Source organism: Phocoena phocoena, chromosome 17, assembly GCF_963924675.1.
Source record: "Phocoena phocoena chromosome 17, mPhoPho1.1, whole genome shotgun sequence".
NCBI lineage: Eukaryota > Metazoa > Chordata > Mammalia > Artiodactyla > Phocoenidae > Phocoena > Phocoena phocoena.
In genome coordinates this window covers 34,724,769-34,845,493 of record NC_089235.1, presented here as the reverse complement: position 1 = coordinate 34,845,493, position 120,725 = coordinate 34,724,769, and the positions used below count along the sequence as shown (strand labels likewise).

Genomic DNA, 120,725 nt, shown 5'->3' with positions numbered 1-120,725 from the left:
AAAAGAGGATGCTTGTGAAGCCCTAACTTCAGACTGGTGACTGGTATGTGACATTGAGAGTTTACTAAGTGCCTTGCATTTTCTAAGTGCTGAGAAATTTAAAAGCAGACCAGGACTGGACTTTCAGAACCTGGCCTGGCATTCAGAGGTAGACCATGCTAATCTGTTAGACATAAACCATCTCACAGAATACCAACCTCAGACAAGTTTACTCTGAGATCAGAAGGTGAGACAAAGCAAGTCCACTTCACAATTTTGTCTAAGCACAGACAAAAACAAGTTTCCGGTTGTCACCCACAAGTACCTGACAACCCAGCTCTTGGCCCAGATGAGTGGCTATTTCTTTACCAGTTGCAACTTTAACTTCATTTTAGTCTCCCCTCACTATAGGTAAGATTTATTGAGATCCTCCTTCATAGAATGGCCTGTGCTTTCTGACAGTATCCAATCCCACTTCCTTAGACCATCTCCCAAACCATCCAAGTCCAAATACTATAATAGGTCCTTTCTGACACACTTTTTCAGAGACACCCCATGATATCCCATGGTGTGTGTCCTACCTTGATGCAAAAAAATAAATAAACCCAACTGGTTCAACTGTAGATGTGTCCCTGGTGGTCTTTGGCTGGAGGGCATTGACAGTGCCCTTATAGTATTAACTCATTGTCTCAGTTTGGGTTCCTCCAAAGCAGATCCTGAGAAGAGGATCCACTACAAGTGACTCACTGGGGAACTTTGGAATACCAGTAAGAAAGGGAGGCAGACAATACAGGGTGAGTTATCCAGTTAACTAACAATGTGGGCAGTTAGACCAATGTCACAGGGAAACTCTGAGAGAAGATGGAGAGCACATGCTGCTATGAAGTGAATATCTGTGTTCCCCCAAAATTCATATGTTGAAATCATGACCCCCAAAGCGATGGTATTACAATGAGAAGTCAGCAATTGCAAACCAGAAGGGGACTCTCTGTTGGCACACTCATCTTGGACTTCCAGCCTCCAGAGCTGCGGGCAATACATTTCTGTTGTTTATAAACCACCCAGTCAATGGTATTTTGTTATAGCAGCATGAACGGACTAACACACATACCTCAGAGAAAGCCCACCTTCTCATGATCTTGAGAGTGAAGGGAAAGAACAGGACTCTAAGGATGACTAAGGTTGAATTTCCCACAATCATGGATGGATGGATGAGGACTAAGAATGGGACTTAAATAAAATAAAATGATATTACTTTCACTCCTGAATATGGAGTTGAAAATTCATATACACTGTACCTGTCTTGAATGTGACACAAAAGAAATGATCATATTAAATTTTTTTAATTTTTAATTTTTCTTGAAATTGCAGGGCCTAAAAACACACCATGACTTCTGCCATCCTTCCTCATTGTTCAGCCTTAGCATCTGCACCCCAGTTCCTCACACTTCCTCCCTCCCGTCCCCATCCCACATACACACACATAAATACACTACCATCTTAGTGTGGCTGCCTCTGATCCCCAACATCAAGAGTCAGCTTCAAAGTCATTTTCTCAGAAAGTTACCTTGACTCTGGACTAATGTAGGTCTCCCTGCTAGAGCTGCATCCAGGTTTGGTGATATCTGATACTTACACACTTTTGGGAGCCTTCTTTAAGAAAAAAGAATAGCAAGTTAGGTACAAAAATGAATATTAATTTAGAATGTAAGAAGAAATCATAACAAATTACAAATGTCAAAAAAATCTATAATATCACACATTTCATACAATCCAGAAAAGTAAGGTAGTATGTTTAATTACTTAAATGCTTAATTACCATACCACTATTTACACTTTTCCCCTACATTTTTTTGGCTGCATTATCTTTGATCACCTCCTCATATATCAAAGATTTTGTAAGCACATTTTCTATAGAGGGAGTAGAAAATTTGGGTGCTAAATCATGTGACCGCACACATATACAGACTTGCTGTTTATAGGACTGCTACAGATTTGTATCCTGCATAGACAGAGATTCTGATAAATTCTATTGTGTCCAATTCCCATCATACACACACAAAAAGTATGGTGCATCATAATAGTAAATACTGTATTGCTGAATATTTCTGACAAAGGAAAACTTCCGTTATGACTGCATCCATGAAACCATATCCTCTGCTTACAATTTTACACAATTGATACTAACTTCTTATTCTATACACTTCAAACATTTCAAACTTTGCTTCTCCTTCAATCCTCATATTCTTCCAGGACTGGACACCATGGGACACATCTATATCTCAATACCACCTCTGGCCTAGACATAGATGTCACAAGGTACAGAGAAAGTATATTTCTGGAAGATAGTCCTATAGCAGTACAACTAAAATTTACTTACACCTATACAGAAGAGACAACTAATCACAAAATATTTCTCATTTAGTCCAAGTCTAAGCTATCCCCAATTCAACTTCCTCTTAGCAAATCCCCCAACTGCTGGTGGTCACCCCAACATCATCCAACAGGAGAGGAGTTTTGACAAACAGAAGTGGAATGAAAAGTTATTTTAACCACAAATGTTAAGATATCTTGCAACTTTTACTAAAACATAAATGGCTCTGTGTCCTTGGAAGGATTGTGCAAGTGAGGGGACCTGAAGTTTACCAGCTTCAGGTAAATCCACCTTGTTCTACATTTTCATAGAGCCCTGAATTTCCCTTTTGTAGCTCTTATCACAGTTGCAGTTGTATCTCTCTTTTATGTATTAGAGGGGAGGTGTGGGGGTGAGTGTCTTTTTTATTTACTCTCTTTCTATCTCCCATATCTAGCCAATGACTGGTAACATAGTGAGCCCTCAAGAAACATTTGTTGCATGAATTTGTAAGCACTGAGACTGTTGCCATTTCTAAAGCCAGTACCATAAATATAATTTAGAGAACTTGTAGCATTGACAGTCACTACCAAGGAATAGACTGGGGGCTCAAAGAGACCTTTCCAAATTCAGTGAGTTATTTCAATTAGGCTGGAGCCATGGGGTTTGACTTCAATGACTGAGGATATATTATTAATGAAAGCTAATACCTCTCAACTTTTTTCTCTTTGTCAAACTCTTCAGCATCCTGTGCACACACATCAGTAATCCTCATGAGCTTTCATGAGGTTGTCGACTGAAAAAAACAAAACACAAAACCTAAAAGTTGAGAATTATGTTTTATTTGGCAGACAAAACTGAGGACTTAAGCCAGGACACAGCCTCTCAGATAGCTCTGAGAGACTGCTCCAAAGGGGTAAGGGAGGAGCCAGGATATATAGGAGTTTTTGCAACAAAGATCAGGTAGTAGGAACTTCAAAAGATTGCTGTTAATTAAAGAAAACCAGACATCTCAAGTTAAGGAATTTAGCACTTTTCTATGTATGGGAAGATGCAAGAGTGTGGGCTCACTGAAATCATTCCTTTGATATGCGCCCTAACCAACCAGGGTCAGTATGCTGTTCTTTCCCATCCTGAGTCCTCTCAGGGTACACCGTCGGTGGCTACAGCAGCTGAGGGCTGGGCAGTGGGCAGCCTGTTTCCATCCTGAGTTCCCTCAGGGCTCACTGTAAGGGGTGGCTGTATGGCTTTATGGCTGTAACATCCTTTGTTTACTGATATGGCAGGCAACATTTTTCATTCACAGGTTTGTACTATTATTATCCCCATTTGAAAAACTGAGGCACAGAACAATTAGGCAAACTTCCCAGCTAACAGTGATAGTATGTGAGCCCAGACCTGTCTGGCTCTGGGGCCCAGCTCACAGGCATTGCTAGTAGGGTGTAAATACGGGAGTCAGACTGCTGAGGTTCAAGCCAAGCTACAGGTCTCACTAAATGCCTAATGTGTAGCAAGTTATGAACTCTGTTTGATTTTCTTATCCGTAAAGTACAGATAAGAAGAGTGTTTATTTTGTAAGGTTCTATACAGGTTTAAATGAAATAGCATATTTAAAGCACTTAGAATAGGGCCTGGCATATAGAAAAGAGCCAGTAAACACTCACTGTTATCATGCACATCGACAAAGGCAATTGTTAACCCAGGATTAGGAGGAAACCCCTGGCATCACTATATAATGATTTTTTCTTTTCCCATGCAATCGCAGTCTCTTACTATTAAGCAGGTTCAACAAGATTATTACCCAGAAGATAAACTACTCCAAGGGAGAGGAAAAAAAGGGAAAAAACATACAAAATTCCTGCTCAAGCATTATTGTCTAGAAATTACATTCAATGCTTTTTAAACTTTTGTTAGAGGGTTTTACAAAAACCTAACATATAGTGTCCAAAATAAGTTTAGCAAGTTCTGTTTGTACAAAATTATGCCTCACAGCTTCTGCTCAAGGGGAAGAGGTTGAAGAGGGTGATCAGTCCCACTTAGTTTGGTACTGTAATGGGGATACAAATTAAAAATAATAGACAATTCTCCCTGTTGAAAATAAGGGGAAAAACTCTGTTATCTCCCTTTTTTTAGAGCATTTACTTTAGAAAACTTATAATTGTAAATTCTTTCTCTTTCTCTTTGCAATGTATGTAAATATTTTTTATAAAGCTAAATAAACTTCTTGATAGCTTTACAATCCAGCAATGTCTTTCTCAGAGACCTGGGGGCCATTTCTTAGAAATGTAATTATCAAGAAAGAGAGTACCCCATCTCCTAGTTTCTGTGGGAAGGTTTAATATTTTATGGAAAGGCAGGAAAAATTTAAACATAAAATTTTTATCTGCCTATATGAGCCTCCTCCCTCCCCTTTAATGTGTATTGTGTATCTGCATTAACCAGACCTCCTTAGGAGATAACATTCCGTCTTTTTTTTTTAACCATATATATATATTGAAGTATTTATTTGTTTATTTTTAGCTGCATTGGGTCTTAGTTGCAGCTGGTAGACTCTTCGTTGCAGCACACAGGCTTCTCTCTAGTTGTGGTACGTGGGCTCCACAGCGCACAGGATCCAGAGCATGTGAGCTCTCTAGTTGTGGCACGTGGGCTCAGTAGTTGCATCACATGAGCTCTCTAGTTGTGGTGCACGGGCCCTAGAGCAGCCCCAACTTTTTTGGCACCAGGGACTGGTTTCATAGAAGGCAATTTTTCCACAGATTGGGGGGGGGATGGATCAGGCAGTAACGGGAGCAATGGGGGGAATGGTTCAGGCAGTAAGGCAAGCAATGCGGAGCGACACATGAAGCAATGAAGCTTTGCTCGCTTGCCCACTGCTCATCTCCTGCTGTGCAGCCCTAATAGGCCATGGACTGGTAGCAGTCCACAGCCCGGGGGTTGGGGACCCCTGCTCTAGAGTAAGCGGGCTTAGTTGCCCCATGGCATGTAGAATCCTAGTTCCCCAATGAGGGATCAAACACACGTCCCCTACATTGGAAGGCAGGTTCTTAACCACTGGACCACCAGGGAATCCCCAACATTCCTTCTCAATCTTGTAAAGGGTCAGGATGATCTACTACTCAATAGCTCCTCAGGAGATAACCTTTCTTCTTAATCTTGTAAGGGGTTATGATGGCCTACTACTTGTTTTGTACATTTAGATCTGGATTGTAAATGGTCAATATGTAATTTGACATATAACCCTTTGTCTCAAAAACTAATATAACTGTGCTTTGATCTCTAATGGGTAAAATAGTCCTCGGAGCTAATTGAAAGACTGTCTCCTGGGTTATAATCCTCAAGTTGGCTCAAATAAAATTTTCCCTTTCTTTCTTAGATCAACTATTGATTAATTTTTTCATTGACATATGCATGGTATGGTTGGCAGGATATCAGAGATATCCACCTGAGGACACCTGGAGTCTACCCCAAACTGTCACTTCATACCAGCATAGGCCCATTGAGCCCCACCAGCTTCTCAGTACTCCTCAGGTGTTCTGGTGAGTTCTCCTGATATCTGGATCTCATTGGTTTTAAGTGATGATTCTAAATTTTTATTTGAGCTGTTTTTACTTAAGACTTGGAATCTTAAGGGGCACCAGTGCATTTCTTAGGCAGGAACCTAGGGGGATCTGGGCAGGAGATTCAGGGAAACATAGGTGGCTGGGTTTTTTAAATTTGACTTAAATTGACAAAACAATTTGATATATGTTCCGAACAAAACTTTTGTTAGTGGTATGAAAGATTGAATCATTCAGCTCTGAAGAACAAGGGGCATTTGCTCCTTCCAGCCACAAGGTGTTCTTAGGTGACTAAGAACATAGTGGAAGTATCTGAGGATCAATCCTCATAATGTGCAGTGAGGTCCCCACAGAGAACCCCACTATAATCATTAAGTAAATACTGCTCTTCCAGAGATGCACAACATAAGGACTGATCATCCAGTGCTCCAAGCACCCACAGGGGTTTCAGACTGTCAGAGGGAGAAACTGAGACACGTAAAAGAGTTGAACCAACCCAAAGGCAACTCCTTGGGGAGCTAGACTCAGAAGAAGCACACATCCACTCTATCACACTGTCCTCAGAAAGTTGTTCAGGTCAGATCTAATATCTGAATTAGATTACCAAATTATTAATGTAAAATTGTTTCTCAAAGGCCAAACAGTTCCTGGGAAGATAGCCACCCAGGGGAATACCAGCTGGGTTTATATATACTTGCAAGTACTGACTTATTTGGGTATTAAAGGAAATCCCACCCTGAAATGGCCAAGATAGGGTTCTTTAGGCACTCTAAAACTGAACTTTGTGTTCACAGTTAAAGAAAGCCAGTGGAAGGTAAGTTCTTACCATGGCAACCAGTCTGCTGGATCTCTGTCTGCAGGATCTACTGGAAACAAGAGTGGTAATAGTTTTTCTCTTTTCTAAAATTAGAATAGTGGGAGAAAATACGTGTAGGGATAGCTCCTTGGATTCTTTGAATTAGAAAGACTTCTAAACTGTTAAAATTTTAGAGACCTCTCATCTTAAAACATTGTACTTATTTTAATTGGTGTGCAGAAGCCCCCATAGGTTTCAAAATTCCAAAGTGGCCTCATTGAAGGATTTGTTGTAGAAGGCTAATGAAAGATTGATATAAAAGGTACTTAAAACAAGAGACTTCAAGACTGATGTAATTACTGTTCCCCCTTGTCCCCCTTTATTTGAGTACTCATTCTAGTAATCCTCTGAATTGTCTTTCCACTATGAAGAGACTATGAATGGTTACCTTTAAGAATGGGACCACCTGAGGCTCTAGGTGAGCCTCTTCAGATCAAAGGCCAAACTGAGGGTCATAGTTAAATAATTTTTTAAACCCAGGGAGAATCCGCGAATGTTTTTGTAAATGGATTACCAAGAGGGGAAGCTACCAGTCTAACAGAACCATAGCTAATGTTGAGGGCCTGATTGGATTTCTTTTTTTCCTTTGGCCTTCTCCCCTACGCTAAAGGAGGGAAATGAAAACAATCCAACATAGCTGAAAAAGTATGTCAGCCCTTCGATATAATTTAAGTGGCCACTCAATCCTTTGAGGAATTAAAAACAGCTGTCCTTGTTTTATAAGTCTAGTCTTTACAGGACCATATGTGTGTCTCCAGAAACAATCCAAAGCCCACCAATCCTTTTACCACTCCACAAACCTCCCCTATTTATCCCCTTAGTGGGGATAAACCACCCCTTAAGTGGCTTGTAAGTATTGAAAAAATAAATTCTGATTTTAAGGGAACAAAATTTCCTCCTAAGGGGAACTTGCATTTCCTCTCTTATGCTTTTGAGATGTAAAGTCATATATCTGGTCTTCTCTAGGAACTCTTATGTAGGCCATCTTTTTAAAATGCAAATTTCAGGATGGTAACTCTTAGGGAAAGAAAAAAACAAAAGGGAGATAGTTAATTTGGAACTTGACTTGTCAAGAACAAATACACATCTTAAGTGTCTTCTCAATGAATAATAGTAAAAAGGATTTAGCCATCTGAACAAATGACCTTGATTTGTTCCATCTGCCAGAAACCCAATTTGAATCCAATCTCTTTTGTAACTGATGGGTTTTATATTATTGTACCTGATTCATGGCTGAAATTTTGTTACAGGAACTATGGGGTCTCTGTGTCTGTGTGTTTGTATGTATCTACATAGGTGTGTTTTAGATATATGATATTGCTAAAATTAATTTATAAAAGAACTCTATTTACTTGGCTGAAAGGAAATTAAGTGCTTATATAAAAACTCAGAAATATAAAAGAAACTAATCCAAATGAATTTCAGTATCACATGATCTAAGATTAACTTTAATGAATGAAAACAAGTTTAAGTGTGTTGTTTTAATTAATATAGACGTGTCTTTAGAGTCATCAACATTAAGTGTAATATCAATACTTTTATGGTACCTAGGTTTACTACAAGTCAAATAAGTTTTTATCATTCCTGTTGCAAAATTTGTCAGCAAGAACATTAACTTGATATGATGAAACTTTAAAGTACATTAAATATAAATGAGGTAAGAGATTTTTAAGTGAACTCTAGGAATAATGATGTTTTAGGACTGTCTACTTAAAATATTTCTCCAGATTTTTTGGTAACTTGAAACTGCTAAATTAAGTTAAATGATGGGAATTCATTGAATATCCAGATCATTCCAAAGAATGTACTGGAACTTTAATTGCTAAACAAGTCTAAGTTTACATACTTTTGTCTTCTTATTAGAGAAAAACTAAAGATATTTGGGTTCTTTAGATATATATTGTGCCTCACTGAGGAAAGAAATTAGGTTATAGAATATGTTCCTAAGTTTGCCAATCAGGAAGTGCTGGTATGACAAATAAACAGTTCATAATTTCTTGCCTGTTAGTTTGAGACAATAAGGTTTTAAAGTTAAGAATTCTAATTAAAATATGTAATTAAAACTACTAAAAATTAACAAGGAAAACATCTTTGTATGCAAGGAAAAAGAAGGTATAAGGATTGGAAATGAGTTTTCTTAAGGGAAAAGAAAGTAATTTTGTCCTAAAGCTGGTTATTTCTAAATGGGAAAGGAAATAAGGGAAAAATTAATATGGATATAGAAAGTTGTAGAAGGTGTGTGAGAAAGAAAATGAAAGAATCTTTAGAAAAGAATTCTATGTCAGGATTTGCTAAGATTAGAATAAATTTAATTGAGTAAATTAATTTTAATATTAAAGGTTAGATGGTGTAAAATCTGAACTTGGTGTTTTCTCTGTTAAAAGGACAAAGTTTTCTTAGGATACTAATCTGCTTTTGATAACAGATTGTAAAGTTTCTTAACCTTTTAAGTAATCTGTTAAAACTTTCTGTATTTTAGAGAGAAAAGATTATGTTTCAGTGGACATTAAGTTCTAGTGTGGTTTAAAAAGTTCTAGTGTTGTTGTCTTTGAAGTTATTTGTATTTACTGCATAAGACTCAGTTCTCAAATGGCTCCTTATTGCTATGTTACATTATTGTAAAGTTTGTTTCTGAAGCTTATAACAGTAATCTATATTTGGATGAAAATCAGATGCCCCATGACCAGGAGATTATGCATACTGAAAAAAACATCAGATAAAGGATTCTTTACAGCCCTGATGGAAGGGACCATATCAGGCCTCTTACTCTCCTGAATGAACTGCAACTCCTGTTTCTGACACCTGACTAACTTAAGACCAGCACTATCAGACCAGAACAAGAAGATGACATCTGAAGTAGACAACTGACTCAAGATGCTAAGCCAGGCCTGTATTACTTTAGTAAACTTTTGTTTATGAACCAAATGTATTTCTTCCTTGGGCTCAAGGTCACCTACAGGTAGGTGGAAACAGCTCCTGCCAATCTGCCTTTAATGTGAGCATTCTGTATTCTATCAGTTTTCCAACAGTATGACCATTTGGTTACAATATTTGTTCCATCACTTGGAATAGAAGATGGCATTAATCACATAGAGGCTTTAACAAAATTTACTCAGCAAGCTTTGAATAATAGTAATCAAGCCATTATCTTGCTCAATTCACAAGTCTCCATGAAGATCAGAATCACATGGTCCTCAATATTCTAACTGCTTCCCAAGGAGGAGCTTGTGCTATAATACATACTGAATGTTGTGCTTTTATACCTGATGAGTCTTTTATTGTAACTCATCTTATGACACATGTGAAAAATCATATTGCCACTCTGAATGACCCTCTTCCCAGTTTAGGGGAAATACTAAGGAAATGGTTTGGTTTAGGAGGGTCTTGGCTTAAACCTTTACTAAATGACATTGTTACTTATACTGTCAATTTGATTACAGTTTGTGTAACTCATAAAGTGATAATTTTTTTGCCTTTCACACTATGCATCACCTACTCCTACTAAGAATGATATACAAACAACTTGAAACTATTGATCACATCTATAGTTCTCTATAAATTAATGAACATGCACAATGCACATGCAAGATAAAATTGGTGTAAATCCTATTGGACAACTTGGAGTTGACATTAGTTCTTACTAGTACAACCCCTAAAAGGAAAAAAAGAACCAGGCTATTAAGACCTGACATCAAGGGACATGATGGACCCAGGGCAGATAAGCAATCACCCTGTCATCGAGGGACCAAATATTTGGTCACCCAATGCTTTCTCTCAAAAGATTAATGATCAAAAAGGGGAAACCGATGAAATAAAATTCATTTTATGGCAGGACAAAAATTTAATCATAAATTTTTTTCCACCTATTTGGGCCTTCTCCATTCCCCTTAGTGTGTATTGTGCATCTGCATTAACCAGACCTCCTTAGGAGACAACCATCCTTCTTAATCCTGTAAAGGGTCATAATGATCAACTTCTTGCTTTGTACATGCAGTCTGGATTGTGTAAACAGTCAATACATCATTTGATGTGTAACCCTTTGTCTCAAAAATTTATATAACTGTGCTTTGACCTCTAATGTGTGGAAAGTCCTCAGAGCTTACTGAAAGATTGTCTCCCAGGTTATAATTCTCAGGTTGGCTCAAATAAAATTTCCCATTTCTTTCTTAGCTCAGCTATTGATTAAATTTTTGTCAACATTATATAGAAGGATGAGATTTCTTTCTGTCTTTGCAATCTCTTTAACAGATCACCTGTAATTCCAGTTTATGCTTATTCAATAATAAAGCTGTTCCCTTTCTCTTCTATCTTTGTGGAGAGGTTTTCTGGGGTAGCAGGGGATTTTGTTTTTAATCATGCCCTGCCCCCCAGCAACAAACCACTCAGTGAGCAAAGCCAACAATGCCCAGTGCTAAAGCCATATAGTCACACCAGGCTTGGGCCTGGACTGTGGGGTACTAAAGAACCATGACTTCCAGAAATGGCCAGAGGGTTGTTTAGTATTGTCTTGAAGAAGGATTAGAGTGACTAAGAAGTCCTGGCTTCTATCTCACTACTGGAGAATAGCAGACGTCCTGCTTATTTTAGGTGAGAAGTACTGAACATGTGACCTGTAACATCCTTAAAGGTATATGTCTGAGTCTGAGAAAAAGAAGAAACAGTTGATAATGTTCCTCCTTCTAGTTTCTGATCCAGTGTTCACTTCCCAGGCTGCACTACACAGGGATTGCTCCAAGGATTTGGTGCAGGTTGCAGCTGAAGGGATCCAAAGAGAGCTGCACTGAGAAGAAGAAGTTTGTTCTTGTCATGACTCTACTGCACAATGGCTTTCTGCTACTGTGCAAATAAATTTTTATCAGCTTTATTTTCCTCATCCATGAAACTAGGGTGTTGGTATAAATTATCTCTAAAATCACTTGTAGTCTAAAAATCTGTGATTTTACAAATAAATGAGATTTGGTAGAATTATTATAGACCATCTGGTATGGTACTATGAAAGTCATTGTTAAGTGCTGTTAACATAAAGTAATTGATAAGATATGACATTCTTTAGAATAGTAGCTCTTATGTATTCTAGTATTTACGTACTTCATCTAATTTACACATTTTAGATGATTATTAAGCTTCAGATTTTTAAAGTGCTTTGCAGTCATTTAGGGTGACTTGAGTGACTTCTGGAAGTAAAGCTAACCCATGCTTCCATTACATAGACTTATTTGTTCTCATTCTGTAAAGTCAAGTCATACATTTTGCAACTTGGGGTCTTGCATTCTTTTAACTTCCAATTTTTTAACAAATAAATTCTGGTCAAACAGCCAATTTGATAATTATAATCCAGTAGATTAATTCATTAAGTTACTAATAATGCATAGATTAACATATATACTATTATACTCCCATGTAAAGACAAAGCAATTTAGTCACATAGAAATTAAATTGTTTATTCTCAAAAAATATAAAATCATTATAGTAGAATAATTTTAGTAAAATAGAATTAGGATTGGGCTACAAAAACTATAACTCATTGTTCTTTATTATCAGATAATCCTCAGAATCATAAAGATATACCTTGAGTCAACACTGTTTCTCCACATGCTTCTTATTCCCCCACACCCCATCTATCTTCACAGTTCCAATATAAGTAAAGGTTGGAAGGAGGGATATTCAATGAGATATTCAAAAGACATCAATGAGCAGTTAAGTTCAACAAACACTTATGTGCCTGTTTGTGCCCATCACTATGGTAAATATTAGAGATTTAAAAATGATGAATACAATAGGGACTCAGAAATGACTTAGACACAGCCCCTACCCTTAAGGAACTAGAAAGGAAGGAAAGAAAAGGAACTAATATTTGTTTAACATCTACCATGCATAGTACAGTATCTCATTTAATGCTAACAATAATACTTCAACGTAGCTATTATTTAATCCCACTTATATGTCAGAGGAGACTGAGCTACCTTAGTTAGTGTGTGATCTTGAGACAATTAAATCCTAGCTCTATTAAACCTATGCTTTAGCCTAACATTTGTTATAAAATAATGGCAGAGTTAATGGAATTTGGGGGGAAGACAAGATAGATTTTTAAATGTTTTTATGATAATGTGAAGAAAACAAAGAAATTGAAGATATGTAGTATAAAGAGGTAACTCATAAAGCAAAACCTTAGTGGAAATGAGAGGAGATGGGTTTAAGTTAAGTACAAATGGAGAATTTGATCCCAAAATGAAAGGTCAAATCACACCCTGAAATAAGAGATAAGAAGGCAAGAATGAGGGACTTCCCTGGTGGTCTAATGGTTAAGACTCTGCCCTTCTAATGCAGGGGCCATGGGTTTGATCCCTGGTTGGGGGACTAAGATCCCACACACTGTGAAGCATGGCCAAAAAATAAAAGAAGGCAATAATGAGATGTAGGTATAGCTTTTAAAAGAAAAGAAGTTTGTCTTATGATGGGGATAGAGGCAGAGTAGGAACAGAAATTGCAGGGAAGTTCTTGCATCAATTTCCTCAGTAAGGTATGATACCATATTCTTAGAAGGCGCTAGGAGATGATCAGATTTGAGGAGATTTGCGAAGCTGTGGAACAGTTCTTTAGGTTTATAGGGAATAAATTTTTTAAAAAAACAGGAAATGGGACTGATGAATAATGCTCTGTAGTTCAACTGATATTAGAGTTTATGAATTTGCATTCATTTCATATTTTCAAAGATAGGCAGATTTTAGCCAGAAGCTTCAGTCTAGAATGTTGCTGTATGATTGACTCATGACTGAGGGGTTGTTAGGGTTCATAGAAAAGTGAGCTATAGAGCTGAAAGTGAGAGTTGAAAGCTTGGAGAGTAAAAGTTATTCTGAGAGCTATTCTCAGTACTGAGAGATGAGCTAAGAGTAAAAGTAGTTCAAGTTCAGATCCTGGTGTCTATCCTGCATATGATGGAGGATAGAAGGATACAGATAACCTGAGTAAAGTGGAGGGCTCAAGTGGCTGGATACCTGGAAGAAGCTAAACAGCAGGTGTAATGGGAGTGAACATATAAGAAAGTGAGAAGGCCAAGCAGCTCCAGTCAGAAAGTTGGATATTAAAGCTGGAGAAGATTCTGGTGATATAAAGAGCTAAAACTGACCATCAAAGGGGTAGTATGTTTGAAGCAGAAATGAAAGTCACAGGAGCTGAAAGTCAAAGAAATGTGAGCCTAGTTGGTAGAATATGTTGTCAAGCTCTGTCTTACAATTACTTGAGAATGATGGCAGGAGTTGGGATGGAGAAGAAAACTCTCACATAGATGGCAATGTCCTCAATGAATATGGGCAAATGACATGGACATACCTGCAGTTAGTAACAATAAAAGGGGTATAGAGGATGGGTAGTCATATGAAATAATCCTGACCTAGAAAAGATTTTGCAAGCCAGGGAAGATGAATATCTTAAAATGGAAGTGAAAGTTTAGGGGGAAATAGTAATTCTATTGGCCAATAAATATGGTGCATGTCAGTGGGTGAGGTATTGGAATGACTATCCTAGAACTCATGGAAGGAAGCTGTGACCTAGGGAGAGAGCCATGTTTCATTTAAGACAAGATGTAGAGGGAATTTTCCATGAAGACTTTAAAGATCTAAGAGAGTTTGTTTATAAGAGAACAGAGGTAAGAGGATATGCCAGCAAACTACATGAAGCAAGGAGCATGGAACAATGAGCAGACCATTTTGCTACCAATCTTAAATTCTACCCGCATTGTGTCCCATCTTTTTAATATTTCTCAACTCTGATTAACAGACATGTATTGTTGCCAAGCAACAGTTAAGTTTTCCTTAATCACTCTGAGACTACTCAATCTGTCCTCCTGGTAATCAGACATAAACAGGACAAAGTTATAGCAAAAGCCAGCTAGGGAAGGACTTGCCCTGAAAAGGGAAAAAGTGACTTTATAGTGATGGAGCTGCAGGACCTCACCAACATGTACCAGCAGGAACAAGAAGAGTGCTTATGAGACTGTATTCTGAAATTGCTAAACAAGGAGCAGATGGAAAATAAATTTGGACAAGGGAGAGTTTATTGATTTGGCAGCACTCTCCAGGGAGAGAGGATTTAATACTATCAAGGACCCTAGGAAATATGACTATCATTCTTCCATGATGGCTCTTAGAAGCTTGAAGAAAGTGGTGGCCCACACGAAGAGAAGTAGAAATGGAAGAATTGTAATGGCAGATGGAAGATGTAAGGAGCAAAATGCTCAGAGAAGTAGGCATGCCAGTATTCCAATACAGATGCTCTATTTATCAAAGTGACTAGGAATTCTCTGGTGAGAGGGGCACCAGCATCACTGAGAAGCTCAGTGGTGGCTCTCCTCATAGGTCATGGGGAGTGATAAAAGATGTTGTTACAGAACTGGGTTCACATATAAACAACAAGGCTAACAGAATCCTGAAACAGTAGAAGCCGGGTGGCAGCACTTAACCAACAGAAAGGTACCACTACACGTATCCAAATGAGTGGCAAAATAGGAGTGACAGTCAGAGATCCTGACCTCTGAAGATGATTAATAGAATACGGCATCCCTAGGGGGAAAGATAGAGGTTAGCTAACAAGGGCATGCTCAATCTATACAATGACAAGAAATCAAGGATGGGTGACATGAGGCTGAGAGCAGCAGTCTCAATAAAAAGTCAGTCTCTTACCCAGTTTTCTAACTTGAGCCAGTTTACCAATCCAGAACCCATTTACTGAAGGAGAGGCAGGATTGCCAGGAGGAAGCACCCTGTAACACTCTGGTGAGAATATATGGTAATGATTTCCCCGTCCATGCCCACCCCACCCTCAGTCCTTCCTCAAAAGGACCTATGGCCATTTCCTCGGGAAACCATACACTGAGGAAGAGGGAATGCTCAAACATTTTGAGGATTGTTGGACACAATCATTATTGATGCCCAGGAACACAAAGAATTATTATGGCCCACAGTTAGAGGTAGATAGGAGCCAGATAATAAATGGAATTTTTGCCCAGGTGTGGAAGAAGTACATCCACTGAGCACAGGGACCTATCTGGTGGTCATTTCCACAGTTCCCAAATATACAATTGAAAAGGACATATTTGGTAGTTAGTAAAGCACCCACATTAGTACAGTTCTTTGGCCTACGGAATAAGAGCTATCAAAGTGGGAAAGGCCAATGGGGAGCCTCTGAAATTGCACAGGCAAGATAGTAAATAAAAAACAATATAGAAATTTCCAGTTGTGATGTACAGCATGACTATAAGCTAACAATACTGTTTTGTATATTTGAAAGTTTGTATGTGTGTGAAGTATGGGGTCAGTCTTCATTTCTTTTGTAGTGTTAACTAATAACCCTAGGACCATTTACTGAAAAAGGAAGAACTTTCTTCCATTGATCTGTAATATCACTTTTGAAAACTCAAATTACATATGCAGATCAACATGGTTGACCTAACATGGGTTAGGCCTATTTTGACACATTTGCCTATTTCTTATCCTCGTGTCAACAGAACACTGACAATATAACTTTATAAATACATCCTGATACTTGGTAGTTGTAAGCACTCCAGCTTTATTCTTCTTCAAAATTTCCTTGGCTATTCTCAGCCTTTGCATTTCCATATAGATTTTTTAAACTGCTTATCAATTTCCACTCAAAAAATTGGGACATTTTTATATTCATTTTTCATTGTATAGAAAGATCAATTTTGTGAGAAATGGCATCTTAATCCACGAACATGGTATACTATACTGAATTTATTTAGAACTTATTTTCATTTCTGTCAGTAGTTTTTTGTAGTCAATAATGTTTTGTATCACATCTTTTGATAGATTTCTTATAAGGTATTTGATGACTGTTGGTGCTACTATAATTAGCTATTTAAATGTCATATTCTATTTATTTTCTGGAATAAAGGTATACAACTGAATTTTTTAGACATTGTGTTCAGTTACCTTATTAAATATACTTTTCAGTTCTTTTAGATTTTCAATGTACATGATCATGTTATTTGTGAATGACTGTTATTTCTTCCTTTCCAATCCATATGCCTTTTCTTTTTCCATTTTCCATTGCTTAGAACATCCAAAACCATGTTTAAAATAAGTGGTAAGAGCAAATATGTCCTTATTTCATTCCTGATGTCAGGGGGAAACATGAAATAATTTACCTTAAGTATAATGTAAGCAGCAGTTATTTGGTAGATGCCTTTTATCTGATCAAGAATGTTCCCTTCATTCCAATTTTGCTGAATAAATGGATGAATGTGGAATTTTATCAAATGATTTTACTGCAGCTACCAAGATGATCATTATTTTGCTCCCTTTTTCCTGTTATTCTGGTGAATTACATTTATTTTTTTCCCCCAGTTAACACCCACCCTTCTATTTCTGGAATAAGCCCCACTTAGTCATGATTATCCTTTTTATATACCACCTGATTCAATTCACTAATTTTGTGTATAAGATTTTTGCATCTATGTTCATAACAGAGCCTTTCATAAACCAGCCTTTTAAAGTGACATCTTTCTTCCTTCTCATTTCAGAATGCTTTTGAAAACCAAAAATTATGTGATCAGAAGTGTACTCTAGGGTGTTTACTTTGTAGTGTGTAGACTGTAGAATGGATTAGTGCAGGAGGTGGGTGGTGAAGGATTAGGAAGCTACTATAGCATTAAGAGAAGAGCTTGCACCAGTTTGGTACAAGTAGAAATGGAAAGGACGGATAGACTCCCCAGTACGTAGCTACTGATTAGATGAAAGTGCAACATTATGAAACAGAGAAATTAGGAGAACTTTATCTGAGCTTGGAGAAGAGTAAAAATAATTGGAGTGAAATACTCATCTTCACTATAATTATCACAATCATTAGGAACCATACGAAGGAATGACCGCAATTTAAGCAATTGCAAATGCATGGAAATACGTAACTGGTCACTACGTTAATATCTTTAATTAGAAAGTTTCCTTACGTTGCTTTGAAGCTGATTTTTAAAATCATTTCCATTCACAATCAGAAAAAAAATCGATAATCTTGTATTCATTGAACACCTTAAAATGGGATCCTTTTAAGACAGCACATTTCAATACACATTGCGCTATTCCTTTCCTAACCACAGGGTGGCGACTAGGCGCCAACGCCGCACTTCTGTCTATCCCTCCGCTTCTTAGGCAGGTGTGGCTTCCAGGAGCGCGCACGTCCCGGAGTCTGCGCCAATCGCAGGCGCCGCGGCCGCGCACGTCGGTCAGCCGCGGTTACGCTGTCGCCCATCGGCCAGACCCTAGTGTTCCAGGCCATGTGGAAGTTGCTCCCAGCTGCGGGCCGTGCCCAAGGTAAGGGCGGTAGGGAGATGTCCGGGGACCGGTTTCCCGGGAGCAGATGCGGTGGGCACAGGGTTTGCGGATCGTTACTTTCGGTCCGTTCTCGCCCTGGGAGACTGCGAAAGCTGGTGCGAAAGCCGCGCATTTGTTGTGTGGGGACTGCGTAGTCTTTCTCGGCGGGTGCGCAGTGCTTGCGAACCAAGCTTTGGTCTGACGGGGGGAGGAGGCATGCGACATTGGGCCGTTCAGTGACCGCCGGGTCCTCTCCTCCCGGTCTACCGCCAGGTTCTCCGTGGTTGGGACCAACTCCTCTGGCGGGACTAGCTCTGACCCGGGCTTAAATGGTCTTCCGGATTGAGTCTTGGCCGGGTATATGTTACGACATCTAGCGTTTTAAGCTTTTGAGGAAACATCCAGAATAAGTTAACAGTCTGGAAGACTCTATGACTCTGTCTTGAGAGCATTGTGAGGGGCCACGGAGATGACTTGTGTAAATGGCAACTACAGGAAAGCATAATTTTGGTTTTGTTTCGGAGCCTTTTACCGTTTTGTCATCACAACAACTGAAAAAAATTTTTTTCTGCATTTCTAGCAGCGGAAAATGGTAATTGCATGTAAATTGGTTGCCTAATATATGTAAGCACTTATTAGTTGATAGATAAGCAGTTGTAGCCTATGATTGGCCTTGCCCTCCGGAAGTTTACATTATGATTGAAGAAAAGATCTACGTAGAGGCTAAATGGACTGACAGTGTAAGGAAGTATGGAGAGGGCCAAACTAATGGTAAGGAAAATAAATACTGTAATAATACTGTAGATACTAAAAAGTATAGAGACTCAAAGATCAAGTTTCACTGTGGACTTGGAGCATTGCGAGGTGTAACACAGTAGGAACAGTTTCCAGAAACAGTTGTAGCCTGTGGCTGGCTCTTTGAGTTCCTTTAAGGAGGCAGCAGAAGAAAAATGCCCCTAGTGCCAGTGGGTGGCATTCTTAACTTTTGGGGGATCTTGAACTCTTTTCGGAATCAGATGGAGGATATGGGGTTCCATCCTTCTAAGAAAAATGTAGGGAAACCAACACAAAAGATTTTTGTTGAAAGAGTCCACTCTAGGTTAAGAATCTGATTAATAAAATATAATCCAGGTCTCGTCAAGGTTTACCTGGACTCCTTTCTACTTGTCTAGTTTATTTGCCCTAATCACTCTACCACTCCAGTGGTACCAGACTAAACTCTACAAGTCTTCAACGTACATGCTGTTCTTCCAACAATTTGTGATTTCCAAATTTTATTTAATAACCTTTTCGCATTGTTCTAAAAGCTACCTTTAACATAAAAAAAAAAAATCCCCAAATTATGCTCTTGAATCTGGTCTGGACTTTTCTTGCATTGATCTATATTTTTTACTCTTGATCCAATACCATACTTTTAAACTGCTTTCACTTTGTGGCATATTTTACCACCTGGTAGAGGAAGTTCCCATAATATTCACATTTTTCTGGACAGTTTTTCACATTATATTTTCCTGATGGAATTTTGAATTCATTTATCAAGCTCCAAACATAGTGTTGTGATTTTATTTTGTAATGCATTAAATTATAAGTTAATTTGGGCAAGCATTGACAAAATTGTTTTCCTGTTAGAAAAATGGTAGAGCTTTCTATCTATTTAGATTTGCCTCCTTCAGTGAGGCTTTACTGGAAAACAAAAGTTTGATTTATGTAAAGTTGATTATTAGCCTTTAAATAGCAAAATAAAAATGTTTAAATATTTGCCATACGTATATCTTAAATACATGTTTATGTGTGTGTGTACCTGTTAATTTACTTTTTAAAAAAATTCTCTTAGAACCATACAGACTTTTGGCTGGTGTTGAGTACATTGTTGGAAGGAAAAACTGTGGCATTCTAATTGAAGATGATCAATCAATCAGCCGAAATCATGCTGTATTAACTGCTAACTTTTCTGTAACTAACCTGGTAAGTTACTAATTTTATTTCACTAGCTGACAGTAAGAGGATTGAAATCACAAAAGTTTACCTTGGTGTATATGTAAGAGAGTTTGGGAGACTTTTTATAAAGCTGTTAGTTTTCTTTAAATGTTCACAAAATTAAGGACGTTCGGGCAGTGGTACTGGTGATATTTGTTTATTTAAGATTTGAAGTTTCTGTTTCAGTATTTTACTATTTGTTTTAGTGATTTAGAAACAAAGGGGAAGTAGAACATATTTATTTACTTGAACATTTATTGAGTGCTTACTGTGTGTCAGTCACTGTGCCAAAGCCTGGGAATAGAACAGTGAATAGACCATCGTGACTCCTGCTTTAATGAGTTAATGCAGCCATATGAACACTGGTGTTTCCTGTATATCTTAGGTTTTCACAAGGGAAATTGATTTGCTTTACTAGGGAAAACAGCTGTTGTATGTGCCCCACAGCTCCTTTCAATGGCTTTGAGTTTGTTTTGGTGTGTTGGTTGTTTTAATAATAAAGGTAGATTGTAAAAGTAATATAAATATATACAAATAGCTGTGCTCATGGTAATGCTGGTGGTAATTAAGGAAGAAAAGCCATTATTTTGAGCAAAGACTGCATGTTGGCAAATGCTGGATCTGTTCAGTAATATTTAGGTTTTGTGTCTGTATTCTTTTAGGTATAGAAAAACATTGTTGAAAATCCTAAAGAAAAAAAATTGTTACTGCAAGTCAGACACTCTAGCCTTTTTGCATTGGACTGATTTTTACTATGTGATTTTGATAATTAAAAAAAAAACAAAAACCTTAGGAATGAAGCTGTCATGTTATACATGAAACAGACTGTACAAAAGCAAACAATTCTCAAATTATGAGGGGTCAGGAAAATCTCCACTGACTTACAAAAATAAAGAAAATGTATGTTCTAAGAGGAGTGATTCTGGAATTGACATTTTTCTCTTAATTGCTAGTTGAGTGATCATTCTTTGCTTGCAACCAAAACAATAACTCTATTGCCTACTGTGTTGGGAGGTTAGCCACCTATCACCTATTCCAGAAGTTATCAACCTTTTGTTTTGAAACCTTTCCCCCTAGGAACAGTATTTACTGAGCGGTAAGAGACTTTAAATTATTTATTGATTTTTTTTTCAGAGTCAAACAGATGAAATCCCTGTATTGACAATAAAAGATAATTCTAAGTATGGTACGTTTGTTAATGAGGAAAAAATGCAGAATGGCCTTTCCCGAATTTTGAAGACAGGGGATAGAGTTACCTTTGGAGTGTTTGAAAGTAAATTCAGGTAAGAATTTTTAAATTGATATTAAAATGGACAGCTTTATTTTGTACCAATCAGATTCTAAAGGAAAAGGATATTTATGGATAATGAATTGGAACCAGTCTATTTAGTTCCTACTTAGGACATTGGTGAACTTCGCACCACACATGGTTAGTGCATTTTATTAACCATAGATAGTGAAAAGAGTGAATGAGAGTTTGAGTGGGCCCTAAGAACCTTGATGGGAGCTACTTTTGTTTGATTCTGCATAGGTCAAAGTATAATGTTAAACTTTGATCATTGTTTTTTTCTTAATTGCAACTTAAGACTTAGGAAGTGATAATTTCATAAGTTAGAAAGTTTAGTAATTTAATAAAAATTAAAATAACAGCATATGATGTGAGCTTAAAGTTTAAAGTACCATAAGTTGCCATCTCTATAACTATTATAACTTTATGTAACTTATTCTCATTTACAGAGTAGAGTATGAACCTTTGGTTGCATGCTCTTCTTGTTTAGATGTCTCTGGGAAAACTGCTTTAAGTCAAGCTGTATTGCAACTTGGAGGACTTACTGTAAACAATTGGACAGAGGAATGTACTCACCTTGTCATGACATCAGTTAAAGTTACCATTAAAGTAAGTTGAATGCCTTGTTATTATGTTAAAGTAAGTTCTCTGAATTTAAGTTTATTCCTTTACCCACTATACATGGATGTTTTAAAAGTCACTTGCTTTAAAACTATCAGAACTGTTAGTCGTAGATTTATATATGCCAATGAACCCCCTATCTACCGTATAGGCTAGAATGGGGCAAGCAAAAGCACATTAAATTATATTTCAGATACTGATTTAGCATTTAAATGATTTATATTATCCTTTCACCAAGAAGTTATGACAGCCTATAATTTGTGTTTTCAGTCTAAAAGCAAAGCAATTAGAGATCAACTGCCAGTCTTCAAAGTTAGCAGCTCATGTCTTTCCTTCCTCCAGTCTCTGATACCATCTCATGGTTTCATGCTCTTTTCTTTAGTTCTTATTTGGCTTTAGACCCTAATCACAAAGACTTTAGGTTCTTACAATATTACCTTAATGTATTGTCACAATCTAGAGATATGTAGATATTTGTTATTTGTCAAAGCAGTGATATATTTTGGGATGTTTCAGACTTTGCATCATCTTCAGATTTGGTTAATCCAAAACTAATTGAAGAATGATTTGGGGAGGTGATTCGTCTCCTTCAGCAGGTTGACTATAGATATGTGAGATTGTTTTAGGTTAATATCTATAGTGAAAAGCAACAGTAGATTCCTTTATTCAATGATACAAAAATCCTTTAATATATAATTAATTAAATTAGAATATGTGTCTTATACCTAAATAAGTGTCATAGAGAAAGGCTTGCTGTTCAAATTGAACCTCATGTTAAACTTGGATCAAAGATTGTTTCATCTTTGTAAGTTTATGAAATTGATTTATAAATTCAACAGAGTGATTAGCCTCCTGAATAGTAATTTATGCTAATAAACCCAAATAATAGATTCATAATTCAAAATGTCCATTTATTAGTTTATAGTAGGGATGTATCTTTATAGTGACCAGAATATTTACATGTAGACTCCAACATGGTCCCCTTGAAGATACCAAGGTACCTGAGAAATGGAATAGGTAATCATGCCATTGCTTGGTGGGTATGAAATAAGAGCAGAGGCAGTTAGATGGTCTTGAAAGATATTTTACTGAGTCTGTGACAGACCTGGAAACTAGGATCCATTTACCATAGTACACAGTATTCCAGTGACTAGGATGCTAATGGCCACCCAGTCCCTGGATATTAGAGAGTACTGTATATATACCAACAAAGGCTTGCAGAGCAATACTCCTTTTTCACTATTTCTGATCAATCGTGTGCAAAAAAAATTTGTCATTATATTATTTTTTTAGTAAATTTTCCAAAAATACAGGTTAGTTTATATTTTTAAAATTGTTGAATGTTAGAACCAAAAGGTAACCTAAAGAGCATTCAGTTCAGTTTTTATTTTCTGAGGAGGAAACTGAGGCATGGAGCAATTGAATCCTCTGCCCAGGATCACATGTATTGGAGTTTACTCAGTCCAGTGTTGAATTGCACATTACTGCTTCATGCAAGAAGTCAATTATTTCATTCATATTTGAGGTTCATAACTTTCAGATTTCATTCTTGAGAGATACCCTAAATTGCTTGCTCACATTTAGGTAATTGCCCATGTTTATTAGAAGCATTCTTACCAATTCTTTAGTTGTATTATTTCCTGGAATTATGCTGAATCTTATTTTCATTGCCAGTGATGGTATATTTTAATCTGTCTCAAATTTTGTGGATACATCTTATTTGAGGCTTATAGTTTAATTCACTTGCTAGTTGAAGTTTCTTCCCCCACTCCGTCTGTATATACTTATTTTCAGCTTTTGTCCAACACTAAAGAGTTATTCCTTTATTTACTTTCTTAAAAAGACTTTATTCCATAATTAAAATCAGTTTGAAAGGCAATTAAGGTGAAAGAACTCTCTCATGTTTATCTCTTGTTACTGTCTTCTCTAGGGCAGACATTACATTTCCTTAATTCTAAGATGTACATTTTAATGTTTTTAAAATGGTATACATTTTTAAATTGACTTGTATTTTATGTTATGTTGTTCTGCCCTCCCCAAGCAGTTTTTAAATTAATATTGTAATTGGTAACTTCTTTTTTTTCACCTTTAATAATGATTGTTTATTGTTTATCGCTACTTGCCTGTATGTTACATTTATTTGTTATTTCTACAGTCTTATTGCTATTTTAGCATATAGGCCTTTGCTTTGCAGGATTCTGACTTACATGAATTGTAGTTACCACAGTTTGTTTATTTTTAATTTTTATTTTATATTGGAGTATAGTTGATTAACAACCTTGTTAGTTTCAGGTGTACAGCAAAGTGATTCAGTTATACATACACATGTATCTATTCTTTTTCAAATTCTTTTCCCGTTTAGGTTATTACAGAATATCAAGCAGAGTCCCCTGAGCTATACAGTAGGTCCTCATTGGTTATCTATTTTAAATATAGCATTGTGTATATGTCAATCCCAAACTCCCAATCTGTCCCCCCCTGTATTGTAATTGGTAGCTTCTAATAATCAAGTGATTATACAGGGATTTTTATACTAAAACTAGGCAGTGACCAATACTGACTTCTGTTTTATAGATTGTGTCTCCTTTATAAATTTAGAGAGACAGGAGGAAAAACAGAGTAGAACAGCCTCTTTGTAGTCTATAACTTAACATCTTTAAAAAAGCTAGGGTATGAGTATATATATTCACATGTTTTCTTCTTTTTAGACAATATGTGCACTCATTTGTGGGCGTCCGATTGTAAAACCAGAATATTTTACTGAATTTCTTAAAACAGTTCAGTCCAAGAAACAGCCTCCAGAAATTGAAAGGTATATTGCGTATTTTAAGTATAATAAAATATGACATACAAAATATGATAGCACTGGTTTTATTTAGGTTAATTCCCTCTTTATTGACTATTTCAGGATGTAATGTTACAGTTCAGTATTATTAATGAAGTTTTCTTGTTAGTATGTGAAGAAAGTTTCCCAGTTCTTTGTCGATTGTTCTTATCTCTGTGAAACACATGCTACATATGTACCAATATTAAAAGGAAAATATTGAAGGACAGTAAAGCATAGAGATGAAATCAGTAGAGCACACATGCCAATGCTGGGCATCATGCATGCAGGACACCAGGAATTGTGTGGTGCAGCATCCCTGTTGTGGAGCCTCAGAGTCCTGGGCCAGAATATTAACAGCGCTGTGGCCTTGGGAATTGAGCTGATTTCTTCTAAGTGTCAGTTACCGCCTTTGAAAAATGAGACTAATACCTGTCCTGCTGAGTGTCTAAGTATTCAGTATTATTAGTATTAGTATAAGTATTTATCTTAACTCGTGGCATACATAAAGTCTGAGCATATTGCCTGGCATCATAATAGGTGCTTATTAAAAGAAGTGTAGCTAATTGCAATATCCGGGAAGATTCATAGTAGCTTGATTATTTATTTAATTTTTTGGATGCTCTGCTAAATTTGTGAACCACCAGACTAAAGGATCTATCCACTCTATGTATTGTATTAGTAATGTTTGCAGTAATATAAGCTATGGTTGAGGAGGAAGATATTTGTGATTTTTCTTTTTAGATTGCATGGTTAAAATACTGGTGACTATAAAACGGTGGGTGTTTTTAGTCAACATAAGAACATGCTTGCTTAAAATGTATGTCAGTAGCTTATAGTCTATATGGCATAATACATTTGAGGAAGTTTTAAAAATCTAAAATTCTATGCAAATTAAGTATTTTATTACCCAATTTAAGTTAAGTTTTCCCTATTCAAGCTAAGTATTTTATTACCAATTTAAAAATATTACTAGCTATTATAAGCTAATTTGCCCAGTACATATATTTTTAGGAACTATTTATACCTGATAATATGTATCTGCTTTTAAAAGTAACTGAATATCAGATTTTTCTCTTTGTTTTTAATTTTCATTTGGGAGGTTTCTTGTATTTTATAATCTGGTTAACAGAAAATATGCTTTCCTCTGGAAAGAAATCTTCAGATTTTATTTTATTTATTTTTTGGCCACACCAAGTGGCTTGCGGGATCTGAGTTTCCTGACCAGGGATTGAACCTGGGCCCTTGGCAGTGAAAATGCAGAGTCCTAACCACTAGACCACCAGGGAATTCCCGAGATTTTAAAATAGATGATTCTTAACCTTTTTTGAGTCCTAGACCCCCTGTGAGAAAATGAAAGCACTGGTCTCTCCTCTAGAAACTTCACTTACTGCCAACTTACATAGTATTTCAACAGAATTACATTTTTCCCTGAAGCCTATTTATGACCCTCCCTAGAAAAGTTGATAAATCCTATAAATAATGACTCTTGTTACAGATAATAAACCATTGTTAATTCTAGATTACTTAAGAGTGGAGGGGTCTGACTTTTTACTACTGGTGATATGTTTTATGGTCTTAGAGTTTTTAGAATTAGTCATTGATTCTTGCTTATTTGTTCAGATTCTCAGGTGTATTTAACCTTGGTTTTTTTGTTGTTTTTACTTTAGGTTAGGCATAGTTTTTTTCTGGCTTCAATTTGCGATTGTATTAACTTAGATGACTATAATAAAACATCACTACTCTAAGATTGTTCACTAACTCCTAATTCAGTGTTAACCAGGAAAGACTATTACATTAGTTCATGTTTGATGATGGCAACTGATAATCAAGTTTTTAATACTATTTTAAAATACGTAGTTTTTTGCCTTAATAGATTGCTATACTTATTGGGATCCATTTTGATATGTTTGTTGAAGACTAATTTGACTCCATACTCAATTAAATAGAAAAATAATTAAATTTAAGGTATTAAATAGTAGTAGGATGGGTTATAAAAGGGATATGAGATAAATTGTGGTGGCTCTTCTATTACATAACTACCTGTTCTTTTAGTTCTGTAAAAGCATTATCACTAGTCCTGAATTTAAATTAGGAGGCATACTATAATATTTTTACCTAACAAAATGTGTAGTCCTTTTTGGTACAGTTATGTCTGCATCTTTGCACTGTTACCACGAAACAGAGTAAGTGAAGGGTTAAGATAGAGTACCTGATATGGTTTGTGGTACCTAATTTTCCTATACTGTTATCAAAGTACCAATGTAGATGAAGTAATTTTTAGATTACATTTAAAGAAGTATTTAATTTTGATACTCTGTGCTCTAATAAAGGAAGTTCATTAAAATATTATATATGTCTGAATGTGAAAAAAATGATCCTCAAGAGAAAAAGGGAGTTTCCCTTTCTCAGTTTATTTTAAACAACAAGCAGCATTGTTTTCAGAAAACACTGTTGGGAGAGAGTCCTTACATCATACAAAACTTGCTGGTTATGCCAAGAATGAAAGGCCCTGACTACCCTATACCCAGGCCATTTCTCAGGGTTATGTTTGCAGTGAGAAACCTGGAGGGATGAGGTAATATCTCCTTCCCAGGACAGAGAGCAGGCCTGCTTATAGCTTGTTATAAAATGGGTGGATTCCCAAGTTCAGTGTAACACTACCCATGGTATATACCTCTCCTGTAACACAACCCATGGTATGTACCTTCTGTGTCATCCCCAGGGGACTTGGCATGGAAGGAGACCTGCTGCAAACACACTGAGGCTTGCTGCTTGCTTTGTCTCTGACCCAGGAGTCTTGTGTCTTCTGCCAGCATCCATGAAAGAGGAATAGGTTAACTTATTAGCTTGTAATAAAATCTCAGACCCAAGAGACACATTAGCATGAAACAATCTTGGTGAATGAAAGTTTAGGAAGCTTATAGAGTTGACCTTGAATAATCAATTAAAATTTAAAGCAAAGAAATTTAACACACACTAGAGATTTTTTTCCTGGAGATACAAGCTCAGATTTACAAGTTGTGGATGCCAGTGTAATTCAAACCTTTTAGAGATCACCAAAAAAAATCATGAAATCATGAACATGTACCTTTGGTACTAATGAAATAAACAGCTATCCAGATGTTGGGCAAAGAAATATTGTGGCTTGGAATAGTTTCCACGGCCAGAATTATACATGAATTCAGAAAAATTCTGTATTTGGAAAATCTTGGGACAGAAGTGAAGATGATGTGCTCTGAGTTAGATGAAATTTATTGAACATCGTGAAGAATTTATATAAAGTTATAAAATGTACATAGGAAAAAGTCAATATTTCTAGATTAATATTTTATAGAATTTGTGAATAATATGTACCAGTTACTACATAATAAAGCATAATTATTTTATTTGTAGCTTTTGAAGTTTCTGTGTAAGTATGCCAAAAAATGTTTTAATTTTTTCATTATAGAAGTTAGAGGTCACTTGATATTTGTAGTATTCTTGTATTCAGGCAGTGTGCCTCTAACCTAGGTCTCTGCCAAGTTAATTTACTGTTTTCCAATTTTATTACTAGCTGTCAAATCACTATAGCCTCAATGATGCTTTAAAACTTCTAGAATATAATTTTTCAGAAATACTGACTTTTTAATGATGTTTTCTTCACATTTATCACTCGTCTCTCCTTTCTTGTTTTCATCCTTAATACTACTAAAGAGAGAAAGATTTTTCTACGTATATGAAGTTCCAGAACATGGTCTATTATTTGTCACTGTATTATATATATCATATATGTAGATATATATGATATATATATATCATATATATGTATACGTATGACTCCAACATTTGATTCGATTCTTGATAATATGGTGGGTTTTTTTCCTTTCAAGATCAGTCTTATTGAGTATTAGGGCTCAAATTTACCAATGTTTTTAAAAGAAAACCAAAATATATTTTTCTAGTCCCAGAATTTTAATACTCACATTTGTATTGAGGGATGTTTTTGCTTTCTGTCTACTTCTAATTTATTAGGTGGAATTTTTATTTCTGTTTTATACTGCCGGTTTATTTATTAAATATTTATTGAACCAGGCAAGATAGACCTGAGGTTATAATGATGAGCCAAAAAGCATTACAGTTTCTGCCATCTTGGCACTTAGTAGAGGAACCAAACATCAAAGAATCACACAAATAAAAGTTAGAACTCTGGAAAGCTAATTGCATATCATTCTCATGGAATGTGACTTGGTATAACAAATGTTCACTCTTCATTGAACTAAACTGTAGTTAACTGTTATCTATTATCTGTGGCAAAATTAAGAATGACAGTGTGAAAAACACAAAGCTGTAGATAATTTTAAAATGCTATTTTAGTCATTAGAAAGCAGTAGGAATCTCACATTTATTCAGTCATATGTATGTATTAAACATTTACATTCTATTTTTGTCTGAGACTGGCCCAATAATCTAGTGTTGTTACATTACTATGTAGACTAATTTGTAAACACCCATTTGTATATATATGAAGCCTTTTACACTAAAAGAAGTGTAAGCTACGGAAGAATTTTCTTGAAAGGGATGTAAGGTGTTTGATGAAGAGATATTAAAATTTTTCCTATTTATGAATTAGAATGCCTGTTAATTTTTTAGTGCTACCTATTTTCTCATTGTAGATTTAATTAATAGTTAAAATAGTTTCCACTATTCTCTGTACATGTTTAAAAGTAGAATAAACAGAATTTTAAAGTCAGTTATTTAGAAAACTGCAATAACTCCCCGGGTTTGCATTCCATCCTACCAACTAAATCTGCTCTTACCTGCAGATAACTCAGTCATTTGACATTGCAGATTCTAGGAATCACTACTTTAAAATAGACTTAAAACATCCATTAGTAATCTAGCAGATTAAAACACATGCATTTGTAGTTTAGTCAGTTATAAAAGTTGTTTTTAATTAATAAAATTTTAGTCATGACAGCTTACTGTATGAGATAATGTATGTTTCCAAGGAGAAATCTGGGGGGTGGGAGGAGGGAAATGTAAGGAAATTAGTTCTAAAATGCTGGATGGTGACTCTTATGACCAAAACATTTTTGTCATATTGGATGTTGCTCTCTGTGGATAGTTAACTCTAGTGACTGATTGTCCAGATTCCCCCCATCCTACATTGTCCCCTCATCATCACCATTATGCTTTAGTAATTTTTTAAAAATCTTTTTTAAAGACTTAATTTTTAGAGCAGTTTTAGGTTCACAGCAAAATGGAGAGGAAAGTACAGGTTTCCTGTATTCCCACTGCTCCCACACATGCATAGCCTACCCCATTATTGATATCCCCCACCAGAGTAGAACATTTATTACAATCGATGAACCTACATTGACACATCATAATCACCCAAAGTTTACATTAGGATTCAGTCTTTGTATTGTACATTCTTTGGGTTTGAACAAATGTAGAATGACATATATCCATCATTATAGTATCATATGGAGTATTTTCACTGTCTAAAAACCCTCTGTACTCTACCTATTCATCTCTCCACTTCCCCAACTCCCAGTAACCACTGATCTTTTACTGTCTTCATAGCTCTGCCTTTTCCAGAATGTCATATAGTTGGAATCATACAATATGTAGCCTTTCCAAATTGGCCTTTTTCACTTAGTAATATGCATTTAAGTTTCCTCCATGTCTTCTCATGGCTTGATAGCTCATTTCTTTTTAGCACTGAATAATATTCCGTGTTTGAATGTACCACAGTTTATTTATTCATTAACTAATGAAGGACATCTTGGTTGCTTCCAAGTTATGGCATGAGTTCATCTCCTCTGGGTAAATCCCAAGAAGCATGACTGCTGGATCATATGGTTAAGAATGTGTTTAGTTTTGTGGGAAAGTGCCAAAGTGTCCTCTAAAGTGGCTGTACCATTTTGCATTCCCACCAGCAATGAATAAAAGTACCTGTTCTTCTACATCTTCACCAGCATTTGGTGGTATCAGTGTTCTAGATTTTAGCCATTCTAATAGGTGTGTAGTGGTATCTCTTTGTTTTAATTTGCATTTCCTTGATGATATATAATATTGAGCATCTTTTCATATGCTTATTTGCTCTCTCTATTTCTTGGGAGAGGTATCTATTAAAGTCTTTGGCCCTTTTTAAAAATCAGGTTGTTTGTGTTCTTGTTGAATTTTAAGAGTTCTTTGTATATTTTTGATAACAGTCAGATGTGTCTTTTGCAAGTGTTTTCTCCTGGTCTGTGGTTTGTCTTCTCATTCTCTTGATGTTATCTTTTACAGAGTGGAACTTTTTAATTTTAATGAAGTCTAGCTTATCATTTATTTATTTCGTGGATGAAGCCATTGGTGTTATATTTAAAGAGTCATCTCCATATCCAAGGTCACCTAGATTTTCTCCTGTGTTATCTTGCAGGAGTTTTATAGTTTTGCATTTTATGTTTAGGTCTATGATCCATTTTGAGTTAATTTTTGTGAAGAGTGTAAGATCTGGGTCTAGATTCATTTTTTTGCATGTGAATGTCCAGTTCCATCACCAGTTGTTGAAAAGACTAAACTCCATTGTACTGCCTTTGCTCTGTTGTAAAAGATCAGAATTGACTCTATGTGAGTTTATTTCTGGGCTCTTCATTCTCCTCCACTGATCTATTTGTCTATCTTTTTGCCAGTACCATGCTTTTTTTTTAATTAAAAAATTTTTTTTAATTTTTAAAATTTTTTGGCTGCGTTGGGTCTTTGTTGCTGTGCACAGGCTTTCTCTAGTTGCGGCAAATAGGGGCTACTCTTTGTTGCGGTGTGAGGGCTTCTCATTGCAGTGGCTTCTCTTGTCGCGGAGCACGGGCTCTAGGCACACGGGCATCAGTAGTCGTGGCATGTGGGCTCAGTAGTTGTGGTGCACGGGCTTAGTTGTTCCGTGGCACGTGAGATCTTCCCGGACCAGGGCTCGAACCCATGTCCCCTGTGTTGGCAGGCGGATTCTTTTTTTAATCTTTTCTTTTTTTTATTTATTTATTTTAATTAATTTATTTTTGGCTGCTTTGGGTCTTCGTTACTGTGCGCGGGCTTTCTCTAGATGCAGCGAGCGAGGGCTACTCTTCGTTGCCGTGTGTGGGCTTCTCATCATGGTGGCTTCTCTTGTTGCGGCGCACGAGCTGTAGGCGCGCGGGCCTCAGTAGTTTTGGCACACAGGCTTAGTTGCTCTGCGGCATGTGGGATCTTCCCGGACCAAGGCTCAAACCTGTGTCCCCTGCAATGGCAGGGAGATTCTTAACCACTGCGCCACCAGGGAAGTCCCACACACTCTTGATTACTGCCGCTTTACATTAAGTCTTGGATTTTGTAGTGTTAGTACTACAACCTTGTTCTTCTTCCTTAATATTGTGGTGGCTGTTCTGGGTCTTTGGCCTCTCCATGTAAACTTTAGAATCTGTTTGTTAACATTCACAAAATAACTTGCTGGGAGTTACTGGGATTGTGTTTAATCTATAGATGAAGTTGGGAAGAACTGACATGTTGACAGTTTCGAGCCTTTCTATCCATGAACATTAATAATTTTTACTAGAAGGTAGAGAGAGAAACTAAAAGTCTGCTCAGTTATGAATAGCTGTAACAAAAGGTCTGATTATATAGAAAGTTGAAACTATGAACTGAATTATCTGTTGATTTTACTTCTCTATTTTCTTCTTTTCCCTAATCTCTATGGATGATTAAGATGTGTTTATAGTGTTACATTAAAGAGCTAAAAGATTGTGTTTTTAAATCTTTGGGAATTTTATTTAAACTCACAAAATGTAGGTTTTAAAATTCCCTGAGCTTCTTCAAAGAGATTTGTAACAAAACACTTATAGCAATAGTTCATAGAATTACAATATGAACATTATTACTAATACTTACTGGTTCCTAAGCAAGCACAGCATGCTAATAGAATTTGATCTTTAATGGATGATGTTTCAACCATTTGGTTTTGGTTTTTTTTTTGGTTTGTTTTTACTTTTTTTTTAAACTTTTTAATTACTTTTTCTCTCTTAACTATTTGTAATTTACGTAAGTTGTTTGATTCATATATATTTAATTGTATCTCAGTATGAGTCCTTAAGTCCCAGATAAAACTCTTAATTTTTTAATAATATAACGATATTATGGAAATTAAGCCTTTCTGGTGTCTAGATTGCCATTCCATTTAAAAATCTAATGTTATACATGCAGTGTAGTATATAATTAGAATGTACTTTATTTTATTTTTTATAGTTTTTACCCACCTATTGATGAACCAGTTATTGGAAGTAAAAATATTGATCTGTCAGAACGACAGGAAAGAAAACAAATCTTCAAAGGGAAAACATTTGTCTTTCTAAATGCCAAACAGGTAATGTTATAAGCTAAATTTTTATAAAGAAAATGTTATAAACTAGGATAAATTATTACTGTTGTCAATAGTTGTTAATGCACTTCCTTTTGAGATTTTGTGTAGAAGTGTGAAGTGAAATAAAAAACTGCCCAGGCACCAGAACTTGCCCAGCGTTCATGTATATGACTATGGCATTTCTTAATATCTCTTAATTGGCTTATTAAGTTTATATAAATACGTACAGGGAGGAGACCAAAAACTTTGGTTTAAGTTCTAACTTGTTCGGTTAGTAAGCAGCTGTTGAATGTCTTCTGTGTGCTGAAATGACAGTTCCAGGAGTTAATGTTGCAAGTGGAAAAACCATGCAAGTTACAGTGCTGTGTGAAGAGGAGCTGTAGATGATATAAGGATTCCAGGGCTGCAGTGGTACCTGGTGAACTAGGGATTTTCTCAGAGTGGAAACTCAGATTGTCCTCTCAGGGAGTATTATAAAATCAATTTTTCTTCAATTCTGCTTATATTTTATTTCCCAAATCAAATTCTTATAATTTTAAGAATGTATTCAAGACATTAATTATGGCTATTTCATTACTTTTTTTCTTTTTCTTTCCATTTTTAGCATAAAAAATTAAGTGCAGCAGTTGTATTTGGAGGAGGAGATGCTAGGTTGATAACAGAAGACAATGAAGAAGAAGATAGTTTCTTTTCGGCTCCTGGAACTTGTGTTGTTGATGTAGGAATAACAGATTCACAGACCTTAATTCCTGACTCTCAGAAAAAACGGATTCATTCAATTATGGATATACTCCAGAGGTACAGAATTATTCTTTATTAGTTAAAAAAAAAAGGGCAAGTAGGTGATTTTATAGGTAACTTTTTTTGCACTCCACATAATAATGTAAAGGTATATACAAGAATTATTGTAAAGATTTTATTGTGTATGGTACTTGGAAATTTATTGTGACTTAGTATGCTAGAAATAGAATATATTTATCCATGTCAGTTTTATCTCAATATTTATTTTCTGCTCCTTTTTTGTTACTTTAATACAATTTGCAGAATATACCTCTCTTAATAAAGCAGTATTTGTTTTTCTCTAGAATATGTAGTTGAGAAAGTTAAAACTCAAATGTAAAATTGTTCTGAAATAGCCTCAAGCTGGAATGTATTTTTCCTTTGTTTATTACCCATCAAAAATTTGTATTAAAATTAGGCTATTATGGCTATATAGGCTGTTATGGGAAAGCAGGAAAAAAAGTATCAAGTATCCTAGAATAGTGTTTGTAGTGTGGAGGGGCGGCAGTTTGAAAGCACTAAAGCAAGGATTTTTTTCCTGGACTCTTTACTGGTGTTAATAATCTTAGCATTTTTGAAGCACAAAGTAAAAAAATCAGCCTTGGCAGTCCGTTGACTGAATTTCTATTCACCTAGTAAAAAATAGTTAGGGCTGGGACTTCGCTGATGGTCCAGTGGCTAAGACTCCACGCTCCCAATGCAGGGGGCCTGGGTTCGATCCCTGTTGAGGGAACTAGATCCCACATGTTGCAACTAAAAGACCCTGCATGCTGCAACTAAAGATCCTGCATGCTGCAACTAGAAGATCCTGCACACCACAACTAAGACCCAGCATGGCAAAATAAATAAATAAATATTTTTAAAAAGTAGTTAAGGCCTAGGGTATTTATATGTCTAAAAAGTCCATAAAATAAGCTCTCCACAGTATTCATTTTTCCTGACCCAGGAGTCTTTCCGACCATGAAGATTGCTTTTTTTTAAAATGGGTTTGCTGAAGTAAAAAGTAAAATTTCAGTCATGTGTCCCATAAATATTTTGCTTAATGGAGATGTGTTAACTGCTGTGAAAAAGAAAATATTTGTGTAACAAAAATACCATCTTACTACTACAACCAAAATATACTGTGATTCTATTGTGTTTTAGGCACTGGGAATATAATGGTTAACAAGATAGCTATGGACCCTGCCACCACTGGAGCTTACTGTCTAGAGGAAAATACAGATAAAGACAAGTAAACAGATAATTACAAATGTGTATAAGAAAGCAGAATAACAGGGCAGAGGGGAGAAGTTTATTTTAAATAGAGAAGGCTTCTTTCAGGCAGTATTTTACTTAAGACCAGTTTACCAGTCTTTAAAAGCCATGCTGAACAATAGCAATAATAGCTTACTTACATAATACTATATACTGTAGCAGGTCCTGTTCTAAGAGTTCTACGTATATTAAGACGTTTAATCCTCATACAATCATGTGTATTTTTACTGTTATGTTCCCTGTTGTGCAGAGAGGGCAAAAGGGGATTTGAGTAGAACACAGGGAGCAAGCAGAGGAGCCAGGATGTGAATACATGCAGTCTGGTTCCAGAGTCCATGCTCTTTACCATTACATCTTGCTGCCTTGCTGGAGTGGAGGTTGCTCAGAGGCTGGTGACTTGATCATGAGATGACATTTTGTTCTGTACTCTCTGGCTCCTGTTTCAATTTGGTCATAGAGAGAGGACAATTTTACAGTTTGAGAAAGACTATCACTTAAAATAACACCTGTCCATTTAGTCCAAGCCATTGATAGCAATTGAAGGTACAGTTATATCAAACCAGTAAAGTCAGCTATTGACTGAATTTCAGACAATAGGGCAACATTGGGATGGGTTAGTGCCATGGTGCTATTGATTAGTTGTCAGAAGTGGGTATAGGATATCAGTGATTAAAATTAAATATCTCTGAAAAAGATTAGAAGTCTAGGGGAACAATATAACCCTGATTTTTGTTCTTGCTGAGATATTTTCCCAATGTCTTAGCCCATATTTGGGAACTCTTCCTGTTACTAATTTAATTATTTTCTCTTTATCCTCTCCTCCTTTGCCTTATCGTCTTCTCACCTGTTCCACAGCTTTGCATAAAATTGAATGAATCATAATCTTTGGATCATGATACACCGTCATCACTGAACTATAAATAATACACATTCATTTTGTTCACTAATTATTTAGTTAGTTATTTTAAATAAATTTTTATTATTGTAAACTGCTACTGAGATTATCTTTGTATGTTTCCTATTGGTACTTGTGCAGGATTTTCTTTGGGATATATTACTACATTACTAGGGTTAGAACACTCAGCAGTATCAAACTGTTTTCCGCTTTATACTCCCACCCACGGTATATAAGAGATTAAGTTAGATGCACGTCATTTTCAATACTCGGTATTTTCAGACTATCATTTTTGCCAATTTAATGGATATATAATCATATCCTGTGATTTTGATTTGTATTTCCCTGATCACCAGTGATGGTTAACGTTTCTTCAAAAGTTTATTAGATGTTAATTTTTCCATCTTTGTGAAATACATGTCTCTTGCCCAGTTTTCTATTGGGATAATTGTATTCTTTTTTTGTTTTAAGTACAGATTTCCCCAGTTTTATGTGTTCTTGTGTGTGTAGTGTATGTGTGTGTATTTAGTTCTATATAATTTTATTACATGTGTAGGTTCACGTATTCACCATAGTTAAGATACAGAACAGTTCCATCACCACAAGAATCCCTTGTGTTGTTCTTTTATAACCACACACCCCTCCCTACCTCCCCCTCCCTGTCCCCAAACTTCGGCAACCACTAATTTCTTCTTCATTTCTAAAATTTATTATTTAAAAAATGATATATAAATGAAATCATACAGCATGTAACCTTTTAGAATTTTTATTTTCACTCACCATAATTCCTCAGAGATTCATCTAGGTTTTGTGTATCAGAAGTTCATCCTTTTTTTATTGCTGAGTAGTGTTTCATGGTATGGATAACCATGGTATGGGTATTGTCTCTTTAATTACACTTTCTAGTTTACTGTTGATGTATAGAAATTCAGCTGACATTGATATTAATCTCATATCCCACCACCTTGTTGGACTCCCCTTTTATTTCTAATACTTTATAGTCTTTTTTTATATAAACCATATCATCTATAAATAATATTTCTCTCCTCCTTTTTAATCCTTTTTGCCTCTGGTACTGCTCTCTCTCTTTTATTCTCTCTTGGTTTTGGACCAACTGGGACATCCAAAGCTGTTGGACAGAAGTGGTGATAGTAGCCACATTTATCTCACTATTGACTTTAAAAGTAATGCTTCCAGTATTTCCCCATTTAAGATGATGTATGTCTTATAACATCATTATTAAATGTGTATTTTGTTTTACATAGCCAATCTTTTATAACTAATTTTCATGATATGACATATGTATAGTTTCAGAAGTATTAGTAGGGTAGTAAAATATCAATTTTGAATTGCCTGAAATACAAGTAGGTGTATGTGATCACTTGATGATAATACTTTTTAAAATCTTTTTTTGTGTGTTATTATAAATTCACTTAGAGTTCAAGTCTAAGTTAAACTAATACATATAAAACAATGAATGTTAAGCATTTGAAAAATAACTTTTAAACTACTACAGCCACTTAAAATACATATGTATATTTTACATATTCTGTAGTATGGATATACTATGGTTTGTTGAGTCATCCATCCATTGAAGGACATCTGCATTTTTCCAGCTTTTGTTACAAATAAAGCTGATATGAACATTCATATGCAGGTTTCTTTGTGAACGTAAGTGTTTATTTCTCTGGAATAAACTTCCAAGAGTGCAGTTTCTGGATTGTATGGTAATTGCATATTTGTGTGCCTTTTTTTTTAATTTGTAGAAGTTTTTTATATATTCTTGGCATTAATCCTTTTTTCACTTTTATGTGATTACATAAAAGATTGCAGAATCTGTTACCACTTTGTAAATTAACTTTTTATTGTGTTGATGAATGAAAGCCCTTAATTTTAATATCCTAAAAATTAACAATCTTTCATAGTGCTTTTTGTATAAGAAATCTTTTTATACTCATAGATCAAAAAGATATTCACCTATATTTTTTACTAATTTTTACTAGTATTTTGATATTTTGTTTTTGAAATTTATTTTTGATCTATCTGGAATTGATTCTGTTTATACCAAGGGACCTTACATGCATGGGAATGTTTTTGACCGTCTTTTCCATTGAGCAATATGTCTCTTCTTATACTAATACCACGTTTACTGCATTGTCTTAATTACTATAACAGTTTAAGTCCTCATATCTAGTAGGACAAATATTTTCTTTCTGCTCTTCTTCAGAAGCATCCTGGCTATTCTTGGCTTTTTATTTTTCCATATACATTTTAGAATCATCTTTTTAAAAACTTAACAAAAAAACAAATGTTAAGCATTTGAAAATGACTTGTTAAGCTACTACAACCACTTAAAATATCTCTACAATAAGTATTAAAAGGAGTTTTAAAGCTCTTAAAATTTGAGGTTCAGTTTCTATGTAGCATTATTAGGTTATATTAAATTATGTTTGTTTTATAAAATCAGTCATTATTCACATTACAGAATAACAGAAGATAGGTTCACCATAAGATTCCTTTAATAAGAAGATTCATTAACACATGTAAATTTGGTAAAATGATTTGATTTACTAACATACGTATAGATGTAGCTTATTTATAGTTCTTTGTACTTTTCTCCCTCCTTATCCTTCTCCCCTCTTTTTCTCTCTTTTAAGTTTTATCTGAGGATTCTAGTAATCATAGATTTGCTTTAAAAAATCTATTTTATTGCTTCATCTGGGTATTACTATTATTCTGAACTGGAATATTATTTAGAACTAGTATTTATTATTTAGAACTGGAAGGATCTGTATCCTTTACTCTAGACCTTTGTTTTACAGATGAAATAATTGAATTACTAAAAGGTGGTGAACTTGCCCAATGTAACATTGCTCCAGTGAATAAGCTAGTACTATAGGTATTTGCAATTCTCTCTGTACCATAAAATTGTGATGTCACTTTGGGGGGGGTGTCTGTTTGACATCATCTTAATAAAAGTTGTTAGTTTTAATATATCATCATACTTAAACTATTTTATTCTAACAGGCAAGGTCTTAGACCTATTCCTGAAGCAGAAATTGGATTGGCAGTTATTTTCATTACTACAGAGAATTACTGTGATCCTCAGGGCCAGCCCAGTACAGGTAATTAAAATACTATTTTATTGATTCTTTAGCAACTTTATTGTATAAATTGCTGATTGGCTGTATCTCCATTATTTTTTAAAATATTTATTTATTTATTTGGCTGCATCGGGTCTTAGTTGCGGCACGCGGGAGCTTTGTTGCAGCACGCGGGCTTCTCTCTAGTTGTAGCGTATGGGCTCTAGAGCGCACGGGCTTTGTTGCCCCGCAGCATGTGGGATCTTAGTTCCCCAACCAGGTATCGAACCCACGTCCCCTGCATTGGAAGGCAGATTCTTAACTACTGGACCACGAGGGAAGTCCCTGTATGTATGTATTATACTTGCCACGGGTGACCATCTTCACCGTCTTTTAAAAGCTATGTTTATCTGTTCATTTATTCATTCAATAAGTATTTGTGGCTGCCAAGTACTAGGCACAGTTGTAAGTACTGAAGATACAGTGGTGAATAAAGTAAACAAGGTACTTGTTACTGTGAACTTTATATTCTAAAAGTCAGGATTCAGACAGTAAACAAGCAAACAAACACATCTGATAAGTTCTGTTAAGGCCAAGTACAAAGAGAAAGCTAAAACAAGATGATGTGATAGTGACTGGGAGTAGGCTATTTTAGATTGGTAGTCAGGGACAGTCTCACTTAAGATGTCATATTTCAGCCTCACATGTCCTAAATGATGAGAAAAGGCAGCCATGGGAGGATATGGATAGCAGAATTCCAGGTAGAAGGAACAGATCACAATCATGTCTGTGTGGAGAATGGATTCCAGGGGTCCAAAATGGAAGTGGGGATATGAGTAGAAGCTGTTGTGGAGGTCCAGGTGAGAGAGAGCCTGGTGCCTTGGACCATGGTGGTAGTAGTAGAGATGCAGAAAAGCAAATAAATTCAGGCCAAATTTTGGAACTAGACCCAGCACATCTTGCCCGTGGAGGATTTAGAAACAACTCCTAATCTTTTGGCATGAGTAGCTGGTTGGGTGGTGATGCCATTTACAGAGATGAAGAATACATATTATAATTATCTCAGTGTTGACTATCACAGAAGCCAGTTTACTCAGGGCAGCTATTACCCCTTGGTTTGTTTTTTGTTTTTTGCTTTTTTGGTACACGGGCCTCTCCTGTTGCGGAGCACAGGCTCCGGACGCGCATGCTCAGCGGCCATGGCTCACGGGCCCAGCCACTCCACGGCATGTGAGATCTTCCCAGATCGGGGTGCGAACCCGTGTCCCCGGCATCAGCAGGCGGACTCAAAACCACTGCGCCACCAGGGAAGCCCTACCCCTTGTTTTTTTAAAACTCATTCCCCTACTTTTCTTGATAAGCTGATGTTGCCATCAAGAAGATGGTTCATTTATTCTTTTCTTCTCGCTTCTTTACCTTAGATATTTTTACTTTTATTCTTCCTCGTAACTTTTCTTTGTCTAGTTATGTGTGCATCCATTTGGTATTTCTTTATACATTTATTTGCCTCGGAAGTTCTTTTTATAGCTGTTTGTCAGCAGTTATTGGACTTTGGCTAAAAGACAAGTAAGGGCAGCACTACATAATAATACACTCCAGGGGGTATCATTTACATTGTAGCCCACTGAATGGCACCTATAGAATTGGACAGTGTACCTCCTGATTAGTAATAATAGCTGCTGTCTCTCGAGTTTGCAGAGACTGAAGTATGTGCTTTACACAAGGCATTACAATTTAATCTGCAAAACAATCCTTTTAAGATAGATGACATTGTTTGCATTTTATAGATGAGGGAACTGATGTGCAGAGAGGTTAAGAAATTAGCCAGAGGTCACATAGCAAATAATTTGATTCAAACTGACTCTTGAAGTCAAAGCTTTTATGATGTTATTACACTGCTATTATGATTGATGGTGTAGGGGTTACTGGGAGCAGATGTAAAAGGATAAACAGACTAGTACTTGGATTTTATGATTTTGTTAAGAATGTTTATTCACCTGATATCTGTACCCTTTCCCATGAGTACACTAGATATGTTTCTGTCTATACATGGGTAACCTTCAAATACAGTTTTAAGAGCTTGTGAAGTTTCCATAATAATTGTGATATGGTGAATGTTTCCTCAAAATTCAGGACTAACATTCTTAGAATTTATCCTTAGAGTCAGAAGTCAAAGACCAACTCTTCAACCTCTCTTAGAGAGAAAACTACTTTGATGTGGATACCAAAATGAGCCATATTTTTGTAGAAGCTGTCCATTAGAAAGCTCCACAACCCTTTAGAAATAGCATGTACTGTAAATACTATTTTGTTGATTGTGCATTTCTGTTCTGTTACAGAAAAAAATAAAATGCTATGTGTAATTTCAGACTTTAACAACACAACAAAAAATATGTAAAAATAAACAATCATTGGGTCTATGTGAGTATCTCCTCTTGTCCCAGGTCCCTGTTTGGAACAACTGTCCTCTGTTCTCTTTTAGAAAACTAGTCTCAACTAGATATGTGCTCCAGAAACATTTTTTTAAAATTCAAATTCACATGCTCTGTATTCCAGGATATTCTGGGATGCCACCAAGGCATCAGATTTTTTTGGTTTCTTTTGCTTGATTTTAACCTCCTGTTTGTCATATAAACTCCAAGAAACTAGGGAAGGACTGAACTAGAGAGGAGCCTTCTTTTATATAAATGGAGGAGGCACTCAGACTATAAATTTAAGTCATTTTTTTACTCATACAAGACTTGAAATTCTTCCTCTGTAGCTTCTGCTCAAGAGGTCTGCTACCATCCCTTCCCACAGCCACTGCCCTATTTAACCCTCCATGTCTTTATTTCCTGAGGGCTGTTCTAACTGCCCTCAGTAAGGTCATGCCTCCATATTCATCTCTAGAGTTAATATTTCACTTTGCCACTAGAATCACCTTCCCTTCTCCTAAAAACTTTTACTAGTTCTTATTATCTATAGAATAAATCCCTAAGCCCTTTGTCTAGACTTTCGAGCCTTCAGCAGTTTAGCTGTAGCCTATCTCTTCCCATCCTCATCTTTTTTTAATATACTTCCCTACAGAATACATACGCCATATTTTTTTATGTGCCATACTCCTTGACCTTGTTCATCATGGTCCTTGTTCCTAGAATGCTGGCACTGCTCTTCAAAATCTGACTCCTTCCACAAATGCTCACCTCTTTCGTGAAGTTTTCCTAGGTTTTTTCCTCTCCCATAACTCTTCTCCAAGTCAGGTTAATTATTTTGGTTTTTTATACCCCAGTAACTTTTTTTTTTTTGCGTTCCAGTTAGAACTTTTTCCTACTTTGAAGCATAGCCAGTTGTTTCCATGCCTCTTTCAGCCACTAGACTGATTATAAACTCTTACTAATTTTGGTTTCTCTGACATCACCAAGCCCAATACTTGTTTATAGTTGGTATAAATATTTGCTTAATTGAACTAAGTTATCGGTACACAAGATTATCTTTGCCAGGGTGGAGCAACAAAATTTTATCATCCACTGTTATAAATGTATTTATGGCCAGAAGGTCCTTAAAGATCATCTAATCTTTCTATTAAAAGGTAAGAGACCTCAAGGCTGAGAAAAGTTAAGGTCCCATAAATAAAACAGCCAAGACAATCCTAAAATTGGGGTTTTGTGACTGCTAGACCAGCATCTTTTCTTTTGTGTTATTTCATATGGAAACAAGGTCATAAGGAATTGATAAAAAATCTACATTATAATTAGTAGTATTATTTCTTGCACATATTCATAGGTAGGTCTGTGTGGGTTCCAAGTCATAGACATCAGACTTACAAACAATTTTAGAACACGGCTAGTTTTGGGGGGAACAGAGTGAATGCATGTCTTCTTTCCTCCCTTTTTCTCCTTTGTTTCCTCCTTTCCTTCCATATTCATTCATTTATCTTTCAACAAGTATTTATTGAACCTTGTTATATGCCTTTAATTACTCTAAACACTTGGAATAAAGAGGTGAGCAGAGTAGAGCAAATCCCTACCCTCCTGGTATTTTAGCAAGGAGAATATTATAAATAATCTTACTGACAGACATTAGTTATTCTGGGTCATTAGATTCAGCTTATGAATATTTCTTTTAATGGTTATATACACATTTGTAATTATTATTTTTTGCAAACTGTGCAAGCTAAGAAGAATTTTAGGGATATGTATGTATAAGGAAATGCCAGTGAGCTAAGGTGGTCATATAAGGAGAGTGGCAGAAGTAAGTTAAATACCTGAATTTGGAATCAGTTACAAACATTTTATTAAACACATTCTATGTCAGGAGCTAACAGAGTGGTAATTTAGCTTTGATACTTAATAAATGTCAACTTAAAATTTTTTTTTCAGTTAATTTAATTCTGTTAACTTATTTATATCCATTATATACCAAACATTGCCCAGAGATGAGATACAGAAATGAGTAAGACTCAGTCCCTGTTCTCAAGGAGGTTCCAAGTCTAGTAAGAGAAAGTAACAAGTAAACAAGTACGGTATACAGTGATGATAACAGCTAACACTTCATAGTCCTTACTATGTTCCAAGCATTTTTCTAAGTGCTGTCCATATATTAGTTCACTTTGCCCTTAAAACAATATGTGAGGAAGAAGCAGCGTGTAATTATCCTCATTTCATAGATGAGGAAACTAAGGCATAGAGAGGTTAAGTAATACAGGTCACACAGCTAGTGTTAAAAAATTAGTAAGAGTGTGTTAACAGTTAGTAGAGTGATGTAAAGGGTGGTATGGGATTCAAAATGAGGGGCATCTAATTCAATGTGGGAGGTTCAAGAGGAGTATTCCAGAAGAGTGGCACTTGAATTAAATTGCTATTTTGGTATATAAAATGATGAAGTAATCATTATGGTTTTCTGGAGTAGCCAAAAAATTTATGTCTAAAACTGTTCATCTCTTCTTTTCAAATAGTATATTCCTTCTAAAAATTAAATTCACATTGATTTTGATTTGTGTAGACAGTAGATATACTTTCTGTGGGGGAGAAATTTTAATTTTTGGTCTCCTGACTAAAGCATAATTTGAATTAGAATTTAAGTTGAGTTTATTTTTATTTAAGTTGGTAATAGTTTAACCTGAAGGATTTGATGTGTCTTTAAAATGATTTATTTCAGATAAGCCCATCACAGATGCCAACAGGCTGCTGCTCATAGGCTGTTTTGTTAAGTATTTGGCTGGAGACAACTGTGTGCTATAGTTAATTCTCTCAACATGGCACAGTCCTAACAATTTTAAATGACCAAATGTCTATCTTGTGTCTAGCAATTGTGATTCTTTCTTTCACTTCTGTGATTTACAGGATTGAAGACAACAACTCCAGGTCCAAGCCTTTCCCAAGTCTTACCAGCCAATGAAAACTTAATGCCAGGTGCCCCAGTGAATACTACAACATATGTAGCTGATACACAATCAGAGCAAGGAGATAAATGGTAAAGCTTCATTGTTAACAAACTATTGTTATTATTCTATCAATAAATTAATAGTATATTCAAGAAGTAAAGTCAATGCCTGTATCAAGTCATCTCTTGGGAGATAAAGAATTGGGAGTGTGGGATGCCAGGGAAAATAATATTTTGGGACAGGGTTTAGCAGACTTTATAAAGCACTAGAGGGACTTCCCTGGTGGCGCAGTGGTTAAGAATCTGCCTGCAAGTGCATGGGACATGGGTTCGATCCCTGGTCCGGGAAGATCCCACATGCCGCAGAGCAACTAAACCCGGGTGCCACAACTACTGGGCCTGCGCTCTAGAGCCTGCAAGCCACAACTACTGAGGCCATGTGCCACAACTACTGAAGCCCGCACACCTAGTGCCCATGCTCTGAAATGAGAAGCCACCGCAGTGAAAAGCCTGCACACTGCAAGAAGAGTAGCCCCCGCTCACTGCAACTAAAGAAAGCCCACGTGCAGCAACGAAGACCCAACACAGCCAAAAATAAATAAATAAATTAAAATTAAAATGAAGCACTAGAGAGTAAATATTTTTGGCTCTGTGGGTCACTGATCTCTGTCACAGCTACTCAACTCTGCCGTTGTAGGATTAAAGCAGCCATAGACAACATGTAAATGAATGAGTGTGGCTGTGTTCCAATAAAACTTAATTTACAAAAACAAGTGACAGGCCAGATGTGTCCTGCAAGCTGTAGTTTGCCAACTCCTGAAAATGATAAAGTTTTTTTTTTAATTCCTTACAAATGTACATGGAAGACTACAAAGAATTATACTGTTTTATTTGTGACTGGTGAAATAAGTTTGAGATCAATTTGTTTCTATTATATGATGTTGCCTGTGTGTGAACATTACACAGTTTTAGAGATATTTTATATGTGTGTACCTGGCTATCTAAATAATCAATATTTGTTCATAAAGGTAGTTTTTTTAGTGGGTCTCTATTTTTTTTAATTTATTTATTTGTTTATTTTTGGCTGCACTGGGTCTTTGCTGCTGCGCGCAGGCCCCCTCCAGTTGTGGCGAGCGGGGGCTACCCTTCGCCGCGGTGCGTGGGCCTCTCACCGCGGTGGCCTCTCCTGTTGAGGAGCACAGGCTCCAGGCGCACGGGCCTCAGTAGTTGTGGCACGCGGGCTCAGTAGCCGTGGCTCGCGGGCTCTAGAGCGCAAGCTCAGTAGTTGTGGCACACGGGCTCAATTGCTCCGTGGCATGTGGGATCTCCCCGGACCAGGGATCAAACCCGTGTCCCCTGCATTGGCAGGCGGATTCCCAACCACTGAGCCACCAGGGAAGCCCAGTGGTTCTCTATTTGAAGAGGGTTTTTTAAAATAATTTTTTGGATTTTTTTTTTTTTTTTTGGAGAGCAAGGGTAGCTCATATGTATCCTGTGGCATTTTTCACTTAAGACAGTGTATTTTAAATACTCCATAATGAATTATTCATATTGGAAGATACTTATGATTGCACTATATTAGACCATACTTAAATTTTCACTATACCTATGTTTTGTATTGAGATCATAACTTTTAAAAGAGAAACTACAAATTTTTTTAAAACAGAACTTTTAATATAACTTTTAAAAGAGAAACAATTTTTTAGAAGTCAGTTGAATGACAACTTTGGGGTTTTTGGTGAAATAAGAATAGCAAAATAGTATATATTCAACCATACATTGTAGAACTGTGTGTTTGTGTGTGTGTGTTTAAAATATTTTTCTGATGATCTAGAGTTCTACTCTAGAGTTATGTTCTAGAGACTGCCATCTGGTTGGAATATAACCGTATCAGTTCATCAAAAGTGATGTAAATACCCCATTATATTTGAAATTGGAATGATAGCTTATTCTTTTTATAAATTTCCAGTTTTTATTAATTTTTTTACATGGAAATAATTTTACAATTTTAAACAAAGCAAACATCACTTCAGTATATGACCTGGTATAATTTATAATAGGATACTAGGTTGTTATTCCATGTGTGTTTGGCAGTTTTTTATAGAGCATTCCTGACAGTATGTGCTATAGGGGATGAAGAAGAGAAAGGTATCATGTCTTCAGGGAGCTTTGATGACAAAGGAGCTACTTTTTTGAGATAGTAAAATATATTCACTAAACTACTGTCTCAAGATAACTATGTTCTAAAGCTGTATTACGTTAGTACTACTTAAAGGACTTTGTTTCTGGATAAAAATTGCTGTAAATGTGATTGTTTACCTTGCATTCCTTTCTTTTGCTGCAGTATGAATTTGAGTGAAAGGCCAAAAGAAATCAAAATCTTCGGAATGGAACAAAAGTTCAGAATACCTTCACAAGAAACATCCACTGTGAAGGAACCCCACAAAGTAAACTCTAGTAATAATAATATAGTATCAAATACTCTTGTTAGTATGAAAATCCCAAAATATCAGCTTTCACCAACTAAATTCCCAGGTGTAAATAAAAGTGGAGATTGGGCTTCTCAGCATCAGCAAACCAACTCCATCAAAAACTACTTTCAGCCATCTACCAAAAAAAGGTATAATTTTTAATAATACTGCTCTGTGTGTCTAAAAATATTAATATTTGTTATACGATTGTAGAATGGTACTAAGTCCATGTTCTGCTTAAGTATGCTTCTGTGGAAAGCTGTGGCCCTTTGAGCTTATTCCCCCTCAGAAATGTCCAAGTCTCCTTCTTCACTAAGGTCATTAGATACATTTTCCCTCAACTTTTTCCTTCTGTTGTTTCATTTGCTGTACTTCTCTTGAGGAAGAGGTTTCCCACACCTCAGTTTTTTTGACCTACCTAGTTCCCTTGGTCATGTCTCTCATTTCCTCTAGGACCATGCTTCATCAATTATTCTTAATTTCTAGCATGTTTAATATCTTCTTCTAGGTCCTTTTCATCTGTGTTCAAAGACTCTATCTCATTTTTAGTTTTTAAAACCTTCCCTTGACTTGATTCGTTCCTCTAGCTACTGCCCTTTATCTTTTACAATCACTGTTAAACTTCTCATAAAGAGGAGATTATTGTTATTGTTCCCATTTCTATGTGAAATATTTCTTAACTCACAATATTTCATCTTGACATGACGTCCTTGAAAGTAATCATTGACACAAGTTGCCACCTCTTGTGGCCTTTTGGTAACACTCAACTCTTGAACCTTTGTTCTCCTTCTGGTCCTTTCTTGGCTTTTGTGGTAGTGTCCTATCCTGGGGGTTTTTTTGCCTCTCTGACTTTCTCCTTTGCTCCCTTTGAGGACTTCTTTTCGTCCTGCTATGTATATTGTACTTCAGGTTACAGATGATCAGTATATTTGGTCCTGACTTATTCTTTAAGCATCACTTCTACTTTCCCACAGAAATCTCCTGCTTTTTCCCCTAATCATAGGCCTAAAACTTTCTCCCCTGTCACTGCCTTGTATATATATTTTTGTTTGTAATTTACTTTGTCAAAATCTTTGACTGTTTCTCCTCTGCCTCCCCAAACCAGTAGTGCTGATTCTTATTTTCCTTGTCTTATAAATTCCTTTGTTTCCATCTGTTTGTGTTGCTAGCTCTCTGGTTCAAACGCTGATCGTTTAAATTATTACAAAAAACTTCTTGATTGGTTTATTTAGGACCCTGACATTAGATTATTATTATTAAAATATCACTCTAACTGTTCCAGTTCAACATGAATCCAGTAAACTAGAGAGCAGAGACCCAAGTTTTTGTGGGCCTCAGTACAGTTTAAGGGAGTCAGGTATTCAGTACTCATTGAATGAATGATACAGTATTGTATAGAATACCCTTAGTCATATATTCACATATTACTTGCAGTATATAGTTTATACTGTATTCTGGATTTAGCCACTTTGACTTACTATCTTGAATCTAGCTCTCATTAACCCATCAGGATTTAGTCCCAGGGTAATTTTTCCATGTCCACAGGTTCCCTACATTATAAAGTAAGCTGTTGTTTTCTGACAAGTATTTTTTTTTTTTTTTTTTTTTACGGTACGCAGGCCTCTCACTGTTGTGGCCTCCCCCGTTGCCGAGCACAGGCTCCGGACATGCAGGCTTAGCGGCCATGGCTCACTGGCCCAGCCACTCCACGGCACGTGGGATCTTCCCGGACCGGGGCACGAACCCGTGTCCCCTTCTTTGGCAGGTGGACTCTCAACCACTGTGCCACCAGGGGAGCCCCAAGCCTTTTGTATTTTATATTTTTCTACCTTTTCCTCCATACTGATTTCATCAACTACTACAACTTCCAGAAAAGAAGATAGACATTTCCCTATTTTTTAAGCCATGGAATTGACCAGTCCTATCAAAACAGTAGGGTGTGTATGAATTATGTACTGTTTTCAGATGTGTTTTTTTATTTCTGGTGAGATTGTTAATCAGTAAAACCAAGAATATTGTTAATTCAATGAAGAAGGGGCTGAATACTGCCAAACTAAAAAAATTACTTAGCTGTGTTCATTTCCTGTTTTTGTTTTCTTCTCTCCTTTTTTGAACCTAAGGGAAAGGGATGAAGAAAATCAAGAAATGTCTTTATCTAAATCAGCAAGAATAGAAATGTCTTGTTCTCTTTTAGAACAAACACAGCCTACTACATCCTCAGCATGGAACAATAAGGAGCAGCAGAATGAGCCTGTGGAAAGAAACCCAGATAACTCGTATGCAGATATAGATTTAAAATCCACTGTGAAAAATTCTGCCAATAAATCTCTCTCTACAGAAAAACTAAGATCAGAAAAAAGAAAAGAAATTGATGAGTTAGCCATAGAAGGTGAAGTATTGGAACAGTTATTGAAGAACACAAAACCAGAGTTAGAAATTGAAGTGAAAGTTCAAAAACAAGAGGAAGATGTCAATATTAGAAAAAGGCCAAGATTGGATATAGAAACAAATGGCCCTTGTAATGATGAAGCAATACCAGAAAGTAACAAAATCTCTGTAAGTAACATTTTTTAACAAGAAGTATTACAAATAGGAACTTAGAATGTTAAAAAGTACTTGAGGTATTTGTATTGACAGTATGAGCAGTCATGATGTTTATTTGGGGGAAAAAATTAGTATCTTCTACACCTAGTATTAAGTATAAGAATTTGTTGGTTGATAGGGTGAATGTTAAAAATACAATGATTCCTTGACTATATATAATAAATGAGAACAAATAAAACTTACTCATGTTTTTTTTTTTTTTTAAAGAATCAGTTTTATTTATTTATTTATTTTTGGTTGCACTGTGTCTTCGTTGCTGCACGGGAGTTTTCTCTAGTTGCAGCGAGCAGGGGCTACTCTTCGTTGTGGTTGTGGTGCACGGGGGCTACTCTTCATTGCAGTGCGCGGGCTTCTCCGCTGACTTCTCTTGTTGCAGAGCACGGGCTCTAGGCGGGTGGACTTCAGTAGTTGTGGCATGCAGGCTCAGTAGTTGTGGCTCGTGGGCTCTAGAGTACAGGCTTAGTAGTTGTGGTGCACGGGCTTATTTGCTCCGTGGCATGTGAAATCTTCCTGGAGCAGGGCTCGAACCCGTGTCCCCTGCATTGGCAGACGGATTCTTAACCACTGCGCCACCAGGGAAGTCCCCATGATTGTTTTAATAGATTTCCAGTCTGTACTATTTTATTATATCAGACATTTGGCCATGATGGTAAGTATAGGAGGAGCTTTAATAGAGTAAACAGGCACAGAGAGATGAAGAAAGTTAGTAAAAACAAAGTATCTACTAAATGAATTTTTAGGATAGAACATGTGTAACATCACTCGGGATTTTTAATTTTCATTTTTACCTTTAATGTTCTGTCCTCTTTTCATGAAGCTGGTATATTTGTCTTACCCACTTTGGTCTAAGAAAACTCTTTATTTTGTATTTTATGCATCATTAAGTTGCCTACTGTTGGTAGACTGGTTACCTCATTAGGTGAGAGCACAGGTACAATGATTTGATAAGCATTTGTTGAGAACCTAGTGTGTATCAAGCACTATATAAATCTATAACTACTATTGAAAAATCAAAATACATGTCCTGTTTAGCCTGTATACTGGCATCTTCATATGAGGTAGAAAATCCTCAGTGTTGTTATTCCTTATGAGTGAATACTTAATGCCATTTTGTGGACCAGCTGCATCAGAATCACCTATTGAGCTTTTTAAAAATAGGGATTCCCAGACCAAAGCCCCAGAGATCCTGATTCAGCACATCCAGTTTTCTTCCCAAAATAAGTTCCCTCACTGTATTAGTTAAGAATTCCTTCTGCTGTCTTTAAAAAATTCTAAAATCAGTGGCTTAAATAAGATAGGGCCAAGATTTACATGCTGTATAATGATATCAGGGAATATAATTATTTTATTTTGCTCTACGATTCTGCAGCATAATTTCCTTTGTCCTTATTTTACTATTTTAGAATTCATGACATTCTGAATAAAAATATGGTACAACATAAATATGTTGTAGCAGACGTTTGGAGAGTGAATAGCAACTCAATTGTGACACACTTCTGGATATACTAAAGTTAAATCACTGTATTTTAGCACTGTACTTTTTTAGTAAGAACATTGTTAACAAAAGTAATTTTGCTTTCAATGTAAGATAATTTTTAAAAACTTTTTATTTTGAAATAATTGCTGATTCACATGCAGTTGTAAGAAATTATATAGAAAGATTCCATATACCTTTCACCCTGTTTCCCCTAATAGTAACATCTTGCAGAACTTAAGTATAATATCAAAACCAGGAAATTGATATTGATATAATTCATCAACCTTACTCAGACAGTGTGAAATTATTTTTAATTCTTTCATTTTTACTGTTTTAAGAATTTGTTGTCTGAAGGTCCTTGTGGATACTCGTGAATTGATAGAATTACACTTAAATTTTCTAGCTACAGAAGTGATTATCAGAAAAAATATTTCTTAATCCTTTCATTTAAAAAACTTTTTGCACTTTTAAGAAGGCAAAAATGTCATACTTCTCTGGCATTGGATTCCTTAGCTGTATATCAGAAGGGCATTTTCTAAAATATATTAATGATAGAACTACCATTTTTCTGTTTTGGGATTAAATATGGATTCTAGCATGTCTGTAAGATTTACTATAAGCTGAAATAGAAGGCTATTGGCTAGATAACCCTGCTAGGCATTTATCCTTGTGTAAATGACAACTGTGTCGGGGTCTTGGCCTTACTTTCAATTTCCCAGTCTCCATAAAATGCAAACATGTCTCGATATCCTTGTTAACATTCCTCCTCTTAACAGCAACCTCTGTCTACAGAATATCTCTTCTTCACCTCTTTCCATCCTTCTATTCTAAAATAGGTTTCCTCTTCTCTTACCATATAGCATCTTTGAAAGCCTCACAATTATACCTACCACTTCCTGGATACCATCATGCTATTTATAGCAGCCTGCAGTGAAGTAGTACTATACACATTGAACAGATGTGGAAACTGCAGTGGGAGTTAAGTAGCTTGCCAAAGTGACTTAGCTAGGTTTTGACAACTGAGACAAAAATGCAAGGTCCACTCTGTTCTTTTGGCTGTTTCTTTTGTCAGGTTTCTCAGAATGTCATTCATTCACTTATTTATTCTAGGCATTGGACATGCTAACATTAAAGGCAGTCTGAGAGAATAAGTTTGATAGGCCTTTAGGAGGTAGAATCTCTAAGACTTGGTGATTGACTCAATATGATAAATGAGGAGAGAAGTCCCAAGCTTGCAGTCGAAGGGTCTGGGTGGGCTGTAGTATGATTCTCAGAGATAGGAAATAAAAACTTGCTCAAGAGGTTAAGCAAGTTTGAGGGAGTAGGACAGGATGGGGAAAATGTATGGGGGAGTAAAATGTTCTCATTGTAGTAACAACTTCCAGTGGATAATGTATGTGAAAATACTCAGTAAAAGGGTACATGGTAGGCTTGGAATCGAAATTTTCAATCTTACAACTGACAAATAGCATTAATTTTCTTTAGTCTCTAAGCAAGCACAGAGTACATCTTGCTTTTTCTTTCCAACTTTCTACTTATTAAAATTTTTCTGAATTTTTATTACTGAATCATTGAAAATTTGATGTAAAATGATATGCCCCCCTATTGTATCCAAAGGAATTGTAGTTTTTATTGGAAGTATTAGAAAGCTATCTGTGTAATATACTTTTGTCTAGTACGTGGTCTGGATATATGAATATGAAGGATAGTATGATTTTATACAAAGAAGTTTCCATAAATATCTTTAACAATTAAAATAACTCTTTTGTCTTAGATTAAGGACGACTTAACATTCAATTCTAAATAAATTTAGATAGACTTCTTTAAAAATTTTATTTTTGACTGTAAAAGTAATACACGATCATGTAGAAATATGAAAAATAAAGAAAAACATTACAGTTTGTTGATAATCCTGCCATCTGCAGATAACCATAGTCAATATTTTGGCATTTTCTTTTTTAAATCTTATTTTTCAAATTGGACTCAAATGTTAATGCAATTTTATAGCCATTTTAAATTCATTTGTATTATGATCATTTCTCTTATTACGTTCTTTAGGTGTATAACTTGTATGAACTTAAATTGCTTCTTGTTCTTTACTCTTATACGACAGTCTTTTTATATGTATATTTCTATTCTCACGTCATAGTTTCTCTAGGAAAGATGCTTGAAAGTGAAATAACTGGGTCAAGAGCATGAGTATCTCTGAGGTTTTCAGAAAGGTACCATCTTATAACTCTTATGAGCAATATTTTTTATTTCTTTAGCAAGAAAATGAAATTGTGAAGAAGTGTGAGCTCAAGAATCACTCTGGTCAACTAAAGAACTATCTGTGAGGGATTTGTATTTTATTTTTATAAAGATTTGACTTGTATGGACCATCATTGCATCAATTTCTGTCAGTCTGTATATTCTTAGGATTAATTGATTCTCTTTCTATAATTTTGATCTATTTCGTAATTATGCCTCCTCTGGAAATGGATAGATCGTATTATAACCATGGTATAGCAAAAAGAGTATGGACAAAGCCTGAGTGTAATTCCCTGCCCTCTACTCCATAGATAGTGACCTTGAAAACATCAGTTTCACATTTATGAACCTCAAGTCTTTTGTTTATAAAATCAGGTTAACACTTTTACAACAGGATTGTTGTTTATATCCAAAAGAGTAATGAAATATTTGTAAACTCTAAAACAAAATACAAAGGTATTAGGCCATTGTTATTTTGAGTTCCTGATTATGTTCTGTCACTGTCACATGAACCTTTTCTTTTGACTTTTCCCGTTTTTCTTCTCTCCCTGACTGTTTTTATCTTAGTCCTGTTAGCAGCTTCCAAATGGATATATAGTAAAGCAGTTTTAAAAACTAAGATAGCCTTGAGCAGTTGTAAGAATGTGGATATGTAACTAACTAGTTAGTTAATAGTAAGTGACATAAAGAATCTCTTCCAGCAACAGGAAGGAATCTTCAGGCTGATTTAATAATTATTAATCTGGAATAAAAAAGTGGCTTTCAGTTAATGAGGTAGTGTGCCCAGAATTAATGATTGACTTTTTTTGAGGTGTCCAAAATAATAAAAAATATAAATTACTGAAAATCCAAGAAACCTTAAACATAGTATAGAGAACTTCTAGGATGGATTGTATAATAATCGTGGTGTATGGTTTTAATGAAAAGAAGCAGACTATTTCTTGCCAAGAAAATGTATACAAGAAGATAAATTGTTTATTGAGATGATTTTTATTAGAATATGCTACTAAATTTCAAACACTATGGTTTTTTAGCCTTCTCTCATAGATAATGTGTTATAAATGTTTCTAAAGTTGTAGAGTGAGTAATTTTCTGGTTTTGAAATAGATATGATTTGATTTCAAGTACAAAGCAGGTGGCAGAAATAAACCTTTTTTTTTTTTTTTTTTTACTGTTTTTGTGGGTATTTGAACTTTTTTCTGTAAACTCCTAAATGACAAGTAATTTTCCTTTTCCTTCTAATTTCTTCTCTCCATCTTAACACCATTTAAGAACAATGATGAACTTCAGGGTGATGGTGAGATGCTTCCAAAGACGGTGTTACTGACTGAATTTAGGTCACTGGTGGTTCGTAACTCTACTTCCAGAAATGCATCCAGTGTAAATAATGATTATGGTGAACTAAAGAATTTCAAGAAATTCAAAAAGGTATGTATTCCTTTAACTAAAATATCACAAGAGGCCAGTGTTTGAAATGTTTTTAGAAATATGCTAACTAGTAATAAAAGCAGTTTATGTCGAAAAGTGATGCTATTTCTTCTGCTTAAAACAGTTAAAAACTACTAAGGACATAAACTGACACTTGAATATATAAAACAAATTTTATTAAGGTTGAATTCTTTAAAGGATGCTGTTTACCTGGTTTTTTCTACCTTAAGCAGCAGGCTTTTGGCTGTATTGACAGTGTCCTCCTAGTTCTTTTTTTTTTTTTAATGTCTTTTGGCCGCTCAGCATGGCTTGCGGGATCTTAGTTCCCCAACCCGGAATCAGACCTGTGTCCTCAGTGGTGAACGTGTGGGGTGCTAACCACTGAACTGCCAGGGAATTCCCAGGTCCTCCTATTTTCTAATATTGATCTGTGACTCCCTGAAGAGGTTCTTTAACTTAGGACTTTGTGACGATAACAGATTTGTTCAAAATAACTGAGCACATTCAATAATGAAAACTAGGCATTTTATTATTACATGTGTATATTAAACAAAATATAAATAAGTATACTGAATATCAGATCTGAGTTCCTCCTCCTTTAGGAACTGACGAGATATTTAAGAGAATTTTTTTCCCTTTTTTTTGAATTTTATTTATTTTTTATACAGAAGGTTCTTATTAGTTATCCATTTTGTACATATTAGTGTATATATGTCAATCAGAATTCCCAGTTCATCCCACCACTACCACCACCCCCTGCCACTTTCCCCCGTTGGTGACCATAACGTTTGTTCTCTACATCTGTGTCTCTATTTCTGCCCTGCAAACTGGTTCATCTCTACCATTTTTCTAGGTTCCACATATATGCATTAATATACGATATTTGTTGTTCTAAGAGAATATTTCTGATCCAGTCTGTATTAATGCATGCTTACTTCATGTTCAGTATCGTGTTGCAAAATCTCATTGTTAAATCAAAATTCAAAAGGCATACTAATTTTTAAAATTAAGTTGCCAAACAAAAATCAATAATACTCAATAAAAAGAAGCTTAACTGGATTGCCTCTAGTGAAAGAATTTGTTTGACTTTCTCTGTATATACTCAAATCAATGAAACAGCTCTATTTCCTCTCACATTCATTTTCATTTATAGTATATAAACATCTTTAGTACTTATATGTGATTTACAGTCTTTGTTTTTTTAAGCTTTTTTTAAAAAAAAGATTGTCAATTTTTTAGTGCATTTATCAAGGTTTACTATTTAACAGGTCAAATTTCCCGGAGCAGGAAAACTTCCACACATCATTGGAGGATCAGATCTAATAGCTCATCATACCCGAAAGACTACAGAATTAGAGGAGTGGTTGAGGCAGGAAATGGAGGTTAGTAGGAAGTAAGACCCAGTAACTTGTTTGATTTGTATTTTGATCCCTTGTGATTTCCTTAGAGCAAATTCTTCTTAAAACCAAACTTAAGATGAGTGACCTAAGGTTATTCTTTCAGAAAAATTCGTGAGTTACAGAGCATTAAGATTAATTTGTACCTTTCCATAACACTTCATTAAGGGACTTCTAGATTTATTGATCATATCCTATCTAATATGCCATCTAAGCCTCAGGAAACCAAACCTCAGTTATAATGCTCTTTTGGGAAAATATGAACTGCTTTACAGCTCTCCATGTTAGAATGTGGTTTCCAAAAACTCACTGTTTTACAGCTATTGGCTACAAGTAAATATTTATAAACTACTATAATGAGAACTCAGAGGGAAGAATACAAAAATATGCTTCTTTTACTTTCTCCCTGGATGTTTTGAGTACTAGTGTATGTTATATAACAAGACTGTCCACGTGATCCATAATTCTTTCAACCCCTTTTTTTAAACTGGTGAATTGGATAAAAATTCATTAAAGTTGGGAGCTTTTTAATATAGAAGTACCACGTGGAAGTTAAGAAGTCAGAAACACATGACCATTGAATTGAGAGATAATCAGAGTCCATATCCAAAGGTAGAAAGTCTTCTTCTTAGTCTTTGTATTGCGTGATTATCCGGTGCTACTGAAACCCAAAGGTGGGCTCCATTGGTCATCTCAATGGGCTGTTTGAAGTAGGGCTGTTTGGTAATTAGGGGGTAGGGACAATATCTCTTTCTTGCACTCTGATGTGACATAAGTTAAATCCCACTTTCTTCTCAATGTATCTTAGCTCCTTTCTGTATATTTCACTGCTTTGTTTCTTTGGATTGTACTTTGGTAATTTCTTTAGATTGTCTTCCAGTTTAGTACTTCTCTCTTCAGCTCTGTCTGGTTGGTATTTCATTCGTCCACTGAGTTTTCATTCAACCTATTGGATTTTTTCATTTCTGGAAATCTGTCATTTATTTCTAAATCTTGTTCCCTGCTGACATTTTAAAGTTCCTCTCTTGTATTCTTTTCCCAATGATACCAATACCTAAAGTGTTGATCTGTTTAATCTAGTTCTCTCTTATGGTGCCTTGTTTCCAAGTATGTATTTTGTGATCTTTGAATGTGAACTGCTCATTTTCCTTGGAACTTGATCTATGGGAATTCCTTAAGTCCTAATCTGAGGTTTATTTCCTCCAGAAAAGATAAGTTTGTGTCTGCCAATCTTGTTCTACCAATATGAGACTACTTTAATCTCTGCTTGTGATGTTTTTGGATCATTCAGGTAGTTAATGTATTTGGACCAGAAGCTTGGGTGAAGGCTACCTTGTCATTATAAACATAGTGAGATTTTTTATTTCTTTCTTTCACCCTGTGTCAGGGTCAAGATAGGCAAGTTTCTTTGCTGTCTCCTTTCGTGTTGTAGAGTTTGTTCCTCTTTTGCCCTTTAGTGCTGGAGTCTTTTATTCTATTTATCTTGAATTTTCTTTAATAACGCTCATTTCCTGTACAGACATCAAAGGAGAGCCTGGGTTTTTTCCTGCTTTGTAGATCCCCCCAAGGCAGGGCAAAAGCTGGCTTTGGTACTTGGTAACATCTCAGGATTTATATTTTGCTTTATTATGGGGTTAATTTAGTATTCAGAAATTTGTTCTTAAACATGCTTTTTTTAATCAAAAAATTGTTAGGTCACTCAAAAATAGGGTTGTCAGGATTTTTAATGTCAGAAAATGGAAGAATGGAGGTACCATCCTTCACTTCATTCTTTTTTGAAAGGATAACTGGCTTTGCCATTTTATAAATGTGCATTCCAAATAATTATGGTAGTACACAAAAGAATGAAGAAGTGAAAATCCTAAGTACCCATTTAGACATTAAATACATAATGTTTCAGACGTCTGTTTATTGAGGAGGAATGGAGGCAGGGAGGGATAATGTAGGAAGGGAAGGAGAGAGATTGATAGAAGGAAGTAAAACTGAAAGCATTGCTGAATTCGTATAAATGTTTCTTCCTTCCAGATATTTCCTGAGATCCCTAAATAAGAAAAACACTATCAGGTTAGAATCAGTATTTGTTTCAAACTACATATTTTGATTTTAGATACTGTTTGTTGGCTCCTACTGTGAAGAGTGAGGAAATTATTTGTGCTTCCTCTGCTTCCCCTCCCGCACCTCATGCCAGTGCCCCTTTTCTCCCTTTTTAGGTGACTTGCATGCCTTCAGTATTCGTTCTTAGGCTTGAAAGTCAGTAACAGTCAGAATATATCTCAGTGTTGATCATTCTCGCTTCATTTTTCCCAGAGTAAGGTATGCTATTTTGATTTGTAGGTGCAGTTCTTTTTTTATTTCAAGGAACTTTTCTATTACATCTTTTAAAACATTTTTATATTTGCTGGGTTCTCTACATTTAAGACATAACTCTCCTTTTATTAAATCACCTTTGCCCTTCACATGCATTTCTTCTACGTTCATTGTGGTTTTCTTAAGCTCTTTCACTATATCAGAAATTCAAATTTCAGTTGTGTCTCTTCTGTTCCTCACCAGCTATGTTATGTGACCTTGAGGAAATTACTTTTTTATCCTTCTGTTTCCTCCTTTGCAGAATGGGAATAATAATAGTACCTCCATTTCACAGGCTTTTTGTGAGAATAACATACGATACTACTTAATAAAGCATTTATAACAGTGGAAACAGTGTTAGCTATTTCTCATTTATTTAATTCTGAAATATTAGAGTTCTCAGTTTGTTTACTTAGCATTCATTCCCATTTAGTTTCATTGTGTTTTTTCTATATTTAACTTTCTTGTTCTTATTGCTTTCATGTTCTTATTAATTTTATTTATTTTTTATTTATGGGTTATTATTTGTTTCAGACTAGGTTCTTTAACTGTCTTTTGCAGGTTCTATTCCAGTCTCTCTCTCTTTTTTTCCATCTGGATGTGGAGTGGCTTTCCTGTTTTCTTTCATCTTGTAGCTATTTAAAGTAAAATACCCTTTCCAGATATTGTTTGCTGTGTGAAACATTATATGACATCTTATTGCAGGGATTACATTCTGAAACCAGTTTGTGAGGCAAAAATTGAATGTCGTTGAAATCATTCCTACCCATCTTAGCTTGTTCATAAAAAACAGAATTATCCTGATGCCTCCATACTGTTGGTATGGCAGCATGTTCAGTCAAAGGCACATTGCATGTCCCATCTAGTTTCTGTTGCCTGAAAACATTGAATTGAGGAAAGGCGAGGGTAATGTAAAGCTGTGTGCAGCTCTTTCTTGGAACTGGAATTAAACATGTACCAGGGAGTATATCTTATCCCAGAAGAGAATAACTTACATTTTAGGTTATTTGCCTAATTTGTCAGGGATGCCTGGAGCCTATGCCTTTGGTCAGTGTCAGTCCCACTTACCTCTCCATGCCATTAGTCCCCTCCCAGCAGTCCACCAGCAGTTGTTTTCTCTTTCCTGCTCAGGCTACTTTTCCCCAAATTTGTATTATTAGTAAGAATTTTCAGGTTTGGACAGTTCCGTAGCACTTTTTAATGAGTTGGGGGAGGGTTAGGAATCAGTTGCATTAATCTTTTGCTTCTTTGCCCAGCCACCTTTTTGAAGTCTGTGGCGTGGGGTTATGTGCTTCTTGATTAATTATAGCTGTCGAGTTTTATTTGTTCTTGGATGGGGAGGAGTTGACAGAATGATGGTGCAGCTGCTGACTTTTTCCTATCTTTCATTTATTTCATTAGCATTAGTAGAGAGGCTGTGTCCTAGATTTATTCTACCAAATCTCTCCTTTTTTTGCTAGAACAATTTTAGGTGCTCTAGGTAGGATTTGCTCTCTAAAATAATAGAGTTGACTTTGTTCTTCTACGTGACTGCAGCTTCTATGTATAAATGTGCTACTGTCTTGATGTTTCCCTAGGCTTGCTCTAGCTACTCTTCTGTATTCCCTGCCTTTGTTCTTTTTTAGCCCTCCTTTTTCTTCTTTTGCTGCAGACCAGTCTTAGTTTTCATAATCACTTAGTTCCCAAACTTTCTTTGAATATAGAATATTTTTATTCTGTGCATTAAACGTAGTAACTCTTTGACCTCTACCCAACCTGATTTGACTTTTGAAAGACTGTGATTTGTAGTTCTCCCAAGCCACTGAAAAATGCCGGTAATAGGATTTCTGGTTTTTAATACTTTTTTACTTAATGATCTTACTAAGATATATAAGATAAAGCTGATTTTTCTTTACTATTTGAACGTTAAAATTCACATCCCTTACTAGGAAGCCTCTAAGAATATTTAGGAGAATGATACCAGCAGCTTTTTTGACAACTGCTTTATGAAAATCATGTGCCTTCCCATTTGTGTTCTGCTATACTTATTAGAAAATGTAAAAGATGTAATTTCAGTTTGACATTTCACTGTATGAATAGAAAATCATTCTATAAGTTTGAATCCCTGCAAGTCTTCTTCTAGGCCCTTTCCAAAGACTCAGAAGCAGTGTAACAGCCTGGTTAATAGCTGGTGCTTTTATTCAAGGAGACCTGGTCAATCCCAGTTCTTCCATATGACAATTTTTTGATTTTCTACAACGTACTTAACCTAAGTCTCTGTTTCCTTATTGGTTACAATTGGAATAATAGTATAAAAGTAGTAATGAGATTATATGAAGATTAAATGAGTTCTTTTTAGAAACAGTTTTAAGATAGTATCTGGAAATACACAAATGTAAATTACTTACAGTAAACAAACAGTATCTGCATTCAGAGAACTTACAGTTTTTTAGTGGAGATGTGATATAAATAATTATAACAGAAGATAGAAATTGATGAACATCTAGGAGTCACATAGGTAAAGTTCTGTGGGAGTTCTTCATAGCAGACTTACTTTTAAATGAAGAGGATTAGAAAGCCATTGTTAAAGAGGTGAAGAACATGTTCCTTGATGCATAGTAGACACTAAACGATTATTGAGTGAATGCACATTGAAAGATGGTCAGATGTGGAAAGAGGAGTGATACTGTATCACATTTTTTGTCATGAACAAAAGCAGAGAGGGTCCCAGTATATTTGTTCAGAGGTGAGCCTGGTTTTTTGTTTGTTTTGTTCGTTTTGTCTTTTTGTGTGATTCAGTTTAACTGGCATACAGGGTTCATGAAGAGGAGAGTGAGAAGTGATTGAGGAAGTAGAATGGAGCCAGGTTATGAAGAGCCTTTCCCATTTAAGAGTCAGACTCAAGAGTTTGTGTTTTCTTTGGTAGGTGGGAGAAGTCATTGAAGGGTTTTGAATGGCACATGATAGGATCATGGCACATGATAGGATCATACATACTGAAGTCCATCATACTGGACTTTAGGAAGATGCACCCAGCACAGGGTATTTCCAGTCCTGTCAAAGGTGCTTTAGGAGTTTGGTGAGTTTGTGTTTTAAATTATTTTGTGGGTGAGGTGATTCAGCAGCAACTTCTGAGTCCTGATTTGGGGCTGTGAGGAAGAGAGCCACTTTACCTGCAGAGCTGCTCTGGTTGAAGGTGGGGTAAATATTGCCCTCTCAGCCCCTCCATCAGTGGTATGATCTCAAAACACTGAAATTTCATTTAGTAAAAGGGTTCTCCTGGAAAAAAATGTTTAAAAACTCAACAAGCTAGCAATGTGTGTGTTGGTTGCCTTTGAGAGGAGATTGGCTGGAGAAAGTTGTTCAGTTAGAGGACTTTTGCAGTAATCTTAGCATGAAGTGAATACGGAACAGACCTGTTGAATGGGCAAGAAGTCATAGAGTCAAAAACTTACAGACCTGGTGACCTCTGGGATGTGATCACCCAGCATGGCAATTTCATTAACTATATTTTCATCACTTAGCAAGTTTCTGAAACTATGTTAATTTTGACAGGTGCAAAATCAACATGCCAAAGAAGAATCTCTTGCCGATGAACTCTTTAGGTAAAGTTTAATTTCAGCTTTCTCCTGAATCTTTGTGTATAAAATTCAGTTCTCGGGGCTTCCCTGGTGGCGCAGTGGTTGAGAGTCCGCCTGCCGATGCCGGGGACACGGGTTCGTGCCCCGGTCCGGGAAGATCCCACATGCTGCGGAGTGGCTGGGCCTGTGAGCCATGGCCGCTGAGCCTGCGCGTCCGGAGCCTGTGCCCCGCAACGGGAGAGGCCACAACAGTGAGAGGCCAGCGTACCGCAAAAAAAAAAAAAAAAAAAAAAAAAATTCAGTTCTATTGATAGAGTTTAAATATTTGTTTCTTCTATCCTTAGAAATAGACACTTCAGTACCTTCACCGAAAGAATATTTTGTCTTGTTTTTAATATAGGTATTTCTTTTTACTACTTGAGCACCTCTTAATTAGGGTTACTGGATATAGCTTCTAGGTTTGAGCTTAATTCACTTATACTGTATCACAAGATATTTAAAATTTATTTGGGGCATTTAGGCAAAAGAAGGGTCCTGAGCTGGGTGAATTTGGCTGATAAATTTGTGAGATTTTCAGCTCTGAGTAGAATTAGGAATGAATGGGGTTTTGAAATAAGACAAGTAAAATACCAGACCATTTGTTAGTTTTATTTGGCACGTACATAAAAATAAGAAGCTGGATTAGAGTTTCAAAGCAGGTTTTTGTGGGAGGGTTAGAGGAGTTATAATGGATGATTATAATTTAATTCTGATTTAACATTGTCAGCATTCCTGCAGACCCAACAAACATTATAATAATTAGCTCACAAATATTCGTAAACAATAATGTAGGTAGATACTGGCTAGGGGAGAATAACATTTTCCCAAGAAATACTGTATTTTTGAGTCTGTTTTGTAACCAATTTGATTCTTTAATTTCATTATTGACAGTGTGAATCATTGATGAAAATGTTGACAAATGGTGCTGATTTTTCATAAGTACAAGTCAGATGGGAATAGTTGCCCAACTACATTGTTTGTTATAGCAGAAGACTTTATAACATAATTATATTTGAGGTTCATTATGCTCTTGGTGAAAATGATGTAATTTAATTTGAGAGTGGAGAGATCTGTTTGCAGTCATCCCGGAGGAAGTATAAAAACATGTATTAATTTTTAAACTGTTGTTTTCATTAATTATTTTAGTGCTTTTACAGGATTTTTTGATGATGTTTTACCAAATATTCATCAAAGCAGCATCAAAAGGATAAATGACAGTAAAAATGTCAGTGCTTAATATCTGATCCCAAGGATAAAATTAGCATTCTCATTTCTGTTTGCAGAAGTATGTCTATGTTTTGAAAGCCCTTTAACTTGAAAAGTGAAAGGAATGCTGTCATTTATCTAGATATCATTTAACTGTTTCTTTCTTTGCAGATACAACCCTAATGTAAAAAGGAGAAGATAACAGGGTTTTATGAAGAAGCCATGGAAAAAACATTTCCTATCAAGTATTTACATCGAGTTTCCTCTGGGATACATGCATATAGTGTGTAGAAGATTTAAGTTTATGGCCTAAATTTGTTAAATAAAATGAACAAAACTCCATTTCTTTTGTGTGTGACAATTAGTATTGTTTATTCTGTTTTCAGTCTTTGTTATCTAATCTTTTATAATAATGTTTTTTTCATTTTTAAACGTTACTTTAACTTATTGAATAGTTACTGTGGTCACAGTTCAAAATTCTAAAAGTATAAAAAGGGTAAAAGATTAAAAGGTCTCCCTTCTACCACTGTCCTAGCTATTCGTTTCCCCTCCTCTGAAAAAATCCATGACACTCATTTCTTATGAGTCTTTACAGAGATTTTTAATGTCTATTCAAATTTCTCTGCATATCATTTTTCAGTAATTTCCTATAAAATGATAGCATAATATATACAGTGTTCTGTACCTTATTCTTCTTCAGTGACTAGATTGGAAGGTTATAGTCATATCAAAACATAATTTTTTTCTGTTTATTATTTTTTTCTTTTCCATTATGCCATAGTCTTCCCTGAGCTGAAGTAACCCAAGTGAAATGGATTTCAGTGTTGAAGATGCCACCCACATATTATTCTAGTACTGGGAATGATAGTGGAAGACTTCATCAGGCTTCTGGATAGATCTCACTAGAATGAGATAAGACCTATTTGGTGGTCTTACTGAGCTGGGTGTTTTGAGCCTTTTAGAATCCTAGTTTTTGTATCTATAAAGTAGAAATGGTAAGATCGTCTTCTTTCTACCTTAAAGGGAGATGGTATGAAAAAAAGAATGTCTTTTTCCACATTTTGTCATATAGACAGCTTTGGCTGTACATTATAATTAGGGTAAAGTCTTTTTATCTGCTCTAAGGACTGACGCATTTTGTCTTAGGAGGTAGAACATGCTTTTTATACTGACTGAAAACTTCCTAGTTTCACGTAGGTTCTGCCACCCCTTTTTAGGTTGTGAGAGATAGCCTAGCATGAAAAGTTATATCATAAATTAGTTTGTAGTGTTGCTAAGCCTTCATGGAAGATTTAGTGTTCCTTCATATTCAGTCAAGGGAAGTCACCATATTTAAGTATCTGGCTAATATACTTTGCACCCTTGACCAGCCTTCAGAACATGTTATTTCCTTTCAGGACATAGTTTTTAAATGTCCTAGCTTTTTCTTGTTTCTTCGTTTTATTATCCCTTCAAATTCTTTGTTTAGGAAACATTATTAAATGTGTATTTTATATAAAACATTACCCTCCACAACATTGAAAGAATTCAAAGATAAATGAATAATGGTCTCTCTAACTTTCTAGGAGTAGTCTAAAAGCTCAAACACTCCAGAACTGAGTTTTTAAAATTCCCTTTAAGTTCTGTTTAGCTTAGAAAGTATTGTTTTTTTTTTTTTTTTTTGCGACACGCGGGCCTCTCACCGCTGTGGCCTCTCCCGCTGCGGAACACAGGCTCCAGACGCGCAGGCTCAGCAGCCATGGCTCACGGGCCCAGCCGCTCCGCAGCATGTGGGATCTTCCCAGACCAGGGCACGAACCCGTGTCCCCTGCATCGGCAGGCGGACTCTCAACCACTGCGCCACCAGGGAAGCCCAGAAAGTATTGTTAAATAGATGAAAGATGTTTGCCATTGCTTTGCATAGATCCTTCAGTGCTGCACAGTTTTTATAAAGCTCTTAGCTCTGCCCTGAACAACTTCAGTCACACCCATGCTTGGGTAAGGTGTGTACCTTTTCCCTTGGATTTTTGGGGGACTCTTTTGTAAGCCTTTACATGTTTTAGGAGAAAGAGGGGAGGTGTAACTTGCCACCTCCCTTTCTTAGTCAGATGAGTGGGAACTCTGCCCCCATTTTTGACCTGGGCCTTTAGGTGGTGGCAGGGAAGAGGTAGCCTAGCCTTTGACCATAAGCTCACAATTGTCCATTGCCCAGCAGCACTTTTTTTTTTTTAACGTCTTTATTGGAGTATAATTGCTTTACAGTGTTGTGTTTCTGCTGTATAACAAAGTGAACCAGCTATATGCATACATATATCCCCATATCCCCTCCCTCTTGTGTCTCCCTTTCACCCTCCTTATCCCACCCCTCTAGGTGGTCACAAAGCACCAAGCTGATCTCCCTGTGCTAGGCGGCTGCTTCCCACTAGCTAGCTATTTTACATTTGGTAGTGTATATATGTCAATGCTACCCTCTTACTTTGTCCCAGCTTACCCTTCCCCCTCCCTGTGTCCTTAAGTCCATTCTCTACGTCTGTGTCTTTATTCCTGTCCTGCCCCGAGGTTCATGAGAACATTTTTTTTTTTTTTTGGATTCCATATATATGTCTTAGCATAAGGTATTTTTCTGTTTCTCTGACTTCACTCTGTATGACAGACTCTAGGTCCATCCACCTCACTGCAAATAAGTCAATTTCGTTGCTTTTTATGGCTGAGTAATATTCCATTGTATATATGTGCCACATCTTCTTTATCCATTCATCTATCGATGGGCACTTAGGTTGCTAACATATCCTGGCTATTGTAAATAGTGCTGTAGTGAACATTCTGGTACATGACTTTTTGAATTATGGTTTTCTCAGGGTATATGCCCAGTAGTGGGATTGCTGGGTCATATGGTAGTTCTATTTTTAGTTTTTTAAGGAGCCTCCTAACTGTTCTCCATAGTCGCTGTACCAGTTTACGTTCCCACCAACAGTGTAAGAGGGTTCCCTTTCTCCACACCCTCTCCAGCATTTATTGTTTATAGATTTTTGATGATGGCCATTCTGACTGGTGTGAGGTGATACCTCATTGTAGTTTTGATTTGCATTTCTCAAATGATTAGTGATGTTGAGTATCTTTTCATGTGTTTGTTGACAAACTGTATATCTTCTTTGGAGAAATGTCTATTTAGATCTTCTGCCCATTTTTGGATTGGCTTGTTTTCTTTTTTTCTTATTGAGCTGCATGTGCTGCTTGTAAATTTTGGAAATTAATCCTTTGTCAGTTGCTTCAGTTGCAAATATTTTCTCCCATTCTGAGGGTTGTCTTTTGGTCTTGTTTATGGTTTCCTTTGCTGTGCAAAAGCTTTTAACTTTCATTAGGTCCCATTTGTTTATTTTTGTTTTTATTTCCATTTCTCTGGGAGGTGGGTCAAAAAGGATCTACAGCAGCACTTTTAAAGTTGCATACCCCCTTCCCTTTCTCTAGGTATATAATGCTCTTTCTACCCAGAAGTATCTTCCTTACATATTTCTTCCTAATTCGTTAGCTGAAACCTTGTGGTTGGGCACACTAGTGGGAGTCTATATTTGCTTATTTGAATGATCATGATCCATATTCCTTCCTAAGAGATCAAAGCACATTGAGACTTAGGTAAAGTTTTCTCCTCCCTCATGTTTAACAAATTTACTGGCGTAGAGTTCATAATATTCCTGTATTAAGCTTTTAATGTCTGTATAATATATAGTGATGTCTCTATTGTTCTTTTCAGAGATTTGTGTTCTTTTTTTTTTTGCTTGATCAATCTAGTTAGAGATTTATCAATTCTGTTCTAAAAATTTTAAAGAATGTTTAGTTTCATTGATTTTCTCTATTTTTTGTCTTCTGTTTCATTGATTTTCACTCTTTATTTCCTACCTTCCACTTACTTTGTGTTTAACTTTGCTCGTATTTTTCTAGCCCCTGTAGATGGAAACTTAGATCATTGCTTTTAAACCTGTCTTCTTTCTAATATTAGAATTTAAAACTATATGTTTCCCTCTGTGCACTGCATTAGCTGCATGTGACAACTTTGGATATTTGTGTTATTATTCAATACAAAATATGTTTTAATCTCCTTGTGCTTTCTTCATTGACATGGGCATTAGCTATTTTATTTCCAAATAAAAGTCCTCTGTCTATCCAGAGATATAATAGCTAGTTAGTTACCAGTTCTTTGTTACTGCTTTCTAAATTAATTGCACTATGGTGAGAGATGTATTTAGTAAGAATTTCAGTCTTTTGAAATTTTTTGCAACTTGTTTTATCACAGCATATGGTTGGTCTGTTTGTGTTCTATGTACACTTAAAGTGTATTATGCAGTTTGTGGGTACAGGTGTTCTATAAAAGTTAGGTCAGTGGTTAATAATACTATTGAAATCTTTAATATACTAATTTTTTTCTCTTTGACCAGTTACTACAAGATGCATATTAAAATCTCCAACTGTAGTTGTGGATTTGTCTATTTCTCCCTTTAGTTCTGTCCATATTTACTTCATATATCTTTAAGTTTTATTGAGATATAAATTAGTTTAAGGTATACAACATAATGATTTGATATATGTACATACTGTGAAATGATTACCACAAGTTTAGTTAACCTCAATCACCTCACATAGTTACAAATTTTTATTCTCTCTTGTGATGAGAACTTCTAAGATCACATCTTAAAGGTTACCAACTTTTAAATATACAATACAGTATTGTTAAAGGTAGTCAAGATGCTGTGCATTCAATACCCAGAAACTGTTTATCTTATAGCTGGAAGTTTGTTGTACATTTTGACCACCCTGATCCATTTTCCCTACCCTCCTGCCTCAGGCAACCACCAATGTGTTCTCTGTTTCTGTAAGTTGGGTTTTTTTAGATTCCACATGAGTGAGGTCATACAGTATTTGCCTTTCTCTGCCATTTAGTATAATGGCCTCAAAATTCATCCATGTTGTAACAGATAACAGGATTTCCTTCTTTTTTATGGCTGGGTAATATACAAAATGGGATATTGGACACCTGAGTTATTTCCATGTCTTGGCTATTGTAAATAATACTTCAGTGAAACAGAGGTGCATATATTTCTCTGAGACAGTGATTTTCTTTCCTTCAGACATATAGCCAGAAGTGGAATTGCTGGGTCATATGATGTATTTTTTAAAAACTTTTTGAGGAACTTTCATACTGTTTTCTGTAGTAGCTACACCAATTTACATCCCCATCAACAGTGCACAAGTGTTCCCTTTTCCCCACATCCTAGCCAACACTTGTTATGACAAGTGTTTGATGACAGCCATTTTAATAGCTGTGAGATACTTTTGATTTCCCTGATGGTTAGTGATGTTGACCACTTTTTCATGTACTTGTTGGCTATCTGTATGTCATTGGAGAAATGTCTATTCAGTTTCTATGTCCGTTTGTTAATTGGATTGTTTGATTTTTGCTATTGAGTTCTTTATATATTTTAGATATTAATCCCGTATCAGATATATGTTTTCCATATATTGCATATATTTTCTCCCATTCCATAGGTTGCCATTTCATTTTGTTGGTTTTCTTTGACATGCAGAAGCTTTTTAGTTTGATGTAGTCCCACTTGTTTACTTTTCTTTTATTGGCTTTGCCTTTGTTGTCAAATCCAAAAAAACAAATCATTGCCAAGACCTATGTCAAGTTTACCTCCTGTGGTTTCTTCTAGGAATTTTATGCTTTCAGGTCTTACAGTCCAGTTTTTAATATATTTTGCCTTGATTTTTGTATATGGTGTAAGATAATGGTCCAGTTTCAGTTTTTTACATTTGGCTGTCCGGTTTTCCTAGCACCATTTATTAAAGAAACTATCCTTTCCCCCTCTTTTTTTCTTTTTTTTTTTTTTGAGGTACGCAGGCCTCCCACTGTTGCGGCCTCTCCCGTTGTGGAGCACAGGCTCCGGACGCACAGGCTCAGTGGCCATGGCTCATGGGCCCAGCCGCTCCACGGCATGTGGGATCCTTCCGGACTGGGGCACGAACCCGTGTCCCCTGCATTGGCAGGTGGACTCTAAACCACTGCGCCACCAGGGAAGCCCCTCCTTTCCCCATTTTATATTCATGGATCCTTTGTCAAAAATTAATTGACTGTAAATGCATGGCTTTAAATCTGGGCTCTCTGTTATGTTCGATTGATCTATGTGTATTTTTATGCCAATAATGTACTGTTTTGATTGATATAGCTTTGTAATATACTTTGAAGTCAGGAAGTGTTATGCCTCTAGCTTTGCTCCTCTTCTTTCTAAAGACTCCTTTGAATTTTTAAGTTTTTTGTGGTTCCATACAAATTTTACAATTATTCTATTTTTGTGAAAAATGCCACTGGAATTTTGATAAGGATTGCACTGAATCTGTACACTGCTTTGTGTAGGATGGATATTTTAACAATATCAACTATTTCAGTCCCTGAGCTGGCTTAATTAATGCTGGCTTCATAAAATGAGGTTGGAAGTGTTCCCTTCTCTTCAGATTTTTGGACTCACTTGAGAAGGATGGGTATTAACTACTCCTTAAATGTTTTGTAGAATTCACCAGTTAAGACATTTAGTCCTCGACTTTTCTTTGTTGGGAGATTTTTGATTATTGATTCAATCTCCTTAGTAGTAATTGTAATTGTTTATCACAGCAGGGTATTGAAATCCCCTACTGTTATTGTATTGCTGTCTCTTTCTTCAGATCTGTTAATATTTGCTTACATATTTAGGTGCTACTATGTTGGGTGCATAAATATTTATGTTTGCTATATCCTCTTGTTGGATTGACCCTTAATATTATATAATGACCTTCTTTGTCTTGTATTATACTCTGGAAAGAAGTCTATTTTGTCTGACAAAAGCATAGCTACTTCTGCTTTCTTTTCATTTTCATTTACATGGAATATCTTTTTCCATCTCTTCACTTTCAGTCTGTGTGTATCCTTAAAGCTAATGTGAGTCTCTTGTGGGCAGCATATAATTTGGTTTGTTTGTTTATCCATTCGGCCATTTTACATCTTTTGATTGGAGAATTTAGTCCATTTACATTTAAAGTAGCTATTGATAGTGTGAACTTACTATTGCCATTTTGTTGTTTTCTGACTAATTAATTTCTGTAAATTGTTTTCCAGTTCATTTGTTCCTTCTTATCTTGTTCTCTTCCTTTGTTTTTTTGTTTTTGTTTCTTGTTTTTTGTTTTTTTGCGGTATGTGGGCCTCTCATTGTTGTGGCCTCTCCCGTTGTGGAGCACAGGCTCCAGACGCGTAGGCTCAGCGGCCATGGCTCATGGGCCCAGCCACTCTGCGGCATGTGGGATCTTCCCGGACCGGGGCACGAACCCGTGTCCCCTGCATCGGCAGGCGGACTCTCAACCACTGCACCACTAGGGAAGCCCTGTTCTCTTCCTTTGTGATTTGATGATATTCTGTAGTGGTATGTTTAGATTCCTTTATCTTTTGTGTATGTACTATAGGTTTTTGCTTTGTGGTTTCCATGAGGCTTACATAAAACATCTTATAGTTATAACAGTCTATTTTAAACTGATAACAACTTTGAATGCATAATAAGCTCTGCAGTTTTACTCTTCCCACCCCCATGTTTTATGTTTTTGATGTCACAGTTTACATCTTTTTACCTTATGTAACCATTAATAAATTATTGTAGCTATAATTATTTTTTTCTACTTTTGTCTTTTAACCTTTATACTAGATTTTTAAGTGATTTACTCATCACCATTACATTATTCTAAATTTACCTATATTTATCAGAGATTATATTTTCATATGTTTTTCTGTTACTAATTAGCATCTTTCTTTTCAGCTTGAAGAAGTCCCTTTAACATTTCTTGTAAGGCCAGTTGAGTGGTGATGAACTCCTTTAGCTATTGCTGTCTGGAAAATCTCTCCTTTGATTCAGAAGGACAGAACAATTCAGAACGTTGCTAGGTGGAGTATTCTTGGTTGGCAAGTTTTGTTTTTTGGGGGTTTTTTTGTTTGTTTATTTCTTAGCAATTTGATTATATCATTACATTCCGTTTTGGCCTGCCATGTTTATACATGGTTTATACATGATAGTATATTTAGAAAATCCTAAAGATGCCACCAAAAACAACCTATTAGAACTACTAAATGAATTCAATAATATTTCAGGATACAAAATTAATATATAGATATCTGTTGCATAGATTTCTTTTTTTAATTAATTACTGATGAAAGATATTGAAGATGATACAAGCAAATGGAATTATATACCATGCTCGTAGATTGGAAAAGTTAGTATTGTCAAAATAACCATACCACCCAGAGCAATCTACAGATTCATTGCAATCCCTATCAAATACCAATGGCATTTTTCACAGAATTAGACCAATAATTTAAAACTCTGTATGGAAACACAAAAGACCTCACATAGCCAAAATAATCTTGAGAAAGAACAAGGCTGGAGGAAGTCTTATGCTCCCTGATTTCAAACTATACTACGAAGCTACAGTGATGAAAAGTTTTATGGTACTGGAACAAAATAGCCCGGAAATGAGCTCATATTTCTATTGTCAATTAATTTATAACAAAGGAGGGAAGAATATACAATGGGGAAAAGATAGCCTCTTCAATAAATGGTGTTGGGAAAACTGGACAGCTATACGCAAAAGAATCAAACTGGGCTACTTTCTCCCACCATATACCAAAATCAACTCAAAATGGATTCAAAACTTAATAACACTTGAAACCATAAAAACCCCAGAAGAAAACACACGTAGTATGCTCTTTAACATTAGTCTTTCCAGTATCTTTTGGTGGAGATATGTATCCTCAGGCAAGAGAAACAAAAGTAAACAAACAATTGGAACTACGTCAAACTGAAAAGCTTTGGCACAGCAAAGGAAACTGTAAACAAAATGAAAAAGTTCTACTGAATTGGGAGAAGATATATCTGATAAGGGATTAATATCTAAAATATACAAAGAACTCTTAAAACCCAACTTCAAATAAAACAAACCAATTGAAATAGGGGTAGAGGACCTCAAAAAGACATTTTTCCAAAAAAGACATACAGATGCCCGACATATGGAAAGATGCTCAACATCACTAATCATCAGAGAAATGCAATCAAAACCACAATATCACCTCACATCTGTGTCAGAAGGCTGTCATCAAGACAAGTAACTAGTGTTGGTGAGCATGTGGAGGAAGGGAACCCTCTTGCACTCTTGGTGGGAATATAAATTGGTACAACCACCATGGAAAACAGCATGGAGTTTCCTCAAAAAATTAAAAATGGAACTACCATACAATCCAGTAATTCTATGTCTGGGTATTTTTCCAACAAGAACACTAATTCAGTTAGATATATGCACCCTTGTGTTCCTTGCAGCATTATTTACAATAGCCAAGATATGGAAGCAACCTGTGTCTATGGTGTGTGTGTGTGTGTGTGTATGTACATATATATATAATTCATTCATAAAAGAGAATGAAATCTTGCCATTTGTGACAACATGGATGGACCTGGAGGGTATTTTGCTACATGAAATAAGTCAGAGAGAGAAAGAATAATACCATATGGTTTCACTTATATGTGGAACCTAAAAAACAAATGAACATACATTATAAAACAGATTCCTAGATGCAGAGAACAAACAGGTCATTCTTACAGTGCAGGGGGCTGGGGGATGAGTGAAATAAGTGAGGGAGATTAAGAAGTACAAACTTCCAGTTGCAAAATAGAGTCATGGGGATGAAATGGACAGCATTGGGAATATAATCAATATTGTAATATCTTTGTATGATGACAGATGGTAACTAGACTTATCGTGCTTATCATTTTGTAATATACAGAAATATCAATCACTATGTTGTGCACCTAGGAAAAATTTTTAAATATTTTTTGGTATTCTACTTTACTGCCTCTATTGGCTTTACAGCCACACCTTATAAAATTCTCTAGTTGCTGTAAGGAATACATTTATTGCAGTTTACCTTAAATAACATACCACTTCCAGTGTAATATATACATCTTATAAATTTGTACTTCCATTCATCCCATTACTTATAATTATCACGTATTTTACTTCTACATGTCCTTAGTTCTTAACTTCTGCTTTAAATTTTCTTCTGGTTAAACACTGTCATTTTCATTTTAATAGTCAATTCGATTTTAAATAATTTAAGGAATTAGAAAAATAACTTAAAATTTTCATTTCTGGAATTTCTTTCCTTCATGTAGATATATGTTTCACCAGATATCACTACCTTCAATGTGAAGAACCTCCTTTAAGATTTCTTGTAGTGCATATCTCCTGGTATCAAATTTTTTCAGTTTTCATTATAGGATATTTTCACTGGATATAGAACTTTAGTTTGACACCCTTTTTTAAACTTCAGCACCTTAAAGACATTGTTCCACTGTCTTCTTGATTACATTTTTCTGGTAAGTTGTTCATTCTTATTGTTCACTGCTATGTGTCAAACTGACTGCTTTTTAAAATTTCTCATCTTTTTCAGCAATTGATCAGTTTCCTTTTATTTATCCTGTTTACATCTTGAGTTTCTTGGATCTGTGAGTTCTTATTTTTTAAATCAAATTTGTAAATTTTTTAATCTTTATTTTTCCATATATATTTTTCTGCTCCCATCACTCTTCCTCTCCTGGATCCAACTATACAGGTTAGACCATTTGTTATTCATCTCATATGTCAGGGTTTTTTTCTTTTTTTAAATCGTTTTGCTATGCTTTAGTTTGAGTAGTTCCAATTAACCTATCAAGTTGATTGATCTTTTTTTCTAGTGTCTTGTATATTTTTATGCCCATGTAGTGAATTTTTCATTTAAGAATGTATTTTTCAGCTGTAGAATATATGGGTTTGTCTGTTTTTGTTTTTGTTGTTCTGAAACTCACCACCTATTCACTCAATGTAAACCTTTTTCTTTAATATTTTAAACATTCATATAGTAGCTTTTAAAGTGCTGTCTGCTATTTGTAACATCTGTGTCAACTCTGGATCTTTTTTTTTTTTTTTTTTTTTTGCGGTACGCAGGCCTCTCACTGTTGCGGCCTCTCCCGCTGGTGCTCCGGACGCGCAGGCCCAGCGGCCATGGCTCACGGGCCCAGCCACTCCATGACATGTGGGATCCTCCCGGACCGGAGCACGAACCTGCGTCCCATGCATCGGCAGGCGGACTCTCAACCACTGCGCTACCAGGGAAGCCCTCTGGATCTATTTTGATGGCTTTTTTCTCCGGTTATGTCACACTTTCTTGTCTTCACACCTAATAATGTTTTATTGCATATTGTATATTGTGGATGCTGTGATGTTGCTAAGGATCTGGATTTTGCTGTCTTCCTTTAGAGAGTGTCCGGTTCTGTGGTGGCAGGCAGTTAATTTACTGGCAAATACGTGTGATCCTGTTGAGGACTGGTTTTAGAGTAATGTGGATTTATAGTAACTATTCCCAAGGGTTGGCCTGTTTGGGGTCTCAACTGAATGCCTGGCTTTTTTTTTCTTTCTTTCACTTTAAAAAAAGATAAAGTTGAACAAAGCTCGCATACTCAGACTGCTTAAAACACAGAGCCGTGACTAAATCTTATTTTTATTGTATTATTTTCAAAACCCCAAAGAGGTTCTGCTTTTTAATCATTCTTTCAAGAGCTAGACTTTTGAGGGATGAAAGAGATGCCCACATCATGGTATGACTAGTAAAAATATTTAGTGCTTTCCTCCCTCCCTGAATAGGTAGTTGATACTGATGAATAATGAAAGATTTGGAATTATGGGACAGAAATTGATCAACTTAAGAGTACAAGAGTATATTACATCAGAGAATAAGCTTTAATGTTACATGCAACATAGGACAGCTAGGTCTGAGAGAGAATTGAGAAATGTGAGGTTACTAAAAATGAAATTATTCACCAGGTTTATTTAGGGCCTTTAGGGCCCTTCTGAAGTTTTATTTTCCTTGAAGTCTTTTTGTGTGTGTATGTGAATACTCTCATCGCAGAAATGCTATTGGTTGGGTAAAAGCAAACTTTTGAGACACAAGGGCATGTCAACAGTTTTTATCCTTCCCTAGAAACCATCTTTATAACAATGTCATTTTCAATTTAGAATCGACATTAAGAAAAACATCCAATCCAACTCATTCAGAACTCAAAAGAACAAAAAAGAAAGTGCTCAATCAAGTGCATGAAAGGATGTTATACCATACCAATAGGTGTGAAACTAATCTGAAAAAGTTACCATTATAAAAACTGGGTAAGTCATTTCTAAAACCAAGTTAATCATACATGACAGTTATCAAGAGTGTAAGAATTCATCTGAAACAGCTAGTTGTAGATGTCTATTCCAAACAATTCTATTTTAAGGTGAATTATTATTCTGTAAGCACATAACATTGCAATAACATGAACAGAAAAATACTTTTAGTCCATTTTTTAATACTAAAAAAAAAAAAAAAGAGGGACTTCCCTGGTGACACAGTTGTTAAGAATCCACCTGCCAATACTGGGGACATGGGTTTGATTCCTGGTCTAGGAAGATCCCACATGCCACAGAGCAGCTAATCCTGTGCGCCACAACTACTGAGCCTGCGCTCTAGAGCCTGCGAGCCGCAACTACTAAAGCCCGCGCACCTAGAGCCTGTGCTCCGCAACAAGAAGCCACAGCAATGAGAAGCCCACGCACTGCAATGAAGAGTAGCCCCCACTCACTGCAATTAGAAAGCCCGTGTGCAGCAACGAAGACCCAATGCAGCCATAAATAAATAAATAAATAAATAAAATAGAAACAGACTTTGAATAAACACATTCCAGGTGAAATAAATTTTACAAAAAAAAAAAAAGTAACAGAAAAAGACTTCAGAAATTCAATTTGCCATGGAGAACTTCACAAGTAACACTTCTCTTGTCTAATACTAAATTTCTGGGGATCTGCATGAAAACACAAGACATTAAGCACACCTAAATATAAATCAAGATAGAACATAATTCAATAAATAACCAAAGGATTAAATGCTATGTCATCTCCAATGAACAAATTTCAAAGTAATCATCTTGAGAATAGAAAAGACAGGTTTTAACTTTTTCAATTTTAATGTTTAATAATTCTGGTAATACTCAGAAAGTATTGCAATATTATAAGTACTTATGCCCAAATATCTTAAGTTTCAGTGACAGAACTTAACTCAGTGTTCACAAAGGAATAAATTGTTCCATTCAAAATTTATTGAACTGCAAATTAAGTATTATGCTAGTTAACTAGAGAATATATCTCTAAAAAATATCTCAGCAGGTTCCTGGATGTCTCAGTATATGCCAACATTATTGGACTGTTTAAATTAGAAGCTGAAACTATGAATTACCTGTCAAGGTTTCAACAATAAAAAATTTTAAAAGCCCATATTTGTTAATAAATTAGATTTATACAATTGATAATTTCAAAATAAATAAAACCTGAGTAGTATATGCCCTCTATTTCCACCCACCCTCAGCATCTATCTGTACCTTTACATCCCATTTTCTTTTAGACCAGTGTGTCTCAAGCTTTAATAAGCATACATATTCCTTGAGGATCTCATTAAGATGTAATTTCTGATTCAGTAAGTCTGTTCTGGGTCCTGATAGTCTACCTTTCTAACAAGCCACAAATGAAGCTGATGCTATCTTTGAACCACCCTTTGAGCAGCAAGGTGACCCAATATATAAAGTGAGGGAAACCTCTGGCCTAATGACTGTGGTTTTATAGATTCAATGCTGTCATATTTTGTAATCAAACATAAATAACCAACAATGATCACAAAAAATAAGTCTTGGAAGAAAAGAATGTTTTAGTTAAGTGAGAACTTAAAGTATACCAGATTGGCAGTGTTTCTATTTGTCTGACAATTGACACCTTTGATACATTATAATGTAATCAGGACACCAAATTCTGATAACTTTAAAAAATAGTTACTATAGCTTGAGGCTCTCTCAGTTAATTCAAGTTCAGAAAATTCAAGCCAGTACACTGTAAAACCACTATTAAAAATCTTTAATGGTAAAGTGTTCATATAAATTACTTGTAAACCTGCTCTAAGCTATCCCATCTCCTCCTCCTCTTTCAACAAATAAATGCTGTTTTTTCTTCTGTCTTGTAGCTAAACAGCGTGTAACACCCAGTGCCCCTCCCTTTAAAAATCGAACAAAATTGTCTCCAACCAAAGGACCCAATGCGAAAAGGTTGGCTTCTTTAACACACTCATATGTATATGCATCTATTTCCACAGGATTACCCTTACATGTGATTGGCTGGCTTGAGTTGTAGCCCAGGTAACACCCTTGCTCCTTCAGAAAGGACAGATTGGGATGAGAACCTATCAATACTACTGCTGCAGAGAGCTTAAATATTTTCTTTAATCCGGAGATATTTTGAAGAATGCATTTCATGTCTGACTTAAAGGAAAGCACATGGTGCTCAGGAAAACTGGTATAATCAGATAGAAGATTTGAGTCTAAAGAATATGACTGAGTACACATCATATGATAGACTTTATGGTATTCTGGATAAAGCTTTTTGGGAAGCTGTTTGAAAATTAAGCTTGGATCAGTTACTCGTCTGCGAAATACATGAATCACAGGGACATTATTGTTGTAAGCACACAGTACTGCATCAGCTGCGGTAAGCCCAGAACCTACAATTAACACTGGATCCACTTTGCCACACAACTGTCCTTTGCTTATAGCGGCTCCAAATTCAGGCATTGAATGAAACACAAAAGGAAAATCTTCCCCATCAATTTCCAAACGGCCAGGAGAATCCAATGTTCCAGTTGCCAGAGCTACATTTTCAGCAAAGAGACAGAAGGGAATATGGGAACCATCTCTTATTCGCTGATAACCCCTGATTTCCCAGTTTCTCTTGGTAAATTTTGACTTCTCTATCTGTAAATGCTGTGTTGAAATATCTCTGTCTTGACCATCATTATCAACTTGATCTCTGTAGAGTCTTGATACAGAGGTAATGTAAGTATTCTCTCTGAAATTCTTCTGAAGACCCATGACTTTTACATAATGTTTATAGTAGCGAGCTATTTCCTCTGGCATAACTCGATCCCCTTTTAGGTTCCTATAAAAAGAAAAGGAAAAATATTCTATGAGGATAACACTTTTAGTTTCCATGATTAGCACTTCTCCATCTAGTAAACTATTACATCTTTTTAATTCCTCTGGACTGTCCAAGCTAAAGCTAACACTTACCATAACACTTTACAAAGAAAGAAAGCCTTTCCTTTTCTTTAAAAATGTTAATAAATTAGTTTATCAATGGAGGAAGTCCCATGAGGGTAGAGATTGTATTTAATGCATCTTTGTTTCCCCAATGCCTTGTATAGGTATCTGTTCAGATTAGCTGCCTTTATCAATAAACTTTTATTAAATAAATGGATTAAAATGTGGATATCTGAAAATTAGACTATTTTAGTCTATGTCACAATTGTAATCTAAATAATTCAGTCTATAGCTATACTATTCAGTCTGTATTCTATTTAACTATTGACTGAATTGTTTACAACCATTGAGATATTACAGGTCTGACTGCAATACATATACTTCTCAAACATAATATCTAGACACGATTTTTAATAAGTTGCTTTCTGTTTTCCTAATGACCAAAAATAATTCAGATCAGTCTTTTGCTGAGCAAAATCATATTTAAGTAGATAACAGTTCTCTCTCTGTGTTTTCCTACTCATAAAGAGATCTATAAATATAAGCTGCTCTTTATGAAAAAAGCACGTTAATACATCTTTTATTTTCCACTTGAAATTTAAAGCAATGGGCGTTAGTATCCTTAAACAATGCCCCAATTAGAAGTAAGTAGAAATAAAAACACCAAATCAGGGAATTCCCTGGTGGTCCAGTGGTAAGGACTCCGTGCTTTCACTGCCGAGGGCCGGGGTTTGATCCCTGGTTGGGGAACTAAGATCCCATAAGCCATGCAGTGGGGCCAAGAAAACCCAGAAAAAACACCAAATCATTTCACATAATTCAGTGTAACTTGTAACTGGAAGAAGTTCAAAGTTTAATGACTATAATAAGTAAGATTTAGAATGTATTAACTCTCAATTTGTACAGAAACCCTATGTAATAGTTACTATTATTATTATCTTCATTTTGCAAACTAGGAAGTTGATAGCTAGTTTAAGTTATTTGACCAAGGTCATAACATTAGAAGGTACAGAGTCAGGATTTAAACCCTGCCAATCTCTAGAGGTCTGAGAGTCTTAACACTATGCAAGGGCAGGAACTAAAGCTAATATTTATCACAAGATTCATTTTCACATATTACTTAAACACACAATATGCTCAATTTAGAAGAATGAACACTCTGGTATGTAAATCATAAAGCTTTCTTTCCCTTTCTTACCCACATCATAAAGGGAAAAATATGTTGAGCAATTTCACTTTCTTACTTATGAAAATCAAGAACTTGTACAATTTGCCTGATTTTGCAACTTAACATTTCAAACCCATATAAAATTCCTTTTTAAAAACCCAAAAGTCATATTTGAAAGGTTTAAATTTGGTCTAAATTTACTTTCCTTAAATCTTCTTAAATTAAGGACAATTACTGTAGATTAACATGGTTTCTATCTAGCAGAAAGTCAAGCATTCAAACATTACAGCCCTGTTCTAACAAAGGTTGAGTAACTTCCTGCTTTAATTTATTGTTTCTGGCAGCAGTCAAAGTAGAGTAGATTCTGTGTATTAGTAGTTCCTATCTATAGGAATGAAAATGGCTTGAAAATGATAGGGCTTTTCATATTTCTCTTTTTAAATTTTGGGTTCTTTCTCCCAAATAAATACAAAATAAACTTTTATTCTTTCAAGTTGAGATTTTCATATTTTCTTTGTTTTAAAATTAATTTTCATTGAGGTATAGTTGTTTTACAATGTTGTGTTAGGGGATTTTCATATTTTCTATTCTCATATTTTAGTATTCTTATTAAATATTTACCTCTACAGCCAAGTAGGCAATCACATCACGGATTCTATTTTATTCCATCATTCTAAATTATTCATTATATATATTCTGGTTTCTCTTCAGATCATATAAATCTTAAGTTTTTTAAAATTATTCATTATATATACTCTTCTACTCTGAAAAGTCAAATACTTTAGGTATGTATACATGAGATATGCATACATGAAGTTATATAAGCATTCATAAAAATAAGTTATATATATCCACTCATAAAAATAAGTAAATAAGGAAAGGATATGTAGGTGGACAAGAAAGTAACAAAACAGAGTGGTTTAACAGGAGAGTGGGATAAAACTATGATTAACAATCTGTAGACAAGCCCTTACTTCTGTGTGCTTAGTTTTATAAAATCTAAATAGAAACTAGCTCATAACCACTGCTGCAAAGAGGTTTTATTTGAAAGACACATGCATCAATATTATTCATCTAAGACAGGAACACAGCTAGTTTGAGATCTGCTGACAGACTCCCATTGTACACCAAAATTTTAATAGTTTGATCTTTACCTTCGTTTGCTAGATACCCAATCTTTAAATTTAAGTCCAGGTAGCTCCATCCAATTTCCAAAGCTGATTGTCAACATCGAGCCTTCCATATTCTATTTGAATAAAAAATGTACTATCAAAAAACACATTTTTTCAGTAACAAGGTGTTTTGTTTTTTTTTTAACCAAAGCCATCTCCTTTACTATAATTAAGTCTGGATAAGCAGAGCTCTAATAAATCCTAAATGGTTGTGTAAATCACCTCTGGAAATTTATTCCAATTAACTTTAAAATATTTTCAACGCTTGGTAGTATCTATATTCCTTCTTTCATGTAACTATATATTTATAAATCAGATTTACAATATTACCCAATGCCTATAATCAACATAATTAGATGCAGAATATCGTGTTAGAGGAGCAAATCAGTATTTTCATTTTAAACAAAAGGGGAAAAGGTCATTCATTTCTAACACTTTAAATGTCTTTCCATGTTAATATTATTAACAAATCTTTTTTTTTTTTTTTGCGGTACGCGGGCCTCTCACTGCTGTGGCTTCTCCCGTTGCGGAGCACAGGCTCTGGACACACAGGCTCAGCGGCCATGGCTCACGGGCTCAGCCGCTCTGCGGCATGTGGGATCCTCCCAGACCGGGGCATGAACCCGTGTCCCCTGCATCGGCAGGCAGACTCTCAACCACTGCGTCACCAGGGAAGCCCAACAAATTTTTTTAAATGGGCAGCAAAATGGCTTCCCCCCTCCCCCAATCAATTATGATTGTGAAGTCTAAGCTGGTTTCAATACAGCAGGCATCGCTTTCTAAAACTAGGGAAATAAGTAAGTGGTTGCCTGATTAAGAACAGACTCACTGCTGAGGCTAATGCTGCCTTTAAGGAAGTGAGCCCCTTCAAGCTTGCCCTACTTCTACTTTGCTCAGTACAAAGCAAGAAAAGCCCAAGGGCCAAAAGCACCTTTCCCAATGACCTCAATGATCTCTTTCAACCAACTCTTTTCAGCTATGCCTTCTTTTATCTGAACCCTCCTTGCCCTGTTTCTACACAGTCCAGTATTGGGAATGGGACTTGTTATTATTATTATTATTATTAGCTAACATTTACAGAGCACTTACTATGTGCTACGGCTTATAAAGTCATACTATTTGTGACAGTACAAGATCACCACAGGAAGAGAATGCAGCAAGTTGCCACTGCTTTGAAGCAGGCTGGGCCTGATACTAGGATTAGAACCAAGTTTCAGGTATATATCGCTTTAGCACTGATTCAAATATGTTTTTAGTAATCAAGGCTTATCCATACTTTAACTTTCCTAAATGTAAGTGGGAGAAATGAAGTAACAGAGATCAAATATTGCCTGCACATTTTTCCAAGCAGAAAATATATATGTACAATAAAACCTCAGGAATTTATAGAAGGTTCTCTAAAAACTTAAACAATATATTATGGCTTTTCCAATAAATGCAGTTTTATTAAGAATGCTACTTATTAACAAAGCAAATATAAACATGTAAGCTAAAAGGCACAGATATTTTGATAGTTGCTATCCATTACTATAAAGGTAATTAAGATGAAAAAGTCAGTGATATAATCTATAAAGTCCCCAAATACTCTGAAACAATCGTTTGATAAATATAAACAACTTTTAGCCATATAACATTGCACTAATATAGGAATATCCAACTGAAGTTTATACTAAAGATTTGATATTTAAAGTTAAAATTCCCATGAAGTCTTTATTTCATAACATAGCAAAAATTATTTAACATTTATTTGTACAAGTGAGCACTTACCACACACTAGACACTGTACTAACTGCTAAGGACACAGGAGTGAAGAATAATTATTAGTTGCTGCCCGCTAATGAAATATGCTGAATCTTTATGTTGATAGTCCTCTGGTTTAACCTCTGCTATGGACTAAATTGTATCACCCCCCAAATCCACATGCTGAAACCCTAACCCCCCAACGTTATGGCACTTGGAGATGGGGCCTTTGGAAGGTAATTAGGGCTAGATGAGGTCATGAGGCTGATGCCCTCATAACAGGATTAGTGGCTTTACAAGAAGAGAGTTCACACTCTCTTTGCTACATAAGGATATGCAAGAAAGCAGCTGTCTGCAAGCCAGAAAAAGAGCCCTCACCATAAACTGAATCATCTGGCACCTTGATCTTGGATTTTCCAGCCTTCAAAGTGTGAATCTGTTGTTTAAGACACTCAGTCTATGGTATTTTATTTTAGCAGCCCAAGCAGACTAATACAAATTTTTTTCTTTTACATTTTTCATTTAAGATCTTGAAAATGTAGGGAAATAATACATATTAGAATGAAATACTGTGTGAAATTTTGTAAACTCTACAACGAATAAATGAATTAAAAATGTTGTACTATGCAAAACATCTTGAAATATTTTCTGTATAATTCTTAGAGAAACACTTATTCTAAGACACTATCACTAATCAAATTTGGCTTAATTTCTACTAGTAATTAATTCATATTTATCCAAACACATTAAAATTCTCAGATAAAGATGTGGTAATCATCATATATAATATTATATCATAATGTTTAAGAATCAAAATGGTCTTATCAAGATGACGTATAATTCACATTCACTAAAATGCTAAGGAAAATATACTCACATGCCAAGCTCCACCAGGTGGACCTTTACCAAGAACTAAGTGAGGGATATAATGATGCTGTTCTAATTTCCAATGCAAAATGGATGGATAATCATACCCAAAGTCAGCATCTGGATGAAGAAGTGCATCGAAAAGTACTGCAACAGGATTGGATGATCGACCCTCAAGGCCCTCAGACAAGTACTCTAAGTCCTGAATTTTTTTTTTAAAAGAAAGAAAAAAGGCAGATAGAATTTAGAAAAACAAACAAAAAAACGCCAGCTAACATAATAATAGTGAAGACCATTATTGTAATCCAGCATTTCCCATAGAGTGTGCTACAAAACACTGACATTCCTTGAGATCTTAATAGATTCTCTGGTCAAATAAGTATGGGAAAAGGTTGGGTTTCAAAAAGCTAATCAGATCATTTTACTATAAAACTTGAAGATGCCTTTAATATGCTAGTATGCCTTACTATGTCTACCATGACACTCTAATAATAAAAAGCAGCATTTCCCAAACTTACCAGAGCATACAGCACCTATTAAACTCCATCAGGAAATAATTTGTGAAATTCTGCTCTAATTAATTCAGGAAAATAAATGGAAGCAACTCAGCAGAATATATTTACAATTCTAAAATTAAAATGTTAGGTGTTACTTAGAAGAAAAGGTTTTCAGCTAAGAAATACAATGCTTATATAGTAGAAAACTAAGCTTGTCTCAGTATGAATAAATTTAAAAGCATCAACATGTGAAAAATAATACCTGATCAACAATGGAAAGATGTCTCGCTTCTTCTAATTTGCTATGTAAGATTGTGTTTGGATGTATTGCTTCTGATGATAAATATGGTCTGTAGCCTGACAGCATATAAGAAAGGCAGATTCCTGAGGGTCCATTTCCTATTAAAAAAAAAAAAAGGTGGAGAGGGGTGTATCTTGCATCTTAATACTCATGTTCTTTGGCTTTTCTGTTTCACAGATGGTTTTTTTCCTTCACCAATTCTTCTTTCTCTAAACTCTCAAAGCCAAGTATTCACAAGAGAAGATTTTTGTCTTCTCTCCTATTTTCTTTTGGGAGTCTCACCTACTCAAAGCTTCAACTCTCTATGCTACTAACCCTCAAAATTAGATATCTAGGCTGACCTCTTACCCCAAAAATATATCCCAAATTTCCATATTCCACTTCTTCACCTCACTGAACCACTAATAACTTAATCACAATGTGTTCAAAAGCAAATTCATGAGTTCTTCCATTTTGGTGGCCTCTCCTTTAAACCTCATTCCTTTGCTGGTATGATACTTACCAGGAAAATCCTAAGTTAATCAGGTTCTGGTTTAAATGTATTTTGTCACCTATATCCATTCAGTTGTCTTTGTTATTCTCACTCAGAAGACAAAAATCTCTTCTTGTTCCTCTTCAAGATTCACCTACTTCAAATCATTTCACATTCTACATTCAAATGAGTTCTCATAACAGAGTTCTCATTATGTTACCCGCGCTATGTTACCCGCTCTACCCAAAGCCCTTCATTGCTTGTTTCTTCTATCCAGTGTTCTCCATGTTCTGGTCTCAACCATCTTTCAAGTCCCACCTCCTAATAATTTCCCTCCTGTATTTCTATATCCTTTACCCAAAACCAAACTGGATTTTTTGTTGTTGTTGAACTCCAACAACTACTTTGATTTCTGTAGTTCTTTTAGTCTGGGTTGCCACTTCTCTATTATATCCATCTACCAAAAATTTAATCTATCTGGGACAACTATAAGCCATCAGAAAAATATCCTGTTCCTTATCTAATATTTTGCCCCAAATAAAATAAGCTCAAAGATATAAACATGAAAAGTAACATCATAATATTAGGAAAGAGGTTACTATTTCTACTTATAATGCTGTAGCAAGAAGCCTTTAAGTACAACACAAAACTCAAAAGACAGAAAGGAAAATAAACCATTTGACTTCATAAAAATTTTTTTTAAATGGCAAATACTGGGAGTTAAGATCTGAGGTAAAGAGCTAATTTCCTTGAATCAAAAAGAAAGAGACAAAACTAAAGAAAAATCATAATACCAACAGAAATAGAAAAAAACGTTTGAGAAAATCCAACACTTAATCATGTAAAAACTCTCAACAAACAACAGAGGGGAAATTCCTTAACTTGACAAAGAGTATCTACAAAAATCCTACAGCTAACATCATAATTAATGGTGAGAAATTAGGGAGGTTTTCCCTCTAAGATCAAGAAAAGGATGTCTCTTCTCACCATTCCTACTCATCACACACCTTAATGGAAATCCTAGCTAATGCACTAAGACCAGAAAAGGAAATTAAAGGTATACAGATTGGGAAAGAAGAAACAAAACTGTCTTTGTTTGTAAATGCCATGATTATCTATGTCAAAAGTCCCAAAGAATTGACCAAAAAAACTCCTGGAAGTAACAAGCAATTATGTTGCATGAAAAAGGTTAATATATACAAGTCAATTGCTTTCCTACAGACCAGTAATGAACAAGTGGAATGTGAAATTAAATACACAACCCCACTTATATTTGCAAGAAATACCTGGGTATAAATCTAACAAAATTCACATAAGATCTAAATGAGAAAAACCACAAAACTCTAATGAAAGAGCTCAAAGAATATCTAACTGATGAAAAGCTATTCCATGTTCATGGATAGAATGATTCAATATTGTTAAGATATCAGTTCTTCCCAACTTGATCTACAGATTTGATGCAATCAAAATAAAAATCCCAGCAAGTTACTTTGTGGATATTGGCAAATTGATTCTAAAGTTTAAATGGAAAGGCAAAAGACCCAGAACTGCCAATATAATATTGAAGAACAAAGTTAGGGCTAATACCATCCAACTTCATCTTACTGTAAAACTACAGTCAACAAGACAGTGTGGAAATGAAAGAATATATAAATGAATGGAACAGAATAGACAGCCAAGAGATAGATCCTCACAAATACAGTCAACTTATTTTTGACAAAAGAGCGAAGGCAATGCAATGGAGAAAGGATAATCTTTTCAACAAATGGTACTAGAACAACTGGACATCCACATGTAAAAAATGTGAATCTAGATACTAACTTTATATCTTTACAAAAATGAATTAAAACAGATTATAGACCTAAATATAAAACATAAAATTATAAAACATCTAGAAAATAACTATGAGAAAATCTAGGTGACGTTGGGTTTGGTAATGAGTTTTTAGATATAACACCAAAAGCAAGATCTATGAAAGAAAAAAATTGATATGCAGGACTTCTTAAAATGTATGCTCTGCCAAGTCACTGTTAAGAGAATGAAAAGGCAAGTCACAGACTAGGAGCAAATATCTGCAAAACACGTATTTGATAAAGTACTTGTTTCTAACATATACAAAGAACTCTTAAATCTCAACCATTAAACCACCAACACAATCAATTAAAAAGTAGGGAAAAGCTCTGTACCTCAAGCTATAGAGATGGAATATAAGCATATGAGAAATTACTCAACATTGTATATCATTACAGAACTGCAAATTAAAACGAGATACTCCACACCTATCAGAATGGCTAAACCCCAAAACACAGACAGTATCAAATGTTTCCAAGGATGTGGAACAACAGGAACTCTCATTCATAGTTGCTGGGAATGCAAAATGATACAGTCACTTTGGAAGACAATTTGACAGTTTCTTAAAAAGCTAAACATAGTCTTACCGTATGACCCAGCAATCACACTCCTAGGTGGGTTGAAAACTTAATGGCCATGCAAAAATCTGCACATAAATGTTTGCAGCACTTTACTCATAAATGTCAAACACTGGAAGCAACCAAGATGTGCTTCAATAAGCGAATGGGTAAACTGAAACATCCATACAATGCAATAGTATCCAGTGATAAAAAGAAATGAGTATCAAGCCATGAAAAGACAGAGAGAGGGATCTTAAATGCATATTGCTAAGTCAAATAAGCCAGTCTGAAAAGGCTACATACAGTGATTCCATATATATGACATTCTGGAAAAGGAAAAACTATAGAGATAGTAAAAGATCAGTGGTTACCAAGGTTTGATAGTTGAAGGAAAGGATAAATGGGTGGAACACAGGAGGTTTTTAGGGCAGTGAAACTATTTTATATGATGTTATAATACATGACATTATATACCCAGCAAAACCCATAGAACTGTACAACCCAAAGAGTGAACCCTAATGTGCACTATAGATTTTAGTTAATAATAATGTATAAAAACAGTGGTTCATCAATTGTGACAAATGTACCACACCAAAGCAAGATGTTAATAAAAGGTATAAAAGGGGGTTGGGAAGGAGAAGAAAAGGAATATATAATAAAGATGTTAATAAAAGGGGGTTGGGAGAGTATTTACAGAAATATTCTCTGTAATTTGTTTCATTTTCCTATAGACTTAAACTGCTCTAAATAAAGCCTATTAAAATAAATACTGACTATACAAAAAATAGTGGGAGTTAATATCTCAAAGAATCAAAAAGAAATAACACTCAAAAGACAATACAAAAAGAATACAAATAAACAGTTCATAGAGAAATATATACACAGGCAGAATGTGCCCCAACTCCCAAAGATTTCCCATTCCTAACCCCAAGAACCTGAGCGTGTTACCTTACAGAGAAAAACGACTTTGTAGATGTGATTAAATTAAGGACCGTGAGCTAGAGAGAGTAGCCTGGATTATCCAGGTGGGCCCAATCTAATCACACAAGTCCTTGAAAACAGAGACCCTTTCCCACCTGTGGTAAGGAGGAACCATAACTATGAAAGGTTAGAAGAGAAACAACACTGCTGGCTTTGAAGATTCAGAAGGGGTCCAGGAGCCAAGGAATACTAGCCTCTAGAAACTGGGAAAGCAAGGAAACATTCTATCTACCCTAGAGCCTCCAAAAGGAATGCAGCCTTGCTGATACCTTGATTTTAGCCCAGTGAGACCACTGTTGGGACTTCTGTTCTATAGAACAGTTAAATACATTTATGTTGTTAAAGCCACCAGGTTTGCGGTAATGTGTTATGACAGCAACAGAAAACCAATTACATACATTAAGGAAATTAGCCCTTTATTATGATCATCTGGCACTGCTACTGCCAGCAATAATAGCCCTATATACATGAGGTTAAGCTATGCTTTGGCTAGCTGAGGCAAAATAGGAACAGATTGTTTTGGGGGAAGTAAGGTGCAGATGAAAGTAGTTTTTCCTTTTCTGACCCTGCCATAGCCCAACTAGAACAAGAAGACATAGGTTCCTTTGCCTATGGCAAGACATCCAGGATGGAAAACCAGGGTTGGATATAAGTGGGAAATGAATGTGAGATTTAGTTTCCAAGATATCTTGGATGAGAAATACTGCAAACACTGTCAGCTCCCCTAGAGGGGAATCTAGTGTAGAACTATCTTGCTTTCCTTCCTTCCTTCCTTTACTGAATCTCCTATGGAGAGATGTCAATATGCCAGACAGAGCATAGGACTTTCCTCTCCATTAACTTGAAACAAGTCAAAGAAACTAAGGAAGTTATATGCCATCAAGGTACATTATGTCCCATAATTCCTTCCTTTGGCTTGGTTTCACACTACAGTACTTGTCCAACTTCATGAGTTTGAATATTAAAGATACATATGACAGGTAATTAAATACATGCAATAAAACAAAATCATAAAATTTTGTAATTTTGAATTAGGTTTTATTAATAACTTAATTTTTAATCTTATATACCTATCTATTGAGGTGGTACAATAGAAATATAATAGTAACATATGGTTAAAATATTATAAACCTAACTGTAGAGTACTATAATGTTCTTTACTAACTGAGCACTGACTACTAACTTGCACAGGTTACTCAACTACTGAGTTTCCCTGTCTGTCCATACCCTACAACCTCAGAGGGCTATAGGGTTTTAAGGCATAATCCAATAATGTACACAGAATGCTCTATACAGGGCTCTAATAACATTGGTAATCATCATTATCATGACACTGTCATATAAGTAACACAACTAATAGACTACTGATATTTTAAAATAATAGAGTAATATCAACCCTTCAATGAAAAACTGTTCTATTCTAACACAGAATCTAATATCAGATCAACCAATTCCTCTCTCCAAGGATTTGGTTATTGGTTATTTAAAAATATTAAGCAACCTAAGAATACTTTTCAATACAATCCTAAGGACTTATGCTATGTAACTGTGCATTTTTAAAAGTAGTAAGGATCAGAACTGTAATTTTAAGAGATAAAATGCAATAAAACTTACCTATTACTACCACAGGCAAAGTCACTGATGAATCTTCAAGTAAAGAAGTTTCTTCAACTAATGGCATAGCTTTAACTCTTCGCCCCAAATTATCACCAAAATATTGCACTAAGGAATTAAAAATCTCTCCTTCAGTTTCAGGGTCACTATAGTTTCTTTTAAAAGGAAAATATGGAACAAAAACAAAACAACAGATATACAGTCAATATAGCCTTTATAAAAATCTGTCTTTATTCAGATTTTATTTAGGCCATAAAATATTCAATAGTTCCATAAAAGGAAAAAAGGAAATCCTTTTGATTAATGCTTTCAAATTAGTACCTTAGCCACGTCAATGTACACCACTTTGCTAGAAATCCTAAATACAGTGGTCCCTCGGTATCCAAGGGGGTTGGTTCCAGAACCCCACCCTCACTCCCCAAATACCAAAATCCATGGATCCTCAAGTCCCTTATATAAAATGGCATGCTATTTGCATAAAACCTACCTACATCCTCCCACATAGTTTAAACCATCTCTAGATTACTTATACCACCTAATACAATGTAAATGCTATGTATGTAGTTGCCTGCATGCAGCCAATTCAAGTTTAGCTTTTTGGAACTTTCTGGAATTTTTTCTTTCCCAAATATTTTCCATCTGCAGTTGGTTGGATCCATGGATGCAGAACATGTGGATATGGAGGGCTGAATGTAGCTGCTCATGTCTCTTTAATGCCTTGAAGGCAAGTCTTAAATAAGAAGCTATTTTTAATGACCAAAGACATAACATTGTATTAGGGATTTTTATAATTCTGAGATCTCCTAGGACTGGAAAGTTTCTCCTTCACTTTTTTCTCATTAATAAAAAGATGAGTGCAATAGAGGTAGTATATTTGGGAAAAAACAGTCACATAATATTTTAAGGAAAAGTTACTGAACTTATATATTACAAATGGTGCATTTTGGTAAAAAAATAAGGTTTATACATCTTATTCTCAAAGAGATACTGAAAAATGCAAAGATCTTAACATTAATTTCCAGTCTACCTTCTTTCCCAACTGCCTCCCTAGAAACTAGTTTTGGCATTCTGACAAGCTCATGTAATAAATGGAGTATCCTTTGAACACAGTTAATGTTTTGCATTATACTAGAGATTACTTTAGAACAGAATTCCTGAATTATTTTTCATTTTCATATAGTCAGAAACAGGCCAATGTCTGAAAATATTAAACAGTACTGACCAGTGGGTGAGTATGCCTATTACTATTCCTAAAATGATAAACATGGGAATGGATCAGTTATTTCACAGGACTCACTGATCCTTGGGCGAGGATGACACATGGAAAGAATTAGGCAGAGACCAAAATTTCTCCTTCCCTATAACTTTCCAAGTTCCCGAACCACCCCAGGATAGGGCAGAGTTCCCCAGGATACACTGATAGATTTCCCACCCCCAGTAATTGGGCTCCCCTAACAATACATGGCCCCTTTTGGCCAGAACTGATACCCTTTGGATATGGCTACTTAGGAAAGCCCCTCCTCACATTGCAAGCCTGCCCCTGAAAGAAGTCTTATGCTCAATCCATCCCTTTCAGAGCATTCCAACTCCCACCACTGATCAGATCCAGATGTACTGGCTGTCTTGCCTTCTGCTTCTTGACAACTGAACTCAACAAGAGTATATTATACTTGAGCCTGTCCCTGATATTTCTCCAAAGTGTGTGCCCAGGACAGGTTCTCCAGCTTCCTTTGGATGCTTCTGATTAGTCCTTTTAGGTATCCAGGCCTCATGAATATTATGGTGGTTGTAAAGGCCACAGTTCTTTTTCAGGAGATGCAGACATCATGGCCAGTCTCCTCCTGACATCCCTATCTCAAACACTGTTGCTTCCATATATATAACCTGGAATTTAATTAATAAAAATGATCATCACTCTAAGATTCTGATAATTAAAAAGATGTCTCCTTCTTCAAACCCTAACAAATGTTTCACATTAATAAAAGGGCAGATATGCTGGGGGTTAGAGTCAACTTGAGACTATATAAATATTAAACTAGATACTTGAATATTATCTGATATCCTGTACTCTCTGAGAGCAAACTGATAATCCTCTGAATGACTGAATGAAGGTACTTTAGCAGTTACTACCATATTTGATTTTATAAGCAAAACTCAATCATCTAAAATGCCTTGGTCAGTTTCTTAAGTCTACAAATAAATGCTGTGAAACAAATATTTAATATTTAAATTCCTTAAGTACAAAAAAATCATGGCTAGAAGTGTTGGCTTAAACTCCAAATCACTTTTACTTAAAGGTACAGTAGAATTCATTTTTTTAATAACTTATTAAGAAGCATTTAATATTCAAAGTCAAGATGTCTCAAGAAACTTTTTTTTTTTCCTGGCAGGCCTCAGAATTTTAATATAGCTATCAATTCTATAAATTGACTATACATTTTGTTTTGAATTTTATTTATTTTTGTACAGCAAGTTCTTATTATTTATCTATTTTATACATATTAGTCAATCCCAATCTCCCAATCATATATGTCAATCCCAATCTCCCAATTCATCCCACCACCACCAACCCCCTGACTATACATTTTACAAGGATCTTTCATTACACTGGACTAGTCTTCTCAAATAATTGGTTTATACTTAAGAAAAAAGAGGTTAAGACAATTAGAAATAAAATGCCTCCTCTGTTAGGCTTCTATTAAGAAAGACAAAGTTTTCAAGAGCTCAAAAACATCAGAAAAACAACAGATCATCTGATCAGGCCTTAAACCAAGGTAAATAAATAGAGGGAACTTGGTAATGCTTTGGAAAAAAAAGACCTTTAATGAGATATAATTCACATATAAAATTCACCCTTTTATTTATTTTTTTTGGCGGCACCACTTGGCATGTGGGATCTTAGTTCCCTGACAGGGATTGCACCCATGCCCCCTGAAGCGGAAGCACGGAGCCTTAACCACTGGACTGCCAGGGAAGTCCAAAATTCACCCTTTTAAAGTGTACAATTCAGGGTTCTAAGTAGTCACAAGGTTTTTCAATCACTACCAATAACTTCAGAGAAATTTTATCACCCCAAAAGTATATGCTGCACCCCTTAGCACTCATTCTTCATTCTTCCCTCCCTGCAGCCATTGGCAGCCACTAATCTACTGTCTTACTGATGCCTACTCTGGAAATTTCAAATAAATGGAACTCCTCATACATTATGTAGTCTTTTGTGTCTGGCTTCTTTCACTTAACATGTTTTCAAGGTTCACCCAGGTGGTAGGATATATTGGTACTTCATTCCTTTTTATGCCTGAATAATATTCCATTGTATATTACCCACTCATAAGCTGATAAACATTTGGATGGTTTCCACTTTTTGGCTATTACAAATATGCTATGAACATTCATATATAAATTTTTGTGTGGATAAATGTTTTCATTTCTCTCAGGAGTGCATGCAATGGCTGGGCCGTAAACTCTATGTTTAACATCTTGAGAAATTAGCAAACTATTTTCCCAAGTGTGCATCATCTTATATTCCCACCAGTGATATGAGGGTCCCAATGTCTCCACATCCTCACCAGCATGTTATTTTTTGTGTTTTTTAGTTTAGCCACTCTAGTAGATGTAAAGTAGCATCTCATTGCAGTTTTGATTAGCATTTCTCTAATGACTAATAATGTTAAGCATCTTTTCATGTGCTTATTGGCCATCTGTATATCTTCTTCGGAGAATAATTCAAATTATTTGCCCACTTTCCAACTGGGCTGTCTTTTTTATTGTTGAGTTAAAAAAATTCTTTATATGTCCTGGATACAAGTCCCTTTTTGGATATATGATTTGTAAATATTTTCTCCCATTTTGTGGGTTGTCTTTTCACTTTCTTTATATTGTCTTTTAAATCACAAAAGTTTTAATTTTCGATCAAGTCCAATTTATTTTTGTCTTTTGTTGCTGTACTTTTGGTGTCATATCTAAGAAAGCACTGCCTAATCTAAGATTACAAACCTGTTTTCTTCCATGAGTTTTATAGTTCTAGTTCTTAAATTTAGGTCTTTCATCCATTTTGAGTTAACTTTTGTATATAGTATGAGGTGGCAGTCCAACTTCATTCTTCTGCTTGTGAATATTCATCTGTCCTGGCATCATTTGTTGAAAAGACTGATATTTCCCTTTTGTCTTGGGATCCCACAGAAATCAACTGACAACAAATGAAGGGAATTATTTCTGGACTCTCAATTCTATTCCACTGATCTATGTTTATCTTTATGCCAACGTAACACTGTCTTGATTACAGTTTCTTTGTAGTAAGTTGTAAAATTAGGAAGTGTGAATCCTCCAACTTTGTTCTTTTTTCAAGATTGTCTTGGCTATTCTAGGTTCCTTGTAATTCCATGTGACTTTTAGGATCTGCTCATCAATTTCTGAAAAAAAAAGGCAGCTAGGATTTTGATAGGATTACACTGAATTTGTAGATAAATTCAAGGAATATTGCCATTATTGCCATCTTAAGAATACTAAGCTTTTCAATCCATGAAAATGGGATTCCATACCATTTATTTAGGCCTCCTTTCATTCTTTTCAATGTTTTCTAGTTTTCAATGTACAAGTTTCACATTTCTTCTGTTAAATTTATTCCTAAATATTTCATTCTCTTTGATGCTAGTATAAATTGAATTTTTATCAATTTCATTATCAGATTGTTCATTGTAAGTGTACCGAAATACAACTGATTTTTGTATGTTGATCTTGTATTCTGCAATATCACTGAATTCATTTACTAGATCTAGTAGGTTTTTTGTGTGTGTGTGGGCCTCAAGCAATTTGACACTAGTCTCTCCCAAGACTCAAGTAGAGTATATAGAGCCAAAGTTTTAGCTTATCTTAATTCTCCAGAGTATACGTAATTTGTTCTGATTTTCTACTAACTGGTCATAGGTATAATCTTTGTGTATATAATCCATAATATTGGTATAAACTATTTGTAATAAACTTGCATGGTACTTGATAAATACTGGTTTAACACAGGCATGAAAAACTGAATCAAGAGAAGAAATGAAAATAAGGTTCACTGAATTTACATAAAGCAACAATGAAACAAAGACCTATTAGTAAGTATTCTTTCTAAAAAATTCAGAGTCTAAACTATAAATTTAGTATTGCTGTACATATTTTACAGTATATGCATACTATATGCATACTGTGTTCACAGGTCTATGAACAGTGAAAATTTCCACTGCAGATATCCAATTTGCTGAATGTTTGTTCTATTTAAAACAAGTATTTGAGTAATAAAAAAATCTACTTTAAAAAAATCTACTTTTCCTTTATTTGAGGCAATAAATTGGAAAATATAATTAAATTTTAGGAAATAGTAAAGAACAGCACTTTACACATATGCAGAAATAGTTACCTTATTCTTAGGCATCAAATTAGAAGACTATTTGAAATTTCAGATGATTTTAGATGCCTTCCATGTTGTGTTTTTGAAACATTATGGTCCAAAGACTCAAAACAAATTTAAAAGGATGGCACAGACATAATATTTGAATAACAAAACACTTTTCTCACACCTAGCAATACTTTTCTAAATAATCCTTCAAAATGAAATGCTTTACTACCTGAGTTTAGTCTTTGGAAGCATGAGCTTAGATTTTTACCAAATTGATACTACCATAAGAAAAGAAAGTTCTAAAGTCACAAAGGAAGTCAGTCACACTCTATCTTCTAGAACAGGAAGTATGGAAGTTTTCTTCCTTGGAAAGTTAGGAGACAGTTCTCTCACAATATTTATTCTTTCAGATATAAGGCAAGATCCAAAATGTAGACACTGTCACAATTGGTTTTAAAATGTGTTCCTAATGAAATTACTCAAAAAAAATATTGTGCTAGTAAATTATAAACCTTCTTCTAAGGAAATGTTTTAATTATTAAATAAACGTTTTCTTTTTTAAATTTTAGATAAGATTGAGCTGTTTATACAATGGAAATATGGTTTATCAATCACAATTTTTATTCTTTGGCTAGCATGCTTGTTTTCCCTTATCCCTCAAGATCAAAATATAGCAAATACATTGTTTTCACCTCCTCCTCCACATTTCTGTAAAAGGACGTAAGCACATGATATTTACTACCTAGGGTTAGTTGAACACGTATGAATCCCAAGCTGTGTCCTTAGAATTCAACTGTACCAAAAGGTGTCAAAAGGCTTTTGGACAGTACTTACTAAAAAGCATATTATTTTCTCAGGGGCTTCAGTTTAACAAGTTTTCACTAGGCGAACTTGTTTTCTAAAGTTCTCCAAAGTGGATCTGATACTCTCAAATCACTGTCAAGTAGGCAACACACAAATTTGCCTAGAATTTAAGATCCAGCAGTTTATTACATAAAATAATTTTTAATATCCAGAATTTAGAGACTCCTACAAAACTCACTGAGAAGGTAGGCAAGCCTGGATTGCTGCTCTAGTTCAACAGGAATTCTGAGTCTTTTCTGTGCCTTACACCCCTTTTGCAATTTGGTGAAGCCTCTGGACCTCTTCTTTGAATAATATTATTAAATACATAACAGGATTTACAAGGAAACTAAAAAGTAAACTTGGAATATGTTTTTATGTATTCCTCTATTGTATTAAATAACAAGTTCAGTGATGTAAAATAATTACTGTAATCTTGAAGAAATAAATAAACAGTATTTCTAGGTATCTGCAACAATTAATGTGGTATGAAAATATTTGTGATTTCTATTGATGACAAAGTCACAAATACTACTGTGATTTACTGCTTATATTCACAGTTGAAGAAAACAGATTTTGGTTAAAGTTGAGTGAAAATTCCTGGTACCTTTCTTTACATCCAAGTTCACTGGCCACCTAAAGTCTATATATGCAGCCCAATTTAAGAACTCTGATCAGAATTTCATATTTTACAAAAGAAGTTTTGCATATCATTATTCTAACACATTCGTGTTATATAAGGCAAGGCACTTCACTAAAGTCTTCGCTAAGCTTATCTTTTCTTCACCACAAGGTTAAAACTAGTTTCAAATTGCTTTCGGTCTTTCTCTCCATAACTGAATGAAATGTTGGCCAACTGTGCTAGATCTAGTACATAAACTTTTATTTTAAAATGTATTATCCGTATCACCCCTAAAAACGTTCCTCATAATGTTAGTCTAGAATCGCGACATTTTTCAAATTTCTACAATATATATGACTTACAATGACTGACATCTTAAAAGTCAGAAACGTATTTGTAGCTAGAACATCACATTTTAAACATAGCTCCCTGCCTCCCTTCAACCCAGTAACTTAGGTTATTAGATTTTTTTTTTTAAGAAAAAAAAATGTTTAAGGTGTGTGGGGGGCTGGGAGAACCTCACAACCCTTCACTAAAACTTTGCACTACTTTTAAGTCTCAGTTCGCCGTAACCGACTAGATCCGGGCCTAGCCGGTCCCGCAGTCCCGTGACTAGTACGGTCCAGGGAGAGGAAAAGGGGACAACAGAGGAGAGTCCCCCAGAGCCAGGAGCCAAGGCGGGGAACCTCGACTAGACAGGAACCAGGAGGAAGCAGCAGCCGAGGCGGGAGACCTCTGCAATTCAGGGGCTTGCCTTCCACCCCCGACCCGTCCCCGACTCCCTAACCCGCGCGGCCTCTACCCATTTCGGCCCCTGCCCTGCCGCAGGGCCCCGCAGCACTCTAACCTCCGCCTGCCCCCTTTTCTTCCACGGTGGAGAAGTCACCTGAAATGACCGGCCAGGGAGCAGCGGCAGCACCACACGGGCATGGATCGCGGCGCACGGGGCGCCCGAGCGCGACCGCCACGGCCACCTCCCTCGGCGGGGTTGCCCGTTCAGGACGCCCGCCCGATTACGGGGTCCTCGGGGCGCCCGCGCCCCGCGCCTAGCCGTTGCAGCGGCTGCCGGAAGCTGCGGTTTAGCAGCCGGCCGGGCTTTGGAGCACCCAAACCCGCTTCAGGAAAGCGGCTTCCGCTCCTCGACTACTGGCAGCCGGACGCCGGCGGCCTATGATCTCTGGGCGCCGCGAAGGGGGCGGAACGGGGCGGGGACGCTGCGACGGCTGCGGCGGAGGCGGGCGGGCTCCTCCTCGCAGGTGCGGAGGCGGTGGCGGCAGGCGAGGCCCGGGATTGGTGGAGCCGCGGCCAGAGCGAGGGGCCCGGCCTGAAGAAGTGTTGGCTGAGAGGGCGGGGGGCCGAGGTAGTCCGCCCACCAGACGGCTGGCGGTGGCTACTGGGGCCTGGGCCTCGGCCTGCGCCCTGCGGCACCTCCGCGTGCTCCCGACCTGCGGCGTGGGAGGTTGGCGAGGCTGGGAGGATGTGCGTCCTGAGTGCCAGATAACAAGGGGAAGAGAAAGAGCTACTAACCTCGGTAGCGGGACGGATAGGGGGAAATCCCTGCGTGCTGCGCGGCCTCTGCGACCCGAGCACCCCAGTGTCTCCAGAGTTGGTCCACGCGGTCCTCTCACTGAGGACGCCCGGCAAGACCGAGATTCCCGCTCGACGAAAACCACTTTAGCGCCTTACCTCGCGCTGGCCTGGGCGCAGACGCCCGGAGCTTGCGCGCGCTTTTCGTTCTTGACCCTGCCTCACAATCGCCTGAGAGAACTCACCAAACCATGGGTGCCCGGGCCCCACCCCAAGGGTTCTGATGGGGGAAGTCTGGCTTTCCGACTGAGGCCCCCCTTCCTTAAGTGGCATCGCTGGTTAAAAATACAGGTGCTCAGTCCCGCCCCAGATTCACTGAGTACCTTTCATGGAGGGGGAAAGGGCAGGGACGTGTATTTTTTAAGTCCCTCCAGGTGGTTATAATGCAAGAAAAATTAGAAAGTACCGAGTAATGAGTGTCCCTATTCGGTATTTTCAAGAAACGAAGGGGGGAAAAAACCTGGGAGAAGTGATTAATTGCATATAATGTTATATAGAGATGTCTTTCTATCCCTCTTTCCAAAGAGCGCTAATTATTTTTGCAGTTAAAATCTGGGATACGTAAGTTTCTGGTTTTAAATAATTTTTTAAGTTCTCAATTTTTGCTGAATGTTGTCATTGAACAAACTTGGACTTAGCAGGTGTTTTAGAGTCTGTGGAGATTAAAATGAAGTTTTAGGACTCAGCCTGACTCCAGGATTATACAATCTAAAATAATATATTCATTCCTACATATACACTTATATTCATGTTACTCTAATGTTTATTTTACTTTAGTGTTTCAGAAAGTGAAGCATAATTTTCTGTTGATATTCATAACATTATGCTTTTAAAGGAACTAAATTCGTAATAGCTATGCCAATCCAGAGAATTGAAATATTTAAAACTGTAAGGTTTATGAGTACTTTGTATAACTTTTTCTTTTCTTTATGGCTTTGTTTTCACTTTGAGTTTCTTGTGGTATTTTCAGATGAATTAATAAAGTGAGCATATCAAATTTTAGCCTTAAGCAGATGTGTATTTAAACCTCCGGAACTTGCTATCATGGTTTACCCTTGATAAGGGCTAATGATTAAACCAGGTCACAATAACTACATAGAGGATTTTTCTTATAGCAAATGGGGCACATCAGAATTTTTGTTTCTGTTTTTTGAAATTGTAGGATGAGGTGCTATTTAAATATAAAATCCAGGTTTGATGAGGTCATGGAGCAACAGTCTCAGATACTGCTGGTGAGAGTGTAAATTAGTATGTAATCCAAACTCCCCCATTTGCATAATAGACTCTCATTCCTCCTTTCAGCACATGCAGTAGCACATTTAGGGTGGAGCTTATCTACACTATCAACCATTCCAAAACAACCCTCCTTACTGGTGTATAATATACCAGTATTTTATACATTAAATTATAGTATAGTAGTTAAAAGGACTGTCTATTGGAATCTTCACTGTGCTAGCAGTGTGATCTTGATCAAGTTACTTAGCATCTCTGGGCTTTGATTCCTCATCTGTAAAATGAGATAATTAGTTCATTGGTTGTAAGAATTAAATTAAAAAATACTTATAAAGCACTTACCACAGTACCTGGTTCATGTTAATAAATATTAAAATAAATATAAAATATTAAATAAATATGAAAATAAATACTTTTCATTATTATCAATAATATTGTAAAATATTTTCACATTTTCTAAAATCAGGAAGTATGTGTATGGATTGAAATGTGCTCTCCCCCACTCCACCCCAATTCATATATTAAAGCCCTAACCCTAATGTGACTGTATTTGGAGATAGGGCCTGTAAAGACGTAATTGAGATTAAATGAGGTCATGAGTGTGGAACTCTAACCCAGTAGGTTTGGTACCTTAGAAGAAGAGGAGCGGTCTCTTTTTGCCAGATGAGGACACAGGAGAGGGTGGCAAGCCAGGAAGAGAGCTCTCACCAAGAACCAAATCAGCAGCCTCCTTGGTCTCAGAACTTCCAGGCTCCAGAATTGTGAGAAAATAAATATCTGTTTAAGCCACCTACTGTATGGCGTTTTGTTTTGGAGCCTGAGCTGACAAAGATAGTATGTTTTTGCATTTTCTAGAAGCAAACAAAAAATTGTAATGGAAATTATTCAAAATAAACTGTTGCATTTTCTATACTAGGTAAACCTGTCAATGGACCATTTCATATGTTTGGTAGTATAAGACTAAGTTTTAGAGGGGTTTAGAAAACATTCTAGAAAAACAGTTCCTCCTTTTTTGAAACTCTGGGAAGTTCAGATACTGTTCAGATTTCTTTATCCTCAGGCCCACTGACACTTTTTGCTACAGAGAATTACCTCTGTTTAGCTGCCAATTTGGAATTCTCATCAGCTCTATTCTCTATCTAGATGGCAAATGTAAAAAAAATGCTTCCCTGACTACATGGGAAATTGGGGACTTACTGGTGCTGGGGACTTAAGATAAAGTTTGTTCCTGCAATTTGAACTCAGGGGATTAGAAAATTCTATACCAAGAAGGCTGCTTGCTAAAAATACAATTTATTTTTGTGGCTATTGTAGCAGTCAGATTCAGTTGCAGAGAACAGAACTCATAAAGTTCACTCTAACTCTTAAGAATCACTCTTAAGAGTTGCTTTCGGAGAGGAACCAAGATGGTGGAGTAGGCCGACGTGCTCTCACTCCCTCTTGCAAGAACATCAGAATCACAACTAGCTGCTGGACAATCATCGACAGGAAGACACTGGAACTCACCAAAAAAGATACCCCACATCCAAAGATGAAGGAGAAGCCACAATGAGATGGTAGGAGGGGTGCAATCACAGTAAAATAAAGTCCCATAACTGGTGGGTGGGTGACACACAGACTGGCAAACACTTATACCACAGAAGTCCACCCACTGGAGTGAAGGTTCTGAGCCCCACGCCAGGCTTCTCAACCTGGGGGTCCTGCAACGGGAGTAGGAATTCCTAGAGAATCAGACTTTGAAGCCTAGTGGGAATTGATTGCAGGACTTCAACAGGACTGGGGGAAACAGAGACTTCACTCTTGGAGGGCACACACAAAGTAGTGTGTGTGTCGGGACACAGGGGAAGGAGAAGTGACCCCAGGGGAGAATGAACCAGACGTACCTGCTAGTGTTGGAGGGTCTCCTGTGGGGGAGAGGGGGTGCTGTGGCTCACCGTGGGGACAAGGACACTGACAGAAGTTCTGGGAAGTACTCCTTGGCGTGAGTCCTCCCAGAGTCTGATGTTAGCCCCACCAAAAAGCCCAGGTAGGCTCCAGTGTTGGGTTGCCTCAGGCCAAACAACCAACGTGGAGGGAACCCAGCCCCACCCATCAACAGTCAAGTGGATTAAAGTTTTACTGAGCTCTGCCCACCAGAGCAACAGTCAGCTCTGCCCACCACCAGTCCCTCCCATCAAGCCTTTTAGATACACTCATCCACCACAGGGCAGACAGCAGAAGCAAGAACTACAATCCTGCAGCCTGTGGAACAAAAACCACATTCACAGAAAGATAGACAAGATGAAAAGGCAGAGGGCTATATACCAGATGAAGGAACAAGATAAAACCCCAGTAAAACAACAAAGTGAAGTTGAGATAGGCAACCTTCCAGAAAAAGAATTCAGAATAATGTCAGTGAAGATGATCCAGGACCTCTGAAAAAGAATGGAGGCAAAGGTGGAGAAGATGCAAGAAATGTTTAACAAAGACCTAGAAGAATTAAAGAACAAAGAAACAGAGATGAACAATACAATAACTGAAATGAAAACTACACAAGAAGGAATCAATAGCAGAATAACTGAGGCAGAAGAACGGATAAGTGACCTGGAAGACAGAATGTTGGAATTCACTGCTGTGGAACAGACTAAAGAAAAAAGAATGAAAAGAAATGAAAACAACCTAAGAGACCTCTGGGACAACATTAAATGCAACAACATTCATATTATAGGGGTCCCAGAAGGAGAAGAGAGAGAGAAAGGACCAGAGAAAATATTTGAAGAGATTATAGTCAAGAACTTTCCTAACATGGGAAAGGAAATAGCCACCCAAGTCCAGGAAGCACAGCGATTCCCATACAGGATAAACCCAAGGAGAAACAGGCCAAGACACATAGTGATCAAACTGGCAAAAATTAAACACAAAGAAAAATTCTTGAAAGCAGCAAGGGGAAAATGGCAAATAACATACAAGGGAACTCCCATAAGGTTAACAGCTGATTTCTCAGAAGAAATTCTACAAGCCAGAAGGGAGTGACATGATATACTTAAAGTGATGAAAGGGAAGGACCTAAAACCAAGATTACTCTACCCGCAAGGATCTCATTTGCATTCGATGGAGAAATCAAAAGCTTTACAGACAAGCAAAACCTAAGAGAATTCAGCAACACCAAACCAGCTCTACAACAAATGCTAAAGGAACTTCTCTAAGTGGGAAACTGAAGAGAAGAAAAGGACCTACAAAAACAAACCCAAAACAATTAAGAAAATGGTCATAGGAATGTACATATCAATAATTACCTTAAACGTGAATGGATTAAATGCTCCAACCAAAAGACACAGGCTTGCTGAATGGATACAAAAACAAGACCCATATATATGCTGTTTACAAGAGACCCACTTCAGACCTAGGGATATATACAGACTGAAAGTGGGGGATGGAGAAAGACATTCCATGCAAATGGAAATCAAAAAGCTGGAGTAACTATACTCATATCAGATAAAATAGACTTTAAAATAAAGAATGTTACAAGAGACAAGGAAGGACACTACATAATGATCAAGGGATCGATCCAAGAAGAAGATATAACAATTGTAAATATTTATGCACCCAACATAGGAGCACCTCAATACATAAGGCAACTGCTAACAGCTATAAAAGAGGAAATTGACAGTAACACAATAATAGTGGGGGACTTTAACACCTCACTTACACCGATGGACAGATCATCCAAAATTAAAATAAATAAGGAAACAGAAGCTTTAAATGACACAATAGACCAGATAGATTTATTTGGTATTTATAGGATATTCCATCAAAAAACAGGAGACTACACTTCCTTCTCAAGTGCACATGGAACATTCTCCAATATAGATCACATCTTGGGTCACAAATCAGGCCTCAGTAAATTTAAGAAAATTGAAGTCGTATCAAGCATCTTTTCTGACCACAACACTATGAGATTAGAAATGAATTACAGGGAAAAAATGTAAAAAACACAACCACATGGAGGCTAAACAATACGTTACTAAATAACCAAGAGATCACTGAAGAAATCAAAGAGGAAATCAAAAAAAAATACCTAGAGACACATGAAAATGAAACCACAACGATCCAAAACATGTGGGATGCAGCAAAAGCAGTTCTAAGAGGAAAGCTTATAGCTATACAAGCCTACCTCAAGAAAGAAGAAAAATCTCAAGTAAACAATCTAACCTTACACCTAAAGGAACTAGAGAAAGAAGAACAAACAAAACCCAAAGTTAGCAGAAGGATAGAAATCATAAAGATCAGAGCAGAAATAAATGAAATAGAAATAAAGAAAACAATAGCAAAGATCAATAAAGCTAAAAGCTGGTTCTTTGAGAAGATAAACAAAATTGATAAACCATTAGCCAGACTCATCAAGAAAAAGAGGGAGAGGACTCAAATCAATAAAATTAGAAATGAAAAACGAGAAGTTACAACAGACACCACAGAAATACAAAGCATCCTAAGAGATTACTACAAGCAACTCTATGCCAATAAAATGGACAACCAGGAAGAAATGGACAAATTCTTAGAAAGGTATAACCTTCCAAGACTGAACCAGGAAGCAACAGAAAATATGAACAGACCAATCACAGGTAATGAAATTGAAACTGTGATTAAAAATCTTCCAACAAACAAAAGTCTGGGACCAGATGGCTTCACAGGTGAATTCTATCAAACATTTAGAGAAGAGCTAACACCAATTCTTCTCAAACTCTTCCAAAAAATTATGGAGGAAGGAACACTCCCAAACTCATTTTATGAGGCCACCATCACCCTGATACAAAAACCAGAGAAAGATACTACAAAAAGGAAAATTACAGACCAATATCACTGTTGAATATAGATGCAAAAATTCTCAACTAAATACTAGCAAACAGAATCCAACAACACATTAAAAGGATCATACACCACGATCAAGTGGGATTTATCCCAGGGATGCAAGGATTCTTCAATATACACAAATCAATCAATGTGATACACCATATTAACAAACTGAAGAATAAAAACAATATGATCATCTCAATAGATGCAGAAAAAGCTTTTGACAAAATTCAACACCAATTTATGATAAAAACTCTCCAGAAAGTGGACATAGAGGGAACCTACCTCAACATAATAAAAGCCATATATGACAAACCCACAGCCAACGTCATTCTCAGTGGTGAAAAACTGAAAGCATTTCCTCTAAGATCAGGAACAAGACCAGGATGTCCACTCTCACCACTATTATTCAACATAGTTTTGGAAGTCCTAGTCACAGCAATCAGAGAAGAAAAAGAAATAAAAGGAATGCAAATTGAAAAAGAAGAAGTAAAACTGTCACTGTTTGCAGGTGATATGATACTATACATAGAGAATCCTAAAAATGCCACCAGAAAACTACTGGAGCTAATCAATGAATTTGGTAAAGTTGCAGGATACAAAATTAATGCACAGAAATCTCTGTATTCCTATACACTAATGATGAAAAATCTCAAAATTATGGAAAGACTCCCAGTTACCATTGCAACAAAAAGAATAAAATACCTAGGAATAAACCTACCTAGGGAGACAAAAGACATGTATGCAGGAAACTATAAGACACTGATGAAAGAAATTAAAGATGATATCAACAGATGGAGGGATATACCATGTTCTTGGATTAGAAGAATCAATATTGTGAAAATGACTATACTACCCAAAGCAATCTACAGATTCAATGCAATCCCTATCAAATTACCAATAGCATTTTTTATGGAACTAGAACAAATCATCTTAAAATTTGTATGGAGACACAAAAGACCCTGAATAGCCAAAACAATCTTGAGGGAAAAAAAAACGGAGCTGGAGGAATCAGACTCCCTGACTTCAGACTATACTACAAAGCGACAGTAATCAAGACCATATGGTACTGGCACAAAAACAGAAACATAGATCAATGGAACAAGATAGAAAGCCCAGAGATAAACCCACGCACCTATGGTCAACTAATCTATGACAAAGGAGGCAAAGATATACCATGGAGAAAAGACAGTCTCTTCAATAAGTGGTGCTGGGAAAACTGGACAGCTACATGTAAAAGAATGAAATTAGAACACTCCCTAACACCATACACAAAAATAAACTCAAAATGCATTAGAAATCTAAGTATAAGACCGGACACTATAAAACTCTTAGAGGAAAACATAGGAAGAACACTCTTTGACATAAATCACAGCAAGATCTTTTTTGATCCACCTCCTAGAGTAATGGAAATAAAAACAAAAATAAGCAAATGGGACCTAATGAAACTTCAAAGGTTTTCCACAGCAACGGAAACCATAAACAAGATGAAACGACAACCCTCAGAATGGGAGAAAATATTTGCAAATGAATCAACGGGCAAAGGATTAATCTCCAAAATATATAAACAGCTCCTGCAACTCAATATTAAAGAGACAAACAACCCAATCCAAAAATGGGCAGAAGACCTAAATAGACATTTCTCCAAAGAAGACATACAGATGGCCAAGAAGCACATGAAAAGCTGCTCAACATCACTAATTATTAGAGAAATGCAAATCAAAACTACAATGAGGTATCACCTCACACCAGTTAGAATGGGCATCATCAGAAAATCTGCAAACAATAAATGCTGGAGAGGGTGTGGAGAAAAGGGAACCCTCCTGCACTGTTGGTGGGAATGTAAATTGATACAGCCACTATGGAGAACAGTATGGAGGTTCCTTAAAAACTAAGAATAGAATTACCATACGATCCAGCAATCCCACTAGTGGGCATATACCTAGAGAAAACCATAATTCAAAAAACACATGCACCCCAATGTTCATTGCAGCACTATTTACAATAGCCAGGTAATGGAAGCAACCTAAATGCCCATCGACAGAAGAATGGATAAAGAAGTTTTGGTACATATATACAATGGTATATTACTCAGCCATAATAAAAACGAAATTGGGTCATTTGTTGAGATGTGGATGGATCTAGAGACTGTCATACAGAGTGAAGTAAGTCAGAAAGAGAAAAACAAATATCGGATATTAATGCATGTATGTGGATCCTAGAAAAATGGTACAGATGAACTGATTTGCAACTGAAGTTGAGACACAGATGTAGAGAACAAACGTATGGGCACCAAGGTGGGAAAACCGTGGTGGGGTGAGGATGGTGGTGTGCTGAATTGGGCGATTGTGATTAACATGTATACAATGATGTGTATAAAATTGATGACTAATAAGAACCTGCAGTATAAAAAAACAAACAAACAAAAAAACAACTAATACTAAACTTTCTTTGGGTTATTTGTATGGAAATATGTTAATATAAATGTTTCAGACATTACATGAAATTTCTAAAAATCTTATATGTTCTTAATGTTATAAGTCATAATTCTAGTTATTACTTTAAAATGTATATCTCAGAAATAACTAAATTTCCTTGTCAATTGCATTATTATGAACTTTCCTCAAATCTTTATCCGAGGTCATTGTTAAGTCTTTTGTCATTTTCAGACAGTTCTGGGTGTACTCTGATGCTTTTGCAAAAATGTTCCTGTAAAAGGGTTTCATCTTCAAGGAATTCATGGAAAAGACTTTGACAAGTACAGGTTTCTGGTAACTGACTATACTGCTGAACTGAATGAATAAGCATTTTCAGAACTCTAATGGAAAACTGATGAATTCATAAAAGTGCTAACAAAAGATCAAGATGAAAAAAAATTAATTACGTGGGACTGAGTGAACTGATGAGGATGATTATAATTTTTGTGACTTCCTGTTTGAATAAAAAAATAAAATCCCACAAGGACTCAGAGGCAAAAAATATACAAATCAATTTTCACTGCAAAATAATGGAGCTGTTACAGTGGAGGATTCCTGGACTGAATGTCAATATTATGACATAGTATGAGTGTGTTTCGTGTTTGGTAATTGCAATCATTGTTGCTTTTGTTGTGGTCATCCATTTACAATGCTTGGTGTCAGTTTATTTATCTCTTGTAAAAATAAAATACAGTGTGTGTGTGTGAAAAAAAAAAGAATCACTCTTAAGAATAAGAAGAATTTTTACAGGATATTGCAGAAGCATAGGAGAGCTGAAGACACATAGGTAGAATTATGAGAAAAGTACCCAAAGTCACACTGCAAGAGCAGTTCACTATCAGGAAGGGGGAATTTTCCCCCTCTACCCCTCTTGCATCCTTGTGGCTATACTAATACAATTGATACAAGACAGATCAACAGGAGAAAAAGAAACAAATTTTAATCATGCACATGGAGGTCTTGTAGAAATGGGTCCTAAGAAGTGGCTGAAGCAAGCAGCTTTTATACTTTTAGGCAAATAAACAATAAATTTGTAAGGAATTGATAGGACAAAAGAACTTAGGTTTTGGGTGCCCAATTAGTGAAAAATCTAAACAGAATTTGGGTTTGGGGTAGTAAATTAAAGTAACAAGTTTTGTTTATATAGGCTTCTCAGCCCCAAATTCCCTATCTTTGGTGAAGAGGTATCACTCTACCTCCAGATGCATGAGTGCACTTGTCACAATTTATTTCCTCTTTTCACGGAGACAGGAGAGTATTTTTTGTGTTGGCTGTTTAGTAACTTTAATTCAAAATAATCAGTATGCCATTGAGGCACATTCTGGGGCTGCCTAACCTAGTACCCCAAACCACCAAAGGAGCTGCTGCCTATCTGTGACCAAGATGCTGCCTGCCTACTTGAAATCTTCAGCTACAGCTGCTCACTCTAGAACTACACCTGAAATGCAACCCTTTATTGCTTTTATCCCTCTAACAAAGTAAGTACAGGATGTCAGGAACTTTGTTTCTCTGTTCACTATTGTATACTCCAGTACTGAGACCAGATATTGGTTTGTAGTAAGAGTGAACACACACCACCATAGGTGACACTCACTCACTGATTCAGGAGGACTGATGTTGGATAAGCCTTTAACTAAATGGAAGGGAGAAAAATGACTTATGACTCATTTCTCTGTCTCACTGCCTATAAGGTTGACTTGTAGGCTATATTTGCATTACTACAAGATTAGAGCAAAGGAGAAATGTAGAGAACAGTAGTCAGAGACAAAATATGACAGAAAAGTTAATTCATACAGAATTAATTGTGGTTTCCAACATGAATAGAAGTTCCAGAAAGAACAGTGAAAATGATTGGATGAAACTTACAAGAAAAAAAGAATTCAGAGCTAAAGGGAGATTGTGAGTCTGCAAATGTATAATATCTACTGAGCAGGAGAAAAGAAAAAAATCTATGTGTGGGCATATACAACTTAAGGATAGCAAGAATAAAGAGAAGATCCTAAAAGTGTCCAGAGAGCTAATACAGGTCTTCCATAAGGGAATTAGAATCAGGCTGGGAATAGACTTCTCAGCAATAGGAGAAGAGGTTAGGAGAAAAGCAATTCCCTGAAAGTTCCACTTTCCCAAGTCAGGGAAATGACTTTGAAGCTAGAATTCTATACCAAGCCAAACTATTGACAAAATATGAAGGCAGAATGAAAATGAAAACTAAACATAAACTGAGGAATCTTTATATCTTAAATACTCTTTTTTAGGAAGTTACTTGAGAATGTTGACTGGCAAAACAAGGGAACTGTCCTAGAAATTGGAACAGGTTGGATCTATTAACAATAGAACTAATTCAGCAAAGCAATGAGGGCAACTTCCAGGGAACGACTGTGCAGCAGGCCTGAGAGCCACCCATCCAAATTGAAAGGAGACTACAGAGTTGTAAGAGAATTTTCTGTAGCAACGAAAGAGCCCCCAGACGTGAGAGTAAATGGAAGTGTTGGAGAACCTATACTAATGATGGCATACAAATAGACCATTCAAAAAAAAAAAGGCAGAAGTCTAGTAGGGTGGGGGTGTATGGCAAAAAGTATACAAAAAACATATATAGTCATAGAATACAACTTGGCCGGGTAGATGTAAGATATACACTGTTTACTGATTTTCACATTTATAGTCCACCTGTAGACAAATCAAGAATCCCTTAACTATGGCTACGAATCAGATTATAAATGTCATCCACGATAAGGTAAAAGAGAACAAGACAGATGAAGAGTAGGGTATGGGATACAATATTCTTGTTTGACAAAGTGAAGAGGTACTCCTTATAGTTGAAATAAGAAATACAAATTTAAGTATATTAGTTAACCTAACAAATGTAAACAATGGAAAAGCTAACAATAGTGATATAATTTATTAGGTATTGTAGGTCGGGAAAAATTGGAGTGGTTAATTTAGTAAAATCCTTACCTATTTTAGCAGAAAGTGAGTATGCAAGATCTAACACCGATACATCTAGAATGAACAGCATAAATATATAATTTAGAACTAGTAGGGTAACAAATGAGGTAAATGCGACTGCCACTGGGGAACGAGATTGGAGGGATCAGGAAAGGATGGGTTGGAGGCTTGATGCTTTTTGTGTTCAGCCCGCTTGAATTCATTCATTCATTTACATAACAAATATTTGTTGTGTGCCAAAAATATACCAGACACATAAATGAAACAGATGAGTGGGGGAGACAGGGTATTTTCTACCACAACAATGCCAAAATTTGAAACTGAATATTAGGCAACGTTGTTCTTTAAAATTTTTATTAGGCAATTGATGCCAACATGTTGCTGTCCTCTCCTCTTACCCTTCCTCTTACATTGTCATTCTGTATCACAAACTTTTCAGTCATCTGGTGCCCACACACAGTCTTGTTTTTTGGTGTTGTGAATGGGGCAGTAAAGGAGAACTCTTACCTCTCTTACCTTTCCCCTCCAATGGTACGGCTAGGAGAGGTCCCAGGATTTCTGTGGAGGGGATTTGTGGTTGTGGAGTTCCAGGTAGTTATTAGACCTTGCAATGAGCTGAAGCAGCAAGGATGATAAGCATACTGAGCAGACTACTTTGGAGCCGGAATGAGAAAAAGGTGTCTCTTTTTTATATATACAGGTACCAGAGTAGTGCTTATAGAACCACACCTGGGAACACTTAAAAAGCTCAATGCCCAGGAAAAACCCCCTCCCTTCCCACCCTCACCACTACCAATTAAATTTAAAAGTCTCTGGCAAAGGGACCTCAGGCACATGATTCAAATCATTAACATACAGTTCATAAGTGATTTCTGCACAATTGATTGAGTTAAAAAATTAGAGCTTCAAACCACTTTTCATTCTGATATTCATAATATTAAGTCCAAGAAAGAACAACACTCACTTCCTTGACCTTATAATACATAGTTATAGTGTAAATAGAAAATGTATAGCTTTTATTTCATTAATAAGGTTAATTCTGTAGTCAAAAGCACCCCCCCACCAACAAACATACTAGTTTACAGTTCTATTCTCACCTCTTACCCTCAGTGTCCCCATGCTGTTCTCCAAACATACCAGGCAAGCTCTCCTCCTTAGAATTTTTCACTGGCTGCTCCTACTGCCTGCAACACTATTTCCACCATATCCATAGGGCTAAGTCCCTCACCACCTTAGAGTCTACTCAAATATTACCTCCTCAATGAGGCTGCTGATGAAACAAAATTATTTTAAGGCAGGAAATAAAATTTAACGTGAAATTTTCTCTGCTGTTTGAGCCACTATACCTTCTCCTTAGTGTGCATTGTGCATCTGCATTATACATTAACTAGATTCCCTACGAAGACGCAGGAACGTCTACACACACACACACACACACACACACACACACACACATCAATTTCCTACTGGCACCAGCAAGGAAACTCCTTAGGAGATAGCATTCCCTCCTTAATCATGTAAGGTGTTATGAAGACCCACTACTCACTTTGTTGAGCTACGTAAACTGTCAATGTCACCTTGATGTTTAACACTTTGATGTATAACCCTTTGTCTCAAAAACTTATATAACTGTGCTTTGACCTCTAATGGGCAGAACAGTCCTCAGAGCTTTCTGAAAGACTATCTCCCTAGTTACAATTTTCAGATTGGCTTGAATAAAATTTTCCATTTCTTTCTTAGATCGCTTATTGATTATTTTTTCATCAACATTTGCATAGCATAGTTGGCAGGATATCAGAGATACCTACCAGAGGACACCTGGAGTCTACCCTGAACTGGTGTTTGGTATCAGCATGGGCCATTTGAGCCCCACTGACTTCTTGGTACTCCTCAGATGTTCCAGTGAGTTCTCCTGATATGTGGATCTCATTGCTTTTAAGTGATAAACCTAAAATTTTTATTTGAGCTATTTTACTTAAGACTTGGAGTCTTAAGTGGCACTGATGTATTTCCAAGGCAGGGACCTAGGGGGATCTTGGTGGGAGGTCAAGGGAAATATAGGTGTCTGGTTTTTGTTAAATTTGGCTGAAACTGAAAAAAAAAAACCAAGTAGATATATGGTCTGAAAAAACTATTTGCTAGTGAAATGAGAGATTGAATTATTTAGCTCTAAAGAACAAGGGATGTTGGTTCCTTCCAGCCATAATGTGTCCTCAGGTCTGATAACCTAACAGATGTATCTGAGGATCAATCCTGTGACCTGCAGTAGTCCCACAGAGAACCCCACTATAACCATTAAGTAAATACTCTTCCTCTAACAATGCATAAGATAGAGACTGATCATCCAGTGCTCCAAGCACCCACAATGGTTTTAGACTGTCAAAGGGAAAAACTATGACATCTAAAAGAGTTGAACCAACCCTTGGGGAACTGGACTCAGACACAACACACATCCAATCCACCACACTGTCCTCAGAAAGTTGTCCATACCATATCTCATATCTAAATTAGGCTACTAAACCAATAATGGGAAATTGTGCCCCAAAGGACAATCAGCTCCCTGATGGACAGCCACCTAAGAGGATACTAGCTGGGTTTATGTATCACACTTAGCGAACGGATAACTTGCAAGTGCTTAGTTGGGAAGAGAGGGAAGTCTCGAACTGAAAATGGCCAAGATGGAACTCTTCTGACATTCCAAAACAGGCTTTGGTACACAGTTGGAGAAAGCTGGCTTGATGAAACACCTTTTCAGAATTCTGATCCTAGGAACAGAGCTTGTTTTCTTCTCCCTGTGCCTTGAGATGTAAAGGTTCTATCAGGGCTCTCAGGACTTTTTATCTTACTCTTATCTAGAGCATCTCCAATTCCTGAGACTAAGAAAAAGAAACGGGGCAGGGAGGGGGACTTTTTAACCTGAATCAAGAAGACTGTGAGATTTCTGTGTCTATATGTGTGTATGTATGTCTGCATGTAGATAGATACATATAGATATGTCTTTACCTCCAGATGGTATTACCAAAATTAATTTGTAAAAGAGCTCTATTTAATTGGCTTAAATAAAATTGGCTTATATAAACACTCAGAAATATAAAAGAAACTAACCCAAAAGAATTTCAGGTTCATGTGATCTGGTAAATATTCAGTATTAAAGCAATATCTGGTATTAAAGTTAGTTTAAGTTTGTTGGTTTAATTAACACAAAGATATCTTTAGAGTCATCAATATTAAGTATAATAATTTCATTGTACCTAGGTTTACTAGAAATCAAATAAGATCTTGTTATATCTGTTGCAAAATTGTCAGCAAGAAAAATAACTTGGTATGATGAAACTTTTAAATAACTTAAATATAAATGAGACAAGAACTTTTTAGGTGAGCCCTTTAAGAAAAATTATGTTTTAGGTATGTCTATCTAAAATAGTTTCTCCATATTTTTAGTAACTTGAAACTTTAGAGTTTTGCTAAATTAAGTGATGGGAATTCATTGAATATCCAGATCATTTCCTAAAAATTCCTGGAAAATTAATTGCCAAACAAGTTTAAGTTTACCTACTTTTGTCTTATTAGAGAAAAACTAGAGATGTTTGAGCTTATTGGACACATGTCTTGTGCCACAGTGAGGAAAGAAATTATGCTTTGAGAAAAATGTATGTTTCTAGAGGTTATAGAATATGTTCATAAGTTTGCCAATCAGGAAATGCTAGTATGACTAACAGTTCACAATTACTTGCTTCTTGGGTTTTGATAGAGATTAATTAAGGTTTTCAAGGTTAATATTATAAGTAATTAAATTTACTAGAAATAATAAGGGAAATATTTCAGTATTCAAGAAAAGGAGGATGTGTGTTTTCAATAAAAGAAGGTATGATAAATGGAAATGCATTCTGTTAAAAGAACAGAAAGTAATTATGTACTAAAGCTGGTTATTTCTAAATGGGAAAGAAAATAAGGAACAAACTAATACAGATATAGAAAGTTGTGGGAGGTTTGTGGAAAAGGAAACCTGAGAAAAGAGTTTTGTGCATGATCAGGACTGGCTAAAACTAGATTGAACTAAATAAGTAAATGTCTTTTGTTATTGAAAGTAAGTTGGTACAAGACTGGAGTTTGGTTTTCTCCCTCTGTAAAGAGGACAAAGTTTTCTTGGAATATTGAGCTGCTTTTATTGTCACTTTGATTATGTGAATAAGTATTGTTTCGCAGCACCCTATTATCTATTTGACCAAATGTTAAAACTTTTTTTAAATTTTTGACAAATTTCTTCAAATCACATTCTAAATGAAATTCTTTTGACCTCTAGCTAACTTTGCGATATTTCAGAGGGTCCCTGAAGCATCTCAAAGAAAGATATTCAACTAATTAGGATTATTTGATATGATAAATTAATGGGAAGCATTGTCAAATAGTGATGATAAAGCTTCTTAGGTTATATTGTATGGGTAAATGTCATTAATATAATGTTCTAGAAATTATATGAAATTTCTAAAATTGGATATGTCCCAGTATAATATTATCAGTCATAATTCTAGTTATTATCTTAAAATGTTTATGTCACAGCCATAATCAAGTTTCTTTGTCAATTGCATTGTAATCAAATCTTTGTCATTCATAGAGAGTTGTTTTACTCTGATACTTTTGCAAAAATGCTTCATCTTCAAGAAATTCATAGAAAGGACTTTTTGACAACTACAGGTCTCTGATAGCTTTCAGATCATACTGCTGAAACAGGTAAGAAATTTAAAAGTTCTAATGGAAACCCCAATGGCTTCTAAACTCTTAACAGATGATTAAAATCAAGAATTAGTTACATAGGACTGAGTGAACTGGTGAATATGGTTATAATTTTTATGGTTTTTGTTTGAAGTATTACTTTTAATCTTTGTTTTCCTGATATAAGTAAATCTTTCCCCTTATACTAATTGTGACTTACAGCAATTTGGTAAATTATATTTTTGTAATCAGAATTGAAAATTTTATCTTTTCTCTCTACTTGATCCCTCCAGATTTTGGAAACTCTTAATGAGTATTCTTATTTTATGGCAATATAGTTATTTCCATAAGATCAATAAGAATCTGTTCTCCTTATTAAAGGACATAATTGGAAACATTAGTTATATTACCATGGCTCCAACTGGAATGACATATTTTGAGAATGTACATAGAATCAGATATGACCAGACAGCTTTAAAGAACTAAGGTGAACTTTATGGAGACATAAAGCCCCTTGGAAAAATTACTTGATACCCCATTTACAGGGTTCTCAGAAGCCTTACCAGGTAAATGAGGAAGGCTACCTCTTGGCAGGTGAAAGAATCTCAAGATATTTTGGGGACCTTGAGAAGAGAGGAATTCACCCAAATCTGTAGATGTTGCAAGCAGAGTCTGATAGCAAGCTCTTGGTGTGGATTTCCTGGCCTTGAGATGCCTTTTAAAAGTTCAATCTAAGATTCCTTATGAACAGTTCTAGCAAAACCAAATTTAAAAGAGCCTATATGATCAATTAGACTTATGTAAATAAAGAGACCAAATTTATTGAAACCAGACTTATTTTGCAAACAGATTAGTCTTAATTTAGCTATATTTGGTGGAAATGAGGACAATTTTAGAGAAAAAATTATGTTTTAGCAATATGGTTTTGTGGATATTAAATTCTGACAGTGTTCTAATTGTCTTTGAGGTTCTATATTTACTGCCTAAGACTCACTTCCTGAATGGCTCCTCATTACTGTTACCTTATTGTAAAGTTTAATTGAATTATTAAAAGGACAGTCTAAGTTTGTTTCTGAAGCTTATCATAGTAAACTATTTTTGAATGAAGATCAGATGCCCCATGACCTGCAATCAGGAGATTATGCATGTTGGAAAAGACATCAAGTACAGGACTCTTTATAGCCACATTGGAAGGGGCCATATCTGGCATCCTCTCCTGAATGGACTGCAATTTCTATTTCTGACAACCAGCTTCGATTAATTGAGACCAGCAGTACCAGACCAGGACAAGAAGAAGACGACATCTGAAGGAGACAGCTGACCCAAGATGCCGAACCAGGCCTGTGTACTTGTTACCTTGATGGTTGCTCTTGCTTTTGCTTATGAACCAAATGTGTTACTTTCTTGGGCTCAGCCATGTGCGTTTCAAAAATCAGCCCAATTTCTGCATTTGTGGACAATTACCTGTGTCTAGTACTCCTGGGTTACCTTGGTGGATTTCTCCTCTCCAAGGCTCTAATTGGATGGCCCTTAGGAAATTTATTCTAGAAGAAAGGACTTATAGTTCTGTTGGGGCCATTATTGATATTTCTAGATGGGACCCTCCTCACTTGGCCAGTTAATCATACTTGCTCTGACCATGGCCATAAATATGGATTTTTTTTCCTTTTCTAAAAATTTGTATTGAAGTATAGTTGATTCACAATGTTGTGATAGTTTCAGATGTACAGCAAAGAGATTCAATTATACATATATATATAAAAATATATATATTCTTTTTAAAATAAATTTTTCATAATTCTCTTCCATTATAGGTTATTACAAGATACTGAGTATAGTTCCCTGTGCTATATAGTAGGTCCTTATTGATTATCTATTTTATATAGTAGTAGTGTGTATATTTTATTTTATTATTTTTTTATTGGAGTATAATTGCTTTACAATGTTGTATTAGTTTCTGACATACAATGAAGTGAATCAACTATATGTATACCTATGTCTCCTCCCTCTTGGACCTCCTTCCCACACACCCCACCCCATCCCACCCATCTAGGTCATCACTGAGCACTGAGCTGAGATTCCTGTGCTTTATAGCATATTCCTGCTAGCTATCAATTTTATGCATGGTAGTGTATATATGTCGATCCTAATCTCCCAATTTGTCCCACCCTCCCCTTCCCCTCCATGTCCACATGTCCGTTCTCTATGTCTGTGTCTCTATTCCTGACCTGCAAATAGGTTCATCTGTACTATTTTTCTAGATTCCACATATACGCATTAATATACAATATTTGCTTTTCTCTTTCTGGATTACTTCACTCTGTATGACAGACTCTAGATCCATCCACATTTCTATAAATGACCCAATTATGTTCCTTTTTATGACTGAGTAATATTCCATTGTATATATGTACCACATCTTCTTTATCCATTCATCTGTCATTGGGCACTTAGGTTGTTTCCATGTCCTGACTATTGTAAATAGTGCTGGAGTGAATATTGGGGTACATGACTCTTTTTGAATTATGGCTTTCTCAGGGTATATGCCCAGTAGTGGGATTGCTGGGTCATATGATGGCTCTATTTTTAGTTTTTTAAGGAACATCCATACTGTTCTACACAGTGGCTGTATCAATTTATATTCCCACCAACAGTAAAAGATGGTCCCTTTTCTCCATACCTTCTCCAGCATTTATTGTTGTAGATTTTTGATGATGGCCTTTCTGACTGGTGTGAGGTGATACCTCATTGTAGTTTTGATTTGCATTTCTCTAAGGATAAGTGATGTCGATCATCCTTTCATGTGCCTCTTGACCATCTGTATGTTTTCTTTGGTGAAATGTCTGTTTAGGTCTTCCACCAATTTTTTAATTGGGTTGTTTTTTTGATATTGAGCTCCATGAGCTGTTTGTATATTTTGGAGATTAATCCTTTGTCCGTTGCTTCCTTTGTAAATATTTTCTCCCATTCTGAGCATTGTCTTCTCGTCTTATTTATGGTTTCCTTTGCTGTGCAAAAGCTTTTAAGTTTAATTAGGTCCTATTTGTTTATTTTTGCTTTTATTTTGGTTACTCTAGGAGATGGGTCAAAAAAGATCTTGCTGTGGTTTATGTCAAAGAGTATTTTTCCTGTGTTTTCCTCTAAGAGTTTTATAGTGTCTGTTCTTGCATTTAGCTCTTTAATCCATTTTGAGTTTATTTCTGTGTATGGTGTTAGGGAGTGTTCTAAATTCATTCTTTTACATGCAGCTGTCCAGCTTTCCCAGCACCACTTATTATAGAGGCTGTCTTTTCTCCATTGTGTGTTCTTGCCTCCTTTGTCATAAATTAGGTGACCATATGTGCATGGGTTTATATCTGGGCTTTCTATCCTGCACCATTGCTCTATATTTCTGTTTTTGTGCCAGTAGCATACTGTCTTGATTACTGTAGCTTTGTAGCATAGTTTGAAGCCAGGGAGCCTGATTCCTCCGGCTCTGTTTGTCTTTCTCAAAATTGTTTTGCTATTCAGGGTCTTTTGTGTTTCCATACAAATTGTTAAATTTTTTGTTCTTATTCTGTGAAGAATGCCGTTGGTAATTTGACAGGGATTGCATTGAATCTGTAGATTGCTTTGGGCACTATAGTCATTTTCACAGTATTGATTCTTTCAATCTGAGAACATGATCTATTTCTCCATCTGTTTATCTCATCTTCGATTTCTTTCATAAGTGTTTTATAGTTTTCTGAGTATTGGTATTTGCCTCCCTAGGTAGGTTTATTCCTAGGTATTTTATTCTTTTTGTTATGATGGTAAATGGGATTGTTTCCTTAACTGTCTGATCTTTTGTCATTAGTGTATAGGAATTCAAGAGATTTCTGTGTATTAATTTTGTATCCTGCAACCTTACCAAATTCATTGATTGGTTGTAATAGTTTTCTGGTGGCCTCTTTAGGATTTTCTATGTATAGTATTATGTCATCTGCAAAGAGTGACAGTTTTACTTCTTTTCCAATTTGTATTCCTTTTATTTCTTTTTCTTCTCTGATTGCCATGGCTAGGACTTCCAAAACTATGTTGAATAAGAGTGATGAGAGTGGACATCCTTATCTTGTTCCTGATCTTGGAGGAAATGTTTTCAGTTTTTCACCATTGAGAATGATGTTAGCTGTGGGTTTGTCATATATGGCCTTTATTATGTTGAGGTATGTTCCCTCTAGGCCCACTTTCTGGAGAGTTTTTATCATAAATCATTGTTGAATTTTGTCAAAAGCTTTTTCTGTATCTATTGAAGTGATCGTGTGGTTTTTTTCCTTAATTTGTTAATATGGTATATCACATTGATTGATTTGTGTGTATTGAAGAATCCTTGCATTCCTTAGACAAATTCCACTTGATTATGGTGTATGATCCTTTTAATGTGTTGTTGGATTCTGTTTGCTAGTATTTGGTTGAGGATTTTGCATCTATGTTTATCAGTAATAATGGTCTGTAATTTTCTTTTTTTGTGATATCTTTGTCTAGTTTTGGTATCAGGGTGATAATGGCCTCATAGAATGAATTTAGGAGTGTTCCTTTCTCGCAAACTTTTGGAAGAGTTTGAGAAGGGTAGGTGTTAGGTCTTCTCTAAATATTTGATAGAATTCACCTGTGAAGCCATCTGGTCCTGGACTTTTGTTTGTTGGAAGATTTTTAATTACAGTTTCAATTCATTACTTGTGATAGGTCTGTTTATATTTTCTAATTTTCCTGGTTTAGTCTTGGAAAATTGTACCTTTCCAGGAATTTGTTCATTTCTTTGAGGTTGTCCATTTTATTGGCATATACTTGCTTGTCATAGTCTCTTATAATCCTTTGGATTTCTGCAGTGTCAGTTGTAATTTCTCCCTTTTCATTTCTAATTTTATTGATTTGTATCCTCTCCCTTTTTTTCTTGAAAAGTCTTACACCAATGGACAGATCATCCAAACAGAAAATAAATAAGGAAACACAAGCTTTAAATGACCAGATATATTTAATTGATATTTATAGGACATTCCACCTGAAAGTGGCAGAATAAACCTTCTTCTCAAGTGCACATTTAACATTCTCATCACATCTTGGGTCACAAATCAAGCCTCGGAAAAATTAAGAAAATTGAAATCACATCAAGCTTCTTTTCCAACCACTACACTACGAGATTAGAAATCAATTACAGGAAAAAAACTGTAACAAACACAAATACATGGAGACTAAACAGTATGCTACTAAATAACCAAGAGATCACTGAAGAAATCAAAGAGGAAATTTAAAAAATACATAGAAACAAATGGCAATGAAACCACAATGACCCAAAATCTATGGGACACAGCAAAAGCAGTTCCTAGAGGGAAGTTTATAGCAATTCAATCTCACCTCAAGAAAGAAGAAAAATCTCAAATAAATAATCTAACCTTACACCTAAAGCAACTAGAGAAAGGAGAACAAAGAAAACCGAAAGTCAGTAGAAGGAAAGAAATCATAAAGATCAGAACAGAAATAGATGAAATAGAAATGAAGAAAACAATAACAAAGATCCATAAAAGTAAAAGTTGGTTCTTTGAGAAGATAAACAAAATTCATAAATATGGATTTTATTTAAAATTACTCAAGCTCAATCAGAGCAATGAGCTAAATTTCAGTCAAAGAATATAACTTCCCAGTTATTGGGAGGGACCCCCCTTCAATTATGGCATGGGTTTATATGGCTAACACCAGGCTATGGTCATTTAAGTTTAAAGGCCCTTATATTCAGAACAGTTAAATCATACTAAGGATAATCAGCCTAATAACACTAGGAAATTGGGCTGAGTGCCTTATGAACAATGCCAATACGTCATTACCTTTGAGAAGCAGTGACTGGTTTGGAACTGATTGGTTGAGATGACCAGGAAAATATTAGGTAGTTCCTAGAAGGACCCGATGGATTTATGGAGCAAATTTACAGCGTTGGTCCTTCCCAGGTTGTTTAGAAAGATGCACAATTGATTTCTCTTGGGCTCAAGATAAGCTATGGGCAATACTGAAAAGAGCCACTGCCACTCTACCTTTAATGCAGGCACACTGTGTTCAATCATTTTTCCAATGGTATGATAATTTGGGCATGGTATTTGTTCCTTCACTTGGAATAGAAGACGTCATTACTCACATAGAGGCTTTAACCAAATTTATTCAGCAACCTTTGAATTATAATAATCAAGCCATTAATTGCTCAATTCAGAAGTTTCCATTATAAGAAAAGCAGTCCTATGGGATCACATGGCCCTTGATATTCTCACAGCTTCCCAAGGGGGAACTTGCCTCTAATACATACTAAATATTGTGTTTTTGTATCTTCTGTGTCTTCTAATGTAACCCACCTTGTGATGTTTATGAAAAATAAAATTTCCACTCT

The 120,725-nt window shown here is 35.9% G+C and overlaps 2 protein-coding genes across 2 annotated transcripts; one reads left to right on the top strand and one right to left on the bottom strand.

The window, feature by feature from the left end:
• Positions 1–18,035: 18,035 nt before the first annotated feature.
• Positions 18,036–63,491, top strand: NBN (nibrin). The gene is given in 17 exon segments (XM_065894997.1): positions 18,036–18,081; positions 19,907–20,037; positions 21,184–21,332; positions 21,787–21,946; positions 24,667–24,770; positions 33,024–33,141; positions 33,743–33,936; positions 39,095–39,192; positions 44,472–44,601; positions 46,859–47,131; positions 49,103–49,538; positions 53,331–53,364; positions 53,367–53,395; positions 54,586–54,741; positions 56,010–56,123; positions 62,019–62,068; positions 63,461–63,491. Coding segments are annotated over 17 exon segments (2,253 nt in total).
• A 13,852-nt stretch (positions 63,492–77,343) lies between these two features.
• Positions 77,344–97,606, bottom strand: OSGIN2 (oxidative stress induced growth inhibitor family member 2). The gene is made up of 6 exons (XM_065895665.1): positions 97,432–97,606; positions 89,701–89,855; positions 84,184–84,320; positions 83,435–83,626; positions 80,800–80,891; positions 77,344–78,376 (listed from the first exon to the last, which is right to left on the bottom strand). Exons 1-6 carry the CDS (start codon positions 97,473–97,475, stop codon positions 77,344–77,346), a joined length of 1,653 nt encoding a protein of 550 aa, XP_065751737.1. The 5' UTR covers positions 97,476–97,606.
• Positions 97,607–120,725: the final 23,119 nt, after the last annotated feature.

What these genes read in the sequence shown, in the direction of transcription:
- OSGIN2 (XM_065895665.1), bottom strand. Translation starts at nt 97,475, where the DNA reads ATGCCCGTGTGGTGCTGCCGCTGCTCCCTGGCCGGTCATTTCAG. An exon ending in TTTGCCTGTGGTAGTAATAG is followed by an intron (nt 84,321 to 89,700) that starts GTAAGTTTTATT and finishes TTTTTTTAATAG; the next exon opens with GAAATGGACCCTCAGGAATC. An exon ending in ATCTTTCCATTGTTGATCAG is followed by an intron (nt 83,627 to 84,183) that starts GTATTATTTTTC and finishes AAAAAAATTCAG; the next exon opens with GACTTAGAGTACTTGTCTGA.